The sequence below is a fragment of the Phyllostomus hastatus genome, unplaced genomic scaffold (assembly GCF_019186645.2).
Source record: "Phyllostomus hastatus isolate PE091 unplaced genomic scaffold, TTU_PhHast_1.1 phas_contig_159, whole genome shotgun sequence".
Lineage (NCBI taxonomy): Eukaryota > Metazoa > Chordata > Mammalia > Chiroptera > Phyllostomidae > Phyllostomus > Phyllostomus hastatus.
The window spans coordinates 4,237,289-4,359,184 of NW_025333640.1; the positions used below are offsets into that span (position 1 = coordinate 4,237,289).

General features: G+C 53.6%; 4 protein-coding genes, 1 long non-coding RNA gene and 1 other non-coding gene across 23 annotated transcripts; 5 read left to right on the forward strand and 1 right to left on the reverse strand.

Annotated features, from left to right (window-relative positions):
* The first annotated feature begins 43,278 nt into the window (after positions 1-43,278).
* TCF3 (transcription factor 3) lies at positions 43,279-79,305 on the forward strand. 17 transcript variants are annotated; one of them, XM_045831052.1, is made up of 20 exons: positions 43,279-43,431; positions 45,584-45,731; positions 49,235-49,307; positions 52,692-52,770; positions 61,838-61,908; positions 62,137-62,218; positions 64,896-64,963; positions 66,575-66,707; positions 67,695-67,744; positions 68,949-69,051; positions 69,135-69,304; positions 69,404-69,533; positions 70,051-70,109; positions 70,235-70,313; positions 71,154-71,227; positions 71,614-71,775; positions 71,857-71,980; positions 75,185-75,320; positions 75,484-75,719; positions 78,333-79,305. In XM_045831052.1, exons 3-20 carry the CDS (start codon positions 49,257-49,259, stop codon positions 78,473-78,475), a joined length of 1,950 nt encoding a protein of 649 aa, XP_045687008.1. In that variant the 5' UTR covers positions 43,279-43,431; positions 45,584-45,731; positions 49,235-49,256; the 3' UTR covers positions 78,476-79,305. The 17 variants fall into 17 exon arrangements, with proteins under 17 accessions (XP_045687008.1, XP_045687009.1, XP_045686999.1 ...); XM_045831053.1 differs by having other exon boundaries at positions 62,140-62,218; XM_045831043.1 differs by lacking the exon at positions 52,692-52,770 and having other exon boundaries at positions 43,279-43,581.
* A 5,280-nt stretch (positions 79,306-84,585) lies between these two features.
* LOC123813848 lies at positions 84,586-86,930 on the reverse strand. The gene is made up of 2 exons (XR_006784815.1): positions 86,460-86,930; positions 84,586-86,041 (listed from the first exon to the last, which is right to left on the reverse strand). It is a non-coding gene; the product is annotated as an uncharacterized LOC123813848 (long non-coding RNA).
* Positions 86,931-87,079: 149 nt separating this feature from the next.
* LOC123813621 (cytochrome b-c1 complex subunit 10) lies at positions 87,080-89,500 on the forward strand. Its single transcript, XM_045830684.1, has 3 exons — positions 87,080-87,235; positions 88,557-88,698; positions 89,337-89,500. The coding sequence occupies exons 1-2, from the start codon at positions 87,186-87,188 to the stop codon at positions 88,675-88,677; spliced, it is 171 nt and encodes a 56-aa protein (XP_045686640.1). The 5' UTR covers positions 87,080-87,185; the 3' UTR covers positions 88,678-88,698; positions 89,337-89,500.
* A 3,553-nt stretch (positions 89,501-93,053) lies between these two features.
* On the forward strand, positions 93,054-93,186 carry LOC123814245. The gene has a single exon (XR_006784868.1). It is a non-coding gene; the product is annotated as a small nucleolar RNA SNORA8 (small nucleolar RNA).
* Positions 93,187-95,548: 2,362 nt separating this feature from the next.
* On the forward strand, positions 95,549-107,030 carry MBD3 (methyl-CpG binding domain protein 3). Of its 2 annotated transcripts, none has more exons than XM_045831185.1 (6): positions 95,549-95,864; positions 101,155-101,314; positions 101,906-102,043; positions 103,904-103,994; positions 104,378-104,555; positions 106,104-107,030. In XM_045831185.1, exons 1-6 carry the CDS (start codon positions 95,755-95,757, stop codon positions 106,297-106,299), a joined length of 873 nt encoding a protein of 290 aa, XP_045687141.1. In that variant the 5' UTR covers positions 95,549-95,754; the 3' UTR covers positions 106,300-107,030. The 2 variants fall into 2 exon arrangements, with proteins under 2 accessions (XP_045687141.1, XP_045687142.1); XM_045831186.1 differs by having other exon boundaries at positions 95,556-95,768.
* Positions 107,031-111,607: 4,577 nt separating this feature from the next.
* MEX3D (mex-3 RNA binding family member D) lies at positions 111,608-120,465 on the forward strand. The gene is made up of 2 exons (XM_045831801.1): positions 111,608-112,456; positions 118,179-120,465. The coding sequence occupies exons 1-2, from the start codon at positions 111,862-111,864 to the stop codon at positions 119,570-119,572; spliced, it is 1,989 nt and encodes a 662-aa protein (XP_045687757.1). The 5' UTR covers positions 111,608-111,861; the 3' UTR covers positions 119,573-120,465.
* The last annotated feature ends 1,431 nt before the right edge of the window (positions 120,466-121,896 follow it).

Below are 121,896 nucleotides of genomic sequence, written 5' to 3' on the forward strand. Positions count from 1 at the left end.
TCTTCGGCACATTCAGGTTCCTGACAGTTAGGTTTCCATTTGCATAATATTTTTTGTTTGTTTGTTTAATTTTTATTTTATTTTAATTGTTGTTCAAGTAGTTTTCTGCCTTTCACTCCCATCGAAACTCACCCCCCCAGCCCTCCCAACCTCCCTCCCGTTTCCACCCCCACTTGTTTCCATCCATGTGTCCCCCATACTAGTTCCTGCAAACCCTTCCCCTATTCTATGCAGCAGAAAGAAAGAAGGAGCTCCTACCCTTTGCGACAGCATGAATGGAACTAGAAAGCATTATGCGTTATGTTCTTAACAACAATAAATGGGCTTCTTCACAGGTTCCATTCTTTTCGTCTGGAGTTTGTTTTCATCTCAGAATCATGGTCCTTCCTGCATTTTGGGCCTTCATTTGCCTGGTGTAGTTTTATCCATTCTTTTGCTTTTTAAACATACTGTATTTTTTAAAGTAGTTTTAGGGTCACAGCAAAAGAGTGTGGAAAACAAGAGGCTTCCCCTTGACCCTCTGCCCTGCACACACACACACACACACACACACACACACACAGCCTCCCCCTTTATCAACATGCCCCGCAAGGCTGGCACGTTCTCACAAGTGATGAACTTGCATCGTAGGTCACCGTCACCCCAAGCCCACAGTTTACGCTGGGGCTTGTTCTTGGCGTTGGATGGAGTGTGAGTTTGGACACAGTTATAATGTCCTGTATCCGCCATTTTAGAGTCAGACAGAGCATGTTCATTGCCCTGAACACCTGCTGTGCTCTGCCTGTTCGTCTCCTCTTCCTCCCCCATCACTGGGAACAGTGGGCCTTTTCATTGTCTCCACAGTTTCGCCTTTTCCAGAATGTTATGCAGTTGGAATCATACAGCACAAAGCCTTTTAGGGTTGAAGTATGCACTAGGTAATTTGTGCATATTCCCATAGCAATACGCTTAAGGTTCTTTTATATCTTTTCATTTATTGAGTAGTCCATTTATTTTTAGTGTTGAATAATATCCCATTGTTTGGATGCACCACAGTTATTTATCCATTTGCCTCCTGAAGGACATCTCTATTACTTCTAAGTTTTGGTAGTTATAAATAAAAATGCTGTAAACATTTGTGTACAGGTTTTTCTGTAGGCATGAATTTTCAGTTCCTTTGGGTAGACACTAAGGACATTAACTGCTAGGTCAAATGTGAGAGTATGTTTAGTTTTGTAAGACACCACTGAACTGCCTTCCAAAGCGGGGTCACCGTCTGCATTCCCACCAGCAATGACTGAGTGTTCCTGTCGCCCCGCATCCTCACCGGCGTTGGCGTTGACTGTGTTCTGGATTTTAGCCACTCGAACAGGTGTGTGCTGGTCTGTCACTGCTATTTTATTTGCATTTCCCGGATGACACGTGATGTGAAGCATCTTCTCGTATGATTGTTTGCCATCTGTATATCTTCTCCGGGGAGGTGTCTGTTAAGGTCTTTGGCACATTTTTACATTGGGTGTTTATTTTCTTGTTGTTGAGTTTTAAGAGTTCATTGTATATTGTGGATGGCAGTCCTTTACCAGCTGTGTCCTTTGCAAATACCTCCTCCCAGTTTGTGGCTTGTCTTCTCATTCTGTTGGCAGTACCTTTCACGGAGCAGAAGTTTTTAATTTTCACGAAGGCCACCTTGTCAATGATGCCTTTCATGGATCGTTCCTTTGTATCTAAAAAGTCATCACCAGATTTTCTCTAATGTTTAAAAAAACACTTAAAAATTTTGGAATAATCGTATATTTATGGAAGAGTTAGAAAGATAATATAGATGTTTTCCAGTATTGACATCTTGCATCACCAGTGACACACTTGGCACAACTAAGAAGCCAACATGGGTACATTATTAATGAACTGAAGTCTGCACTTTATTCGATTTCCCTGGTTTTCCTCCCCTGTCACATTTCTGCCCTAGAGTCCCACATGACATGGAACCGTCTTTTCTGTTGCATTTTCCAAGTCACCTGGGTGTTTTATGTGCACGTGAAGTTAGATGTTGTATTTTGACCACCCTCAAAATTGAGTCTTTAAAAAAATTAAGTGAGTTTATCTCATTTACACTTACTTGTACACCAGAGATTTCTAGCTCTACTCTGATAACGTGGTTTTATTTTTTTTCTTCCATCAATGCCTCTTGCTGATTACTTGATTTCTTTGATTATGGCCAGTGTCTTCTTGGATATTTTTTTTTTCAGTAATTGGAGAAGAATATAGCATTTTGTTGTTCTACCAGTAGTCACTTTTAGGTTAAAACAACAGTGGCCTTTATTTTTCAAGTAAGCAAATTTATTTTAAAAAATAGTATCTATTTTGTACACTTGAAACTAATATAATATTAAATGTCAACTGTAATTGAACATTTTTTTAAAATTCGGGACTTCTGGCCAAGATGGAGGCATAGGTAGACACACTGTGCCTCCTCGCACAACCAAAATAAGAACAACAATAATTTTAAAACAAAATAACAACCAGAACTGACACAAAATTCATCTGTATGGAAGTCTGACAACCAAGGAGTTAAAATAGACACATTCATCCAGACTGGTAGGCGGGGCAAAGTCCGGCAGCCGGGCACAGAGGAGTCAAGGCACAAAAACCAGTGGCACAGGGCGCACAAGGCAGCAGCCAACAAACCCTGGATGTGCAAGACGGAAGCGGGTGGACCCTGGGCACACAGGTAGTGGCTGGCAGACCCCAAGCACGGGGTGGCAACGGGCAGACCCAGCAAGGCAGCAATTGTGAAACGGGGCATGGCTTGCAAGGTGGCTGACTGACTGGGTGGTCCCATATTCACACACAGATAAACCAGGTGAGTCTGGGGAGCGTGACAGACCTCTCAACCCACGGTTCCAGCGCCGGGAAATAAAGCCTCAAAACACTGATCAAAAATACCTGTGGGGGTTAAGGCACAGGGAGAAACTCCCAGCCTCACAGGAGAGTGCATTGGAAAGATCCACAAGGTCCTAGAACATGCACAAGCCCACCACATGGGAATCAGCACCAGAAAGGCCCAGTTTGCTTGAGGGAAGTGGCAGAAGGGACTGAAATCCGATAGAGAGCAGAGCAAGCGCCACTGTTCCCTCTCGGACTCTGCCACCACATACAACGTCACAACCCAGTGACTTGTGTGGTGCCATCCTAGAGAACACCTAAGGCTCCACCCCTCATACATAACAGGCACGACAAGACAAAATAATAATGACCCAAGTGGAAGAACAAATCAAAGCTTCAGAGCAAATACAACTGAGCGACCAAGAGATAGCCAACCTATCAGATGCACAATTCAAAGCACTGGTGATCAGGATGCTCACAGAATTGGTTGAATTTGGTCACAAATTAGATGAAAAAATAAAGGATAAGCTGAGTGAAATAAAGGAAAATGCACAGGGAACCAAAAGTGATGGGAAGAAAATGGACTCAAATCAATGGAGTGGACCAGAAGAAAGAAAGAAACAACCAAACAGAAAAGAATGAGGAAATAAGAATTCAAAAAAAAAAATGAGGAGAGGCTTAGGAACCTCCAGGACATCATTAAACGTTCCAACATCCAAATTGTAGGGGTAATAGAAGGGGAAGAGGAAGAACAACAAGTGAAAAAGTTATTTGAACAAATAATAAAGGAGAACTTCCCCAATCTGGCAAAGGAAATAGATTTCCAGGAAGTCCAGGAAGCTCAGAGAGTCCCAAAGAAGTTGGACCCACAGAGGAACACACCAAGGCACATCACAATTACATTACCCAAGATTAAAATGAAGGAGAGAATCCTAGAAGCAGCAAGAGATAAGGAGGCAGTTACCCACAAAGGAGTTCCCATCAGACTGTCAGCTGATTTCTCAAAAGAGACCTTGCAGGCAAGAAGGGGCTGGAAAGAAGTGTTCCAATGACACAGCAAGGCAAGGACCTACATCCAAGATTGCTCTATCCAGTAAAGCTTTCATTTAGAATGGAAGGGCAGATAAAGTGCTTCTCAGATAAGGTCAAGTGAAAGGAGTTTATCATCACCAAGTCCTTATTATATGAAATGTTAAAGGGACTTATCTAAGAAAAAGAAGTTAAAAACATGTATAGTAAAATGACAGCAAACTCACAATCATTAACAACCACACCTAAAACAAAAACAAAAAGAAACTAAGCAAACAACTAGAAAAAGAACAGAACCACAGAAATGGAGATCACATGGAGGGCTAGCAAGGGGGGAGTGGAAGGAGGAGAGAGGGGGAAACGGTACAGAGAATAAGTAGCATAGACGGTAGGCAGAAAATAGACAGGGGGAAGGTGAGAATAGTATGGGAAATGTAGAAGCCAACAAACTTATATGTATGACCCATGGACATGAATTAAAGAGGGGGAATGTGGGTGGGAGGGGGTGTGCAAGGTGGAGGGGAATGAAGGGGGGGGAATGGGACAACTGTAATAGCATAATCAATAAAATATATTTTTAAAAAATTAAAAAGAAGCCCTGGCTGGTGTAGCTCAGTGGATTGAGCGCAGGCTGTGAACCAAAGTGTCGCAGGTTCGATTCCCAGCCAGGGTACATGCCTGGGTTGCAGGCCATAACCCCCAGCAACCACACATTGATGTTTCTCTCTCTCTCTCTCTATCTGCCTCCCTTCCCTTGCTAAAAAATAAATAAATAAAATCTTTAAAAAAAATTAAAAAGAATAGTATCTATGGACTTCATACCCATGAATGATCTTTAGCTGAATCCCCCAAACTGTCAATTTTTGTTGATATAATTGAGAACTATGTCCTGGTTTTTTGCTCTTATGTTATTATGTTTGTAAATTATACATCATCTCTGAAAATGTATATTTACTATCTGTCTTATACTCACATCTCCAATCATGATACATACCCAGAGCAATGTTTAATGGTTACTTCTTGGGGGTTTACTTATTTTGATTTCTTCTCTCCATCCGCAGCATGCCATCCATCCAATTTGTTTAGGAAGGACACAGAGGTGATGCATTCCCTGGCTTCTACCTGAACAGGTGTGGCTATCGCCTTCATAAGTGAATGACAACTTGCCAGAATACAACTCAGAATACAGGGCTCTCTCACCCAAACATTTTGCTTTGTTGCCTTTTATTCTGTTTCCCCCTCCACCCTGCCAGCTTTATTAAGATATAATTAACAAATAAAACTGTAAGATAGTTAATGTGTACATCATGGTAACTTCATATATGTGTACCTTGTGGAAAAGGATTCCCACCCTCTGCTTAGTTAACCATCTATCACCACTTATATATATAGTGTTTTTGGTAAAAGTGCTTTTATTGCCTTTAAACTGTGAGGTTACAGAGGAGAAATCTGAACCTAATCTGCCTGCATTTTTTTTTCTTCTATAGGTTGTTTGTTTTAGCAAACTTGATTTTTTTAGAATAGTTTTCAATTTACTTTTTTTACTTTCTAATCTTGAAGGTTTGGGCTCTTTTCTTGGTTCTCTTGCTCTTTATTCTTACTTTTAGATACCCTTAAGTGAAGGCAGATCTGCAATGACCACAATTTGCTGGAAAATGGTGTGAATGGATTCTTCTCTCCTGACCATTGGCCAATCCTACTGCAGTGGAGGAGCGAGAACTCTTATCCACAGCCAATGGGGGGGAAAGGTGGTTCAACCATATTGAAAGACTGGCCATGTCCACTTATCCTGAGTCCCAGCAATTGTGCTTCTGAGAAAATGCACTGAAGCAAGGAGGGCTCATACACACACACACACACACACACACACAGCAAGATGGTTCGTGGCAGATTTGCTCATGGGCACCCCCAAATGGGCATGACCCAAATATCCATCCAACCCAAATGCCCATCCAACCCAAATACAGTAGAACAAAGAAATGGAGGTGTATTTATACAATGGAATATTACAGGACAATAGTAAACATAAGCTACCAATATATCCACCTTCATGGTGCATCTCCCAGACATGATATTAAGCAAAAGAAAACAGACATACATACATTCCAGTTATGTGAATTTCAAAAACATTTGAAACTAATTCTTTTTTAAAAAGATTTGTATTAATGTTTTAGGGAGAGGGGAAGAGAAAGAGAGGGAGAGAAACATCAATGTGTGGTTGCCTCTCACATGCCCCCACTGGGGACCTGGCCCACAACCCAGGCATGTGCCTTGACAGGGAATAGAACCAGTGACCCTTTGGTTTGCAAGCCAGCACTCAATCCACTGAGCTACACTGGCAGGGCTGAAACTAATTCTTGATGATGAAGGTTACCTCCAGGGAACACAGACTACTGAGGGGCAGGAGGGGGTATTCTGGGGTAAAGGAAACATTGCAGATCTTCACTGGGATGGAGGTTAGTGTGTGTGTGTGTGTGTACACACACACATATATATATTCATCTAGTGATTATAAGAATAGAAACTGAACACAAGATCATTCCATTCAGTCCTCTGAAGGGGAAACAGGAGGAGCCTGGGGGTGGATGTTGGTCCCATGTTTTTTCTCCAGGTGTATTGGTCAGCTCCTATCCTGGGTTTTCTGTTCACCCAGACAAGTTCAACAGTTCATCCAGACATGGCTGTATCCAGCTCCTCACTAGAGCTGGGAGATTGCTTTGTCTCAGTATGGGAATGTTCTTCTATGGTCAGCAGAATAACAGCCCCACCCCACAAAAAATGTCCCCATCCTGATCCTGGGAACTGTGGACATGACACCTCATGCAGTAAAAGGATTTTGCAGATGGAATTAAGTCAAGGACCCTGGGATGAGAATGACCCTGGATTCCCTGGGGGGCCCATTGTCATTCCAGGGTCCTCACAAGAGGGAGGCAGGAGGGTCAGAGTCAGAGATGGAAGACGCTGCACTAATGGCTGTGGAGACAGAGGAAGGGGCCATGAGCCAGGGATGTGGCCCCTCTAGAAGCTGGAAAAGACCAGAAACGATTCTCCCCCAGAGGCTTTGGAAAGACCAGCTCTGCCTACACCTGGAGTTTAGGAGTTCGGACCTCCAGAACTGTCAGAGAGCAAATCAGCGTTGTTTTACACCACTGAGTCTGTGATGATCTGTTACAGCAGAAACAGGAAACTAATACCTTCTTCGATTTAGGGAAGTCACCCGTGCATGGTGGAAGGTGAGCCTGGCTGTCACCAGAAGCACTGTGGGGAAAGCTTCATTAGCTGCAAGCATTCTACTCATGGTGCCCCCCACCCACATTCTGTCTCATGGGGCAGCCTCCAGTAACCACAAATGGTGTCAAAGCCAGCTAAGGGATCTCCTCTGGCCTGGGAGGTGCCTCTCTTCCTCCCTGCCGCTGTTACAAGGAAACAAGGCTAGAGAGAGTATGGGTTCCCAGCCGTGTCTCCTCCCTATTCTGCAAAAAAGTGAGTGAGGCAAGTCTAGGTGTGTATCCTGGGCAGTTGGTTGGACTCAGGAGAAAAGAGGATGCCCCCCTTTCCCAGAGTAACTAAGGACAGGTGGGGAGCCATTTGACCTTGTGGACTGAGCAGCGAGTGCAGGGCTGAGTGGCTAGGTAAAGGGAGGCCAGGCCTTGGGGGCTTCAAGCAGGCTGGCGGCATCCGTTTCCCAGGCCGATCAGAGCTCTCCCAGCACATCCATGCAGGTCAATGCAAAATTAATTAGAGTAATCAACTCGGCCACACCACGGAGAGCACCCACACAGGTTTAGGCCACTAATTGGTAGGAGCTGACAGTGTGTCCCCAGTGTCTTCAAGGTATTAACACTGCTTCCCTCTTCATAGATTAATTACCTTTTTGCATCTTCTACCTCATTCCTGGCTCCTGGACTTGTCCTTCCTTGTGAGGAGCAGTGCAGGGTGGTGTGGGAGGGGTAACATAGAGGACACTGGGTCCCTGAATGTCCCCTCCCCCAGGGTGAGTCTATGGGGAGAGACTGAGACCAGAGACACAGATGGCTGCATCCAGTCCTGGAAGTACAGTACCTGTGAGCCAACATGGCTTCACAAGTGACGGCATGCAACCCCATTGGACGTAGGATGCATGGGGACAATTGTCCATCCACCTATCTGTCTATGCACCTGTTCATCCATCTATGTGTATGGTCATCTATCTGTCCAGTCATCATCCATACATGTATTCACCCTCCATTCATTCATTCATCCCATCCATCCAACCACCCATCCATCCATAATTCATTTGTATATCATCCACCCATCATCATCTATCCATTCTTCTGTCCATCCATTCATTCATCTATCTGGCCATCTATACAACTACCATCCATAATATACACTTTTATGCATCCATTCATCCATTTATCCATCATCCAGCTGTCCATCCATACTTCCATACACCCATCATCTGTCCATAGACCCATCCATTCCTTCCTCTACCCTCCATGCATCCATTGTCTGATCATCCATCCATTCACACATCACCCATTATCCAGCCATAGGCCCATACATTTATCCATCATTCACCCATTCATCCACCTACCGACCCATCCACCGAAACGTTTGTTTACATATTGATGTAGGCACTTATTTACATATCTAGTCTGCCTAAGTATTCACTTGTCCATCACGGCTTCACTCATTCATTCATTCATCCATCCATCCTTGTACCACCTAGCCATTCATTCATTTCACTTCCTACCCTCCACTTCTCTCCTGCTACTTACCACAAGCCAACGCCAAATTGATTGCTTACTATGTGCCAGGTCCTGCTCTAAAACTTTCATGTGTTTCCTTCCATCCACCCCCCCACCTACCCGTCCATCCTTTGGCCTGTTTATCCACTTGTGTCTCTGTCTGTGTGTCTGTGTCCCCATCTTCCAGTCAACAATTATCTGTCCTCCTCTATGCAGGAGTGAGCCACGGCTGGGAAGGGACACTCAGTCCTCTGCCAGGAGGAGTGATGAGCCTCAAACACCTATAGATGGGACCCAAGGGGCTGGAGTGGGGCAGGGGAAGACAAGATAGAAATTTCAACCAGAAAAGGGTTTTTCAACCCCAGGCTGGAGAGGGGGCTCCGCTCTCTGAGGATGATGGCACCAGCAGTAAATTTTAAATTACAAGCACATTTACTTTATGATATGAAGTGGTGAAAAAATATTTTTAGCTGCATGAATGGAACACAGCAAAAAGACCCAAGTCCTGTCCTTCTCCCTAATGACACATCCTACCAGCGTCTTGGGTCCAGTGCAGAATCCTTCCAGACACAGGCTGGCTTTGTTCAAGCCTTGTATCTGTTCATGTGTCTCTCTTTTGATGCTCTCTGATGTCCCAGTTGTCACTGGGTGACACATCTCTGCACTCAGTCCACGTGAGCACTTTCAGATCCCCACGGTGCTCCACCAGGAGCCAGGCCTGCTTTTAAGGGACACTGAGGTGGTGTCTGTTTCTTCATGACCACAGACTTTGTTGCAAACAAACAAAATGAGGAAATTCCCACAAGAGGAAGCACAGATGATCAATAACATGAAAAACTAAACTTCATGACTTAGAACCACAGCCTGCCAATAGGGCAGAATTCCTTTTACATAATGAGTCATATGTGTTATAGCTCATTAAACTCTAGACGAAGATCTATGCCTTTCACTACATATAAACTTTATTTCATCTTTTGTCCATTTGTAAAAAAGTTTTTTTTATTTTGTTAAAACTATATAACATAAAACTTACCATCTCAACCATCTATTTTTACATTCATCATTATTCCGTATTACTTTCAGGTGTATAGCACAGTGGTTAGACAATCATATACTTTACAAAGCAATCCCCCTGATGTGTCCAGTACCCACCTGGCACCATACATAGTAATTACATATTATTGACTGTATACCCTATGCTGTATTTTACCTCCCTGGGACCATTTTGTAACTATCAATGTGTACTTATAAATCCCTTCACTTTTCCCCCGGTCCCCAACACCCCTCCCCTCTGGCAACCCTCAGTCTGTATCTGCAGTCTGTTTCTGTTTTGTTGTTTGTATTGTTCTTTAGATTCCACATGTGGCATTTATCTTTATCTGACTTATTTCACTCAGCATAATACCCTTTAGGTCATCCATGCTGTTATAAATAGTAAGATTACATTCTATTTTTATGGCCGTAGCTTTTTTATCCACTCATCTACTGATGGGCACTTGGTCTGCTTCCATATCTTGGTTATTGTAAATCACACTGCAATGAATAGAGCACACCCTGTTGTATGCTCTTACCTCCTTTGTCAAATATTAATTGACTATATAGGTTTGGGCTTATTTCTGGCCTCTCTATTCTGTTCCATTGATCTACATGTCTATTTTTATGCCAGTACCATGCTGTTTTGATTGCTATAGCCTAGTAGTATAGTTTAGTATCAGGTAGTAGTGTGATACCTCCAACTTTGTTCTTTTCTCTCAAGATTGCTGTAGCTATTCAGGGTATTTTGTGGTTCTATATAAACTTTTGGATTATTTGCTCTAGTTCTGTAAAATGTGCTTTTGGTATTTTGATAGGAATTGCATTAAATCTATAGATTGCTTTGGGATGTATGGACATTTTTTTTAAAGATTTTATTTATTTATTTTTAGAGAGGGAAGGGAGGGAGAGAGAGAGAGAGAGAGAGAGAGAGAGAGAGAGAGAGAGAGAGAGAGAGAGAGAGAGAGAGAGAGAGAGAAACATCAATGTGCGGTTGCTGGGGGTTCTGGCCTGCAACCCAGGAATGTACCCTGGCTGGGGATCGAACCTGGGACACTTTGGTTCCCAGCCCGCGCTCAATCCACTGAGCTACGCCAGCCAGGGGTGGATGTATGGACATTTTAATGATGTTAATTCTTCCTGTCCATGAATACGGTATATGCTTTCATATATTTGTATCTTCTTCAATTTCTTTCTTCAATGTCTTATTATTTTTCAAGTACAGGTCTTTTACTCCCTTGCTTAAATTTATTCTTAGGTAATTTTTTAAAATATATTTTATTGATTACTCTATTACAGTTGTCCCATTTTCCCTCTTTCACTTCCCTCCACCCTGTACACCCCCTCCCACCCACATTCCCCCCTTTAGTTCATGTCCATGGGTCATACATATAAGTTCATTGGCTTCTACATTTCCTGTACTATTCTTACCCTTCCCCTTTCTATTTTCTACCTACCATCTCTGCTCCTTATTCTCTGTACCTTTTCCCCCTCTATCCCTCTCCCACTCCCCTGTTGATAACCCTCCATGTGATCTCCACTTCTATGGGTCTGTCCCTATTCTAGTTGTTTGCTTAGTCTTTTTTGTTTTTGTTTTAGGTGTGGTTGTTAATGATTGTGAGTTGCTGTCATTTTACTGTTCATATTTTTATCTTCTTTTTCTTAGATAAATCCCTTTAACATTTCATATAATAAGGGTTTGGTGATGATGAACTCCTTTCACTTGACCTTATCTGAGAAGCACTTTATCTGCCCTTCCACTCTAAATGATAGCTTTGCTGGATAGAGCAATCTTGGATGTAGGTCCTTGCCTTGCTGTGTCATTGGAACACTTCTTTCCAGCCCCTTCTTGCCTGCAAGATCTCTTTTGAGAAACTAGCTGACAGTCTGATGGGAACTCCTTTGTGGTAACTGTCTCCTTTTCTCTTGCTGCTTCTAGGATTCTCTCCTTCATTTTAATCTTGGGTAATGTAATTGTGATGTGCCTTGGTGTGTTCCTCTGTGGGTCCAACTTCTTTGGGACTCTCTGAGCTTCCTGGACTTCCTGGAAATCTATTTCCTTTGCCAGATTGGGGAAGTTCTCCTTTATTATTTGTTCAAATAACTTTTCCACTTGTTGTTCTTCCTCTTCCCTATCTGGTAGCCCTATAATTTGGATGTTGGAATGTTTAAAGATGTCCTGGAGGTTCCTAAGCCTCTCCTCATTTTTCTGAATTTTTATTTCCTCATTCTTTTCTGTTTGGTTGTTTCTTTCTTCCTTCTGGTCCACACCGTTGATTTGAGTCCCAGTTTTCTTCCCATCACTATTGGTTCCCTGTACATTTTCCTTTATTTCACTTAGCATAGCCTTCATTTTTTCATCTAATTTGTAACCAAATTCAACCAATTCTGTGAGCATCCTGATTACCAGTGTTTTGAACTGTGCATCTGATAGGTTGACTATCTCTTAGTTGCTCATTTGTATTTGCTCTGAAGCTTTGATTTGTTCTTCCATTTGGGCCTTTTTTTTTAATTTGGTCTAGTCATGCCTGTTATGTATGAGGGGCGGAGCCTTAGGTGTTCACCAGGATGGGGCCACCCATGTCACTGGGTTGTGACATTGTATGTGGTGGTGGAGTCCAAGAGGGAACAGTGGTGCTTGCTCTGCTCTCTATCGGATTTCAGTCCCTTCTGCCACTTCCCCCAAGCAAACTGGGCCTTTCTGATACTGATTCCCATGTGGGTGGGCTTGTGCACGTTCTAGGACCCCATGGGTCTCTCCAATGAACTCTCCTGTGAGGCTGGGAGTCTCTCCCTGCACCTGAACCCCCACAGGTGTTTTCGATCGGTGGTTTGAAGCTTTATTTCCCCGTGCTGGGACACTAGGTTTTGCGGTCCATCCCACTCCCCAATTTTTCTCCTGGTTCATCTGCGGGTGAATGTGGGACCGCTCAGTCTGCCAGCCACCTTGCGCTCCACACACTTTCACAATCCACTGCCTTGCTGGGTTCACCTGTTGCTGCCTTGCGCACCCGGGTCTGCTGGCTGCTGCCTTGCTGGGAGTCTTCTCTGCCTGGCTGCCTGACTCCACCCCTCCTACTGGTCTGGATGAATGTTTCTTCTTTAACTCCTTGGTTTTCAAACTACCATACAGTTTGATTTTCTCTCAGTTCTGGTTGTTTTTTGTTTTTAAATTGTTGTTGTCCTTCTTTTGGTTGTGCGAGGAGGCACAATGTGTCTACCTACACCTCCATCTTGGCCGGAAGTCATAATTTTTTAATGCAATTGTAAATGAGATTGTTTTCTTAGTTTCTCTTTCTGATAGTTCAATACTGGTATACAAAAATGCAACCAGCCCTGGCTGGTGTGTGTCAGTGGATTAAGTGCTGGCCTGAGAACTAAAAGGTTGCCAGTTGGATTCCCAGTCAGGGCACTTGCCTGAGTTGCAGGCAGAGTCCCAAACTGGGGGCATAGGAGAGGTAACTGATGGATGTTTCTCTCCCCTCACACACCAATATTTCTCTCCCTTTTTTTCTCCCTTCTTCTCTCTAAAAATAACTAAATAAAATCTTTTTAAAAATGCAACTCCTTAACTGAGCCACACAACTCAGTCTTTGACAGCCCCTGTGCCTACCCAGACCTCTACACTCGGAGCCCAGTAGCTGGCCCCTCTGTGGGGCATGGCTCTGTAAGGCTGACAGGGAGTCAGGAGAGGGGCTATGGCATTCCCCCAGGCTGATGATATATGGAGAGGCGTGCTCGACCCAGGGGACACGGGAGAGGGACTCAGCACAGGGCCCCTGGTGGCTGTTCCTTCAGCTCTCTCTCTCTCTCGAGCCATGTAACTCATTCTCTCCTTTTCTATTTCTCACACTCACAAGCATCTTGTCTGCTAAGGGAGCCCTGCTCATCTCAGGGAAATGGGGACATTTCCTGAAACTCAACCCCACTTTGCAGATGAGAGCTTTGGGGCTCCAAGGGGTTGAGAATTCCTCCAGGGGCCCCCTTGGAGGGAGATTTGAACCTGGGGTGGAGAAAAGAGGGGGGCTGCTGGGTTTGTTCATCTGTAGTACAGAGCCCACTTTGTAGATGGTGTGGTTCTAAACAGACTATGTGCAGGAAGCCAAGACTGGCAGGCCCAGGAGGTGGAGGCTCCATCAGGAATGCACACCAGGGTGGCCACAGCAGACCAGTGGCCAAAATCATATTTTCCTAAGGAAATCTTGGGGCTTTTTCATGATGGGAACTTGTTCAAATTTGAACAAAGGCATTACAGACAGGGGATAGTCGACCTGAGCCAGGGAAGGAATCTGGGGGCCACAGGGAGGTAACCCTGACTCACTTCTGACCTGGACTGAGGGCTCCTCTTCAGGGATGGGCTGGTGGTCTCCTGGGGGAAGTGTTTTATGGAGGAGGCTTCAGGTCTCAGTTTGGATTCTGAGAGAGAGACAGAAAGAGACACAGGGAAAGACAGAGAGCCAGAGACAGGCAGAGAGACACAGAGACAGACCCGGATAAAAAGAGACTAATAAGAAAGGAGAAATATACAAAGATACAAAGTCACGGAAAGGCAAAGAGAGAAACACAGAGACGCCCAGAGATGCAGGCACAGAATGACCCACAAACAGGAGAGCAGCAGAGTGAGGCTGGAGCCCTGACCACTGATCCACCAGACGTGCCACGCTGGCCATACCTGCTCATCTGGCCCAGGCCCAGCTCCCCACACCCCCAGCCTGGCCTCTCCCCACAACAGTGTTGAGCATTTGTCTCCTGTTAGAGGAGAAAAATACCACACCCAGCCGCCTCTCCAACTGTTGACTTGCCTTCACCATTGCTGCTGGGAGCAGGCAGGGCTCCGAATAGTGGCCTCAGTGCTGGCCGCTTACATGGAATTTTTATTGTATGATTCATAGTGAGCACCCACCATCCTAGGGGTCCAGCCTAGAAACCTCCAACTCCAGAGAGGGCAGGCAGGGTACTGGAGACACACCTCTGTCCCTTAGGTAGGGGTAGTAGGAGATCAAGATCTGGGGTCCCCCTGCCCTGACCATCTGGGCTGCCCCAGGCCATCTCAGTCTCCCTGATCACCAGAAAGTTGTCCAATGAGGTCCTTTCTACCAAGATTCCAGGGACTGCGCCCCGCTCCCAACCAGAGCCCCTGCAGGTAGCCTCATGGTTCTGGAAATGGAGAGCCTTCTCCTGGGGCCTCTGAACCCTCCTGGCTGTCTTCAGCCAGTTCAGCAGTTCCAAGCTCAGGCCTTGGAGCCAGACACGCTGAATTCGACACCTAGGTCACTACGGACACTGGGCAAGCCCAGGTATCCACGCCTGCCCAGTGGGGCAGCATGTCTGTCGTGTGGAATGCAGTGACAGTAACAGCAGAATTCGTTCAGCTCCTAGAGTGCAAGGACCACGGACCAGGCCAGCTCCCGTCCCCTGTGTCCACAGGAGTACATCTGGGTGGACCTGTGGGGGTCCCAGGGACGGAGGTGAAAAAGACCATCAACCCCTCCCCACCTGAGAGGCTTCAAGGCTGGAAGTGGGACCCTCGCTACCAGCACCTACTTTCAAATGCACCTTGGTATTTTTGTTTTCAGACAGATGTCGTGGGGGTTGGGAGGGATAAAGAATGGACAGACCCCTTTACAGACAAGAGCTGAGGCTCGGCCAGAGCCCTTGCTCCACACCCCGCCTGGCTTGTGCCCAGACCCCCGACCCTTAGCCCCCATGTTCCAGCCTGCATGGACACGGTGCCATCAGCCACTTGGCTCTCTATAACTTTTCTCCTGCTTCTCAAGCTTGTGACACTCAGAACAGCCAAACTCTGGGACTCAATGAGTAATCAGGCCCCAATCTGGGGCCTCCTTGACCTCTTGTAGGTGACGGTCCTACCAGCCCCTCCCCAGAGGCCAAGTCCAGCTGAACTCGCCCAAGGCCCTGGTGTGAACCAAGACTTCCAGCACCACTGTGGGCACTGGTGGAAGTGTCCCTGGTGTAAGGTGGGAACTGCCTAAAGAGAGTGGGAGGTTTAAGTCCCAAACATTGAGGGAGGGAGGGAGGCACTGACAGACACAGGGAACAGACAGGTGCGGCCAGGAGGTGTCCGGTGACCACCAAGCCTCCATCCAGAGATGGCCTGTATGTGTGTGTGTGTGGCCCACACCAAGAGGGCCCCCAGCCCACCAGCCCAAAGAGAAGGGGCAGCAGCGGGGCCTCCCTGGCCAGGCACTGGGGTTCTCACCACGGAGCCAGCCCTGGGGTCACATGACTGAGCTCCAAGCCACCCATAAAGGCTTCTTAAACAGCCTGTCTTGGCCAACTCTCAACTCCATTAATGCGTAAAAATCATTAGGCACTGGTCCCAAGACCCTGATCGTAAACCAGCAGGTCTCTGGGGCCCCTGCCCTGGCGGGCGGATAGCCTCCATCCAAAGTCCCCCCCCCAGTCCCCCCTCCCGCCCGGCCCAGCCCTTCCACTCGGAGCCTCTTCCGATCGATTTTATGAAAGCAGCTCTAGGGGTTCACCAATGTTTCCGCTCCAGCTTTATGCCCCTGTTTAAAAATTCTTAATTAAGCAGGTTTTTTCTGTTTACACTTGAACTAATTACACTTTTAAAACCAACAATAAAACATTAGGCCCCGGCTATTAAAGGCCTCGGCGGAGGCCTGTTGCGTGGCCTGTCGGAGCAATTCAGGAACTGGGCCCTTCCACGGCAGATAGGGGTGCTGGGCGGCAGGCGGGTGCCGGGCTTCGCTCAAGAGGGTCCCTGAGTCTTATCCGCCTTCCTGGAGGGTGGGATGGGGGATAGCAAGCGGCCGCCCAGGCCTGGCTTCCATCTGCCCTGGTAGCTGGCAGAGCTATTGATCGAGGGGCCCTCCCCATGGCCCATCCTTCCGGGCACGCTTGGACACCGGCATCTGTGCCAGGCGGGGCCCAGGTTGACGGAGGGAGGCCGTAGGGGCCCAGGCAGGGTGTTGGGGTGCCCGTTCAGCAGAGGCCATCGGGACAAATCCAGCAGCTCTGCCCTGGGGCATTTACAGGGCACAGTCAAGGCTGGATGGGGCATTTTGTGCAGACTCAAGTGTCCTCGCTGTCAGGGGATGAGGCCCTCTTGCCTCTGGTGGTCAACCGAAGCATTGCCCAAGCTGATCCTAAGCCCTGTGTCAACCTTGCCCCCACAGCACAGGTCACTTACAGTAGCTCCACATGCTTCAAACATCCTGCAGAGAAGCCCTTGTGGGGTTTCTGGCACAGAACATCCTCCGGCAACTCAGGCCGTTCCTGACTCCGCAGCTCCTCCCAGGTCAGCCAGGCAGCACCCAGGAGAGCTTCCATACCTGGTGTCTGCCTTTTGGCAATGCAAGACCCTCAGAATTTTGGGGCTGTGAGGTCTTCTAGACCAGGGGTCCCCGAGCTCCCTCCTCCCCACCTGTGGACACCATTGCCATCGTATTACCGCCTGAGCTCCCCGTCCTGTCTCCTGCCCCTCTCCTGGGCCTGAGCTCTGCTTCCTGTCTCCCCTGCCTCCCACCTGAGTCCATGGGAAAATTGTCTCTCAAAAAATTGGCCCCCGGTGCCAAAAAGGTTGGGGACCGCTGTTCTAGGCTGTACCCAAAAGTTGCTATGTGAGCTCCGACACTGTGAGGCCATTCTGAAGGTAGCCAGCAAGGGCCCCCAGGCCCATTGGAAGCCTTGCCCTGACCCGTGCCAAGACCCACAGAGGATTGCAGGTCCTCTACCCTACTACCCCAGGTCCCAAACTCAGTTTAAATGGCCTCAGGGTCTTCCTGTGTCTCCATCAGTGACAGTCACACTATTCAGCCATCTCCCAGCTAGAAATGCTGCCCCTTTCCTTCCCCCAGCCCCACATTCAGGCCTTCCAACATCCTCCATCTTGCCTCCTGGTGGAGACCCCTAGAACAGCCTTCTTCTGGAACAGGATCCCTCTGTGGCGTGCCCATGGCCTTGCCTCCTTTTGGGTCTCCTACCCACGCTATCCTCATTCCTTTAGACCAGACTGCAAAGGGCCAGAGCATAAATAGTTTCAGGATTGTGGGCCAGATGATCTCAGGACTGCCCGGCTCTACCCTTATAGTGAAAACATTGTAGATGATATAGAAATGCATGTGTCCCAATAAAACTTTATTTATAAAAGCAGGACAAGGGCCACATTTGGCTTTTAGGTCATAGTTTGCTGATTCTTCATCTAAACCACCCCCAACATACCCTAGCAGGTTCTTTCTCACTCGCAGACCTGGTACACACCTCCCCGGCTGTAAACATTGTCTATGCCTATTCTTTGCATTGGGATGAAGGTCCCATTCTCCTGGCTTGGTGTGGAAGGCTCTTCAGGATTCGGCCTCCATCACTTACCCCATTGAGAGCCATGCTCTCTCACTGATGCTATGTCTTCTTCCCTTTGTCTTTATCACCAGACAAACTCCTACTCATCCCTCAAAACCCCAGCTCCAATGCGAATCCTCTGTGAATCCTCACCTGAGTCTGAAGCACAGCCTTTGCCCATAAGTTCACCTCATCCTTCATCCCAGCCCTAAACACCTGGGCCTGGAAATATGTGTCCAGCCCTGTCTCCTCCCAACCTGGGAAGGATCCATGTGTTACCCAAGCCAGCCAAGCATGTAGTGTCTCTTCCCCATGGCTGTGGTGATTGGTCTAGGAATAGGCACATGACCCACACTGGGCAATCAAAGTCCTTGCATGAGATTTTTTAGTCCCCTTTTACTCAAACAACTTGAAATTGGGGTAAAATCACCTCCAGCACATAGTAGGCATTTGATACGTGTAACAAATAAACAGCCACAAATCCTCCAACCTCTACAATTTCCCTACCTTAATTTTTCTCCACAGCTCATGTCCTCTTACATGTCTAATATTCACTTATTCTTTGTCTGTCTGCCGGCTAGAATGCCTGGCCCGTGAAAGCAGAGGTTTCTGTCTGTGTGTTCACTCTGTCTCCAATGCTCAGCGTACACATAGGGCCGGTGGTGCGCTTTGCAGGGCTCACTGTGGATAACAACACAGGGCCACTTGTTCCAGATGCAAGAAACACGGTGTCATTCAAGGTGCTAAGATGTAAAGCTTTTTCCTTTTTTCACAGTGTCTGTCTCTCCACTTGTGATGGTTTTCTCCCTTTGCTCTGCCCTGTCATTCTACATTAAAAAAAATTAAAAATTTGAATGAGCAGTGGAATGTGACAGTTTCTATTTGCAGTGTGAGTCTGAAATGAAAATAAGTACACATCAGAGCACGGGATGCATGGGGCAGAATCACCAAAACGGCACCGTTTGTGTTTCTGAGGTGGCACCTGCCTGTGCATCTCCATTCTCACCGGGCCTGCTGAAGCACGGCCCCACAGCAAGCGGTTTCATCTCACTTCTGGTCACTCAGGTGTTCTGCTGACACTGCGGGAGCCAGTGGGTACAGATGGAGCCACCAGGAGCAGAGGAGGACACGTGTACTGTGCATGCGTTTCGTTCTCCATTGTCCCATCAGACTCTCTTCACACAACACAGGTTCAGAGATTAAATTGGCAGAATTTTCAAAAAGGTGTCTGCAGAGCATAGCACTGTGTGTGGAGCACAACGCTTATGAAGTCAGCTCTGCCACAGAGGCCTGGCACACAGCAAGTGCTCCATAAATGCTTATTCAGTAAGTGAGTGACTGGAGATCATCTAATCCCAGGGCTCAAACTGTTCCCTATGAATGGTGTCCTGGCTCCAGGGTAGAGCAGCGGTGAGGGAGTTTGAGAATAAAGGAGCTGTCAGAGAATAATGTCAGATGGAATGTTCTGGAACTAGATAGAGGTGCTTGCAGCTTCAGCCCTGATTTGTGGGGAGGTGTCCAACAGAAAACGCATATGCCCCCCGACCTGCACCCCCACCTGGAGGAGAGAGCCCAGTTTCATCCATCTGAACCACTGGCCTTCTCCAGTCTAACATTTTGAAACCCTGGTCTGACCCCATCCACCCATTTGTCAGATGGGGAAACTGAGGTAAAGTTGAGCAGGGCTTGGTGGCGCTCTGAGTGATGGTCTGACCGAGCTGCAGCGAGAGCCCCACTCCTGGAGCCTCCTGGTTCCACACCGCGCTTTCTCAGACGAGCACTTTCCCAAGTGCGAAGGTGTATTCAGAGAAGAGACGGGGCAGCGGCTGTGGGAAGCAGCTTGGAGTTTCACCCTAAGACCCAGCCAGCAATTCTACTCCCGGGTATACACCACAAAGAACTGAAAACAGGAGCTTGAACAGGTATTTGTACACCTATTTCCAGAAGATGCACAATAGCCAAAAGGTGGAAACAGCCCACACGTCCATCTCCAGATGAAGAGAAGAACGCGTGCCCCTCCACACTGGAACGTCACTCAGCCATGAAAAGGAGCGAGGCTCTGACGCTCACTGCAGCGTGGGTGGGCCTCGAACACACGATGCTCAGTGAGAGAAGCCAGACACAAAGGCCACACACTGTGTGATTCCATGTATGTGACACGACCAGAACAGGCACAGCCACAGACACAGGAAGTGGATCTGTGGTTGTCAGAGCTCGGAGAGGGGACGAGGGTGACTGCTGATGGGGACAGGATTTATTTTGGGGTGATGGAATGTCCTGGAACTAGATAGAGGTGCTGGTTGCATGTACTGTTGTGAATGTACAAAAACCACTGAACAGTTCACTTTAACTCGGTTAGCTTTATATTACGTCCATTTTACCTCAATGTTTTAAAAAATCCAGGGTTGCAGCCAGAGGCTACAGCTGCCCACACTGCTGGGTTGTGTGACGACTTTCAAAGAAGCCTCGGGCTGTCGTCTTCTACGGCAGCTGCTCCATCTTGTGTCCCACCAGCGACAGGTGAGGGTCCCAGCTTCTCCACCTCCTTGCCAATACGTGCTATGTTCTGTTGTTTAGATGGAGTATTTTTAAAGCCATTCCAATGGGTGTGAAACCTGATATTTAACTGGGAAGAAATCGGAAACTGGGAAACTGGGAAGCTTCAAGCTATGACAGGTGGGAGACCTGTTAGTGATTTCTGAGGGGGCGGTGCTGCCGTGCCTGGAAATTAGAGACATACAGCCCCTTGGAGGGGGGCTGCAGGAGGACGGGAAAAGGTGGCAGAGCAGGGTCCCCCCACAAAGAACATCACCAGTGAGGCACAGCGATACCCTCATCACAGGGGTACCCAGTGGCCAGGTCGTGGACCTTGCTGTGTCCACCCTCCCGCCCCCACTGAACCTGCCAAGCTCGGGCTCCTTCTGGAGGGACCGCCTGGATTTTCAGACAGGAGAGGGGTCTGCTCCTGGCGCAGGAGGGGAAGGTGATGTTCCTTCTTTTCAGCTCTTGCACCCCAGTGCTGAGGCAGGGGCTCCCCCTGTGTCTTAACCCCACATTATTGCCCACCAGGTGTCCACAGACCTACCTTCTTCTGTGGACACTGGAAGAATCTGTGATAAGTGAGGGCTTGCTTCCCGGAGAAAGACCCCAGCTGTAAGAAAGAAGTAGCCCGGAGTGTGATATGACGTTTCCCAGCCTGGGAAGGTGGCCCTGCCACCCCAGAGCTACCAACCAAGACACCTGGGGGCTCCCCAGGCTGAGTCCCTTCCCTGGAGGAGGGGACCCAGAGATGTCCCACTTTGAAGGTGCTGCTTGAATCCAGCATGACCTTTGGGCCCAAGCCGCTGGAGGACCACTGGCGAGGAGAGGGTTTGGGTCTTGGTACCAACCCCCCCACAGTGTGGGGAGGGGACCTTGCCTGAACAGTGGATAGGACACAGCCGAAACAGTCCCCAATTTTGAGCTGAGTCAGTGTGAATCCTGGATTCATGGGCTGTCATCCCAAAGGTGGGGTGGGGGTGGTTACCCAGAGAAGGAGAAGATGATGAGGGGCAGGGGTTTGAAAAGCCCTTAGCTCAGAGCCATGAGGGACACTGGGGATGGGATGGGGAGCGTCTCCTGGCGTTGGGGGAAAGGATGGGGGCCGTGGGGTCTGGCAGGTGAGAGACACGGGCCTGGGGCAGGAGCCGCCTGCTGCAGAGGGGAGAATTCAGGGCAGCTCCGGGCTGGGCGTCTGCTGCCGGCCCACGCCTCCTGCCCGCAGCTGCCCACGCTTCTCGTTCAGGTGTCTTCCCCAGTTAGTGGGGGAGTGTTTCTGAGAAGGGAAAGGCATCCCTCAGGGTCTCGGGGTTTCTGAGAACTGTCTCCACCTCTTCTCAGAACTGCCTGCTGCCTCCCCCAGACCCGTCCCTGGGCCCCAGCCCAACTCACATCAAACCCCTACCCACAGGCCCCGTGGAGAGGGTGAGCGCTCATCTCCCAGGGGTAGAAGCCAGCCCGGGGCGGGGGAGTGGGGGTGGGGGGCGGGCTGGGCGGGCAGCCTCCTCAGAGGAGGTGATGGTGTGTTGCTGGCTCAGACAGGGCCACACCAGTCCATTGTATCCATTTCAGAGTTAGGGAAACTGAGGTATAAGCTATGAAGACCTACCGCAGGCCAGTCACGTGAGTGAGTTTAGAGAGGCGTCTGGTCCCCTGAAGGGAAGGGGCAGCCCTTCCTCCTCCGCGTCCCTTCCTTCCTTCCACACCTGGGCTCTGGAGGGAGAGGACACAGGGGCTGGGTGGCGGGCGGGGGGTTGTGGGGTCAGGGTGGGGCAGCCTTTTCTTTAGGAGGGGAGGCTCTAAGGGGGTGTGGAAACAGGCCATAACTCACTTTACCCACAAAAATCCCATCCCTGGCCCCCATTTTGGGGCCTGATGTTTCAGAACTGTGCCTCGTGTCACAAGTCACCCCCGTTTCACGGAAAACTGAAGCCCAAAGAACGTCAGGGGCCCAGCTTTGTGCCTGCAGGTCTATGGAGACGGGATGGTGGTTGCAGGGCAGAGGGTCCTGCTCAGCTGCACCCCAAACATCACTTTTTCAAAGAAAACATTTTTCTCAAACCACCAGCCTTCTGCCTGTCAGGCCCAGAGGGAATGGTCAGTTGGTCCAAGTAATGGAGGCACCTGGGAGGCCCCTCTTGGCCACCACGGAAAGGTATTATCACCATCATCATTGTTGTTACTTTTTGCTGGGCAGCCAAGCAGACCCACATAGGGAAACTGAGGCCCTAACGGGGAGACCCTTGTACTCCCGCTCAGCAGTGCCTCCCCTGTGCCCCACCCTGCTCTCCAGGACTAGGAATGTGTGTGCACTTACCCTGCCCCAGCCTGGGCGTCCCCAAGGGCAAATTCCCACCCAGCTGCCTGCTAGCAACCCTTCTTCTGGCGTGGTCTGCGTGAAGCCCACCGCACAGATAGGTGAACTGGGGCCTGCTGGGTGAGCTACCCAGCCTGGGCTGCTGTTCGATGTTGGGCCAGGACCAGTTTGCCTCTGGGCCTGGCCAAGCTCCCTGAAGCGGCCAGACACAGTGGGCAGAGTGCAGAGCTGGGGTCCCACCTCAGTGGCTGGGCCTGAAACACATTGATGAATAAGAATTCCAGGAGGCCCAAGCCACCATGAGTGAAGAGGCTCAGCAGGCAAAGGACATCACAAGGTGGGGAGGGGTGGAGGTCGGGACAGACCACCATCTGTGCTCCCCCAAATCCAGCAGGGGTCTCCTTGATTCTTCCGACCACACCCCCCTCCTTTAAAATCATCTCTACTCCGTCCCTGACTGGTGTGGCTCAGTTGGTTGGGAGTCATCCTACAAAGCGAAAGGCTACCAGTTTGATTCCCAGTCAGGGTACGTGCCTGGGTTGTGGGCTCAGTCCCCCTGTAGGAACTTGTGCGAGAGGCAACTGATTGATGTTTCTGGCTCACGTCAATGTTTCTCTCCTTCTCTTTCTCCCTCCCTCCCCTCTCTCTTAAGTCAATATAAAAATAAAAAATAAAATCATGTCTAGTCTGGCCCCTTCTCCTCACCTCCGCACTCCCCCAGTCCAGGGCACCCCTGTTTTCTGCCTAGACCTCGGTCCCCCCACCTCCTCTTTCCTCCCCTCCTGCCTCAGACTGTCTGTCCACTGTGCGGCACCCAAAGGGACTTTCCCAAAGGGAAACTGTGTTGCCGCCCCCACCCCCGTGCTGGAAGCCCCCGTGGCTCCCTTCCTTCTCAGGAAAACCCAAACTTTTCCACCTGGTCTTTGAGGCTCTCCCACCCCAACTCCGCCTACAGCAAACAAACCTCACATGGTTCCTGCCTCAGGGCCTTTGCACACGCAGTTCTGTCTGTCTTCTCTCACCCAGCCAGCTCCCTCTTCTTCTTCAAACCCCCTCCTTGGGGATCCCTCCTGGTCCTCCAAGCAGACCCTCCAACACCCCTGCAGGCTGCTCCCGCAGCCCTGGGCTCGCCCCTCAGACCCAGCTCGGATCCCAAGGCCTGGAAGCATTCCCGTCTACATTCATCTGCCACCAGCCTCCAGGCCCTAGAGACAGGGGCCTCACAGGTCTCGATTTTATCCAACGATTCCCTGAGTTGAGGGACATTTGCTCCTCATGCCCTAGTCCTCAAACAGGGGCCCCCAACCTTGGCCTAAGTCATGCTCCTGAAGGAAAGCCAGGCCCCTGGTAGACAAGCCTCCAGGGAATTTCCAAGTGTTCGACACCACCAGGAAAGCCACGGCCCTTCGTGCTGAATCTGTGCGAGATTCTGCCCTTCACAAGAGGCTGCATCATTACCTTCCCCCACAACTCCAGGATAGCTCTGGGTTTGGGGGCCTCTCTGGACACCCTTTGTACCTTCCCCACACTCCACACCGTCACGGTGGCGTCGATTTACCCTCAGTCCCCCGCCCCTCAGCTCTTCTCTTCCTCCTTGGTCTCAGCCCAACAGCCCCACCTCCGAGAAGCCTTCCTGAACCCTCCACGTTTTTTTAATGGGCATTCGTCTCCACCACAGAAAGAGGCCACTCCCACGTGGTCACCACCCAGTCCCCAGGGTGCAACCCAGGGGTCGGCACTCAGGAGGTGTTCACAGGACTTTTGTGTAGACATGTGGTTACGTGGGGTGCCTACAGGCCCCTGCCTGGTCTCCTGGCCTTGGGAGGGCAAGTGCGCCAGGCTGGGCTTCTGTAGAAAGGTGGCCTGGGGCTGCCTGCACCCTCTGCCTCCTGGGACCCTCCAACTCTACTCAAGCCCTCTCACCCAGAAGAATTAGGGTGCCCTCTTCCCTGAAGAGTTTAAGGTGCAGGGCCTTCTGGGGGTTCTCGCCCCACCCCCGCCTCGCCCTTGGGACAGCACGCGCACAATCCAATGACAGGTGACCGTCTAAAAAATCCCAGCCCTTAGAGCCAGAGACACTCAGAAACATGGTTAAACTAAGTTCTGGGGCTCGATGCCCCGGTTCCCTCAACCTCTTCCATCCTCAGCTGACACATCTGGAGAAGAACTAAGGACCGCATGGATGCCTCGCAGGCCCCTTGCCAGGATTAAATGAGGTGATACTTAGTACCAGGCTGGTCCTTCTTCCTCTCCAAGCCCGTGGCCACATCACCTCATCCGAGCATGCCCCCATTTCACAGATGCGGAAACTGGGGCTGAGAGCGGGGCTGCCGCCTGCCCAGACCCCCTGCCTGTGGCCTCCGGTGTCTGGTTGGAGAAGATAAAGCCATGAGCCTTTATCAGCCAGAGCAACGTGATGGATGAGCCAGAGAATTCCTTGCAGTCGTCCAGCTGCCCATCGATCGGGCATCCCAGCCTCCGTGGCCGGCCACGATTAATTTATGTGGGACTGAAGAACACTAATTAAGTCTGTTTAAGAGGAAGTTAACTTTAATGCCCTGGCTGCCTGCCTCCCACACTGTCCGAGTGGCTGGAAGGTTCCACGGGCGGCAGGGAGACCCCAGATGGGTGGGTGCTTCCCTCGTGGACCAGCCGGTGTCAGGTCAGCCCAGCCACGGACCGCCTGGCCACCTAGTCTGGCTCCTGTGAGCTCCAACAGCTCCCCGCACTGAGTGCCAGCTCCAGGCTTGGCACCACGCCACCTCCGGGAGAGAGAACAAAGGCTGGTACGCAGTAGGTGCTCAGTTAAGGCTCTCGGTGTCACAGATCCCCAGCGGATCTCTTATAACCCAGAGTAGAGCTGTAAACCTGGAGGTCAAAGGGGGCATGTTTCTTCCCTGCCTGAGACACCCTGTGGCTCCCCAGAGTCCCCTCCCCACCCCACCCTACCCAGAGTGCAGTCCTTAACAGGCCTGGAGCCTCTCCGGCGCTCTCCACAGTTGGGTAGAACTTCAAAGGTTGCCCTTCCAAACCTCCAAGCCTTTGCACATGCTGGGCCCTCTGTCAGGAATTTCCAGGGATCCCGAGGGACACACCTCAGAGGGGTCCCTGCCACAGGGAAAGGACAGGCATTTATCCGTCAGGTCAGAGAGGGATACTGGCCCCTCATGTCCCGGGCCTCCAGAAGCGGAGACTTGGAAGAGGCACCTGGGCTTGTGGGAATGAGCAGCTGCAGCTGTGCTGAAGCGAGGTGGCAACAGACTGATACCTAGACCCCGGAGTGTCTGCTGCAGCAAGAGGGGGCTTTTGCTGAGTGCTTTCCTAACCCAGGGTCACCAATGAGGAAATAACAGGGTCACCGATGACAGGGATGTGATAGGGGCCCCTTCGATTGGGGTGATCAGGGAAGTCAGTGGAGACAGGTGAATCTGGATTTTCTCTGCAGGGCACTGGGGAGCCATGAGTGGCTCTTGAGCAGAGGAGAGGTGTGATCTGATTTTTGGTCTTAAAGGTCAGCCTGTCCAGTCTACCAGGCCGGCTGGGAGACTGGGAAGGGGGCGCCAGGCAGAGGGCACAGCTCTGCGAAGAGAAAGCCGACCTTCGGCATTTCGGCCGGTGGTCCTCCCAGCTGGTGCTCAGCGTCCAGGCGCAGGACAGCAGGAAGGGGGTCCCTCGAGCAGCGGCGGAGCGTCCGGAGCGGTCAGTCCAAGTTCCTCCCACCCTCCCCGATGGCTGTGAGTCCTTCAGGCAGGTCACCTCCTGCTCTGGCCTCGGTTTCCCCATCGGCCCAGCAGTCTGTTGGCTTAACCCTGACCTGTGGGGACATTTCACCCAAACCCTGGAGACCCCAGACCCGGGCCTGAACCCCCTCTCTGGTTCCTGGCCCCGCCACCTGCCGGCCTCCCCTCTCAGGCAACATCTTCATTACAGAGCCGAGTTGTTTAAATAAATGAATTAATATTGACGAACCATCAGTGCCCTAATAAATGATTAGTTAAGGCGCACATACATCACGCCGCAGGGACGCCGCAGCCCTTAATTACTGCTTCAGAGGGGCCAGCGGGGCCGTGGCTGCTGCCCTAAACCCCTTCCTGGGCCTGGACCCCTTCCTGGCCACCCAGCTGCCCCCCTGGGTCTGAGGGGCTGAGCGGGAGGGCAAACCTGGCCTTGCCTCTTCCGAGTGTGCCCTGGCTCAGGCCTGCCTGGAGCGTGTGTGTGCTGCGCTCAGCCTCATCCCAGACCTCCCATCTCCTTGCCTGCCCCCCGCGTCCCTGCCCCTCCAGGAACCGGAGGGCCCGGGCAAAGTGTGACTCCTTCCTCATCCCCTCCTTACTCTAAAATCTCCATTGGCTCCCCAGGGAACTCCAAAAGAGGACCTCACGTGGCCCCTGAACGCCCCCACAAAGCTTAGCCAGCTTCTGAGCTTCCTCCTTCTTCCCCCACATCCTGATCCCTGCCTCAGGGCCTTTGCAGCTTCTGTTCACTCTGCCAGAAACACCTGCTTCCCTCTGGGCCCCTCATTCCTGCTCACCTCTCAGCCTGTGGCAGCTCTGGGGAGAAACCTGTAGGGGGCACTTTTGGGGAGAACCTGGGGGAGAACTTAGGGGAGAACTCAGAGGCATTGCCTGGTGGGGAGGACATGTGTGGGGTGACCTGGGCAAGGGGAACTGGTGGAAAAACTAGGAGGGACCTGAAGGGGAACCTGGGGAGGAATTGGGTGAAATTAGGGGGGACTTGAGGGGGAAACCCTGGAAGGACTTGAGGGAGAAACTAGGGGGCACCTGGGAAGCACCTGGGGGTACCTGCCAGGTGGAGATGGCCCAGGCCCAAGCTCCTCACCTGAAGTGTCTCCACCCCTCCCCCCAGCAGGGGCAAAGGGGAATCCAGGCCTGGGGAACTTTTGCCCACCTCTGGTGCCCCAGCCCTGTTTGTGTCTCTGTTTCCCTACAGGACATGAGGGGAGGCTGAGGGCTCCAGCCCCAATGGTGGGGTTTGTTTGGCAAAGGCAGGTGAGATCTGAGGGATGGGCCTTTGGCTTATTTATTCTTTCCTCTCCCCCTGCCCCTGCTGTCCACCCTCCATGGGCATCTGGCCCTTAGGGAGCCCAAGGTTGGGGACACAGAGTCTGTGTCCCCAGACTCACACAGCCTGCGTGCAGGTCAGGGTTAAGCCACAGGGAAGAAAGGTGCCCTTCATGTCCCCTCTCAGATGCCCAGTGACTCAGTCCTTTGAGGGTCCCCCGCCCCCACCCAGCCAGACTGGGTAGGGTAATGCTGTCCAGAGAGGGCAGGGGCCCAGCCAAGACCAGACAACCTGGCCACTGTGGGTCCTGCTCTTGGAGGGGCAGAGGGTGCCACGGAGCTTCCCCAGGCTTTGCGGCCCTGGGAGTGAGCCAGCCTCTGCATCAGGGGGGATGGCGGTAACCCCCCCTCCCTCTCTGCCCCCCCCCCCCCGCCAGGAGGCTCTTCACAGCTGTCAGGCTAGGGCACCTGCAGAGGCCACTGCTAATGGCTGCTGAGAGGGACTGGGGAGGGTTGAGCGGAGCTGAGAAGCTGAGAAGAGGGGAGAGAGATGACTAAGAAAGCAAGAAGAGAGCTCAGATGAGGAGGGGGAGACGGAGCTTGAGAGAGAAACAGAGACGGACAGAGACAGAGGAACAGAGATGGGGAGAGAGACAAAGAGATGGAGATGGAGAGAAAGGGGCAAAGAGAGACAGAAGCAGGGAGAGGGAAGAGAGTTGAGAGGGCCAGGTAGGTGGGGCCTTCCGGGAACACCACGCTGGAGGTGTGCAGGGCAGACACGGACAGGACGTGGGGGCCCTCCTCCCCAGCCTTCCTCTGACCCTGCCCAAGGCCCGGGAGATCTGGGCTTGGCCCTCACCATTGGACCAGCCCCGGAGTAGTCCCTCCTCTCGTCATTGTTGAGCCCTTACCCTGCACCTATTAAGCTCCTGCTGTGTCGGGCCCTTTCATCTGGCTGGTCTGGAATCCCCTGTGGGGGACCAGGGGTGTGCTTCTCTCCCTAGACCCCCCTTCTCTCTACTGAGACCCCATGGCAAGTTCCTTCCCTATACTTGGTCCCTGGTAAAGTGCTCAAGGTCATACTGTGTGGTTGTGGCCCAAACCCAGCTAAACCCAGGTTTTACCTGGAACTGCCTCCCGGCTCCTACTGGAAGCTCTGGGCGACCTCTCAGGCCCCTCCCTGGCTCTGTGCTTCAGTTCTACATTCAGAGGCTCAGAAAGACGTGATCAAGCCCCTTTCCTCAAAGACAACCCAGAGTCAGACACAGATGAATCCGAGTTCAGTGTCTCATCGGGGCTCTGAACAAGTCCCCCAGCCTCCCTGAACCTCGGTTTCCCACTTGTAGATCAGGCCAACTATGATTTCTGCCTCCCAGGGCTGTTGAGGAAATGAAGGGGGTAGCTAGGGCATCCAGCCGAATCCCATAAATGTTGGGAATGATGGAATGGTACAGGTTTGTGCAGAAGATGAGACTGGGAGGGTTATCAAGAGTGGAAGTCCAGTCTGAGCAGTTACAATTTAATTTACCACCATCGCCATTATTGCTAAGTAGTATTGTTTAGTCAATCGACAAACGCTAGCTGTGGGAACATTTGGAATTGGGCTTCTGAGGGCACATCTGAAGTGAGCGTGGGTGGCCACCAGCATCAGTTCCTACCGTGCCTCCGCTCACCACCTCCTCAGCCCACACTGGAGGCTAAATTTCCCTTCAGCTCTGCCCCAGAGCTCCCAGAGGCCTCTGTGGGTACAGAAGGGGATAGGGTCAGTGGAAGGGCTGGACCTCCCAAAGCCAGTCCCTTCCCTTCCCTCCCCAAGTGATCCCACCAAGGAGGCTCCCTGGGAATGAAGGTGGGGACGGGCTGCATGTTTGGGCTCAGCCCTCTGGCTTGTGGCTGCTCTGGAGCTTCAGTTCCTCCATCTGTAAAATGGTATCACAGGCTCCTCCACCCCACGTGTGGCAGTGACCAGAGACAGGCGCCTAAGGGCTTCGCAGGACAACAGGGCCAGTCATGAGCCACAGTTACTATGTACTATAACAACAACGACAACAACCATAGCGCTAGGGGATGAATGCGCCCAGCATGTGCCTGCACACAGGAGGCGCACCACGAATGCAGCTGGATAAACGGGTCTTCCTGGTTTTGGAAACCTTCTCAGAGCCTCCATTACCAAACCCACAGAATGGGGGCCCCAATAACGCACCCTCCTTATCCTGGGAGCACTGGACCAGTGGCCCCCTGGGGAGAGCCCACAGGCACAGCCCCTATTCCTAGCCCTACCCCCCTCCGCACCCTTGGGGAGCCGTTTACAAGAAGCTTTGCGCTTCTCCCGCGGCCCCTGCCTGGCGGCTGTTCCCAGCCCGGGTAATCTAATCGTGTTTCCAAGACTGCGATCAATAACCCCCAGGCGGCGCCAAAACGAGGCTCTTAAAGGGCCGGCAGCCCAGCCCTGGCTGGCAGGGAGGGGAAGCCCCATAGTCAGGCTTGGACCCGAGCTCAAAGAGGGGAAAAGACGGCATCTCCGCATCAGCACCGCCCATGGAGGCCCCCACCCCGGAGCTGTGTGGCTCTGGGCCAGCAACCTGGAGTCTCTGAGCTGCCTTCTCTGCAAAAGGATCCCCAGGAGGCCCGCTGCAAACTCCCCATCTCCATCTGTCCCCATTGCCCAGATGGGGAAACTGAGACTCAGAAAGGGTCTTTTTTGTACTCTGCTCTCCCCCAACCCCCACCACCCCACTAGCATCCCCACTCAGCATGACCCCTGCCCCCGCAACGTCCCTCTGCATCCCCTCCCTGCAGACCCAGGCTACCTGTCCCAGGATCTATACAAACACAACTGGCCATCCGTGCCCAGTGTCTGTGCAGGGCCCGGCTCATTGACCTGTGGGAGCTGGGGGCCCTGTGTCCCCCCTTCTGTGTTGCGCTGCTGAGTTTGTCCCTATCATGCTGTCAACAAGGGAGAAAGTTTATCCCCCCTGGGGTGTTTGGGGACCTTCCCCTGCCTGATCCTATAAGGGAAGAGCCCGAAGGTTCCCCGGGGAGCTGGAATGGTGAGCTGCTCAGAATTGGAACAGCAGACTCCTCCAGAAGTGATGGAGGAATAGTCTAGAAGCAATGTTGGCAAACTCCTCCCGAAGCGGTGATAGCCAGCTCAGGAGCTAGAATGTGAACTCAGGGCCTGGTGTGCAGCCCTGGTTTCCAGTGCCTGCCTTCACCAGTGCCTGGCTGGGTGGCCTTGTCATTGGCTGTAAGTTGTGACAAGGACAGAGCCTTCCTCCTGGTGGACTGAGGAACTGTGCCTCGTACATAGTGAGTGCTCCAAAGATCTAGCCTGGATTGAACTTGAAGTCTAGATGTAACTTGGGAGAAACTGAGGCCCAGGAGAGTCATACCTTCTGTGTGTGCCAGGGCCCACTTGACCTCTGACCCTGCTGACCCTATCCCCAAAGACGCAGTCACCCTCTCTGAGCCTCATCACCTCTGGCTCTGGCTGAGGGACCTTGTCCTAACCCCACAGCACTCCCCCTACCCCAACACCCAGATCTGACCCGACTTCCTTGTCACCTTCTGGGTCCAGGGTCGGGGCTGCAGGGGTGAGAGGAGATTGATTGAGTGGCTGACCCTGTAGCCACCGTTACCAAGGAGATGGCCCACGAGGGCTGGGGTGGGATGTGAGTGACCAGGGTCAGGGTGTGACAGGGACTGAGAGAGGGAGGACAGAGAGGGAGGGGAGGGAGGGATAAAAGGAGGGGGAGATGGACAGAGGGAAAAATAGAGGGACAGAAGAAGGGAGCTACAGCCAAGGGGCACAGCCATCACATCAGAGCCTCACGGGGAGCTCATCTGCTATGGATAGGACCAAACCAGCATTCACCTGGAGGTCCACCTTTGAGGAGCCACTGACAACAGGCCCTTGTATGCAGGGCTGGGAGCCACGGGACCTGGCACCCTGCCTGCTCTCCATGGTGGCCTCTCATCTATTCATGCACAGGAGGCCAGGGAGGTGTCCCAGAAGAGGTGTCAATAGTGCAAGGTGCTGTAGGATGAATAGGAGTTTGTGGGGTAGAGAGGAAACAGTAAGGGGGGGCTGCCCCTCATCCTGCCCTGGGAGTGGAGAGAAAGGAGCAGGTAGGTGGGAAACAGGGAGGGTCCCTGCTTTGCTAGGGGCTGTAATGCTGGAACACCTGTTTGGAGCTGGCTGGCTATGGCTGTGTTGTTGAAGCTGGCCGTGGATCCCCATACATGGAAACCATCGGGCTTGTTGGGCCCAAGTGGGGCCTCTGACCTGTGTGCCTTCTGGGCACCAGACGTGGGGGCACATTCAGAGCATGGGCCCTCGTGGGCCTGCAGGCAGCCGCCCAGACCCAGTCAGGGCAACAAAGGATAGAAACAGGGTGGCAAAGAGGGACAAACAGGGTCCAGCACTAACTAGAGGTGACACTGAGCCTGTGTGAACATGCATAAACATGTCATGGCATGTGCACATACGTTTGCCAGGATAGATGCATGTGCAAGTATGAGGGGCCACACCAGAGAACATTCGCATGTGACTGCACTTGAAGGAGGGCAGGTGACCAGGTCAAAGCACAAGCACGGTAGACCCATGGGTGCACCTTACGCGTGTGCACTTTCATGAACAAACTAGGAGCCTCACACATTCAAACACGTACATGTGTGTGGGCACACCAGGGCACAACTACATGTGTAGACACATCTGAGCACACTGTACCCAAGCAAATTGTTACAGCATGTGTGTGCACCCCTGGAAACATTCCAGGACAGAAACTTAAATGTAAACACGCCCAAGCACATGAACATGCTAGAATACATGCGAGCATGTACAGCATGCACGAGCCCACGAGCGTGCACGCGAGCTTACGTGTACATTTAGCAGGAATGAACAGGTGAGCAGGAGTGAGAACCCGCAAACACACCTGAGCTGCGTGCAACTAGTAGCCGTTGTGGCGCGAGTAGACTTGTGTATGCACGTACCCGAACCCAGGTGCGCCGTGCACACGGTCTAGCCTGCCAGAGCACACGCGTGCGCTCAGGAACGCAGGTGGAACACTGGCTCTTACGCGCACCTACTCGCAGCCGCGCAAGGCGAGCGCCCCCGCAATTCTGAGCGCCGAGCGCCCCCTGATGGACAGTGTCCGTGGCAGCGGTGCGGGCTCCTCTGCACGTTTGTTGCTGCGAGTGCAATGGGGGTCTCGGTCCAGATTGTCCCTTCTCCAACCAGGTCAGGCCCGGGGCTCCAACCAGATCAGGCCGGGGGTCAGTGTGAGAATCAAATGGTTACACTGGGGTGAAAAATGGAACTGGAGGGTCCCCAGGGCAGCCGAATGGAGCCCCCAATTCTTTCTTCACCATTCAGACCCTCCATCCGGCCCGTTGGCTCCCGCGCGCGCTCCCGGGTCTGAGAGAATACGGTGGGCTCGTTATCCCCCCACCCGGGGCTTCCTGGGGCGTCCCTGAGTGAAGGTTGGCCTCCCTTGGGCGGGAGTTTATTGGCAGACCCACGGCCCCTCCTCGGGGCGCCACCAGGTGGCAGCACGTGCCCAGGTGCGTACTTCCAGACGTTGAGGGAGGGCTCTGGGAGGAGCCTACGTAACACCCAAGCGCCCTGCCTCGCCACGCTCTACCTGTTTCCCAGCTTTGCGTTGTGGACGAAGAGGTGATAGGATTGGGCGCGTGCGTGGTACAGAGTGGTACCGAAGGCCTCTGGGGAGAGGTGACCTTATTAGGAAAAGGACCAGCACACAGGCGAGGGGGCGGGGCGGGGGGGGGCGGGGGGAATAGCATGTGCAAAGGCCCAGAGGTGGGCCATCTGAACAAATGGGAGCTGAAAGGCATCCTGAGGCTGAACGAGCCAGAAGCCAAATGTAGAGGCAGGAGGTTTGGAGGGGGAGCCCACCGCTGGGGCTGTGGAGGGACCCGCAGTTTTGGCCTGAATTCAGGAGGTTGGGTTGATAGCATCATGCAGGGTCTCTGAGAGAATCCAAAGGTTTGAAGGCAGATTCCAACGCTAAATTCTCAACTTTCCCAATATGGGATGCTCAGAATGGAGCCATCTACAAAAACTTCCAGAATCCTGGTCCCCCTGGCTGATGTCAAGGTGGGTACTTGGGAGGGAGGTGGGGTCCCTGTGGCCAAGAGGCAGGGGTGACACCAAAGGGCAAGGACCCTGCACCCACAGGCCCAGTGAAGGAGGCTCCATCCTCACCCCCTTGACAGTTCCAGAATTTCTGTGCCTTTACAATAACGCAGCAAAATTAGCAGCTCTGCCATCATTAATATGCTAAAATGCAAATCAGGGGGTGATTAAGCCACAACCCCCAGAGCATATTTCTGCAGTGATCTGACAGATTCTTTTGTCAATGAGGTTTGGGGATTGATGTGAGGCAGGTGGTACAACTGGGGTTGAGGGTCCTTGGGGGTACCCAGCTCCCAGACCCCCCACAGTGCTCCCTCAGATGCTCGAACCCCTTCTGCCCATCTTCCCCAGGGCCTGGCCTTGGGGCCTGATTGGGGGAACAGTGGGCAGGTACAGCCAGGCCAGCTTGCTGGGTGACCTGAGGGTGGGGACTGGAATTTGACTGAGGGTGGCCCCTGGGCCTCAGGGCCTTTGCACTGGCAGTGTCCCAACAAGAGTACTCTAAGCCTTCATACCCCCTCCAGGGACCCTCTGGCCACCCAGCTCTGATCCAACAGCTTACATGCCTGTGGTGGCTCCTTCAGGGTCGTTTCCTCCTTTAGGATGCTCCCTCACCCCCCTCCCAAGGCACATACTGCCAGCCTGTGGTCTCACCAGGTGCCTGTGCCCAGCAAGTTTGGGCCCAGAAGGGCTCCCACAGCACTCTACAGAGAGCTAAAGAGAGACAGAAGAAAGAGAGAGGCAGTGACAGAGACAGAGGCAGACAGAGATAGAGAGAATCGGAAAGGCAGAGACACTGACAGAGAAAGGCAGAGACAGAAAGAGAGACGGAGAGACACTGCCTGTACCGCCCCTCCCAGCAGAGGCTCAGGGTTGGCTCTGGGCCAGCTGCCATCTGCTGCCTCCCCTCCTCCCCACTCTGCTCTTCCTCCTGCACTCTGGTGGGGGCTGGGGCCCCAGAGGAGCCCCAGCTGCCACTGCCACACACAAGCCCACAGGCTTGTTTGTGGGCCCTTCCAGCTGCCCTGGGACCCCATAGTCCCTGGGCTGGGGAAAATGCCTCTGCCTGGTGGGGGCTTCCCGGCACCACCAGCTGAAGGACAGGACTCTCTCTGAGCCTCACCTGCGAAGTGAAATCACTGTCCAATTCATCCATCCACCGAGTGCCCACTGTGTGCCAGGCCCCGGCAGGGTGCTGGGGACACAGGGATGGGCAGGCCAGTTCCAGTCCAGTTCCGGTTCCAGGGGCTGTCCTTGTAGAAGTGGGGGGGGGGCACTGAGCAAGCCAATCAGATGGTTACTGGATATTCATGGATATTCATAGGTACAAGGGGAAAGATAACAATTGAGACTCATAGGCTGGAGAGTGAGGAGAGAGGGTGTTCCTGGGACAGGAACCAGCTGTGCAAAGGCCCTGAGGTCAGGATGAGACACTATGTCCAAGGAGCGGTGAGGTGGAGCCAGTGTGGCTGGAGGGAGGACGGGAGGGGGTGGAAGAAGGCCAGGCTGGAGAGCACACAGTATGTGTTTTGTGCACCCTAGTTTCCTTTTGTCCCAGATTCTTCCTTTCCCTCCAGACCTGCCCGGACCCCATCCCTGCTGCGGGTGTCTGCCTAGCTCTGGGACACCCCTGGGTCCCTGCATTGCTGACATAGCCAAGCCACAGGCAGGGAAAAAAATAGGATCTAATGGTGGATGAGTTTTCTTGTTCTTCTTCGTGCCCACTCTGCAACCTTATAAGTAAGGCACAGAGAGGCCACAGGCTGGCCTGAGAGCCAGCATTCGGCCAAGCCCCGCCCTAGGGCCAGCTGGGGGCGGGAGACAACAGAGAAGCAGTGAGGGAGCCAGATTCCCCCACCCCAGAAAGTGGGATGATGGGGAGGCCAGGCCCAGGAAACCGGAGCTGGGGGACTTACAGGGAGTGGAGGCAGACCCTCCACACTCATGGGAAAACTGAGATCAGCAGCAGCCTTCAGAGGGGAGGATCTGTAACCTGGTTTCTCCCAGGTGGCACTTGGGGCCATTCCTGCCCTCCAAGAAGGAGCCCCCATCATTCTCCCAGCACATCCAGGAGACCAGGAGGCCCAGCCTCGACTCTGGTGGAGGTCAGCACCAATTCCCTGCAACTGATGAGAACTCCAGCCCTGGATGGGGGTGTGACCACACTGGGCTCTCTCTGCAGTGCTCCTTGTACCCTGCTCACTCTCAGGATCACCCTGGGGGCGGGAGCCTCCCCAGGCACCAGCGGTTTCCTCCAGAAGACCCCAGGGCGGGTAGAAGCCTACCCCATCCAGAGAACACCCAGTGAGTGTGTCACTGAAGTGGTTGGGGATTCCCCCTACCGATGGAAACCCAGCCCCCATTCTGTGTCTCTGCAGGGTCACACGGCCTCAGCATAGAGTTGAAAAGCCAAACTTTTTTTTAATTAAAAAATAACCCCCCCACACACACACACACAGAGAAAATAAAGCCCACCCTCCGTTAATCCCACCTCTTAAATATAAATACAAAGTAAGAACTGAAAGTCCCCCCACCCAGAGTAACCACTGAAACCTTGGGCATTTCCTCCTGCACGTTTTCAATACATGCTCTTTTCCTTTACCAAAAAAAAACGCTACCCCAAAATGGCACCGTGGTCTCCAGCTCGTGTTGTATCTGCAGAGTTTGCCTCAGACCTCGTCCTGGACCAGAGCACACGTGCAGGCCCTGCTGCCATTACGCGAGAACAGTGTCCTGCTCACGGCCGTGTCTTCTTATGTGTCCCTCTGCTGGACGTGGTCCCCCCCCACACACCCCGCCAAATATTTGGTGCCACAAACCATGTTCTAATGAACATACCTGCCTGTGCTACCACTTTTCTTAGATTTATGAGTGTTGGCACTGGAAGGGGATGGGTCGTTCAAAGAGATGTAGAGTTTCTTAATTCTCATAAGCACCCCACAGTGGTCCCCACATCCACCTTCACCATCACGGGGTGTGACCAATCTCATACTGTTTTACCGACGGTAAGGACAGAAGGTGGTTTCTTGGTTCTCTCTGTTTGCATGTGTTCCGTCACCAGGGACTTCAGGCTTCGGTTTCTCTGTCTCTCCATGAACCATTTGTAGTTCTTCTCATGTGAACCAGTTGTGAATTTCTTTGCCCTTTTTTTGGTGTTTCCTTTTTTTTTTTTTGCTTGTTTTTCTTATTGATTTGTAGGAACTCTTTTTATAGGAAGGCTACAAATGCTTCTTCTGTTATGATGTTATAAATATTTTCTCCGCTGCTGTCATACCTCTTATAACCTCATCTGTGGGTCTATTACAATTCAAGAGCCTTTAGGTTTTTTGTAGTCAAATATGAAGGTTTTCCTCCTTTTATAGCTCTGGGATCTGCATCTTTTTCACCCCCAAAGAGGGGAAGGAGGCAAAGTGGTGCTGAGGGGCAAGGCCAGCGTTCGCGTATCACCCTCCAATAATAGGAGTACAGGGAGCTCGGTCGAGTCCAGGCACCTCTTACCCTCTGATCCTGCCTCACTTACGCTCTCCACCAGCCATTTGAAAACTGCTGTCCACACAGGGACAAGCAGGGGCCAGGCCTGAACCCAGAAGCCTGGGGACCCAAGTAGATCTTTCTCCCTCCTTGGGCCTCATGATGACCTATTTGTGCAACTCATTTGTTTTCTTTGCAAACACGCAGCTGGGCCACTTCAAGCCCCAGCTAGGAGGGAGCATGTGGGTTTGCTCCAACCTCTTTGGGCCTTAGCATCCTCCTCTGCAAAATGGGGCCAACCACAGCCCCTCACTCACTGGGCCGGGGGAAAGACCACAGGAGACGCTGGGCAGGAAAACCCTACCCTAGTGCCAGGCACGAAGCTACCTCCTAGGCGACCCCCTCGGCCTGCCCCTTCTGTGAAACTGACCTAAGCATCCATGCAGGGACCACTGGGCGCAGACCCTGCCTGGATTCACTGTGCAGTCCTGTGGCTTTGGTGAAGTGACTGCATTGCTTTGCGTGTCGGTTTCCTTGTCTACAAAACGAATGCCCTGACAGTCGCCACCTCACATGGCCGGGGCCAGTTCTGGGAGATGATATGCAAAGGGAAAGAACAACATGGGCGGCTCTTGGGGCCCAGCCCCCTGATTTTCAGAAAGGAAAACTGAGGCCCAACAGGGGCAACCCCTGCCTAGGATTACACAGCCGAAACATGGTAGAAGCAGGATTTTAACACGAACCTGTTGGTGAGCCAGGCCAGGGGTTTAGGAGGAGGACTCATTCACCATTTCCTCCCCCAGACACCCACTGTCAGGCCTCGAACCTGTCCATAAAAACCAGGAGGCTTCCTGGAGGAGGCAGCACCCAATCTGAGGGCTAAAGTATAAGGAGGAGATAATCAGGTACAACAAGAGGAAGGGTGGCCTAGGAGGAGGGCACAGCCAGGACAAAGGCCTGGAAACTTGCAAGTGTTTGGAGGAACAGTAATGAGGGGAACCTGGAGGGCTGGTGAGACTGTGAGGTGGGAAGTGGGCTAAACTGGGGTAGGAAAGGAGGCCAAGTTGGGTTTGGGCTCCAGACAGGGTGGCCGGGATTGGGGTTAGTACCGCTAACTGCCAAGGGCTTTCCATGGCCCTCAGCACACGCAGGGGATGGCTTGCTCTGCAACCTCCCAGCCTTTATCCACGTTGTACCCTCTTCCCAATCACCCTCACCAGCCCAGGAACACCTCAGCATTTCTGACTCAGCTCCCATGCCCCCAGTGAGACCGCATGACCCTCCTGGCTTTTTCTCAAGGCCCTTGAGTAAGACCCACCCACACCTCTTAGCCTGGCAGGTGCTGGTAGCCCGGAATGCCCTTCCCCCACTTCTGGAAGGCACCTGGGAGCAGGTGAAGGAGCTTGGGAGGCCAGGCGAATCCAGTGTGGGGACCTGGCTGGCCTCAGGTGGGGTCCTGAGCCTGGGTTTCCCCATCTGAATAGTGGGGCTACTTCTGCTTCCTCCTGGGAGAAGCTCAGGGGATCTGGAAAAGTCTCAGGAGAAGGGAGTCACCCCCAGGGGACATAGGAGTGCTTTCCATGTCACCATGAGCAGAGGTCAGCAAGGCCACCCTGTAGGTGCATGTGTGGGCAGCAGGAATCCAACCTGGCTCCCTGTCGCCTACCCCTCCCACTCTCACCCCGCCCCCGGGAACTGGGCCAGACAGTGCACATGAAGGCAGGAGGGAGAGCACCCTGTGTTTGCACAGGGTGCCCCAGAATGTGGCAGGACAGGCCATGGGGGCCCTGAGTCAGGAGTTATGGGTCATCTGGGGCACCAGGCCAGGTGGGCAAGGGACTGCTTTTGGCAGGTGGCTTGGGCCCTGGGAATGGATGGGCACAGGGCAGGTGGGGGAACCCGATAGAAAGAGGCAGTTCTGTGGTCTGGCTCAGTCCAGGGGAGGGGTCCAGCCTGGATTTAGGTTCATTCCAGGTCAGTGTTCATTCATTCATTCATTCATTCATTCATTCACTCACTGCTCCCTGGCATCCAGTCCCTCCTGGCCAGCCCCTCTCGTTATCATCACTGGCAATAAGCTGTCTTTGCTCTCGGAGAAGGGCACTGTTATTAATTCATGCAGGTCCCCAACCCCACACTCCACACTGATTGGTGTCTGTCTCCTCATCCCCACTTAGGGTGACTCTTCAGTTCCCCCTCAAATCTATCCCAGATTCACTTGGCTCATCTGCCCATGGCCTGCCTTCTCTCCCTCAGGGACCACCCCTCCTCCTCCCCTCTGAACCCTCCTCTACACGAAGTGGCTGGGATCATGTCCCTTTCCTGCTCAGATCTCCGCCATGGCTCCCTAATGACCCACCATTAAGATCTGACCCCTCCCTGTGGTATTCGAAGCCCTACACTATAACCTTGGCCCCTCTGCCTCCATTTTGGGGGCTCCTGCCTCATAGCTTTCTTAAATACACCCTGCATAGTCCTACCTCCCCACCTTTGCCCCTGCTCTCCTCCTGCCTAGAGTGCTCCTTGCTCTTTGTCCAACAACTTTACTTTTCCTTCTGGTTACACCCAATGTCTCTGGACCCCAGATAGGTTGGGATCCTGTGGGATACATTCGAGACCCTTCTGGGTCTTTATCTGACACCTGACAACAGGAGGGATGAGGCAGGGCCTCTGGACTCCTTCAGAGCCCCCTGCCTGGCTTTCATGGGCTGCCTGCTCTCCAGTACAAGTCCTAGCCGAGGGGCAGGAGTCAAAGCATCCCTTGGTCCCCTCCCTTCCTTCTAGTCACACCTGGGAGTGCCAGAGAAGTCAGGTGTGAGGAACGGCTGGTGGAACTGCTGCTTCACCATCCACTGAACACCCACCATGGACAGTATTCCCTCCCTCACCTGGAGAGGGTAATACGCCTCCCCATACCATTCGTAGGCGGACACCCGACCTCAGGACCAACCAGCAGCTCCAGGATGAACCTTCTTCCCAGAAGAATGAATGGATGAATGAATGAGCCATGATCCACGCCTGGGGGGTGGTGTCATGGTGAACATGGACTTGTCAGGGTCAGGCCCTCCCATGGGGGTGGAACGGACCAAGAAACCACCAGCTCTAGAGGTAATCATCACCCCTGCAGGGCGCACCCTGAGGTGCAGTGGTGAGGTGTGCAAGATGAGGAGTGCTTCTCTCTCCAGCCACATCTTTTGAAATGCGGAGGAGCTGGGTGGGGTGGAAGAGTGAGAGGATCTATACACACCCCAGGGGAACGAACCCACTTTGGAGACAAATGAAAATGGATGTCAAGAGGTGGCCCTGAAGTCCCAAGTCCAATTACATTCTCTCCGTGGACAACCATAACCCAAACACATACTGGTCCTGTCTTCGGGAAGCTTTTATCACCATGACACATCCCCCAACTCACTCTCCCAATTGGTGAGAATCTGTTCCTGGCATTAATTTTACCAAACAGAAGTGGGGTGACCTCTCTCACTGAGGGGTTCTCAGCCTAGGGAAAGCACTGTAGGTGTGGCTAGGATGGAAGGAGGCAGCAGGTCGAGGAGGCAGCTCTAGGGCTCTAGCCTGAGGCACCCAGAGAACAAAGGCCAAAGTCAGGCAGGGGGTGGGGGCTGTGGGCCTCCCTTGAGGGCCCTCTGGTATCAGCCAGCCATTGGCTGCCTGTCCCTGTGCCAGTGCCTTGTGGCCTTGAGACTGGGCAGAGGTGGCAGCCTACTGGGAGCCCCCATAGGCTGCTCCACCCAGTGACTCAGCCCCACAGAAGACCTCCCCAGGGAGGACAATGGTGGTATGTGGGTGCCAAGAAGGCCTCTTGGCAAATGTGAGCTCCAGGGTGGACTGGCCTGGCCCCCAGAGAGGAGCTCTCTGAGCCTCAGTTTCCTCATCTGGACAATGGGTTTAATCACCCAGGTATGAGAATCTTTATGGCTAAATGTATGGATGGAAACTCATATTTCGGACTAAAGGGGAAGTTCTGATGGCCCAACTTGTCTTGGAGGGCAAGGCTGGACCAGTCACAGGTACCACTTGGGTGTTGTGCCCCAATGCCCAACACCAAGACTGGCACACAGTTGGTGCTCAGCAATTGCATGGTCTATGGATGGACCATCCACCCCCTTCCAGAGGTATTTCCAGGGATAACCCAAGAACCATGCCCAACTCCATGATTTACACTCATAGCCTTGGGGTTCTGGACCATCCTGAGGCTGAGGTCTCCAGAAACCTGCTACCCCCCGTCTGGTCCTCCAGAAACCCCTGAGGCTGAGAAAGCCAAAGCAGACCCCAGGCCTGTGGGCTTAGGGTTGGGCCACCAGGAAAGGGCCCCTCACTCAGAAGTACCAGATCCATTAGTGGGAAGAGACCTAGGGATGTGGGCAGGAGCTACAGGTGCCTACAATGTGCCCATCACTGCACCCTTCTATTTTCCTGACAGGGAAACTGAGGCCCAGGGCATGGCAAGAATTTGCCCAAGGTCACAGTAAAGGGGGAGGGTTGAGGGATTCAAACCCAGACCCCAAGACCCTCACTCCCCTCTCCAGGTCTGGGGTATGTGGGGGACTCTTTGGGCCAGAAGGCTGTGTCAGGGTGGGTGGCAGCCTACTTTAGGTGTATTAGGAGGCGTTTGTAATTTTATTAAGATACCCTTCCTTTCCCTGGGGTCTTCTCCACTTCCCCACCCCCACTTTTCTTCCCTTCAGCGCAGCTCCCTTGGCTGGAAGCAGCCCTGAACTACGGATTGATTCAAGGGCTTCACGTGGGAGTGGAAGAGCATTGCAAACAGGGAGCACAGTAAGGACACAGACCCAGCCAGAGATGAGAATGAGCCTGGCAGTTTTCAGAACAGTGAGGAGGCCCTTATGTCCAGAGCTCCATGGGCCAAGGGGATGGTGGCCTCTTCTCAGGCCTGGAAGCAGTGTAGCTTTCCTTCTGGGGACACAGGGATCCATGAAAGAGTGTTATTTAATTTATAATAATTATTATTCCCATTCTGTAGGGTCTGTGGTCTTCAAAAGCCTCTTGCTGTTGGGAAAATTTTGGACGTACTAGGAGAATCAGCAGGCTTCTTCTGGCCTTAGTTTTGTCCAAACTCAGGTCCAAATTCCAAATTACAGATTGGGAAACAGACTCAGCGAGTCAGGCACAGCGCAAGTCCCACGAGAGTCTCTCTGACACTGAAACAGAGCTAACCTCGGTTTCCCTCCCCGTAAAGTGGGTCTCATTCATTGGCTCTGGGCCTGGGCCTTGGTTGCCCTCTCGCAACACCCAGCACCGCAGACAGCCCTAGGAACGCAGACACGACCAAGCCCGAGAGGATGCGCGGGCGCCTACGCAAACCTGAGAATAAAACTGCAAAGTCCACCCCCGCTGTTTCTCCGGGACTCGAGCTCGGAGAGTCCCGCCTCTTTCTTCGCAGTCGGCAGAGAGAGGGAGTGGCCTCTTCACTAATGCCCGGTGGCGCCGCCAATCAGGCTTTCGCGCTCTCCGATTGGCCACTACGGCTCTGCCTTATCTTTCCATCTCACGGTCCTTTCTCCCTTGCGTCACGGATGGTATGCATTCTATCCATGTGCGCCTCCGCGTTGGAAGATAGTCCCTCCCGCAACCCGCGCCGTTTGCAGAAAGACCGCCAAGGTGTCCCCACTCCCAGACCCCGAGCTCCGTGACGCCGTAACGGCTTTCTGCGAGCGTGCGGGAGGGCAAGCCGGAGGAGGGGGACTGTCGGGGCGGTGGCGACAGCGGAAGGATTCGCTGCGGCGCCGGACGGGGCGGGCCGTGGGAGGACCTTGGAGTGGGCGTGTCCGGCGCACGGGAGGGGGACGGAACATGTCTCCCGCCGCAGGAAGATGAGACAGTGGCGGCGCCCGCGGACGTAGCGGGCTGGGCAGAGCCGACCAGACGCGGCTTCACCGCGTACTCCACGCAGGCCGCCTCCGCCAGTGCCCCGAACACGTACGGGCACGCGGGGCGGGCACGCGGGGAGGGGCCCGGGCCACGCGCCGCCCACGCGCGACCCTCAGGGCCAGCTGGCGCCCCTTTGTCGGGGGGGGGGGCCATACGTGTGCCGCTCCCCGTGCGCTGCGGCTCGGCCGCCCTGAGCAGGTAACTGCACCGGGACCCGGGGCCGTGCGGTTTTGGTGGCCCGGCGTCTTTGTGCAAAGTTGTCCCAGGCTTCCCCATGCCATGGGGGCCGGGAAGTTGGGGAGGGGGCGGTGCTCTGGGGTGCGTTTCCCCCCGCCCTGCCCCATTGCGGGCCGGGCGCGGGGCGGCGGCCGGGAGTCATTGTTCTCCAACTTTGCTCGCCGGGCATTGGGGCGGGCGACGTGTAGGTTCTGGTGCACGCGAGGCCCGCGCGCGCCCCCTCCCCGGCCGGGCCGGTCACTTCGGGAAACTTTCCGGAGCCCTGGGAGGGGGTGCAGGGGGCGCCCAAGGGGCCTTCCAACTTTGTGGCGGGTCCTCTGGGCGTCCCCTTCCCCGGGAGGAGCACGGCGGGGCGCTGCAGTTTGGGGGGGAGCGTGTGAGGGAGGGAGAGTCCTTTTGTCTGAGCCGGGAAGGTGCGACCGCGCAAACTGAGGCTCAGGTTGAGGGCCGGGGGAACTGCGGAGTGAACATCTGCTCCGTGTTAATGGGGGAGAGGCGGCAACGGCGGCTCGGGTTTGCGAACAGCGGAGTGGTGGCGCCCCAGCTTCAAAGGGCTCCGGGGCCTCGCCGCCTGCACCGGCTGCGGGGGGTGGGCGGTTGGTTTCTCGGGCCTCCCCCACCAAGGAAGATGTCCAGTGCCCGCCTTTCCTTCGAAATGGTTCCAAACACCTTACGAGTCCCCAAAAGTCCTCGTGACACCCCAAAGCCTCAGCTCTCCTATAAAAGCCCGTCTCAGCCCCCCACCCCAGTCTGCCGAAAATTGGTTTCAACTATCCCACAAAAAATTGCGGTTTCGTACTCAAAAAAGTCAGTTTCACATGCCCTCCCCAAAAGAAAAAAGTTAGCGGGGGAGGGTGTTCTCAGGGGCAGCCGTTTCACACCCTGTCTCTAGTTGACAAACAAAGCGGGGGTTTCTCCACCACTGAAGTTGGGTGTCCCTCGGCCTGGGAACCCCTCTCCCCGCAACCTCCTCCGCGGTGTCTCGACGGCCACCCCACCACCACCCGGGGACCCAGGGAGGAAGCCAGAGTGACTTCGTTGTCCGTCTACAGGGCAAACAAGACTTGCTTTGCACCCTTTCCTAGAGTGGGTAGGGTGGAATGGGGTCTGGCAGGTGGATCCCCCACCCCCATTCTAGAATAGAATGAAGCCCCTGGGACCATGGTGGTGGGGGGTGAGTCTGGTGTAGGAACCCGCTTCCCTCAGGGGCGGGAGAGGGGATGTTTTCAAAGTTGCTTAAAAATAATTCCCGGATACAACGTGACAATAAAACAACCTAGGGTTGTTTGTTCTTTTCTGAGTTGGGTGGTTTTTTGAGGGGGGAGGAGGTGAGAGGTATAGGTACCGTAGTAGGCTCCCCTTGATTCAGTCATGAAGCAGGCAGGGGCCTTGCCTTCTTGAGGATTTCTTTCACTTTGAGTTAAGGGGTGACCAAGACTTCAGCGTGCTGTGACAGCTGCTTGTGGGAGGGGGTGTCAGCAAATTTCCTCTGGCCTGCCGGGGCTGGGTAAGCCTGGGGATGGTTGGAAATGGGACATGTGGCCTGAGGGGGGCAGGTTCTGGCCCAGCAAGTGGAAAAATGACTGCTCCAGCTCTCCTTCCAGTTTAAAATTTGCAGCTTGTGTCTCTGGTGGTCTCAGAGGGAATTAGGAAATCTATATTTGCTTACTCTACACCCCCCCTCATTGTTCAAACTCCCAGGGCTCTGAGGAGGGGTCTCTCTAGGGGCCCTGAATTCTGGTATTCTGGCTGCCCTGCCCCCATCCCCAGGGTCAGGAAGGGAATCAGTCTAGGGGGACCCAGCCCCTCAGGGTGGTTGGAAGGGCTTTTTAAACAGCTCTCCTACTCCCCATCTGTCTACTTAGGCCACAGTCACAAAAACCTTTTTTATTCTTTTTCTGTTTCTCTGTATATGTCTGTCCCTGCCCCTCCCTGTGTCCACTACCACCATCCACCACCACAGGCTACCTACCACACAGGGCCATCTCTAGGACTGAAGTATCCAACTTGGCCCCTGAGCCCACCATTGCAGCTGGAGAATGAACCAGCCGCAGAGGATGGCGCCTGTGGGCACAGACAAGGAGCTCAGTGACCTCCTGGACTTCAGCATGGTAAGCCAGGCTTGGCCGGCCTCTCAGACACCCCCCTGTGTCCCCTGGATTCCTAGAAAAGAAACACCTACTGAAACACCCCCAGAAGCCAGGCCTAACACTTGTTTGGATGGAGAGGCCCCCAGGTAGGGCTGGGAGAATTGGGGTGTCCCTCTGATGGGCAGGCTGACATAGCAGTATGCATAATCGGAACCCTTGTTGGTTCCCAAAGGCACCTGTTACCCAGGCGTTTGCTCAGGCACAGAGTGGGTTTGATCTACCACTCTACAGGTAGAGAAACCAAGGCCCGGAGAGTGGGAGGGGCTACCCAGAGCCTCAGTATCTCCAAGAGGAGGCTCAGCTCTGAGGTCCCTGCTTGGCTGTATGCACACAGTGGCCTTGGCCTTCTGATCTGTAAAATGGGTGTGGCCACTGTTATTTGTTATATCATGGATTTCAAAAAACAAGGTGGTGTACGTAGTCTAATTATTTAGCCACACAGTCGCTAGTGCAGTCAGGTGACATGAAGAGACCTCATGAGGACTGTGGCGATCTGTGGGCAGCGCTTAGCCACCACTGCTGTTGCTGCCATTGGTATTTTTGGGGGAGGGTAAGGATCCTTATACTTCAGGTGGTTTGATCCACCCCAAACTGCCCATTTCTTTGCCAGGCAAGTGGAGGTCTGGGAAGGTCCTGGCTTTCAGAGGTCACACAGCTCAGACCCGCCAAGTGAGGCCAAAAACCAGAGCAGAGCTCCCTTCAGTGCTAAGAGCTGCGGTGTACCTTGGAACCCAGGCCTTGATTTGCTCATCTGTGTAGTGGGCCACCTGTCACGGGTGTCTGGGTGGTCAGCGTTTCCTCACAAATCAGGGAACCCAATGTGGACACTTCCCTAAGTCCCACCCCTCCCCCCACCCAGACACCGTTTTGGTTTGAAACAAGTTGGGGAGGACTCTTTCGGTCTGAATTTAACCCTCCCCCAGTACCAGGCCCAGGCCACTGAGGTTGATCAAAAACAAGTCCCCAAACTGAAACATCGGCCATCCTGCGGAAAGGCACAGCCCTTGAGACAGTGGGCCTGCAGCTCTGGAAGGGCCAGGCCCGTATTTTTAAGCCCCGTTTTATTTTTGCTTCCCCGGCTGAGTAACTGGGGTGCAGCTCAGTTGTTTTTTGTTAAACCGACAGGTCACAGACTACTGGGCCAGAACAGGTCTGCATGGGGGCGGGGGAGCACAGGGTCAGAGCTGGCCCCTGCTGTGCCATCTGAGAGCCCTGAACAACTTGTCTGCCTCCCCATTCTTTTTTTCTTTTTTTTTTTTTTTTTAAGATTTTACTTATCTTTAGAGAGAAGGGGGAAGAGAGAGAAAGAGGGACAGAAACGATGTGAGAGAGAAACATCAATTGGTTGCCTCATGCGTGTACACCGACTGGGAATTGAATGTGTGACCTTTCATTTCAGGGGACCATGCCCAACCAACTGAGTCACACCAGTTAGGGCTGCCTCCCCTTCTATCCAGAGGGCCTGAATGTCTCCCCCTCCCTAGCTAAAAACCAATAACTTGTTTCGTGGATGTGGAACAAGGCTGAGAAGGTGAGGTGCTCAGTGTCTCCTCTCAGAATCTCAGGGCTTGGTTTTCATCCTCATCTTCCCTCCTTGTTACAGGAGAGTGGCAGAGGCAGCCTCCCATTTCAGCTCACATCCTCTCCATAGCGCCCTCTCACCTGCCCCAGAGAAACTGAGTTCATCTGTTTCTTTGAAAGACCTTGTTTTTAGACTGAAACGGAAGAAACTTAAAGGGAAGCAGGTCTTCTTTGGGCTAGGTTCTCAAAAGTAGGAAAGGCAACAGTCAAAATTAAATACAGAGAAACTTCCTGGGATAGAAAAGGAAGGTGTTGAGGGCACTTTGACTCTGAGTGACCTTCCCTGAGTGGGCCCAAGATGGTTCCTCTGCCTAATGAGGGGCCAGGGGAACAAGGAGTCTGAGCCTAGCATGTGTAGGGGGGCCCCAATGCTCTAGACATCCATGTGTGTTGGGGTTTCACAACATTCCATGTGGTCAGAACCCCAAGTCCATTTCACAGAAGAAAATATTGAGGCTCCAGGGGTGTGCGGCCTCTCTGGGCTGATGATGAGTCATGTGGTGCTCAGAGGACACGGCCCATTGCCCTCCGCAGCAAGTGCCACGGCAGAACCCCTAGCAGTCTAGGGGACAGAACAAAGACAAACCCCCGGGGCTTGGCTGCTGACCTCCCGCTCTCAGGTCCTATTGGTTCTGATTTTAGCTCAGGCCAGCCCCTCCCCCAATGTAGGCCTCGGTTTCCCCAATGAGAAAGGAACCTATTTTGAGGAATAGGGCCCTGGGGAGGCTGGCCCAGTTGAGGGAGCAGAGACACACACATGAGCACACACCACCCCAAGAGGGACATTAAGTGAGAACTCATTGCCATGTCTCCCATGAGCCTCTGCTCTAACTCTTGCCGGGCTCAGTTAAGCATGTGGCCTTAGTTTCCCCTCCTGTGGGATAGGGTATGCGGGATAGGACCCTACTTCCTGGGCCCCTCCCAGGGTTCATGGTGCTCACATGAGAGTCACCTGTGGGTGAGAGCTACATCCCCACTTCCTTGCTGGCCTGGGAAGGTTTGGGGGAACCATTAGCCATTCCCCAACAAACCACTTAGCCCAATTCTGGCCACTTAATCACCTGGGCCCCGAATTGAATCTGTAAAACCCAGATCTGTGGGGCACAGCAATAACATGTGTTTGTTTTTTCTGGCAAAGAATTTGTTGATGTTGGGTTTTCCTGTTAGTACTGCTACTGTTTAATCTACAGGAACTTTACAGTGAGTATTTAAGCAGGGAGAGTGGCACACAGGGAATCACCCAGTAAATCATGGGGGTGGGCTTGTAGCTTTTGCGGAATCCTTCCAGCCTCCTGCCTCTCTGAGCCTCAGTTTCCCTTTCTGAAGGGCAGGCATCAGCAGTTAGGGTGCATTGAGGGCTGCTTAGGCAGCTGCTGAGCACAGAGCTGAGCATGTAAGGGACACTCCACCCAGGTCATGCTCTCTGTCCCAGGGGTGGGGCCTGGCCATCCTCCCCATGTCCCTGCCACTTGGGGTCAGAGGTGAACGAACACAGGAGGGGATTCCAGGCTTGTCAGGAAAGATCTGTGCACATGGTGGCGGGCTGGCCCCTGTTAGCCTGTTAGGTGTAAATGGTCTCACTTTTTAAAGCTGAAACTTTGTATCATATCTAAGAGCAGATAAATTGTATCAAGTGCTAAACAAGTTATTCCATTCAAAAGAATACAAGTCTAGTGTAAACAGCCGGTTTCAACTTCCACTGGATATTGTTGCCACTGGTGGGCTGTGCTGTCACAGAGGCCTGGGTTAAGGTGGTGTGCAGTGAAGGGACCCCTGACTGACTTTTCCTGCCTGGTCTCTCTGATGGGACAGGACCCCTGTAGGCAGAGCTGCATCCCTGGATGTGCCCCCCACCCCACTCATTGCTCTCTCCCTCCCCACAGATGTTCCCCCTGCCGGTGGCCAATGGGAAAGGCCGGCCCACTTCTCTGGCTGGCACCCAGTTTGGAGGCTCAGGTAGGACCCTGCCGCCTTGGGGCTGTGAGTTTGCACAAAAAGATGAGAGTGTGTAGGAGGTGGGCTGGAGCAGAGCAGGAATGGGGTATAGCACCAGACCTAGAAGGTAGAGTGGGGCCAAGGCTGGATGTAGGCTCGTGGACAGGGTGCCAGAGGAGGGGGTGGGGGGGCCTAGGTCCAGCAGCTGGAGTGGGGGCTGGGGACAGCGAGCATGAGAACCAGCTGCTGTGATAGTCGAATGACCTGCATTGAGTGTCATGGAAGGAGCCTGGAGGTCAGCATAGCATCTGTCCTGCACCTGGAGCCCGGCCCCTGGCCTAGAGATGGGAATCATCTGTATCACTCACAGGGGAGTCCTGTGTGAGGCAGGGACTTGAACCTTTGAGGTCTTCTTTGCCTCGGTGGGGTCCTGGGTCTCCATTCCATCCCCAAAGAGGAAACTGAAGCCCAGCAGGGACGTGACATGGAATCCCAGCTCTTGACAAATCTTGCCCATTCTGTAAGCCCTAGGAGAGGCCCAGCTCCTGGCTGTTTACCTTCAAGCATGTATTAGGCCTTTAATAGTACACAGGAGGATACTGAAGGTTACTGGGACTTTGAGCATTCAAACTGGGTACAGCAAGGCAAACCTGGACAAGTCAATCACTATACCTGGCACTGAATGCTGATCATATGGCTGTAGGAGGATGGACAGTATGGCCTGAAGGAACCTGCAACGGGTCAGGAATCAGAGCAGTGGAGAGGAACTTCCACAAAGCCAGGCCATTTGGGGATGGTCTCCAAGGAGACATGATGAAGGGTTCAAGGCAGGAGGAACAGCACATGCAAAGGTCCTGGGGCAGGACCTTGCCTGACATACAGCATGTTGGAGAAATAGGGAGGAGGCTCGTGTGGCTGGAGCAGAGTGAGCATGATAGGGTGAGAGGAAGGATGTAAGGGCGGGGGGGGTGGGGCAGGTCGTGCAGGGTCTTGTGTGCTGTGGTGAGGACTTGGGCTTTCACCCCAAGGAAGGTGGAAACCCTGGAGGGCTGTGAGCAGAGAGTTGGTTGCCATGTGCGTGTTGGGGAATCTGCTCTGGCTGTTGGGAGGATTTGTGGGGAGCCTTTGGGAAGGCTGGCTGTTTCAATCTCTGGCACTCTTTGTGGACTTTGGCATCTTTCTGAGACCCCATGATTCCATGCATCTGAGACCCAGGACAGATTCTTAGAGTCATTTCTAAATTCCATTGGGATATCCAGTGAGGTTTGGCCGGAGGAGAAGGGGGTTTTGAGGGGGTGGTTTATGTTCACACTGCCACCCCAAAGGGAGGAACATTGTGTTGCCGACCCTGGTGCCCTGCACTGGCCTTCCTCTCTGCCTGAGGAAGTGTCAGCAGGGCCAGCTAGAGTCCTCCCTGAGGTGTGGAAATCCCCACATCCCTTCCCTTCTGAAATAGCCCATAGGAGCTAGGATGCTGCCACTCACTGCCTAAGGCAGGACCAGGGCCTGGGGCTTCCTGGACGAGTCGGCATAGATGTGCCTTCATCTACTCCTGGGCCTTTGCCCTGTGCTATATTGCCTAATCTGGTGTCCACTCACAAGGCCAGCAGCCCTAAGTAGCCAAAGTCATGGCCCAGGGTGAGGGTTCCCTCCAGGACACCCCATGCCCAGACTGGCTTCCCACTGACCCCTAATCCAGCCTCAGTGGGAGCCCTTGTAAACATTTGCAGATTGATATTCCATGTTTGCTGCAGCCCCTGCCCTCCCTCTGACCCTGACCGCTTGGGTCTGGAAGGGTCTTGTCCAAACCCCTCTTTCATGAGAAAGTGGTTCACCCTCCCTCCAGACAGGCCATGTCAGCTTTAAAGGGGACACTACCATTTATCAAGAGTTTACAAATGCTAGTGGTTCCCCCAGCCACAATCTCCCGCTCGCCTCCCCTTGTATGTCCTGGTCTGGCATTTTCCTGGTATTGACTTGAAGTCAACTTGCTTCTCTTAAATTTATTCCAAAACAGCACTTCCTATCAGAAAAGTAATAGCCTGACCCAAAATAGAAGGTCTCTTCGAAAGTGACTGAAATAGTGGCTGTGGAGTGTTGAGGTCCAAGGGCAGCCTTGCCCAGGATGTCTGGGCCATTTCTGTGGTTATTTTTTAGATAATTGTTAATCAATATTTTTAGAAGATTTCATTTATTTATTTTTAGAGAGGGGGGAGGGAAAGAGAAAGAGAGGGAGAGAAACATTGATCAGCTGCCTCTCAAACATACCCCAACTGGGGAGCAAGCCCGAAACTCAGGCATGTGCCCTGACTGGGAATCAAACTGGCAACCTTTTGCGTTGCGGGACAACACCCAGTCAGTTGAGCCACAATGGTCAGGGCTAACTTTTATTTTGAAACCATGATAGATTAATTGACATTGCAAGGAAGTGTACAGAGGTCCTGTTCCCCACCCCACTCCAGTCCCCCCAACGTCCTCCATGTCTGTAGTATATATAATGTGGAATTGGGAAGAGGGCCTTTGTACAGCACACAGTTTATTCCCACCATTACACATGTGCCTGTGTGTGCGTGTGTAATGTGCAGTTTAGTTCTGTGCAGTTTGTCCCACGTGTAGGTCCATGGAAGGCCTCTACAATTGAGACACCAAGGTGTTCCATTACCCCTCTGTCTCTTGAGTCTTCATAGTCACTTTCACCTGTAGACCACTAATTTATTTTTCTCCATCTCCACATTTTGTTGCATTGAGAATGTAATATACACAGAACCACACAGCTTGGTACCTTTCGAGGTTGGCTTTATCCACTCAGCATAATTTCCTGGAGCTCCATCCGGGTTGTTGACTGTTTCAGTGGTTGTTTCCTTTTTTGCTGCCTGATAAACTTTTTAATGAAAGGAATCATAACACTTTTGAACAATGACTTATGTCACTATTTTTTGATTACTGTATGCCGGGTACCCAAACTGGGTCATTGATTGTGAGTTCTCTGGCTTCACAGGTCAGTGATGTAGCTGGTGCTATTATCATCCCCATTTTACTTATAAAGAAGCTGAAACTCAAGTTTAGGGACCCTCCTAACTAACCATTCAATACTGCCTCCCTGAGTCCCATACCCACACCCTATATTGATCTTTTTTATTTTCAAGAACTCTTTACATAAAAGGATGCTCTTTTGTGATCTGTGTTGCAGCTGTTTTTTTCTCAACTTACCAACTGTTGTTAATAATGGAGGTTTTTCATTTATCTCAGTAGTTTATTGGCTTAATTTTAATGTTATCAAGGTTTTCACTTATGATGTGTTCTAGCCTTGGTGCCATTTCTGAGAAATCCCTAAGAACTGGATGACAGTCCATTCTGCAGTACAGATGTGACAGTCACAAATGTGCCTGTTTCTCATTACATCAGGTTGAGGAATATATGGGAAAGATGCTGGAGAGGAGGAAGGCATGGTTTTGCCGTCCTTGGCAGAGCAAAGACGTTACAAGTAAGTGGGGGAGTCCTGACCATTGTGGCTCAGTTGGTTGGGTGTCATCCCACAAAGTGAAAGGTTGCTGCTGGTTTTATTCTTGATCAGGGCACATGCTTGGGTTGCAGGTTCGGGCCCTGGTCAGGGCATGTTTGAGAAGCAACCAATCAATGTTTCTCTCTCTCTCTTTCTCCCTTCCCTCCTCTCTAAAAATAAATAAAATCTCAAAAAAAGAAGAAGAAAAGCAAGTGGGGGAGAGAAACCTTAATGGTTGATGAAACCGAGGCTGATGATCTAACTGTCCCTAAGTGCACACATTCCGGGCCGCCCTGAACAGATACCCCTGGATCTAAGACCCTGGACCTAGGCCCCCTGGTGGACAGGCTGGGGTGGGGCGTGTATGGGCCTCACAGCGGTTCTGAGGGCACCTCCAGTTAGAAGCACTTATCCTTTAAAGGCCATACCCTGTAATTAGGGTCCACACCCCTTTTATAAATATTGATCACATACTGGGCATAATGAAACCTTTAAGAACAACAACGAAAAAGACCAGTATAAACCATGTTTTTTGAGAACAATGCAGTAAATTTAGAAATTAAATACCAAAAAGTAGAAAGAAATAAGGCTGACCACTTAGATCAAAATTCCTTTTTACCCAACTCTTGCATTAAGGGGGAAACTAAAACAGCCGAGACAGAATAGACATACATCAGCAGTAATAGAAATACATTGAAACTATTTGGTGTAACCAAAGCTGTACTTAGGGAATAATCATAGCTTTTGATGTTATTATTAGAGCAGATAAAGTGGGGAAAAATGTATTAAGCACTTTAAGTTATAAAATTCTGTAATGGTAAATTCAAGGAAACTTTTCGTTGACTGATTGATTGATTTTATATGTAGAGAGAGAAACATCAGCTTGTTGTTCCACCTATCGATCCTTGTGTGTGCCCTGACCAGGGATGGAACCCACAATCTTGGCATAATGGGACAACGCTAAGCAACTGAGCTACCTGGTCAGGGCCAGGGAAACCTTTCTCGGCAGTTTGAAATGCCTTAAAAAATTTCCTAAATTCCAATTACCCATGAGTTTTTTTCTCATCTTTCTACCTTTCTCTCTATTGCTACCTCTGTGCTTACCTAGTGTTACTACTGTAGCTTTATTGTGTTTTTATAGTCCTACTTCCGTTGTTCTTTTTCAGGTTATTTCCCCCCATGTTTTCAGAGATGCTGATTCTTTTCCATGATCTTTAGAATAATTATATCATATTTCCACTCCCCAAGTCTCCCCCTCCCCCCCAAAAAAAAACTTGTTGTGATTTTGATATGTTAAATTCATAGATAAGTTTGAAAAGAACCATTTGTCTTCCCATTGTAAGAATCTGTTATCTTCTCCATTTAAGTTTTCTTACTTGTTCCTTAGTAGTTTTTAAGATAAACTTGAAGATTGCTGTACAAAGCACATAGTCAGTTTATATAGTTTTTAAAAATTTGGTCACATACTTTTCCAATGAAGGTTATTTCTAGGTATTCCAGTAATTTCTGTGCTGTGGTTTGGGGATCTTTTTAATCATGTTTTCTACCTGGTCACCTTCTGCCATCCCTTAAATGCCTGCATTTTCCTCTTGGTTTGGTTTTACGCCACCCATCCTTAGACATTGAGGCTCCCCTGTCCCAGAGCAGATGCCCTATCCCTTTCTGCATTGGCTGGTGTTCACTTGTCGTCGGCTGGGCTGGCCATGACACTGGCTATCGCTTCGAGGTTGATCTTTCTGTCTGTGTTTATCCTGTTTGGGGCATTTCCCTCATGTCCTATTTGACCATCCACAGTGTCTCAGAGTGGTCCCGGTTTCTTCTCCGGGTCTGCTACTGGCTGTCACCCCAGACGCTCCTTGCGCACAGCCTGCGTTTTTTGCTGACCAGACCTATCCTGCATTTTGCTTGTGTTCCTGAGTCCAGTGGGCCTGCGGCTTTAGGCACTGCTGCGTGCCCAAGCCAGTTTCTCAGGAACAGTCTCCAACACATGGCACTGTGTCCCTCTGCACATGGGAAACCGGCCCTGCACTCTTTGTCCCCCACGCGTAAGCTCATCAAGATTTTGTTTGCTCCTCTTGTCCATTTCACCATTTTCCTAGGCCAAAAAAATTCATTTTAGGCACATTAAAAAATGGCTAGTGTTGCACCTTGGCTGGTGAGGCTCAGTTCTCAGGAGCGTCGTCCCACAACCAAAAGGTTGTGGATTTGATTCCTGGCCAGGGCACATAGCTAGGCTGCAGGTTTGATCCCTGGTCGGGGTGTGTACAATCCCCAGTTTAGGTGTGTTTGGGAGGCAGTTAATCAGCGTTTCTCTCTTGCATCGATGCTTTTCTCTCTGCCTTCCAATTTCTCTAAAAACAATGAAAAAAATGTCCTTGCATAAGGATAAAAAATAAGTAAAAATGGCTAATGTTGCATTCTTTTATCACGTATAAAGTCACCTGTCCTTGTAGTGTCAGGAGGTAGTGTTCATGTCTGTCCTAATTCTACACATTTTTTCTGTTCTTTTGTCCTTGATTCCACTCCCTCATTCCTTATCTGTTATTGATCTTTCTTCCAGTCTGCTTTATTGTTGAATCAATATTTATCAATTGACTGCTTTTCTTTTCCTTCTTCCATCTTGATTTCTTCTGTTTTAAATTTAGTTTTATTTTATTTTATTTGTTTGTTTATTTATTTAGTCCAAGGCCGCATTTGTTTACGTCTGCTTTCTCATTTAGTAGTCGGGAGTCCGGTATTACCCATTTCCTTCTGAGGACCGCTTCAGCCGTGTCCCTCTGGTCTCAGTAATGCAGTCTTTCCTTACGTTTCAAAGATACCTGGTAATTTAAATTTGTTTTATCTTTGAGTTTTTATTTTGGATCTTTCTAATTTCCTAGTTGGAAGTGGAGTGTCTGTCCCTGGCTTGGCGAATTTCTATTCTAGGTCATTGGTGCTGAAATCGATGCAGCATGAGCAGCTGCACCTGCCCAGGTGGGCCAGAGCATTCTGCTCTCACTGAAATAGAGCCACTTTTTCATTCTTCACAAGCACTTGAGGGACGTGGAGCCATGAGGTCTTTGGTCCCCACGCAACCACAGTTTGGGGTTTTAATCTGTTTGACATTAAGAAAGCAGCTCATTTCCCCTCTTGTTGTATTGGTCTTGGAGTGTTCCCTGGGCTCCTACTTATTTATTTACACACTAGGTTATCGGCACATGAAACTTGGGTCAGTGGGGCGTTCTTTGTGAGCCCAGCCTGTCACTTGCAAGCAGCTGCCCTCTGTTCCAGTGAGCACTTGCCTCTTGAAGTCGGACTTTTATGTGAATATTATGATCCCATATTTTGGTTTCATGCCTTTGTCTATCTTTGTGCAACTAATTCTCTGTAGTCTTCTGGATTTGCTTGTTTCAGAACATTTTCTGTAGGTGCTGTGGCTTCAGTTTACAAGAAATTGTGAGGCTTACACTGTCAGCCCCTCCTCCATACTTTTGTGTCTGCTTTTCCTGTCTTTATACCCCCTCTTGCAGGCTCGTATATCTGGCATGTATTTTCTGGAAATTGGTTTTGAAAGGTCTGTGCTGGTTCGCAGCTCACTGGTGATTTTCATGGCTTTAAAGAACGTGCTGAAACCTCCCATTTCTGCTCTTTTAACCCAAAAGCGAAGTCACATGTCCCTCCTGTGGGAAAGTGGAGGAATGAACCTCTGCATCTCTCTTCCACCCTGATAGTCAGTATAAATAAATTACCACTTTTTAAAAACAGCATTTCTCTTCATTAACAAGCTGTGTGTGTACGTGTCCTCAGAAAAGTGACTCTGCTGCTTATTATGAGACCTTGAGCAATGGACAAAATTTTTGTGCCTCAGTTTCTCATCTGTCAAATGGGGATGTTAGCAGCCATTGTAAGGATCTGGTGGGATTAACGAGGAGAAATATCCAGAGCAGGGTGGCACCTGCAGGCCCCCAGCCCTGTTCTTGCTGCAATGGCATCTTCACTTCAGGGCTGATGGGATCACCCTCCCCAGACCCATCACATACACTCGACTTGCATGTCCGTGTTTGACCCCTCCCAGTCTGGAGTGTATCTTCAGGGATGATTTCCAGCAAGGGAACATGGTGGTGTTTGCCTTGCATGTGGCAGTTGGGAGTAGAATCCTTGGCCACCACCAACTTTCCCACCTTCACCTGTGCAGTGCAGGTTGCATGCAATTGTCCTCTCATGCTACTCAGTGAATGGGCATATGTTTATCTTAATCTTGCATGGTTTTTTATTCATTTTCGGAGGTTGCCAGTGACCCCTAAGATCTCTGTCTCAGAAATGCTTGGTCAAATTGTACTTGAACGACAATTTAAGTAAATAAATAAATAAATAAGAAGTTCTTGGTCAGCTATGTCCTCCACTCTAGTTTGGGGTGTTTTTTCTGTTCCCTCCGGGGATGCCAGCTCTCCAATGTTGGGTCTCCTGTTGTCTCATTTAGATCTTCATGTCCATTGTCTCAGAATTCCTTTTCCCTTGTGTTTAGGGGCATTTACAGAACTTTCCCTCTTCATTAATCACCTTTTCTGCTCCATCTGTTCTGCCTTCGCTTCCATTGATGCTACTTTTTAAAATCTGTAAATTCATTGCATGAACTCCTTTTCTTAGTTTTTCCTGGTTCCTCTCTTTCTCTCTGAAATCTCATCTTTCTTCCAAAGAACTGTGTGCTCTGTAATTTCCTTGCGGGTGTGTGGAGGTTGCTGTCTTAGATATGCTTCTCTGTTTCTGGGATAAATCCTGAATCCGTGAGTTTGGTCCATGTTTTGTGTTCGTGTTTGTCTCTTGCAGGGAGGTTGCAGGTTGGCCTCTGAGCTCATATTTGACAGTGGGAGGGTGCAGATTCTCCCATCCCCACCCTTGGATACCTCATAGGTTCCACTTGAGACTGGAGCAAGAGGGGGTCTTTCTGTTATCACTGCGGTTTTGGATCTGAAATTCACAGGAGGGAGCAGATGGGCCAACTTCTGCAGCTAAGGGACCCCAGTTCTCTGAATTATTCCTTCTTTGTTGGGACGCTTCATCTGAGAGCCGGCTCCCCCCACTAGGGAAGCCCCAGGGTTGGGAGTCGGTACCCTGGGAGTTCAGGAAGTTTTGGGCTGGGGGCCCCCTTCTCTTAGAAAGGGTGGAATGTGGCCTCCATTCCCTCTCCAGACTCAGATCTGCTTGTCTGGGTGGGGAGCATGGGGCTCTGCCCTTCCGCTTCCTGCTCCCCATTTCATGGGCACATACAGCGTTATAAAGGGGGCAAGTGATAAAAAGGGGTGAAATATAAACAAGAAGATTTGGATTTGGGGCACAACCTGGCATTCTCTCTGCAGCTTTCTTGTAAGTGTGAAGTAATATGTCGCCACTCCTACCCCCTGCCATTGGTGAGAGCCCACAGCCCCACTCAAAGGAAGGACTACCCCCAAATCAAAACCCATGTTGCTCTCACCACCACCCTCCCTCTAATCCCCACCACTCCTGGGAGACCCCACGCACTGCAGGGCCAAACCCAGGCAGAGCAGTCAAATGGCCACCATTTGGTTTCTTGGGGATTGTAATTTTAGGGGAAAGCTGGAAGAAGAGCAGATGGGCTTCAGGTCACATCGGCCACCTGAGAAAACCCAAAAAGAAAGTCATTACTTGAGTGCTGGCTGAATAGTTGCTCTTAAAGGTATTGTTAATTTTTCTCAGATGTGATTATGGTCCATGGTGGTTATTTTTATTATTGTTATTATTTTAGGCTTTATCTTTTGGGACCACACTGTCCAGTATAGCAGCCACTAGCCACACAGGGCCATCTAAATTTGCATTAATTAGAATCACAGAGTTGGATGTTCTTTAACAGCTGTGTGTGGCCACTGAACAGGACAGATGTTGTGATCGTGGCAGAAGGCCCTGTTGGAGGCAGGTTAGGTTATTTGTGGGTATACTGAGGATGTGGAAAACAATGTGAAGGCTGTTTGAGAGAGTCAGCCCTGTACAGGGATGCTGAGGTTGCATAGAGAACCCTGGGCTGGAAGACCTGCAGGGTGGCTTCCCTGAAGGGGGATGAGGAACCAGCAGGTGTGGGGACCACCAGGACAGAGCTGGGCAGGGGCAGAGGTCTTGGAGGTGGTCAGGGAGGAGCCTGATCTCTGCCCTGAGGGCAGTGGAGAGCCATGGCAAGAATTAGAGGGAGGGGAGAGCCAAGTTTTGCTTCTGAAAGCTCTGTTGGAACTGCCTGGGGTGGAGTGTGGTCAGGGTACCTGGGAGGGCACTGCTGTAGGGGTGCAGCTGGTGCCAGTCAGAGGGTCAGAGGCAGCAATGAGGGACAGAGAGGGGACCCAGCTCCCTGGTAAGGGGGTGCTTGCAGAACTGGACTGAAGAATGAAACCCCCAGGCTAAGCTGACAACCACCTGGTTGTACTTGTGGAGGCTTGGGGTAGGAACAGTGGACAAGGTACCATGACTATCTGGGTTTTGCCCATCCCACATGGTAATCCTGCTTGCTCCTGGTACCAAATTCTGATGGTACCGAATCCTGGTGGTCGGGCTTCTTCATACAAAGGAGCCAGCTCCTGAAATCTTTCTACTCACTAGGGCCAGTGGATCCCCACAAAAGGCGAGGCAGTGCATGTGTGGAGGCTGGGCAGGCTCTATTGTAACTAATACACTTTGTGATTTTGTAGCATAAGCTGCTGTAGACAGCAGCTTATGGGGGTCAAAAGTGTGTCCATGTGCTAATAGAACTTTATTTATAAAAGCAGTTGGGGGCCAGACTTGGTCTAAGGGCCCTGGTTTGCTGATCCTGCTGCAGAGGAATCCTGCACAGGACACAGGCCATATGGTCCCAGCCACGCTGAGCGTCTTTCAGAGGCCACTCCCCCAGTTCATCAGGCAAGGTGCAGCCCTCAGTCACATGGCGGAGTTACCTCTCCACCAGACACCAACTGTGCCACCCACTCCACAGCAGTCTTTGTCATCCTAAAGCCACCTTGGCTAGTGAGCAGCGCCATCACCCCCAGCCGACTCGAACTGGGACTGGAGCTTGGGGCATGGGCAGCACCCTTAGGTCCCGCATGCGCTCTGCTCCATCAGCATCTCCCTCTTCCTGAGGCAGCTGAACTGGATCTGAGTGCACAGATTTTCCCAGGCACCAACTCCCCGCCCACCTGCCACACCAGCATGTCATATCCAGCAGTTTTTTTAGAAAGAGATAAATCATTAAAAAAAAAACAAAAACTACACTTTGACAGCAATGTCTTGTTCTATTGGTATGTTTCAATTAGAACATGAACGAGAAGGAATGGGTTATTTAAATGCATACCTTAATCGGTGGGGGTGTTAATAACCATTAATGAAAGTAATGAGGGAGGGAAAGGCTGTCCCTATTTTTGTCATTAATAGAAGGAAATATGGGGGCTGGGGAGAGGGCTTTTTCCAGAAAGGTCCTTTGCTAGGCATTCACAGGGCCCATGTGATGGGTGAGTCCCTGGGCCCCAGGAGTACCCTTCACCACTGCCAGGCCTTAGGGAATGAGGGCTGTTCCAGAAGGGGAAGGGACAAAGGCAAATACCCACAGAGGGAAACTGAGGCTCCAGGGGTGGTAGCACTTTACCCAAGGTCACCCCTGCCTCCCTAGCAGCTCTCCTTCCCCATAGCCCAAGTTGGGGTTCAGGACCTTTTGGTACAAATACTTCCAAATCTGGTAGGCCACAGAATGAATGGATTCCTGGAGACCCCCACCCCCCACCAAGCCCCCACTGTAATCACATTGAAAGTTTTTTATTAGAAAACAAAAATCTAAATGAGATTCATGAATATTCATCAGGATGGGAGATTGGTATACATAATCATGCAAATTAGACAGCAATTAAACACCAGTTCTTTGGGGAGAATGATTAACACAATGCCACTGAAACAGAAGGATACAATTTGAAGGAAATTTTGGTACAGGTGAGCAGGGGAGGGCAGGAGACACAGTATAGGGTTTGGGATGGGTTCATGGGAACGCCAGCATGTTGAGTTGGAAGTATGGTGGAAGTGAGGTTGTGCTGGTACCGGTGCCCCCTTACCCCAGGTCCCCTCCTCCCCAGTTCTGCCAAGTGGGCCTATTCATAACCCCAGATGGTTATGGAGGGAAACGGAAGTGCAGATAGGGAGGGGCCTGGGCATGCACCCCTTCTGCGTGTCCAGGCCTTGTGCTCTGTGGGCCCTGATGGATGGGGTGGGCGCTCTGACCCAGGATGGATGTAGGCCCAGGCTTCTGCCCCATGGGGAAGATTTCAAGTTCTGGGTGGGTGCCTGGTTCCTGGGAGAGTGTCCAGGGAGATAAGGCCCCACCCTGCCCTGCCCCTTGAGACCAGGGTCCTCTCCCCATGCTGGTTAACCCAGGTTACACCTTGGGCCTCTGGCCTCCCAGCCTGGCAGGCCAGTGGCAGGAGCCTTGGTTTGTTCCTAATGTGGATTTGGTTCCACCCAGGAGAGGCTGCCAGCCTGTGCCTGCTGGGTAGTCAGTGGAAGCCGCCGCTATTATTTAAACAAGGGGATGGCCCACATCCTGAACTGGCAGAGATGGGCAAGGGGAGATTTGTACGTTCCCAAGATCTAAGCCAATCACTTGCCTGTGCCCTTGTGAGCCTTTCTTGCAGGGTCAAGAGAGACAGAACCTGATACAGGTGCCCCAGCCCTTGTGGTCAGGGCTGGGCCAGAGAGAGGGGCCTGGGGCTTGGGGAAGGAGGCTCAGTTTAAGTGAGGGGTCTGCCCAGGATAGGCATGGTGAATAAGGTTTTGATGAATGGGTAGGAGTTTGCCAGCAGTGGTAGCTGGTGGAATTTTTTACTGAGCTGCAGGCCTAGAAGTATGCTAAGTGCCAGGGTGTCTGGTACACTTGCCACTGACAGTGCTATCCGTGTGGGCAGAGCTGGAGGTGGGTGCATCTAAGTAGGTATAGGTCCAGAAAGCATGCAGAATCAAGTAAGGGCTCCCCCCTGAGGTGGTGGGGAACTGCCTTTAGAGCTGGGTGGGCAGGGATGAGGGTGACCCTCTCTCTCTTCCTGTCCTGCAGGTCTGGAGGACCGACCCAGCCCAGGCTCCTGGGCCACTGGTGACCAGAACAGCTCCTTCGACCCCAGCCGGGTGAGGAGCTGCTGCTGGGCCTGAGACCCTGCATTTCCCTTTTCCAGGGGAGGGGAGCTTATGGGGAAACTAAGGCTCAGAGGGCGAAGTCAGGTGCCTACTTGGTCTTCAGGGACTTTGGGCTTAGAGATATGGGTTAAAGTCATGACTTGAGCACTCAGAAGCTCACCTGTTTCCCTGCCTGTAAACAGCGTGCCCCAGCACCTCTCATCCCCACCCATTTTTCAGCAGACATACAGCGAAGGCACCCACTTCAGTGAGTCCCATGGCAGCCTCTCTTCGTCCACATTCCTGGGACCAGGGCTTGGAGGTGAGTGTTCTTGGAGCACAGCCCCTTCCCCAACCCCCAAGTGGGGACTCTGGGGTGTGGTCAGCACACTCAGCAGCAACACTTTTGGACAATCACTTGGAACAGAGGGTACGGGTGAGTGTGGCCCTCAAGTCTGTAGGGGCTGGCCAAGTCCCCACCAGGAAGTAGACTTGGGCATCCTGGTGACTCAGGCCATCGTAGCCTGCTCTCCCCGACCGTGAGAATCAGGACTCGGCAGGCCTGAGCTCAAGTTTCACCCACCGGGCCAGGTTGAGGTTGTCCCCTTTCTTGCATTGGTTTCTCCACCTTTGATACAGGGATGCTCACAGAAGCTTCATTGCAGCAGGCAGTGAGGTCTTACCCAGAGTGCCAGGTCCCACAGGCAACCCTGCCTGCCGCCCATCCTGGAGATGACCAAACAGAGGCCAAGCAGGAAGGGACCTGTCCAGGTGTCTATGGCTGGTCAGGGGCTGGCCAAGTTTCCGTCCACTGGGACTGTCAGCGATTTGATGGTTGTTCTGTGTACCATCCTCCCACCAGAGGACCATGGGAGGAGCCCTGCTGAGCCTTGGCACCCCCTTTCCAGTTCTGCAGAGCTGGCGTCTCTGGGGCAGAGGGTCATATGCTATTGTCCTGCATCAGTTTCCTACCTCAGAGCTGGGGCTATAGGTGGGGTTTTCATTTTAGTTCACTGCCTGAGTCCTGAGGTGGTGTCTTTCCAGTTAAAGCTGGGTGGGATCTGCTCATCTCAGCACTGCCATTAGTGGTTTGTAGGCCAAGGTGGCTGCTGGGAAAGTGGGTGTGTAGACTGGGACCCTTGGCATGAGTGACCAGTCAGTGGGGAAACTGAGCCCAAAGGCCTTTGAGCTGAACCCTGAGGGGACAGTACCTTCCAGATCCCACAGGTCATTTGTCACTTGCCAGGCCCAGGACTGGGTACACGGTAGGGCTGGACGGACATGTGTGACCAGAGAGGAATCATGGCAGGGGATGGCATCCATGCACCCACTTCATGTGGCAAGAGTCTGTGCCCATTTCCCAGACCAGGAAGTAAGGCTTAGCCCATGTGGCTTCTGGTGGCCTCTGCTGGCCTCTACACCTGCAGCTGTTCCCCTCTGCTGTTCCTCCCGCCTCTTCCTGGCACAGGCAGTTCCCACGCTCAGCCTGGTCAGCAGGGTCCAGAGCTAGCTGTGTCCCAGGTCCACCACATGCCCTGTGGCCAAGGAGCTCAGCAAGTGCAGCTTAGAACCCACACCAAGCCTGGTGGGGAGGTGGGTGCAGCCTTGGTATCCCTGGTCCTGTTTCTCAGCCATGGATGGGGCTGGTAGGGCTGGTATGGCTGACAGGCTTGGTGACACACATGGCAGGGTAACAGGCAGTAAGGGCCCTGGGGGAGTGGGTGTGTGGGCTAGGACATCCACTCCCCAAGGGGTAGGGCCAGTCTGTTCCCAGGTGGCCCCAGCCTAGTCTGCTCCTGATGAGACTCTGGTAATTTTATTCTCTGCTGTTTGTCCTCCTCCCACCCTCATATACTGGTATGCAGATCCAGTACATGGATTAGGTGCCTGGTGAGGCTCATGGCCTTAGCATGGTCCTCTCCTAGAGCCCCAGCTTCTCCTTGCCTCTCTCACCCTTTGGAAACCCATATTTGACACCTGCCATATGCAGGACCTAAACCAGGGCAGACCTGTCTAGCAGGGAGAGCTGAGTCTGGGAGGTGAAGCTGCTTCCCTAGGCAGAGCCCCGAGCCCCGGCGGGGCCTTCCAGCTTTGCTCTCAGCACCTCCCTGAGAGGAAGGAAGTGCTGGTGTTACCCCCATTTACTCACTGGACTGAGGGTGAACCCCTCTAACCTCTGGGTCTCAGTTTGCTCATCCCTAAGAGGACCCAGTGTCACCTGCCCTGAGGGGTGCCGGGTATGGGTATGGTCCCTCTCCCTGCCCCCAGCAGCCTTTCCTTTAGGAGCCTAGTCAGAATTGCACTTTTAAAATAAAGAAAACGGGAGATTTTCCCCCTAGCTAGAGAATAATGCAAATTAGTCAGCTGAGTGTTCTGATTCCTCCCTCACATTGAGATTGGCACCCAGTGTAAACCAATTAAATGTCTCAGCTATTGATTGATTCAGGTACTTGCTTCAGGCAAGGCTGAATCCAGGTATCTGTAGAGCAGCAAGAGTCTGTCCACACTGGTGGTTGTCAGGCAGGGTGTGTCCCCACAGTTCAAGGTGTCACCTGCTCACATAGGAGGGGCCCCTTCTCACCAAATCACATGCTGGTTTGTGAACTAACCCCTGGCAGGGGCCTGGGTTCTGAACCTCGACAACTCAAGGTACCCCTGCCTCCAGCCTGACCCCTGGGGAGTCAACATCTCATGACCTTGAATGGAGGATATGAAATTCAGAGGGCAGGGGTCACTGAACTTGGCACTATCATACCTCAGAATAGGATGTGTAGGGGGTCTTGGTGGACTTGTATATGCCCCTGTGGGTAATGAGGGAGGGAATGATGTCTGCCTGGACCCCTGCTTGTCTGCCAGGCCAATGGGGAGACCAGTATCTTACCTGGTTTTCTTAATGTTGTGTACTTGTGGAGCCTCTGCTGTACGCAGGCACATGCCAGGTGCTGGGGATGCCACCTCCCTGGGGTCAGCCCTGAGTGACCCTCTTTTCTTCCCCCCAGGCAAGGGCGGTGAGCGGAGCACGTATACTGCCTTTGGGAGAGACGCAGGTGTTGGGGGCTTGACTCAGGTGAGGCTGTGTGTAGGGTGGGGACTGCTGGGGCCCATTGGCACCCAGATGTCTGCAGAACCCAGAGAATGGGATATGTGTGACCCCAATTTTCACACTGGAGTGTCATTGCAAGTGGACAGGGACTGGCCAGGGGCTGGAGAGGGTGCAATGGAAGCTGCAGTCACTGTTCCACCCATCCCTTTCTTACCTACCTTTTAAATTTGTAATTTTTAAAAAATTTATGTATTGACTTTAGAGAGAGAAGAAAGGGGAGAGAGAGAGAAACATTGATTTGTTGTTCCACTTACTTACGCATTCATGGGTTGATTCTCGCATGTGCCCTGACCTGGGATCAAACCTTAGTATATTGAGACAATGCTCTAACCAAGCTACCTGGCCAGGGCAGCGGTTTAAATTTTAAACAGATTGGTCAGTTTCCTTCCTTGATATGTGGAAGGGTTCCCTGGCTGAGCCAAGTCCTGATCATTCTTCCAGCAGCAGCTGAAATAGCACAGGGTCCAGGGGCAGGCTTTGCTGGCCATGAGTGGACAAAGGCAGGGGAGGTCACAGCCTCATGGCCCCCCACCTGGGGGCCACTGTACACAGCTGGAGACGCTCAGAGAGACACCAGCATGCAGAGAAATCGAAGCTATCCCAGCAGCCTTGGTCCCCTGCCCCTTGCTCTTCCCAGAGAGCTCACCCCACCCACTGGTCCCCAGGCAAACCTGTACACTCACCCAGCTGTAAGGCTGACAACACTGGCTGGCCACAGTGGTCACGTGTGGCCTCTTGTCCTAGTCGCCATTTGGGCATCCTCCCTGCCATACCTGAGGGTTTCATTCCTGTTTTGTGCTGTGCCTACTGAATCTCAGGCTGCAGCTAGGCCTTGCCCCAAGTGACAAGGTGACATAGGTGACCACCTGTGTGCACATCAAACATGAGCCAGAGTGGCAGCAGAGCACCAACTGGGCACCAGACCCTGTGCCAAGGACAGAGCTCATAAGGACACCCCCTCAGCCAACACACCCATTTTACAGATGGGAAAGATCAGGCATAGAGCATCCACTTCCATGGAGCCTTGAACCCCAGTCACTAGTGCTCCCAAGGGAATAAAGCCCATTTTGAATTAATTATGAAGAAGTAAATTAGCCCTGGCTGGCGTAACTCAATGGATTGAGTGCGGGCTGCGAACCAAAGCATCGCAGGTTCAATTCCCAGTCAGGGCACATGCCTGAGTTGCAGGCCACGGCCCCCAGCAACCGCACATTGATGTTTCTCTCTCTCTCTTTCTCCCTCCCTTCCCTCTCTAAAAATAAATGAATAAAATCTTAAAAAAAAAAAAAGTAAATTGTCTACTGTAAGAAAAAAGACACAAATTAAAACAACCAGAGGTTGCTGACACCTAGACAGATGCACACGTTTGTGTGTTCTGCATCCCAGAACGGGAGGGTGGGGGGGTTTCATCAGACTGTTTTTCTTAAGAATCATGCTGCAGGATACAGTTGCTGCATGACAGGTGTCAGCTGAGAGGTGCCTCAGGCAGGGTGGCCAGGGTAACCCCTTGGATGGCCAGGCTGGGTGCTGGATACCAGCCCAGCCCCTGGTGATGACTTCCCCTCCCCTCCCCAGGCTGGCTTCCTGCCCAGCGAGCTGGCCCTCAGCAGCCCTGGGCCACTGTCCCCCTCAGGCGTCAAGAGCGGATCTCAGTATTACTCTTCCTACCCCAGTCATGCTCGGCGGAGAGCCGCGGACAGCGGCCTGGGTGAGTGAGTCCACTGTCAGGGTTGATGGGCCCAGGGGTGAAGGACATGAAAGGGATCAGCCCCACTGTGTGCCTCTCAGGCCCTGGACAGACTGGGAGATCGGATAGATAAAGGGATGGGTAGTGAACCTAGAAGGAAACAGTGGATTCTTGTTATTTGTAGACGTTTTGTCCTATGAAGTCACCATGAACACTGATGTTCTGCAGAAGTGCAAGGGTAGGTTCCTGGCAGCCTCTAGTCACAGCTGATCAACACCTAACTTTGTGTCAAGTGTCTTTCTGTCTAAAGACACCTTATTTCACATATATCATAGATTCATTAACAGAACTCACCCATGTCGGGCTTGACTGTGGCTGATCTAACACATACTTTTCACATCCCGGTAGTTTTTGCACCCAGGGGACAGTAGCCAGCACCATGGCACCACACACCCATAGGGAGTGTTTCAAGCAGCAAAATCACAAAACATGAAAATCAAGGTTCTCAATAGACAGAAAGGGACCCTGATTTGCAGTCTGAGCTGGAATTGGAAGGCAGAGTGCCGCCTGGGCCCCCTCAGCGGGCACATGCATGGTAGCTGCCCAGGTTTCCCTAGCACACCGTGTGTGTGACTTGGGGGAGCTGACTTTGGCAGGTTTGCGAGTCTGGGATCTGTGAATAGAGAATCAGCTGTGGGGGTTGGGGTGTGCGGAGTGGAGGGCTTTGGATCAGGGCTGTGGCTGAAGTCCCCCTTTCCTCCCCACTTTCCGGACTCCCTGCCGCAGACCGCCCACCCCGTGGTTCTTGCATGTTGTCAGATCTCAGCGTGAGGACCCAAGCCCTTGTTTAAATAATTCCATTAACAGGGAAGCTCAGGGGCCTCTTCTGTGAAGTATAGGGGTGGCTGTCTCCTGACACCCCCGGTGATAGACATACCCCAGGGTCTGGAAGGATTCCTGTGTAACCCTGGCTGGATGGGGGTGGCTCACTCCTTTTACTCCAAACAGACACGCAGCCCAAGAAAGTCCGGAAAGTACCGCCAGGTCTTCCATCCTCGGTGAGTGGTGGGGTGAATCAGAGGCCACGCAGTGTGTCGGGGCATGGGGCGGGGGGGCTGGACTGTGTGTGCTGCTGTAGCTGGGAACGTGTGGCCTCCTGAGTATGGGCACATAGGTGTTCGACCAAAACCCCGCAGCTAGACTGGCCAGTCAGCTGGACTTTTGCCCTGAGGCCTCAGCTCTGACCAGAGACCATCTCAGGGAGTTTGGAAAGTTCTTCCTAGAGTCTAGTCCCAACCCTCCTACTTTAAGAGATCGTGTCCTGTGGTGCCATAGAAAGGGTGTGGATGGGGTCCTGTGGGTGGAGCAGCTGTGGACACCTGTGGGCCAGTTTGGAGGTCCCTCCCCTCCACTCTGTCCACCCAGGTTCAAGCCTGCCTGTGTCCCCACCCTCTGCCTGCAGATTGGCAGGTACCAGGCCCAGCAGATGGTGCTGGGCCATTCATGCTTTAACCACGGGAAGAAAAGGCATTTTGCCTGTTTCCTTGGGTTGGCTCTGTGCTGGCCTCCAGGAGCCTGTGGGCCTAGAGGTCAAACAGAGCCCCCACAGGTAAACTGAGGCCACAGGCTCAGGGTTAGTGTCAGAGGTTGACATTCCACAGCAGGCGGTACAGTCAGGCTCAGGCGGTTTTCAGACTTGATTCCTGATGTCATTGACTCCCCAGTTTTTTGCACCTACATCTCCACCCCAGTTCTTAGAGCAGAGAGACCCTTGGGCCCACCTCACCATGCCAGCACTCTGTGTGCCTTACTCTACTCCAGGGCTCGGGCAGACGTTATCAGTTGATCCCAGCACTTTCTCCTGGGCCCCGCCTTAGTTTCAGGCAGTGCTCACTGCTCAGAGTTGGCACCGATCCTAGAAGACCTTTGCTATCTCCCTGCTCTGGGACACCCCGGGTGGTATGTTAGTCTAGGGCCCTGTCTCTGAGGCCCCTGGGTCTTGTATGATTAAGGCTGAGGCCAAGGGAAGTTCCAGCACTGGGGAAACAAGGAAGGAAGAAGGGCTGGGCTTTAATGGATCAAAAGGAGTTTGTTGGATTAAAGAGGGAAAAGGAATTCTCTGCAAGAAGCCCACCTCTGGAAAAGGGGCTTGTGGGTCAGACTGCTGTCCAAGTGGAGGGCAGGACTGGGGAAGGGGCGAGCCAAGGGGTGGGGATAGGTTAGTCCTGCCCTTCTTGTCCATGCCCGCCTACCTGCCCACAGGTGTACCCACCCAGCTCAGGTGATGACTACGGCAGGGATGCCACCCCCTACCCGTCTGCCAAGACCCCCAGCAGCACCTACCCGGCCCCCTTCTACATGGCAGGTATGTGGGAGCTCACCCGAGACGGCTAGGACAGGGCCCAGGTCCCTCTGCCCGTCTACCTCACTATCCCCTCCTCTCTACAGATGGCAGCCTGCACCCCTCGGCCGAGCTCTGGAGCCCCCCAGGCCAGGCGGGCTTCGGGCCTATGCTGGGTGGGGGCTCATCCCCACTGCCCCTCCCGCCGGGTGGCGGCAGCTCTGTGGGCAGTGGTAGTGGCAGTGGGTTTGGTGGCCTGCACCAGCACGAGCGCATGGTAGGCCCCTTGGGATGGAGTGGGGGCGTGCATTTGGGTAGCACCCTTTCTGACTCCCTTTGACCGCATCTGACCTCCTCCCACCCCATCCCACCACAGGGCTACCAACTGCACAGTGTGGAGGTGAATGGTGGGCTCCCGGCTGTGTCCACTTTCTCGGCCCCCACCGCTGCCTATGGCAGTATTGCCAGCCACACGCCCCCCGTCAGTGGGGCCGACAGCCTCATGGGTATGGCCCCTCTCACCCCGCCCTCATATGCCCTTGTTATTAACAACATCCTCCCTCTCCTGGGATTAGCTCAGGCTCCTCCTCCAAGTTTCTAATGTTTGAAAATGGCTTATCACCTTGAAACACTTTCCATTTAACCCCTTCCTGCCTTTTGTGCTATTGTTGCTGTGCTTTTTAGTGATGCGTTAATTTTAAGCCCCACAAAAAAAGAAAAATGACTTTTTGAGGAGTGAATTCCCCCACTTAACCTCTAGGAAAACTGACTCAGAGAGGGGATCTCTCACTTCAGGGACCACGGCCTGCCTGTTTCCAGAACCTCCATAGAAGCAGGTGGTGAGATATCAGGCAGAAATCAGACCAAAACTGGGGTCTGCCCAGACCTGAGCTTGGGTATCCATGCCCAGAAGCTAAGTACAGAAGAGAGATCCCTGTCAGCTGCAGCATCCAAGCCAAGCTCAAGTAGTGTAGTGGGGGTGCCTAATCCTTGAGGTTGGGTCTCACCTCTGTACACCCACAGGCTCTCGAGGGACTACAGCTGGCAGTTCTGGGGACGCCCTTGGGAAGGCACTGGCCTCGGTAAGGCTCAAGGCAGGGGTTAGGTGGGACGGGTGGGTGTAACAGGGATGTTTGGGCCAGTGACTGTGAGGCCAGCCCCTGACCGGCTTGCCTGGTGGTCCTGTCTCTCCTCATCCCCATTTCAGATCTACTCTCCGGATCACTCAAGCAATAACTTCTCGTCTAGCCCCTCCACCCCCGTGGGCTCCCCACAGGGTCTGGCAGGTCTGTACTGGGTGCTGACGGGGTGCGCTGGGCGCGCTGTGTCCACTGCCTCCAGTCTGGAGCGGGTGGGTGAGAAGGAGTCAGGCTGCATCATGGGTTGGGGAACTGCACAGACCACCGGCCTTGGAGTTTATGTTCCTGTGGGCATCCAGCAAGGCTTCCAGGAGGAGGTCTCTAAGCCAGGAATCTTAGGCCACACAGCACGGCCAAGGCCGGGAGGCAGGATCCACCAGGTCTATGCTAGTGAGTGTGAGGGGCATGAGAGATTCAACAGAGCCAGGGCGGAGATGCCTGAATCAGAGCAGTGGACCTGAGGCTCTCACCTGCACTCCAGAACGTGCACATATTGGTGTTTGTCCCCTGGCAGCTAGTAGTTAGGCCCCAATGTATGCCCTGTGCTTGCTGTGCCAAAGGGACCAGGTCCTCCTATTCCTCCTTTCTCTGTTCCCTGCAAAGAGTAGTGAGAGCAGAGATTTTTGGAAGACCTGTGTAGTGGAGCAGGACTAGGAGGAGCTGGCTTTTAGGGCACCTACTGTGTGCCTCTGAGCCAGCAATCTTCCGTGTGGGGAAAAAGGGGTTGTTGATTGTGCGTGGGAAACTGAGGCTTGGGAGAAGTGAATCTGCCTGGACCTAGTTGGCTTCACCGCTCTGCAACAGCTCTTGTGGATGCGGGCGCCCCCGTGTGGCCAGTCTGGGTATCAGACCACTCAGCTTCCTCAACCCTGCCTTCGAGATTCCGTTCTCCCTCCCTCCCTCCCTCCCTCCCTCCCTCCCTCTCTGGATCAGGCTCCACTAACAGCTCTCTAAGTTCTCCATTCATGTGTCTCCTACCTTTTCCAGGGACGTCACAGTGGCCCCGAGCAGGAGCCCCTGGTGCCTTATCCCCTAGTTACGACGGGGGTCTCCACAACCTGGTGAGCTTCCTATGTGGCTGGTGAGGGGAAGGGGTGGAGGTGCTTATAGACAGACATGGGGTGCGTGTGGACAGGCACGGAGATGCTGGTTCCCAGGGCACAAGAGGCAGCTGATGGGGGTGGCTCAGCATATCCACTGTGGCTGCATTTCATGTGACTTTGAAAATGAGTCCCATAAGAAAGCCATTAGATCTCACGTGACCAGCAGGATTTTCTTTACAGCACAGATACTCCTTTGACAAGAATGAACTTCATCATTAATTTGTTGGGAATAAGGTCCAGCACTGTGTCCGTGGCCAGTGCAGGCACATGTTTCAGGCCAGGTCACATAGGGCTAGGTGGGGGTCCTGGCAGCCAGGCCACTCACCCCACCACCACCCCTACAGCAGAACAAGATGGAAGACCACCTGGACGAGGCCATCCATGTGCTCCGCAGCCATGCCGTGGGTACCTCAGGCGACATGCATGGGCTACTGCCTAGCCACGGAACACTGGCTTCGGGCTTTGCCAGTCCTGTCATGCCGCTGGGTGGACGGCACACCAGCTTGGTGAGTTCTGGGCAAGGGAGGGACCCGGGGGGTGGGTAGTGGGATCCCTGCCAGCCCTGACTCTTCACTACTGGTCCCTAGGTTGGAGGCAGCCACTCGGAGGACAGCCTCCCCGGCAATGGCAGCCTCATGCACAACCATGTGGTCCTTCCCAGCCAGCCCAGCACCCTCCCTGACCTCTCTCGCCCTCCCGACTCCTACAGTGGTAAGTGCCAGTACCGTGCCTGGGCAGAGTGGCCAGCACCTCCAAGTCACCTGTGCTCTGGCCCCTCCTCTGGGGCTCGGTCACTGGGCACCACTTCTTCTGGAAAACAGGAACAACCGGGCTTGTGACACAGTAGAACGGCCAGGGTGGGCTGTTTACTCACTAATAGGATGGGGCTTGGGACAGACCCCTCTCCGTTCCAGTTGAGGAAACTGAGGCACAGTGGGAACTGGGGAAGCCCTACAAGCATGGGTGGTGGCCAGGCAGGTGTGGTTACTGTCACAGGCACCTAGAGTCTTAGAGAGGCTGGCAAAGTCACCAGTCATCTCTTTCCAGAAGCAAAGTGGAGCTGGCAGCCTCCAGTCTTGGCATTGGTGCAGGTGGTGGTGTAGCCATCCGGGCTCCTGTGTTTTATTCAGTCGTCCAACAGTTCAGTGAATTGAACTCACCCAGCAGAGTGTGTGCAGTCCCACGTGTGTGCCTGGTGGTTCTCCAGGCTCCATGGAATCCAGCAGAGAAAGCACCACCCTCCCACTGGGGGGCGGGGACAGGTGTGAGAAAGTAGGGAGGGAAGGGGATGCAGAGGGATTGTAGTCTTAAAGATATTTGGAATTAAAGGATTGTAACATGCGAGCAGAGCCAGGGAGAAGCAACATTAGAAGGAGAGGGGACCCCATGCAAAGGTCCTCGGACAGGACCAGGCCTGGAGCAGAGTGAGTGAGGGGAGAAGGTGAGGGCAGGTAGGGGAAAGTCATGCAAGGCCTGTAGGCCACACAGAAGTGTTGGACTTTTACCCTGAGGAAGGTTGGATCCCTGAAGAATTACGGGCAGAGGAGGGACAGGACCAGGACCAGGTACCATCTAGTGGCTTTGGGGAGGACAAGCTAGGGAAAGGCAAAAGCAGGACCTGACCCGGCTGCTTGCTGGTGCCCTTTGATGGCTGCTGCTGTATAGGGACGACAGTGGGAGCCGGGGACCAGGGCAGATGGTACCCTCTGGTCCCGGATGGGTAGTGAGGGCAGATGCTGGGCCTGGCCAGGGCACAGTGGGTGGGTTTTGGACATTCTGAAGGCAGAGCCCACAGCACCTGCTGATGTGGAGGTGATGATGAGATTTGAGCCTGGAGTTCACAGTGAGGCCTGAGTGTCATCACATTTGTTGGACTTCAGAGGCAAAGGAGCCTGGGTGGGGCACTAGGCAGTGCACGGACAGAACCGAGTCCAGGCCTGAACAATAGGCCAGACTGGGACAGGCAGCTGTGGGGGCTGAAGGCGGAGGGACTGTGTCAGATGCCAAAGTGAGGACCCAGGCTACACTGACTGGGGGTCACAATGACCTGGGCAGGGGCAATGCCAGTGGAATGCTGAGACGTTACTGTCCAGGAAGCAGGAGTGGGAGAGGGTGAGGTCAAGAGGGTTTCTTTAAAGACTGAGGTGACATGTTTGAAGGTGTTGGGATCAGCAGGGGGAGGCCATTGGTGAGCAGGACAGCTGTCCACTTACTTGGCAGGTGGTCTTGTGGCAGGGCTCACAAGCACACACCAGGGATCATGGTCCTGGGTCTTATCATGGCCAGTCCCCAGATCAGTTAATGCCAACCCTGCTACATACAGCAAGGGAGGCTGAGGCCCAGAGAGGGCCCAGGGACTCCCCAGCAGGCAGTGGTTGAGCCTGGCCTCCACCTACCCACCCCTACATCAACCTTGTGAAAAATCACTACATCAGGTGACAATAATGTGATGTTGGTACGTGACAAGGCTGCTTAATTTACCAAGCACCCTGGGAATCCACCATGCAACTCCAGTTAGACCAGACTATCTCATACCTGCCTGGGGACCCTTTCCATCCTGCCCCCACTCCCACCCCCAAAAGCTAGCTGACTTTTAGAAAGAAGTCATTGCTTTTGTGTCCTTAATTTTGTCATTCCACACCCAGAGTCTCACCCAGAGGGCATCAGACAATATCTGGAACCATCTGTGGTTCTCGTGACTGAGGGTGCTCCTGGCATTGAGTGGGTGGGGCCAGGGATGCCACTCATCATCCCGCAGTGCTGAGGAGCAAGGAACCCTGGGCTTTTATCCGCAGGTTCTCTACCTCTCCTCCCTTCTCTCCCCTTCAGTTCATTCATTGAAGAACCCTGGACTATTTCCTGTGGTTGGCATTTTGCCATTTTGTTCTTCCATGTAGTTGAATTCAGTGTAACTGTTTCCCCCTGAAACCATGTATTTTGTTTGTATGGTTTCTGGACTTTCAGACATCAACATCCTGCCAATGTTCTTATGCATCTGTTTGCTTGCTCGTGCTGACTGTCAGGTCTGCCGCCCTACAGGTGGCTGAGGACAGGCCCAGGGCCTATCTAGGACATTAAGTCGCTTTCCGCTCTGCTTTCATCAGGTGTTTTCTGGAATGTGTTTCCTGGTGCATGTGTACAAGAACTTTGCAGGTGTGGCTCCAAGTTGTGGAAGTTCTGGGTACACATGTGTCTATCCACCTGTTCCAGACAACACCCAGCTGTTGCCCAGAGTGGTCACACCACCATGCTGTGTCACAGGCAGTACTTAGAACTGTCAGGTCACTCCACTCAGCTGACTTTCTGGGTGTGACGTGTAGCCCAGTGGTCCTCATTTGGAATTTCACATTGGTCTCTAATGGTGCAGATTTCCATAGAGCCGTGCCTGCTTCAGTGCCTAGGCAATACCTGTTTGGTGCCTTGCCTGTTTTCCTACTGAGCTGTCTGTCCTTTTCTTACTGATTTGTAGGAGTCCTTGACATATTGTGGAGACCCAGCCTTTGTTGGTTTGTATGTGATGAGTACCTTATATCCTGTGGCATATCTTACTTTCTTTGGTATCCTAGTGATCAGAAATTTTCGGTTATGATACAGTCAGGTTTATCGATTTCCTTGGAGAACAGCTCTTTAGTATTTTATAAAATAGTTCCCTGCCCCTATGCAGCATTGGAATTCCCCCATACTTCCTTCTAAAGGGTCCACCTGCGGACCTTTCCCATTGCAGACCTCTGTCTGTAATTATGTGCCTGTGTGTAAGGCAGGTGGTTTGTGCCCCGCCCCCCCCCCCCCCCACACACACTCTGCAAATAAAGGCCTGACTATCCCAGGAGAGCTTGTACACCTCACAAGAGGGTCAAAAGGGATTTGTCGAGTGGCCTTGAAAGTGGCTGTACCCTAACCCCCAGCCTGTTTCAGGACTTGGTCACAGGGCCGCCACCTCAGGCACCGGCGAGATCAAGCGGGAGGAGAAAGAGGATGAGGAGAATGTGTCGGTGGCCGACAACTCCGAGGAGGAGAAAAAGGAGCTAAAGGCCCCCCGGATCCGGACCAGGTGCCAGCCCCTTCTCGGCCCCTGCCCCACCCATCAGGACACAAGCACACGCACACAGTGCTCACACCAGTGGCGCTCACACCGCGAGGCATCCGGCGGGCCCTGCGCCTGTTCCCCGCCTCACTGTCTCCCTCTGGCCCCCCGGCCCCCCCCACCCCCATAGCCCGGACGAGGACGAGGACGACCTTCTCCCCCCAGAGCAGAAGGCTGAGCGGGAGAAGGAGCGCCGGGTGGCCAATAACGCTCGGGAGCGACTGCGGGTCCGAGACATCAATGAGGCCTTTAAGGAGCTGGGGCGCATGTGCCAGCTGCACCTCAACAGTGAGAAGCCCCAGACCAAACTGCTCATCCTGCACCAGGCCGTGTCGGTCATCCTGAACCTGGAGCAGCAGGTGCGAGGTCAGTGGGGGCGCCGCTCCCCTCCCATTGCCTCTGCCCCCCCCCCCGCCCCCGCTCTCTCCTCCCCCTTCCTGGAGCCCGCCTCCCCTGCAGCGACTGGTCTCCTCTCAGTGACCATCTCCCTACAGTGACCATGCTCTCCCTGGTCATTATCTCCCCCGAAGTGGCTCCCCCTCTCCCCACAGTGACGGTCCTCCCATTCTGTACCGTCTGCCCTCTGCTTGGCCCCAGTGTCCCCTCTGGAACGGGAGGATGAGACTCTGGACCCCTAGCCCTACAGACCTGGGCACTTGGGCTCTGAACGCTATCCTGGGCCCTCGGGACCCCTGCTCACTCCTTCTGTCTCAGGAAGCCCAGAGCCTGGCCAGCAAGTGCCAGTGTTTCTTGGGTCCCAGAGGCTGTCACTGTCACTCTGAGCAGACACCTTGTGGGACCCCGTTAACCCCCATCCGCAAGGGGGTTCACCCCCCTTTCCCAGGGCTGAGTGAGAATCTGAAAGCCTCCCCCAGGTGACCCCCTTCTCCCCCAAATCAGCTGCTTCCTTAACTCCTCCCCATCCTGCACACCCGTTAACCCTTTTTCTCCTGCAGCACTGTCGCTTGTACTGGAGCTGGGGCTCTGGACCGCCCTGCACTGTCCCCCTCAGCTCTCAGGTTTCCGCATCTGCACTCGGTGTGGGCTTCATGCCATGTCCCCGCGTCCGCCTCTCTGCTCTCTGACTCTCGCGCTCTTCCCCCACCCAGCCTGTCCGTCTCTGCTTCCACCGGCAGCCCCTCCTTACCTCGCACTTGCTGCCCGAGTACTGGATGGCTGGTGGCAACCTCAGGCCCTTTTCCTCCGCAAAGCCCCCCAGTGGAGACCTGAGGGAAGAAAGGGGACCGAGGAGCACCAGCCTCCGGGCCAGGCTGTCAGTTTGGTCTGCGCGCTTGTCCTGGGCTCCGGGGCCAGCAGGCAGGGTGAGGGCAACAGCCCCCCCAGCACAGGAGCAGGTCAGGGCACCAGGGGTCCAGGTTCCTGTGTCTCAGGCATATGCTACATCTCAGGCCTTCACTCATTTTTATTTTATCGTCACAACTGGGAGTGGCAGGTGTCCTGATTTCGATTAGCCTCTGTCCTCCCGAAAAAGAAACAGGCAGAGTAAGGTCATTTATCCAAAGCCACATGGCCATGCAGCTACTAGGGACTGGGCTGGGTGTGGGCCGGGCGGGCAGGTGTCTGGGCCCCAGTTCCAGATTCTTGTGTGGGAAGATGGGCTCAACTCAGCGCCCAGCACACACGGTGATCCATAAATTGGAGCCACCACTGCAGTCCTAAAAGCAGAAGCCCCAGGCCCAGGGGGCTAACTCCTAGTCCCAAGGTGGAGCCTCTGGGCAGGACTCACAGTGGGCACTCCAGGCCCAGCTGTTGGGCAGCCAGAGTCCAGTGTGGGGGTCTTGGAGAGTATGAGCTGGTTGTCTCTATGTGGGATGGACTGAGTTTTCTGGACCATTCCTCAGCCCCAGGGTCTCCCCAGGCCTTTGCCTGCTGAGCTAGTCTCCTCAGTCCCTATCACCCTGGCTGACCAACGCAGGCAGGCCCAGCTCTCCCTCGCCCAGCAGGTGACTGCTCTGAATGGGGAAGGTCGTCACCCCAGGAGGGGCACCAGGCCTCCCCTGCCTTCCTGACCAGTCCTGGGGCATGTGGGTTGGGCAAGGGATAGATGGAAATCAAGGCCAACCTCCATTTCTGTGAAATGTCCTGGTGACAGTTGGGCCTTGACCAAGGGACATGACACAGCCTTGCCTAGAATGGGCCACTAACACGCTGTCTGTAGTTTCTGGTCCGGGAGCACATTTTCATGGGCCTGGGCATGTATACACCAGGCACACGCACCCATGTCATGGTGCCGACCCACACACGCAAGCCACGGACCGGCCCCTGTGCTGTAGCACCCACACTCACACACAGCCACCAGGGGCCCTCCCCACAACCCTGGCCCTGCCCACCACCTGCCCATTGCTCGGGGGGGGCCCCCACCCCCTGCACATAACTAACAGAGGCCCTGGTGCTGTGACCCAGCAGTACGGAGGAGGTGCTGTCCCTGGAGGAGAAAGACCTGAGGGACCGGGAGAGGCGTATGGCCAATAACGCGCGGGAGCGGGTGCGTGTGCGGGACATTAACGAGGCCTTCCGGGAGCTGGGGCGCATGTGCCAGATGCACCTCAAGTCGGACAAGGCGCAGACCAAACTGCTCATCCTGCAGCAGGCCGTGCAGGTCATCCTGGGCCTGGAGCAGCAGGTGCGAGGTAGGCGCCCAGGCCAGGAGTCCCCACCCTGTCCCCTTCCTGACTGCATGCCGATGGTGCTTCACTGGAAATGGGTGTGCACTAGCTCCTGGGCTCTGTCTGTGTCTCAGACTCTGACATCCCCCAGGTCACCCAGCCTGTTCTTTCCAACCCCCCAGCCCTGCACAGCCTCCTCAGGGAATGGGAGGACAAGTTAAGAAATGCAGGCAGCAACACATGCGGGGGCCCTCGCCTTCCTCTGGCGCTCTGCCACACTCCCCACACCCTGCCACCTCACGTTCTCCCTCTCTGCGGACCGTCTCCCACAGTACTCTCCCTCTGCCACCAGAACGTAACCTGAACCCCAAAGCAGCCTGCTTGAAGCGACGAGAAGAGGAGAAGGTGTCAGGTGTGGTCGGAGACCCCCAGATGGTGCTTTCGGCCACCCACCCGGGCCTGAGCGAGGCCCACAACCCTGCTGGTCATATGTGAGAGGTACGCCGCCGTGAGATAAGCTGACCGACCTCAGTCTAACCTGGAATGGTCACACAAGGTATCAGGTCCATCCGCAGTGTGGGCCGGCCAGTCCACCTCCTCACACACGCCTGTGATCGGTGTTGAGCCAACACCAACCTAAGGAGGCTTCAAGTGATGGGAGCCCTGGAGGTGACAACTGGGTCTAGGAGCCTCCCAGGGACCCTGCTGTATCCACCCCCAGGCCTCAGCCACCGCTGTGCCCTGGGACTTGCCTGATGGATCCTGAAACTGCATCTTGGCCTTGCTACCCAAGTCCTGGCCAAAAGAAGCTTTCTTTTTCTCTCTCTCTCTCTCTCTCTCTCTCTCTCTCTCCCTCCCTCCCCCCCTCTCTTTTCTCTCTCTCTCTCTCTTTTTTTTTTTTTTTTTTGGTAAAAACTGGAAAGCAAACAAAATATACAATACACTTTGTCAGAAAAGAAAAAAATGCCTTAAGTATAAAACATGGGAAAGTTGAAACATATCACTCGCTGGAGAGAGACGCTGTGAAAAACTGGCTTGTTCTTCAAAAGCCACCAGCAAATTGTGCCTATGCCTGATATTTTTTTTTAAGGAAAATAAAAATGCTAGTTATGAGATTTTTTTTTTAATGTAGAAGAAAATTAGCAAGGAGGATGCCTTTGTTTTTATTTTGGGTTTTTTTTTTTTTTAGCTTTTTTTGCATATGTTTTGTAAGCAACAAATGTTTTTGTATAAAAGTTTCATGTCTCTTGCTATTTCTGCTGCTGTTTCTAGAACTGAGCATTGCATTTCACGATCAAACAGATTAAAAGTTGTATTAAAAAGGCCCCACTGTAACCCTGAGGTCCCCACCCCTGCACCAGGAGCCCAGCCGTGGGACACAGGGAGAGCAGGGTTGGGTGGGTCTCATTTGGTTTTTGAGATGTTGGGGTTTTTTCTTGCTTTGGGGTAAAGTGGTGGGTGGGCTTTCCCCTGATGGGGGCCCGTCCACCCCATCCTCTCTCCCTCCAACAGAGAGGGACACTCTAGGCTCTCAGGCGGGGCAGAGGCTCAACCGAGGCACAGCCATCCCAGGTGACAAGGCCAAGTGTCCTCCTCCAGAAGTCATTCTGGTTCCCCAGGCACTTCCCAGCAGCCTGAAGGTCCCACATCCCTCCTTGGGACCCCAAAGGCTGCTCTCCCTGGAGCCCACAGAACTCTCCAAAATGGGGGCCTTTATTGTGACCCAGTTTCCAGGGCATGAGGATTGCACTGCTGGAGCACAATGCTGTGGGGTCTCCCCAGACTCCTCGTCCTTCACTCCTTTGACCTGGCAACCCAAGCCTATCTTTGCATTCTGGCAACAGGGCTGTAGCTCGAGGCCAGCACAGAAAACTGCTAGCACCAGGTGGCTGTCCTGGTGTGGACAGAGCAGGGAGAAGGGACAGGATTGCCATGCACAGAAAAGCCCTCAGGTTGTGCATTTGCCCAAATTACTGCCCAACTGCAAAAGCAGGAGGGTGGGTCTCCCTCAGGCCTCCCCAAGTCCCCTTTGGTTTCACTTGTCTCATGGGTGACCAGGAGGACCACCTTGTCCTAGGCTGCCCAGGACTATCCAGGTTTACACTAATCATCTGTATTTTTGGACCCCCTGCAGTTTCCAGGGAAACTGCAGCGGTTGGTCACCCTACATGTCACCCAGGTGCAGGCTCAGGCTGGCTGGGGTCTCGGTTTCCTTACCTTTATGCCCCTGCCCCACCCATAGAAGCCTTAAGGACCCCCAGCCTGGCTGCATTCATCCCACCAACATCCCAGTGGGATGCTGGGGAGGGGAATTCACTTCCCAAGTTCCAGGGCTACCTGACTCCACCCCCCACCCTCCCCCCACAAATGACTAGAACTCCTGAAGGCTAGGTAGCAAAGTGCCCTGTGGGAAGCTCAAAAGCACCTCACAAGCCAGCACCAGGCAAGACGACCAGGCTTGGGGCCAGGGCGAACTTCTTGAGCCCCGATAATCACCTGGGTCCTCTAGGGTCCTACCTCCAAGACTCATTGGGGGAGTAAGAAATCATCGGCTTGCCTGATCATTCCCTTGGTCTGTTGGGACTTGTGTCTCTTGGGGAACCTGCCTGAGTTTCTCTCTTTCTTTGCCCCTTGGTCCAGACAGGCAGGGGCCAAGGACCCTAGTCCCCCCGAGGCCTGCAGGTTTTTGAACTGTGTCTTGTGTGCATAATTTGAAGTATAGCCCTGGCTGAGTAGCTCAGTTGATTATTATCTCTCGATGCCAAGGTTGTTCAATCCCTGACCAGGGCACATGCAAGAATCAACCAATGAACGCATAAATGAGTGGAACTACTAATCAATGTTTCTCTTCCTTCCTCCCTCCTCCTTTCTCTCAAACCAGTTTTTAAAAAAGAGTAATTTATGTAACATGAAACTAACCCAGCAGGGGAAGAAGTAGCACGGGGGGAGGGGGAACCACACTTAGAGATTGTGCTCCGAGTGCCTCAAGATAACTGGTGGTTTTGGGGTGTTTTTTTTTTGTTTTTAATTTTTTAAGAAAAGTAATTTTATACAAGTGCCCACACAGCTGGCTGGATTCTTTCGAAATTTTAAATAAGCCCCTTTGGAGTCAATATGGAGACCCGTCCTGTACATAACAGCACTGTAGCAATAAATGTGACATATGGCAATGCTCAGCTGTCCACCGATCTCTCAGTGGCTGTGTTCTTAGCAATGGGGTGGGGAGGGGCAGAGTTAAAAAGGTGGCACCCTGAACTTGGGGCCCCTGGCCCTGAATTCGAGGGAACAGCTTGAGTGACCTGGGCTTGTGCCCTGTAAAGATGGTACTGGGGGTGTGGGGCTCCTCAGGATGCCCAGGTTTCAGGGGTACAAGTGTCCTGGGGCAGTCCTAATGAAGCGCCACACGTGGTGGTGGGCAGCTTAAACCCACTGGGATTAATTCTCACATCCTGGAGGACTGAAGTCCAAGATCAAGGTGTTAAGGTGTCACAGGTCCATGTTTCCTCCAGAGACTTCAGGCTCCAGGACTTGTGGCCACCTCACCCTGGTCCCTGCCTCTGTTTTCTCGTGGCTTCTCTTCATCCTGTGTGTCTGTGCAATCTCCTCGTAACAAAGACACTTGTCACTGCATCAGGACCACCCAACTCCTGAATGACTTCATCTTAATGACATTTGCAAAGATCCTCTTTCCAAATAATGTCCTGTTCACTGGTTCATAGGGGTCAGGAAGGAGCATGTTCTTTGGGAGAGGCACATAATTCAGCCACCCCAGGGATCTGACTGGGGTGGGCAGAGTTACGTCAGCAGAGCCTCTGGCTGGCCCGGAAAGAACCACAGCCACTCCTAACACCAAACCCCCACCTGACGTGGGCACCTGTACTCGAAATAGGGGCTCCTGCTGGTCTGGGACTGGGATTGGCTCCCACAGAAGCTGCTTCCAGAGATGCTGCCTATTAATTTTAAAAATTAATGGTGTGGTATACCAAACCCCATGGAATTGTGCACATTAAATGGGTAAACAGTACTGTCGGAATTAACACCTCAACAGAGATGTTTAAAGAAAGATACATCTTAGCCTTTGGGGATGTGGCTTTGTGGATTGAGTGCCAGCCTGTGAACCAAAAGGTTGCCTTTTCAGTTCCCAATCAAGGCACATGCCTGGGTTGGAGGCCAGGTCTTCAGTTGGGGGCACATGAGAGGCAACTGATGAATACATCGGTGTTTCCCTCCTTCCCTTCCCCTCTCTAAAAATGTCTTAAAATTTAAAAAAAAAAAAAGTCTTAAAGGTGCCCAGCCTTGGCCAGTGTGACAGTTGGAGCATCATCCAGTGCACAGGATTGCAGGTTGGATTCCCAGTCGGGACACATGCCTGAGTTGTGGGGGCCACCAAACTGGGTGTAGGGGGCAGTGTTCCCCTCTCACATCCATGTTTCATTCTCCCACCCCCGAGTCCTCCCCCTCCCTGCTTGCTTTTGTCGTAAACGCAATGAAAAATGTCCTCTGGTGAGGGAAAAAAGGTGCCTAAATGCTCACCAAATGAGGCACCCCCTCTGTCCCAGCAGGGGTTGGCTCTCTGAAAATTTCAGGAAGGAGGGCCTGCTTGACAGCTCAGAGAAATCCTGTGGGCAGGGAAACGAAATGATGGGTGTGTCACCGTCCTGATAGTGGTGATGTCAGGGCACAGCTCTCCCGGCAGCTGCATGCCTCCGCCCAGGCCTCAGGGCAGCCCTCCTGGCTCTCAGAAGATGGCCACTTATGGCCTCAGCCCTATGAGAACCTGCTGAGTCTGGCCTCCTGGACCAGCCCTGTCACCCTGGGGCCAGGGAGGGAAAGGACGTGCCAGATTAAGAGGGGGAGACCCACTCCACACCACAGTGGGTGTCATCAGAAGTCATACAGTGCAGCAGCCGGTGATGGTGGCACCCGGAACCTATGAACAAGGCCTTACAGGTAGGCCTCGGAAATGTGTGGGTTCAGTTCTAGACCACCACGATAAAGCAAGCTGTAATCATTTTGCTGATGGAAGTCTGGTCTTCCGTTTGTAAAAATTGCAACACCCGAGGCCTAAACGATGCCGGGTCTGGTGGCCACGTACCCCTTCTGAGATGCAGGAGAAGCCTCTGCCCTGCTGTGTCTTCTGGGAGACTGAGAAGGCACATCATATGAGCATCACTGAGAGGAGAAGAGCACTGCAGATTACCTAATTAAGGCCAAGGAGTGCGTGAGAGCCCTGGGATTTAAAATATAAAATGCGCCTTGGCTGGTGTGGCTTATCAGGTTGAGTGCTGGCCTGTGAACCAAAGGGGCACTGGTTCAATTCCCACTCAGGGCACAAGCCTGGGTTGTGAGCCAGGCCCCCATAGGGGGCGTGTGAGATGCAACCACACATTGATGTTTCTCTCCCTTTCTACCTCCCTTCCCTTCTCTCTCAAAATAAAATCTTTTAAAAAATAATAGTGGTTTAAAAAAATATGAAATTGTCTGCTCTGTGAATGAATAATTCTTGAACAATGAAGATGATTTCCCAGAGGAAACTGAAGAAACAAAAACTTACGGCCCAGGAGTAAATTCAACATAAAATAAATGCAATAAAAGTAAAAAAAGAGTGATCGTTTAATAATTTGGGAGTTCTTTGCTAAGCTTTGATAAATGGGGGAAGTATTTATAATTCAGTTTAAAAAGAAAAAGGAAACTCCCATCAAACAAAAAGTTCCTAATGTCTGTGCAGTACAATGAAGTGAGGACTGCCTGCGTTAGAACATAGGCTTTGCAGACGTAAGCAAGGGCAGGCTCTGAGATGAGGTCATTTTACATTCTCTGGGTGGGCCCCCAATCAATGCCAGTGTGCCTGTAAGAGAGAGAAGAGGACAAACACAGGCACAGGAGAGAGAGAAGCCATGGAACAAAGGAGGCAGAGACTGCGGTCATGTTGCCACAAGCCCAAGGACACTGGAACCCCCCAGAAGCTGGGAAAGAGGAAGGATCTTTCCCTGGGGCTTCCGGCAGGAGCGCAGCCCTATGACACCTTGATCTAGAACTTCTGGTTCCAGAACTCGGAGAGATTACATACTTTCCTGTTGTTTCATGCCGGCTGGCGAGTGGTCAGCTGTCATGGCAGCCATGGGAAACCATATAGTGAGATATAGTGAGTGTCCTCTTTAAAGTAGTAAGACATGTGAATGCCACAGGAGTCTCATGTGACTGGTGGATGGGTGTAACTATTTCAGGAAATAGTGGTGGCACACCTGAAACTAGTGGTATGTTATATGTCAATTATACATCAATTTTTAAAAAAGAGTTTGACACTCTGACTGGTGTAGCTCGGTTGGTTGGGCATTGTCTTGCAAAGTGAAAGGTTGTCGGTTCAATTCCCGGTCAGGGCACATATCTGGGTTGCAGGTTTGGTCCCTGATTGGCATGTAGGAGAAGCAACTCAGTCAATGTTTCTCTCCCTCTCTCTCTCCCTTCCCCTCTCTCTAAAAATAAATAAAATCTTTTGTTTTTAAAGTTTGGCAGTTTCTTCAACAGTTAAACCTATGCTTTCCTATGAGACAGCCCCTCCAGTCCCAGGCACCCACCCCAGAGAAACCAAGACACACATTTGATGTGGACATGACCATCCACTGCAGCTTCATTTGTAATAGAAAAACCTGGGAACAACCAGCATGTCTTTCAACGGGTGAGTGAACACACAGGTCCACACATAGCAAGGAATACAACTCAGCAACAGAAGGATGACAGACACAACGACTGGATGACTCTGAGAATACTTACGCTCTGTGGAAGAGGCCAGATACCAAAGAGAACAAACTATATGATTCCCTTTCTGGAAAGGTCTAGAAAATGCAAACTAATTGATAGCAGCGGAGAGCAGATGAGTGATGGCTGGCTGGGAAGGGGTGGGGGAGGCATTCATCATATCAGTGGTGGTGATGGATTCAGAGACATGCACATGTCCTAATACCAACCTGTGTGTTTTAAATATATGTATTTGTGTATGTCAAATATATGTCAATAAAGTAGAAATTTCAAAAGAATCAATCCACAGATGAAATGGACAAACACAGTGTGCCCATCCAGGCCCTAGAATTTTAGCTGTGAAAAGGGGTGAGGCACCTGTAATAACGATGTGTGGTGCCAGGTGGGTACCAGACTTATGGGGGGATCATTTTGTAAGTCATATAAATGTCTAACTACTATGCTGCACATGTGAAACTAATACAATGTTGAATGTCAACTGGAGCTGAAAAAGGAGTGAAGCACTGACATTTGCTATGACGTGAATGAACCCTGAAAACATGATACTCACTGAGAAGCCAGGTAAACAAGGCCGCAGGGTGATTCCATGTGTGTGGAATGTCCAGAACAGGCAAGTCCACAGAGACAGGAAGTGGATTTGTGGCTGGGAGGGGCTGGGGAGGGGCTGCTGATGGGGATGGGGCTTATTTTAGGAGAGATGAAAATGTGGCATTAGATAGAGGTGGTGGTTACACAACCTGGTGAGTGCACTAAATGCCACTGCACTGTATGTTTTAATGGATAATTTTATGTTATGTGAATTTTCTTATCAGTCAAGAAAAGGAGTTCAGTTTTCCCCAGAGGGGCAGACAGGAACACACAGGGAATCCAGGAGGCCTCTCAGCAGAGGTTCAGCAGAATGGGAGGGAGGCCAGCAGTTCTTGCTACCCAGCATCTCCTCTGGTCACAGAATCCTGGTTATTCTCTTTTGGGGATCCTCTTCTTTCCATTTCAGCCTATGCAGCATATGTCTTCATATGAGAGGAGCCAAATCTGCCGTTTCCCAAGCAGGCTCATAAGAACCAGCCTTGGGACATCGTCTGCAATTACTGAGAAAAAGGTTCCATCTTCCTGCAGGAGCTGCTGGAATATGAACCCAGAGCTTGCGGGTGACGCTGCCCAGAAAGAGTTTGCCAGAGAATGGGGGTGACACAGGAAAAAGCTGAGAGATTCCTGGTGATATCGCCAGACTGCTGGATCCAGCCACCTCTGAGGTTATACAATGCGCCATAAAACTTCTTTTACCCTCGTTTTTTGTTCTAGCTGGAATACATAATGCAGAGGAAGCAATGGTGGCAAGGCTTCAGGAACCGCTGAAACCAAGACCTGCAGCCCCAGGCCTCCATGCCCGCGTTTGCTCACCTTTTCAGGCAGCTCTCTCCTCCTCTCTCAACAATCATCATAACGGCCTCTACTGCCCACTTTTTAAGTTCCCATCAAGGACGGAAACTTTTTCAGGTCCTATCTTATACTAAACTACTAGACTCAAAAATTCTCGAGCAACTGAAATGAATGAGAAACCAGACCATAGTCACTACATACTTCTGCTGGCTCCCAGTCCGGGGCCGGGAGCCGCGAGCATGTCGAAACCTGCAGCTTCTGCAGGCAGAGGGTTGAGGGCTCTGGGAGTAGATCCAAGGAGGCAAGGCTGGGCGGCACACCCACAGCGTCCGGGACTTACCTCTGGGCCTGCTGCCTCCTACGCAGGGACCTAGCGAGCCTGGGCGGCGGTCAGCCACGAGAGGGTGGGCCAGTCCGGGCAGCGCATCATCTATCAGGGGATTCGGGTGTCCTTGGGGTCCAGAGCTGGCCGCCCTCCGCCGCCGGGAGAAGGAAGCACCACACTCGCTGAAGGAAGCGTGCAGAAAATTCCAACAGACAATCGCGAGGAGAAAACAGGTTCAGAGAAGCTCTGCCCTTTGGCCAAGACCCCATTAAGAAAGGGTCAGTGACAAACGACAGCTCCACTCCCCTAGAAGTGAGTTTACATCATACCCTACACCTTGAGCGACACTGGGCAAGTCTCCTCCTCTCCTGGCCTCAGTTTTGTCCATTGTAAATGAAATTCTGGCACATAGTAAAAACACGAAGCCACCAGACAAATGTCGCGGGCCGATCTTAGTTACTGGTGGCCACACAGCTGGGGCCGCTATGACAGCTGATACAAGACTGCACTAGAAGACTTGGGTCACGTGCTTATAAGTCCGCCCACACTCGCCCCCGTCCACACGTCATCCGCCCCGCCCCGGAAATGACTGTTACTGTGTTCCGGGTCTGCGCGCGCAGTGGCCGGGTCCAGATTTCCCGTGGTCTGTGGACCTGGGGCGGGGCCTCTTTGCGCGCCTACGTAGTAGTACGTCCCAGCCGGGCGGAACCGGGGTCACCCTGAGCTGCGGACTGCGTCGCGATGCTGAGCAAGTTTCTGGGCCCACGCTACCTTCAACTGGCCAAGAACTGGTGAGGTGGCGGCCTCTGCCCTCCGCACCCCGCGCCCGCCCTCCCGGATCCGCGCCGCCGTTGTGCAGCCCATATCAGTGCGCGCACCGCCGCCCCCAGACCACAAATCGTGCCGGGCCACAGATGGAGAAACTGAGGCACAGAGAGGCGGAGCGGTCTGGCTCGGCACACATACACTCAGGCTCCTGGTTCCTTGGCCGAACCTCTCTGAGCCTCAGTTTGCCCATTTCTAACGGGGCCGCGACGGTGCCCGCCCGGGAGGCGCCCTCCCTGTCCCTGCCCAGCACCCTTGGCTCAACCATTCGGGCCTGAAAACTGATCCTGTATGTTCCCGGCTTTGCTTTTAACTTTTTAAATGGTCTTGAACAGGAATCGTGAAGCCTACGGCTGCACCTTTTACTGTCCCCATGTGGGAGGCTGACGGAATTGGGGTGACAGCGTGAGGTGCTAAGAAAGAGGGGAACGCATTTGGTAGTCGTGTCCGCGAACCCAGGCGGGAGGGAGGAGTGCGAGCTGCCTCTGGGTAATGGCTCTGGCAGGGACTTTCAGGTGGACACTGATAGTGGTGACTGACAGCTAGAGTGGCCAGGGTTGCACGGTGAAGGTTGTCCCTGGTTCCACCGGCGCCCATTCAGTCCCTCTGCCTGTTGGCTCGGACTTCCCCGGGCTCAGTTAGTCCATTCTCATCTGGGCTTGGTCAGAGCAGCGACAATCTCAACCAGGCTTTCAATTAACAAGCACTTACCGAGCACACGCTGTGTGCCAGCACCTAGCACTGTTGAGTGCCGGAGACACAGTGATAGATGGAACCTTGGCGGCTGATGTTCTAGTCAGTGAACAGAAAGTAAACAAATGAGATCTATAGTATAAGACTGTGTGTCCTCAGGGGAGTGAATCAGTCTCCCTCCCAGGTCTCATCTGGAAAACAGAGACCCTGACACTCATGCCTCCTTCAGTTCTAGGCAGTTGCAGGGGTCAGCCAGTCACTGTAAACTGTATATATGGTGCCTGCACGCACGCATTAGCTGTTGTCTGTGGCAGTTACAAGCTTGGGTTGTTTGTTTTCGTGTTAGTAGCAAATCCCTCCGATGAAACCTTAGGCAGGTCACAATATGAAAGCAGATAGGAGTAGCATCACTTTAGGGTCTTCTGCCTGTGCCTACCTGCAGGATCATCAGCAGGGTGTGCCCACATGTTGGCCAAGGGGCCAGTACATGGTGGGTGCCTGATAGTACCATAGCTAGGGATGGAGGGAGGGACCAGCATGTGCTACCAGGAGGATGAGCCCCAGCAGGGCCTAACCCCTGCTGTCCTCTCACAGGATTCCCACAGCGGGCATGTGGGGCGCCGTGGGCACCGTGGGGCTAGTGTGGGCCACCGACTGGCGGCTGATTCTGGACTGGGTGCCCTACATCAATGGCAAGTTTAAGAAGGATGACTAGTTAAACCGACCCTCCTCACTGGTAAGTTTAGTGATTGTTGGCAGGCTATGCGCTTCCACAAGGTGGGTTCCCACACTTCCAGGACTGGGGCCGCAGGGCTGGAAGGCTTGCCTGGACTATTCACCCTGCAGAATCTCTCTGCGGCCAGAACTCTGGGGTAAGCTCTCCAGGTACCTCCCTGCCCATCGGCACAGAGCTGCCAGCTGGCAGCCTCAGTTTGTGGGACGGTGGAGTGGGCACTGCTCCTGGAGACTGACCATGCACCCTGCTTGCCCAGCCCTGGGCAGAACAGAGGAAAGCCCAGTTTACAGATGGGGACAGTGGAGGTTCGCCCACAGCCACTGTCTTCCCTGGATGGGTTGCTCTGAGCAGGAATGAGCCCTCCAACTTATCCATTAGTCCCTGGCATGACCACAATGTACTGCCCACATTGTCTGTGTTATTAACTCACTGCCCACATGACAGTTCAGAGTGGGCATGGCTGCACCCCACATCACAGATGAGACCCTGGCCGTGCAGCGCTTACGTGGCACAGCTACATCTGGTTTTGGAACCTCGCTGCAGCATCCGTGTCCTTCTCACCACTCAGTGCCTCTTCTCCCACAAGAACAGGAAGGAGCCTGGAGCCTTCTGCTCACCCTGCCATGTTCCCCCTTCAGGTGACCAGAGGTGCCAACAGCTCCCATCTCAGCACCTGCTACGTCTGGAACAGCCCCAGCCTTCTGCATGGATCACAAGGAGATTCACAGCACTACTTGGGACTTTCTGTGTTTTTGAAAATAACTTTGATGTGTGACTATATTAAACCTTGCTCTGAAACCTGCCCTGCCTGGATGTGGTGATGCTAGAGGCTTGATAACCTTGGTAACCTGGTGGCTTGGATGACCCAGGGGTCCTTTCAGCTCCAAAATTTTGTAAATCTAGGAATTTCCCAATGGGTGGCAGAGATTGGTTATTTTAAGGTGTTTAATGGATAATATCTGAAAAGTGTGTTTATCTATTGCTACCTTACAAAATTACCCGATGACAAACATTCATTATTTTCAGTTTCTGTAGGCAAGCATTTTGGAGTAACAGGTGGATGGTCCTTGCTTGGGGTCCTTGCAGTCAAGCTGCTGGCTGGAGCTGCCTCATCTGAAGGTGAGACTGGGGCTGGAGGAGCCATTTCCAGGATGGCTTCCTCATACGGCTGTTCACGTGAGGCCTCAGCTTCTCTCCACGTGGCCTGTCCACAGTGCCGTCTGAGCGTCCTCACAGTGTGGCTGCTGGCCTGCCCCACCCCCCCAGCAAGTGAGTCCAGAGAGAGCAGGCAGAAGCCACATGTCTTTTATGATCTACCTTCAGAACTCCCACTCATCCCTCTCTTTGATTCTCAGTGCACATTCCATTTGTTAGGATCACGTCTCTTAGTCCAGCCCACACTCCAGGGAAGGAGAATTAGGCTCTGTATTTTGAAAGGAGGAATATCAGAACTTAGAGACACGTTAGACCATCACATGAAGCATACAAAAACAAGTACATAAGGATATGGCACAGTCTATTCCCTTCCTGGTGCCCCTACCCACTTCTCTCCAACTCTTGCCAAGTTCTTGAAAATTCTAGAAACTCTGAATGCAGATAGAGCATATTTGTGAAAATAGCTGTTATATTAGTCTGCGTGGGCTACCATAACAAAATGCCACAGACTGGATGGCTCAAACAACAGAATTTAGGTGTCTGAGGTAGTTTCAATTTTCTCACAGTTGTGGAAGTCTGAGATCAAGGTTTTGGCAGGGTTGGTTTCTGTAAGGACCCAATTCCTAGCTTGCAGACAGCTGCCTTCTCACTGTGTCTTCTTTCACAAAGCCTCTCCTTGATGCCTCAGCAGAGGGAGGAAGACAGCGCAAGTGGGCTCTCTGGTCTCTTAGAACAATACTAATTCTGGGAGACCAGGGCCCCACCCTTCTGATCTCATTTAAGCTCATTACATCCTTAGGGGCTCCATCTCCAGATACAGCCACACACTGGGGCTCAGAATTTCAACGTGAATTTCATTGGGGGACACACTGAATTCATAACTGCCATATACATATTTTTTAAGATCTTATTTATTTTTAGAGAGAGGGAGAGAAACGTCAATGTGTGGTTGCCTCTTGCGTCCCCAGTAGGAGACGCAAGTCACTCAGTCAACTGAGTCACACCAGCCAGAGCAACAGCTGCATATTTTAAACAAGTGGTGGCATTTGCTACACATCTTTCTGCATATACTTTGTTCACCTAAGGCTTATTTCCCAGAGTCCACACCACTTCAGAAAACAGAATCCTCAGTTTTTAACAGCTGCCTGGTACCAACATTTATTAACCAGTGAGGGATGTACATTTCTTCTTGCTTGCCATTATAATAATATTTGTGATGTTCTTTTAGACATATGAACATGTCTGTTCAACACATGGTGAAGTGAGATAAATGAGTACTTAATGTTAAATTTTTGTTAACAGTATGTAATACATGCAGGTTAGACAGGGCTGTGCTGAACCATACTGCATCCTGAAGCAAAAGGAAGTGTGCCCTGATTCCTGTGTTTTTATGTATTTTTGCAGTGGTTAATGGTTGTAACAAAAACATCTGAGGAGTGCCATCAGCATCATGGCAGAGAGAGAACACCCCTTTTTCCCTCTCTTTAAAGTCAGATAACTTTAACTCTACAAAGGACCCTGCTTTGCACACAGATAGGCCTGAGAGATTGCGTATGGGGACATCCGAAGGTGGTGCATCAGAATGAGCAGGGGAGGTGGGACAAGGAAGGAGAAAAACAGGTCCTCAAGAGCAGACCAGTACCTGCCACAGCCCTGCTGACAAGGTAGCAGTGGAGGAGCCAAGCTGCATCCCTCACGCAGCAGCCAGGGGACAAGAGGGGCAGAAGCCACATTCTGGCCCTGGTAGCCAGTGCCTAGTGCAGCTAAACTCTGTGACAGGCAGAGAGTGGCAGAGCAGTGCTGCAAGCTGTGGCCACAACTAGCAAGGAGGCAAAGTAGAAGACTGGGACCCATCCCCCATTGCCCACCCAGGCAGCAGATCCCAGTAGAGACAGGACATTGTAGAGACAGCAGAGGTGAGAGAAAACAAACAAGCTATAGCACCTCATACTGGAAAAGAAGAGACCTCTACTTATCAACTTGCTGAATTGCTAAGAGCAAAACAGTACCCAAACAAGATACCCTGACCCGTGTGGCTCAGTTGACTGGACGTCATCCTGCAAAGCAAATGGTAACCGGTTTGATTCCTGGTCAGGGTGCCTGTCTGAGTTTAGTCCTTGGTCAGGGTAAGTGCAAAAGGCAAGTGACTGATGTTTCCCTCTTCCTCCCTTCCTGCCCTCTCTCTAATAAAAAATATATAAAATTAAACAAGAGTTTAGTGCCTCAAATGCACAGAGAAACAATCCATCAGGTACCACCAATAACCAAGGATATTACACTCTCCAAACTATACTGCAAAGTCAAAACCATTGAACAGGACAGTATTGGACAGTACTGTTAGGAAAACAAAAGATACAGACTAGTGTTACAGAATCGAGAGTCCAGAAATACACTCACACCTTGGGCAACTAATTATTTTTTCTTTTTTAAAAGATTTTATTTATTTTTATAGGGGAAGGAAGGGAGGGAGGGAAACATCAATGTGTGGTTGCCTCTCATGCACCCCCTACTGGGACCCAGCTGCAACCCAGGCACATGCCCTGCCTAGACTGGGAATCAAACCTGCGACCCCTTGATTTGCAGGCCAGCACTCAATCCACTGAGCCACATCAGCTGGGGCAAATAAAATCTTTAAAAAAATAAGATCTAGAGGTGGAGACAGACATTCAGAAAATCTGAGTTTGCTTCTTTGAAAGTCACAAAAGTGAAATCCTAATACAGGTTTGGGTACAAATAGAATATTTAATCTCAAACTACTGTAAGTTTTAATACAATTCATTTTCTTTTTTTTTTTTTTAAAGAATAAGCAAGTCTGTTTTTTTTTAAGATTTTATTTATTTTTAGAGAGGGAAGGGAGGGAGAAGGAGAGGGAGAGAGAGAGAGAAACATCAATGTGCGGTTGCTGGGGGCCATGGCCTGCAACCTAGGCATGTGCCCTGACTGGGAATTGAACCTGCAATGCCTGGTTTGCAGCCCGTGCTCAATCCGCTGAGCTACGCCAGCCAGGGCAATACAATTCATTTTCAATATCTCAATATTTTTTTCAACCACTTTAATGTTCTGGGAAAAAGTTAACCATTAAGAAAAAATACATAAAAACACATATAAATGGGGCATGTGTCATTCTGTTTCAGTCTCCAAAATGGCTTGACACGGCTCTGTTCAGCCAACCCTGTGTTCACATCAAACTCCGACACTGTTGCACTGCCTGGCACCTGCACTCAGCAGTTGACTCTTGCTGGGTGTCCAAAGGACCGTGAGATAAGTTCAGTATCTGGCATCATTGGTTTTCTTGGCTTTGTGCATGCTAAACCTGATATTTTTGCTACAGCATAAAAACTTCAACATTTTGTTCACAATGATTTTTTTGCATTTTAAATTCTTAAAATATTGCTTTAATACCATTCATTTTGATGACCAAGGTTATGGCACCCCTCCCCCCCCAGCTAAATCTGGGCCCCAGGAGAGTGCCTACCTAGCCTTGAATTAGATTGCAAGGACTGTTGCAGTGTCTAAGGACATCTGTAATTGTCACAAGTAGGGGGTGCTCCTGGCATGAAGTAGGTGGGGGTAAGGGATACTGCTCAATACCCCATGGTGCCCACAACACCTCCCCACCCCACAAAGAGAAAGACTGGGCCCCAACGTAAGTGGTGCTGAGGGGGAGACCCTGCCACAGAAAGTCTTTTTGAAGGTTCCTCATTTGGCACCTTCCAATTTAATTTCTATTTTTTTCCCTAACAGAGATGGGCAGGAAAGGGTGTCCACTTGGGAATTAAGCCAAGGAACCTGAGAAAGGGGGTTTATTTCAAAGGAGCAAAGGAAGGCCCAGCAAAGGGGAGGGAAGTAGGCAGCCCCATCCCCCCTCCCAGTCAGACCACTGTGCCAGCACACAGGGGGGCCAGCTTGGGCCAGATTCCCTGAGAAGCAACTGAGGAGAAAGTGGGGGCACATATGGTGTATATTTCACAGTGGTTCTTGAGGTCAAAATCCTGTGACCCAATGCCACACACCCATCAGGATGATTACTATTAGTAAAAACAAAACCCAGAAAACAAGTGCTGGCAGGGATGTGGGGAGAGCCCTCGTGTATGGCACACTGCTGGTGGGAAGGTGAAATGGGGCAGCTGCTGTGGAAAACAGGATGGTGTTTCCTCAAAGCATTAAACATAGGATCACTGTCTGACTCGGCAATTTCATTTCTGGAATTCCATTTCTGTGTATACTCAAAAAACTCAAAGCAGGATTGCAGGGGAGGTAGTCTTGGGGACCCCTGACACAGGGTGGGGTGAGGGGGGGTGTTTGATACTTTTTCATTTAAACATGTTCACATGGTTTCACTGATCACAATTAATGTGTTTGTCTCTGTAATTATATTTCTTCAATTAAGGAATAAAGTCATGCCCCAGCTGGTGGGCTCAGTTGGTTGGAGTGTCATCCTGTAACCAAAATGTCATCACCAGTTCGATTCCTGGTCAGCGCACATGCCTAGATTGTGGGTTCGATCCTCAGTCGAAGTGCCTGTGAAGGCAACCAATCAATACTTCTCTCCCTCTCTTGAATGAGAATAAAATAAAGCTTAAAAAAAGAAAGAAAAAAGTTGTACATGCTGGAAAACATACCTAGCCAGTTAAGACTCAATGAAGGCCAGAATCCTGGAGCCCTGGGTTTGCAGATAGGAACATAAGGCTTCAAACCAGCTCTGTAATCCGGTGACCACCCATTCAGGGCGCCTGCTTGGCCACTTTGCCCTGCTCACCTGAGGCAGCTGCTGTCTGTGCAGCTGCCCATTGGGGAACCTAGGAGGGGAAGGGACATAAGAAATCTTGAAAAATTGCACTCACCTGAAGACACCTGCCTGCTGTGGGCTTGGGTTTCCTCGCCGAGGACCTGCCTTCAACCAGAGCATGAAATCACTGGGTCTGGGGCTAAAGACACCTGCAGGGGAGAACCAGGTGTGCAGACCACCCCTCTGTCTCCCCGGGTGGAACCTGGGGCCTTACCACCGGCATTCTCTTAACTCACTCAGAAAACAAACATTAGGTCGGGCGGCCAGGAGGTCCAGCCTGCTTACGGTACCAGCCACAACGGTCCACTCATGCAGCAGTCTTAAGTACCTGCCCTGGACCGGCCAGGCTCTGCCCTAGGGGAGCAATGAAACCAGGGGGCAGCGCCACCTGGACGCTCTGGCTGGGAAGAGAAAGGGGTATATGGGGAGGGACAACAGGAGGGCGAGAGGTTTCTTAGGAAGGTCCTGGACTCCCAGGCGAAAGATGGTGGTTAGACTAGGCTGGACAAGGGAAAAATGAGGCGTATCCCCGGATTCAGAGGAGTCAGAAAAGCATTAGATGGGACCTGGGATATGTAGGCGGGTGGTCACCGGCAGTGGTACCGGATGTGGACGCCGGTTTAGAATCTGAATGTTGTGAGACTGGGGGTAAGTGGAACACGGGTCCGGCACTGGACGAGCATCTCGGAATCCAAGCGTGGACATGGTGACAGGCTCTGGAGGAAGACCCCCCACGAGACAGGGGGCGACACAGTTAAAGCACGCCAGCACCGAGCGCGATAGCCTCATGCCACAGCTGGCTTGGGTCCCTGTCCGCGTGCTGATTGGCGGTGTCGCCGCGGGGCGGGACCTGCGTGGCGCCTGCGCAGTACGCAGCCCCGCGCGCGGGCGGGTGGGCGGAGCGGGCCCCCCGAGCGGGGGCTGGCGAGCGCGGGGAGGGGGCTGAGAGGGCGGCAAAGCCGGCGCGCGCCCGACTCGGGGTGGAGGGTGGGGGCCTGCGGGCCGGAACAGCCACGGTAAGTGGCGGCGGCGGAGGAGGAGACAGCTGAGGCGGCGGCGGAGACCGGGGGTCCGGGCGGCGACGGCAGCGGCGGGCCGAGGAGCCGGGCGCGATGGAGCGGAAGAGGTGGGAGTGTCCGGCGCTCCCGCAGGGCTGGGAGAGGGAAGAAGTGCCCAGAAGGTCGGGGCTGTCGGCCGGCCACAGGGATGTCTTTTACTATAGGTGAATGAACGTGCCGGCCGGGCAAGGGCCCCAACGAGCGCCTCCCAGCGGTCTCTGCGGCAGCTTGGGCACCCCGATATGGGCCGCGGCCTGGGCCCCGCGCGTACGGCGTGCGTGCGTGCGTACTGGCGAGCGGCAGGAGCCTGGCCCAGTGCGCGTGCGTGAGCGCGCGCGGCGGCCCACCCCCCTCCACCTTCGGCCCAGTGCGCGTGTGCTCCTATCAGGGACGCATGGCGTACGGATCGGCCTCGGGTGGTCGAGCAGCGGCCCTCGGCGGCTGTGGCAAACCTGCCGGCGGGCGGAGGGGCGCCCGACGCAGGCCAGACGCCGCTGGGAGGCAGGGGTGGGGGCTGGACTAGGTTTTCTCTGGTGGGCCGGGAGGGCGTACCTAGGAATGCGGGCTTTTGCACCCTTCCCTAGGGTGACCTGGCCCTAGGGCAGCGTGTTTTTGAAGGTCCGCCCTTATTCCATCTTTGGGCGTGTTTTGAGAGCGCCACCCCCGGTTGGTGTGTCTTCTCCCGTAGAGGCGCGGGATGTGAGACTTTGTGAACCCTGCACACAAAGAGCCTCGCCTCTGTTTTCGTTAGGTAGTCTGAGTCTTTCAGAGTTAACCCTTCAAATTGGAAGGAGGGGCTGCCCTTGCCTCGGGAGAAGTGGCCGAATTGGCCCCAAACCCCTCTGTGGAACAAAGAATTAGTGGGAGGCTCGCAGCCCTACCCCAGACAGTGGGCCACCTGCTATTTGCTTTCTTCTCTCTCTTTTTTTCCCCTGATAGAAGATGCTTTTGTTCCTGAGCCAGCTTTGACGGTTCCCTGCCCTTTGCCTCAGGTCCCTAGTGAAAGAGCTGGCAGGACACCTGCCTCGTGTTGAATGCCAGCGGTTGCTGGGGGGTATGCAACCGGATCGTGGGCTCAGAAGCAGGCTGGGTGAGGCCACGAAACAGCAGAACCAACACTGTCCTCCCAGAACTCGGACAAAACATGGGCCTTTGCTAGCCCAGTTTTGGAAGAAGGAGGGGAAGTAAGCAGGAAAGGGATAGTGACTAGTCCAGGACAAGCTTGGGTTCTGTTTTCTGGTTTCCAAAAACCAGGGCACCGATGGGGAGCCAAACTAGGTTTTGAAATGTGTATGGGAATTGGCTGGACTCTAACCTACTCATTGACATAGGGGCACTGCAAACCGCGTTTCTCAGGGACACGTGCATTCTCGCTTGCTACCACCTACTGGGACATTACTCAGGCTCTTTAGAAAACCTAAATCCTTTTAGTTCTCTCCTAGGTCAGTAGGGCAGCCTCAAGCTAGAAACTGAGTGTCTCGTTTAATTCCAAACATGCTTGTGTACTTTCTTTAAGATTCAAGAGCCGAGGCAGGACTCTCTGCTTCTAGTCTTTTGTTAGTTTAACAAACATCCCTGCAGCATCTGCTGAACGTCTGACACTGCTGGGTCCTGGCCATTCAGCTGGGAGCAAGACCCCAGCGTGCGCCCCCCTCCCCCCGCCCCCCGGCCTGGGTTTTACAGCTGAGGCACCAGCCTTCACTCTGTTACTCCTGGGTTTCAGATGGTGGCATCATTTGCTTGTCAGTGTAGGGATCTGTGATGGTTGGTGGTAGGGGTGTATTGGCAGGCTGGGGCAGTTCATGGAGGGTGTCTCTGAGGAGGTCACACTGAGCTGAGCCCTAACAGGAGCCAGGAAGAGCAGTACCCGAGTAGTGGGAACTGCAGGGGCCTGAGTAGAGTCCCCAGGAAGCAGAAAGCAGTCTGCAGTTGGGATCTGAGCCAAGGCCAGCGAGGCTGGAGCACTCCCAGGTTTCCTTGCTCTGGAGCCTGTCAGGGCCTCAGCTGAGTGGGGCCCCACACTGAGGCTCCAGCCCTAAGCATGGGGGTCTGGAGGTGAGGAAAAGCTCCAAACCGGACCTGGACAGATGGGACTTCAGGTTTCCCATGGCTACACTGAAGAGGTGAAGGCCTGAGATGGCTGAGGAGGGGGTCTCGAGTCCAACTCCATTCCCAGATCTCTGGCCAGATACCCTCCAGGTGTCTCCCTTTCTCCTAGTGGTGGGAGGTTTAGGGGGATGTGATGTGGAGCTGTGGTGTTTTCCTGGAATGTGGGCTCCTGGTCTCCCCACTTTGCAGAAACCCATGCTGAATAGGTGACTGGGCAGAAGCATAGATTTTCCTTATTCTCTTAATGCAGTGGGGAACTAAGACAGACAGACCTGGCCTTGGGTTCTAGCCCTGTCCCTGGGGACATGCAGGCCTCGACTTCTTGGTTTCCTCATTCAGAAACTGGAAGGGAGCAAGTGTGTTCTTAGAAGAATTGCATTGCAGGAGAGGTGAAGTGATCCTACAGACCTTGGGGCTCACCCACCCATCCCTCTATCTTGATGATTTGCCCAAGCTCACTCCCAGAGTGTACTGAGACTGAGGGCTGGGGGTAGGGCATCTGGTGGCAACTGCATGTTTTCTTTGTGAAAACAGCCTGACTTCTTGACATTTTCTGTGCAGGCAGGAAATTGAGGACTTGGGGGAAGTTAGTACCCTGACTGAACAGATAGATAATTCTTTGGGGTGTGTAGCATAGAGGAGATTTTTGCAAAAGATCTCATTTAAAAAGTAGAAATAGACTCAGGAAGAGTAGAACAGCAGCCTTGTCTACAGATGATAAGTGGAGCTATAGGAAGGACCTGGGCTGATGGAAGTGTCCATCATCTTGCACCCCTTTGGGCCCCCAGGCTCCACAACCAGCCACGTTCCTTCTCAGCCACGGCCTCCAGAGAAGGGCCATGGTCCTGGTTTGCTTTCTCATTCACTAAATGTCAGGGACGTCTTCTGTGTCAGTACAGATCTGCAAAGCCTGTTTTGAAAATTGACATACAATTTCACATTCCATACAGTTCACCCTTTAAAAGCTTATAATTTGGCAGTTTTTAGGACGTTTCACAGCATTGTGCAGCTATCACCACTGTAGTTCCAAAACATTCTGATCACCCCCAAACGAAGCCCTGTGCCTATTAGTGTTGCTTTCTATTCCCTCCCTTAGCTCCTGGCACTTTTTTTTTAACAGCTTTATTGAGATAGGGTACACGTACCGTACAAGTCACCCCTCTAGAATGTGCAATTGAGTGGTTTTTGGCATAATTACAGACACAGCTATCACCACAGCTAACTTTAGGACATTTTTATCACCCCAAAAAGAGCCCCAGACCTTTAACTGTCACTGCCTTGTGCCCCCATCTCCTAGACCTAAGCAATCGCTAGCCTGAGTTATGTCTATTCCTCCATTCTCATTCATTTTTTTAAAGATTTTATTTATTTATATATAGATAGGGGAAGGGAGGGAGAAAGACAGAGAAACATCAATGTGTGGTTGCCTCTTGTGTGCCCTCTACTGGGGACCTGGCCTGCAACCCAGGCATGTTCCCTAGACTGGGAATCAAACCTGTGACTTTGATTTCACAGGCTGGCACTCAATCCACTGAGCCACACCAGCCAGGGCCATTTTCTTTCTTTTTCTTTTTTAAGGTTTTATTTATTTTTCAGAGAGTGGAGAAGGGGAGGAGAACATCAGTGTGAGAATTGTTACTTGGTTGCTTCTCACATGTCCCCAACCAGGAATCAGACCTGCAACCCAGGCATGAGCCTTGACTGGGAGTCAGACCGGCAACTTTTCAGTTCTCAGGACAGCACTCAATCCACTGAGCCACGCCCGCCAGGACTGGTTTTGTTTTTGTTTTTGTTTTTGTTTTTGTTTTAATTCTCACCTGAGAATATGTTTCGGTTGATTTTAGGAGGAAGGGGGAAGAGAGAGACATTGGTTGGTTGCCTTTTGTATGTGCCCTGACTGGGAATTGAACCTGCAACCTTTTGGTGCCCAGGATGTTGCTCCAACCAACTGAGCCACCTGTCCAGGACCTTTCTCATTCATTTTTAAAGACAGAACAGCAATGGGTAGGGGTGACGAGGCAAAGAAATATTGGTGAGTGTTTCATGGGGATCCCTTCCCTCTTTGCCTTTCTGCTGCCCTGAATGTTCACATCAGCCAATACAGAGCATAATAGAAAAGTAGGTCTTCCAGAATAGTCCTTAGCAGCCTCAGAACCTAACGCAGACCAGGGACTCTGAGCTTAGGCACCCTGTCCTAAGGGATGTGGCCAGGCCAAGGGAGATAGTACAGGTTCCTGCAATGACCTTTCCTGATAAGAGGTGCCAACAGGGCTGACTGAGCTGAGCGTGACACTATAAAAGTGGGTTTCTTTCTGGCTATAATAGGTCCCATCCTGTCCTCCACTGTGTCTTGTCTGTTATGTGCCAAGACATCTGTAGCAAGATCAGAGAGGGCAGGCATGCACTTATTCAGATTAAGGGCTTGTCCCCTAGGTTTCCCCATGCCCATCAGCAGTTAGCCCTCCGACCTTCTCCCCAGGCCTGGCACCCACACATCTATTTCTTCTTATAGATTTGCCTTTTGGACATTTCACACAAGTGACCTCACATACAGTGTGGCCTTTTGTGTCTGGCTTCTCTCAGGACCATCATGTGTTCCAGGTCCATCCACGTTGTATCGAGTGTCAGAAGGAATAGTCACTCCTTTTCGTGGCTGAGTAATATTTCATTGTGTGGCTGGGTCACGTTTTGTTTATCTCTTCATTAGCTAATGGACATCTGGATTGTTTCCACTTAGGCCCATTGCAAATTCTGCTGCTGTGAATATTTGGGTATAAGGTTTTTGCATAGATGTATGTTTTCATTTCTTAAGAGAGATACCCAGGGGTGGAATTTCTGTTTGATCCTTTGAAGAGCTGCCCAACCGTTTCCGAAGTGGCTACACGAGTTTACGTGGCAATACTATTGCTGTGCACTGGGACCTGCGCCCTGGGTCTCCAGTGAGGTTGCACTGACTGCACTGCAGCCCTGTGTGTTCTAGGAGCTGAGCAGGGCACAAAGCTTCAGAGCAGTTTGGGGTCTTGGCCCCCAATCTGAACATGAGATTTCACCACCCTGCCCCTCAGAGACCCCAGCCCCCAGTGCTGTAGCCACCAGAAGGAGACTGCTGTTAGGACCTGTCCTTCAAATACCTGCTACCATTTGGTCTTTTCTCAAAAACTCTGCCTACTTCTATTTCTGGAATGTTCTGGAAATGACAGCCAGGGTCCTGGGGCTAGGCCCTATCCCTCTGTAGGTCCAGGTGTTCATCCCTGCTCTCAGCTTTGGAGTCTTCTGTGGGCCCGGTGTTGGGGGTGCAGGGCAGCCCAGCACGTCCTGCGGCCGCTGACCCCTCTCTGTCCTCAGCCCAAGCGGAAAGAAGTTCCGCAGCAAGCCACAGCTGGCGAGGTACCTGGGTGGCTCTATGGACCTGGGAGCCTTTGACTTCCGGACGGGCAAGATGCTGATGAGCAAGATGAACAAGAGCCGGCAGCGGGTGCGCTATGACTCCTCCAACCAGGTCAAGGTGAGCTGTCCTACTCTGCTCCACCCAGTAATAGTGGAGTTGAGGACACCATTTCAGACCCACGGGGTGGGGCGGGGAAGAGAGCTGATTCTGGAATAGAGTTTATTTTCCCTGGTGTCGAAGTCATAAGGATTTGCTGAGGGAAGTTTGGAAACCACAGAAAAGCAGAAAGAAGATAGGAAACCGTTTGTCATTCTGTCCCTTGAGCGGTCCCCAGCTGCTTCTGGTGCCTATCACACTTCCCCTCCCAGCACATCATCTTCAACAGCTGATGTCCACACGGGTGCCCAGTGACGCTGTGTGTTCCCCAGTCTCTGATGGGTGCATGTTCAGAGGAACTGTGACCCCTGCCCGGCAGTAGAACAGCTGGCCAGGGTGCCCCCAGGCCAGTGCTTCACAGAGAACAAGGCACAAGAGGCAAGGATGGGGCTGGTGTGCATCCAGAGCCCCACTGAGGGCAGCAAATAGGCAGGGCCTGGGCTTGGCATTGCCCTTGGGTCCCTGGGTGCCATGGGGTGTGCTAGTGACTGGTGAACTTGGGAATCAGGCTCGCTCCTGAGGGTCTGGGTGCCAGCATGCCTGTCTCCACAGGGCAAACCTGACCTGAACACGGCCCTCCCCGTCAGGCAGACAGCATCCATCTTCAAGCAGCCGGTGACCAAGATCACCAACCACCCCAGCAACAAGGTGAAGAGTGACCCTCAGAAAGCCGTGGAGCAGCCCCGACAGGTGAGCACACACCCTACACACGCACCCGGGCAGGTCAGGCCCAGCCCTGAACCCTCAGTTCCTTCCAAGCATAGTCCATTCTTTTGTTTGTTTGTATATATGTATGTATGTATTTTTAAAGATTCTATTTATTTATTTATTTATAGATAGATAGGGGAAGGGAGGGAGAAAGACAGAGAAACATCAATGTGTGGTTGCCTCTCACATGCCCCCTACTGGGGACCCGGCCCACAACCCAGGCATGTGCCCTGACTGGGAATCAAACCAGTGACCCTATGGTTTGCAGTCAGGCGTTCAATCCACTGAGCCACCAGCCAGGACTGTATTTATTTATTTTTTAAACAGGCTTCATTCACTTCATTTTTCTTGTATGAAATAATGTGGTGGCCACAGCTGGAGCCTGGGTCCTCTACATAGAAGCTCTGATGTGGGTCTTTACGAGATGGTCCGGGAACTCCTGATAGGGAGACTTAGTGAACACAGTCTCTGTGCAGAGGTCGGGAGTGAGATAGCTGTAGGTCTTAGAGACGGCACCAAAGGTGGCCTTGGCAAAGTAACCAGGGTGGCAGTGCAGCCCCTGGCTGAGGCAGTAGCAGTGAAGACCAGCCATCATCAGCCGATTCTTGGGCACACGGGCTGAGACGATGCTAGCCCCTGGGGGCAGGGATGAGGCACACCAGCACAGAGCCACAGCAGCCAGTCACCTGCAAGGGATGGTTCCCCCAGTCGCCTTGCTATGCAGGGACAGTAGAGAGCTTGGTCAGTATGATGGCCTCACAGATGGTAGTGGCTACTACCTTTGAGCATTTAACACCCAGCCCAACATGACCATTTCAGTCCCCAGTGGTAACAAATGCCTTGAATCAGGTCCTCTGGCCAGTGCATGTCTGCTTTTGCACGGGCATAATCTTCAAATCTTTGTCCTTGAGGGATACCCCCAGGAAAAAGTCAATGATCTTAGATTCCTCAGTGGGCAGGGAGAAGATAGATCTTCTCCCGGGACTTGATCCTCATGTCCTTGACCAGGCAGCCCAGCTTGGTGACAGGGATCCACTCCTTGTTCTCAGCTTTGCCTCTGCGAGCAAGCTCCACGGCCTCAGCCCTGACCCTGGTCCCAGCTGCTGTGACTTTAGCCCAGGATGCTGCTGCCAAATCCTCCATGGGAGCCGCTACGACCTCCCATTCTAGGGTCCCCAGTGCCTCTGGGCCCTCCTGCAGCACAGGCATCATCCATCATTTGGTGTTTCCTTGGAGAAGAAGCCCAGCCCACTCTTTAGAGCCTGTGGCTGTGGGTCCCTCAGCCCAGGCAGGAGCAGCTGCCCCAGAGCCTAGCTGTGTGAAAGCAGAGCCCCACATGGAGCTGCTGGGACACTGTTTTCTTGAATAGGTGCTTATGTTTTGTCAGGTTGTTTTAAATAAGATCATACATGTACTACTTTATAACCTGCTTTTCAAAAGCCAAGAATTACTTGTGTTTTCATCGATATTTACAAATAACCCTACTCTGTATAGCAGGTGTGTGGGATGGTCATCTTTCGGGGAAAATAACCTGTCAACATCAACAGCACATCTGACATTCTGGGTCTTCATCCTGCCAAAAACTGGAGTTGGAGTTTCTCAGCCCTGGGAGGACCAGTCCTCCTGGGTCTGGGGCAGGAATATGTCCCTCGGCCTATGGCATCCTCACCTCCCAAGCTGGATGCCAGCAGCCCCAGCCGAGGTGGGGGTCCGAAGTCAGGCTGAGACCACCATACTGCATGTAGACGGGCTTCAGCCATTGCCTGGACTGCTGTGGTTCACCTGCACGTGGGGGTGGCTGGCTTTCCCATTGGCCTCACATCTGTCTGTGTCCTGTGATAGCTCTTCTGGGAAAAGAAGCTGAGTGGCCTCAATGCCTTTGATATTGCAGAGGAGCTTGTGAAGACCATGGACCTCCCCAAGGGCCTGCAAGGTAACCCCGTCTCCGGGATGGGCAGGGTTTAGGAGGGGGGCCAGGCCTGCGGCAGGGAGGAAGGGCCCCTCCAACTTTCAGCTTTGGATCAGCGGGGCCACCACCACCTGGTTCCTGGTCCCGGAGACGGCTACACAGAGCAGAACACAGCTGGGGTGGAGCGGGGACCAGCAGGATGCGTCTCTCCTGGGGGGTTCCTGGAAAGACTGGGGTGCGATTTTGCTCCTACATCACAAACACCACCGCCCACCCCTGAGCATGTAGCGCTCCTTTTCTGAAGTGAGAGCAATGGCCTGCCCGTAAGGGTGGTTTGGGTACAACATCCGAGACCAAGGGACAAAGGCTAGCACCTGGTGGTGATTGCCCTTCCCTCGCCCCTGCAGGCGTGGGACCCGGCTGCACAGACGAAACCCTGCTCTCGGCCATCGCCAGCGCCCTGCACACTAGCACCATGCCCATTACTGGGCAGCTCTCAGCCGCTGTGGAGAAGAATCCTGGGGTGTGGCTCAACACGGCCCAGCCCCTCTGCAAGGCCTTCATGGTGACCGACGAGGACATCAGGTAGCTGCCCTCCCACCCCACCCTCTCTCTGGCTCATGGCTGGTGTGTCTTCAAACCTCCAGGGCTATGAGGCCTTTGAGGGTCCTGCTGAAGGGTGGCATACAGGCTGTGGCACAGAGGAGAGGCTCTAGAGAGTGGTGGGAACTACGTACCTGACAAGAACAGGAAGTACCACACTAGGTGAGAGGTGAAGATAGACACATCCTAGGGCTTGAGTGCTGGGCCTCAGTGGTGCCCAGGTGCAGGTGGACTTCAGGTGGGAGGTGTCTATTTGCTGGAACCTTCTGGGAAGGCCTGGTAAAGGGGCAGTTTGAATCGGCACTAGGCAGGAAACGTCTACAAGTGCTGAAAGGATAAACACTCATTCTTTAAACTTTAAAATGTCCGTGCACAGCTGAGGTCAAAAGGAGTTAGGACCTGTAGGGACCCTCCACAAAGGGACTAGAAACCAGAGCATGCATGGCCCGAGTGATGTATGTGGTGCGGCTGTGGGTATGTGGGCTTCCTGTCTTGGGAATTGGGGGTTCAAAACTTCGTGGGTATGAGAGAGATGCCCCTGTGCCCCATGCAAAGTGAGGACATGGAACTAAGGTAATGTACGCCCCTCCTCCCAAATCCCCCATGCCAGAGTCTGCCCAAGGAAAAGGGCAGGAGAGGGAATTGAAAGTATTAAAAAAAATACAACTGTCCGAAAAGAATGGAAGGATTTTAAGTAATAGCTACTAAAATGAAGGACTCAGGTCACAGGTGAGGCAGTGGGTTTAGTCCTGTCTGGAGAGGAGATGAGGGGCCAGCAGTGCAGACAGAACAGAGTGGGAGAGGTGGGGGGCTCCCTCCACATGTGGACAGGGACTGGGCCAACATTCACCAGACCTGGCAACAGCCACAAACGCTGGATTCACGTTACAGTGAAGATGCAGAACTCGAGCCAAGGGGAGGATCTTAAAAGCCACAGAGGGTGGGGCGGGGGGCGGGGCAGATGGACAAGCAGACCAGGCTACAGCTGCATTCTTTGCCATGGTAACAGAGGCCAAAAGACAGAAAGCCATTCCCCACTGAGAGTTCTCTACCTGCAAAGCTGCAGTGGTAGATTGGACACTCAGTGGTCCCTTTTTCTCTTTGCAAACCCCACCAAAGTGATAGTAAAAGAGCTCACATTTGTGCATTAGACCAGAAGAGCCAAGCAACAGGTGACCGACCGCCCATTCTGGGGCGGGGAGAGCCACCAGGCAGACTAAACTGATCAGGGGAGTGCCTGCCAGGTGGTATGGAGAGGGGGCGGTGGAGCAGAAGTCAGGTGTCCGTCTGAGCACTTGGAGCCTGCACACCCCAGGGCTCAGCCCCCACAGAGGTGGAGTGCACCAGCTAGAAGGCTGAGTCAGAGCTGCTTGCTTGACAAGGGAGTATGAGCCACAGGCCACAGCTGGAGGACCCTTGGCCCCCAAAATAACCAGCCTGTGTATGTCTGCACCACCCATCCTCCTGGTCTCGTACCCGGGTCTTCCTGGAGACAGGGACCTATCCTGCCAGTGCTCCATGTGTCCCCAGGAAGCAGGAGGAGCTGGTGCAGCAAGTCCGAAAGCGACTGGAGGAGGCGCTGATGGCTGACATGCTGGCCCATGTGGAGGAGCTGGCCCGGGATGGTGAGGCACCACTGGACAAGCCGGGGGCTGAAGATGAGGTGGAGGATGAGGAAGATGAGGAGGAGGAGCCTGACCAAGACCAGGAAATGGAGCATGTATAGAGCGGGTGCGGGTGGACCCCCCCAGCCACAGCATGCACTTGGGTAGTGACCACAGGGGGGAGAGGCAGTCCAAGAGTCCTTGGGACCTGTTCCATGCCAGGTGTCTGCTATGCCAGGAGACCTCCTGTCTCCCTGGAGGGGCCCAGTGTGGCCTGGCCCTCCTTGTCTTTCCAGAGGCCCTGCCCGAGCTCCACCTGTGTGAGCACCTACAGCCCTTGCCTTGTTGGGACCAGGTTTGGGGGGAAGGTGGCTCCCCTTCTTTCCCAGGTGTGTCTACTCCTTCAGGCCAGGGGAGCACCTGGGGTTCATGGCTGGAGGATGGCCTCCTGCACAGTGAACCCCCACGTTTGCTCTTCATTGAAGGGCCAGGCTTCTGGAAGTGCTGGTCGCTCCTGGGTCCCACCCGCAGGAGCCTTTTTGGGTCATGGCTCCTGGATGCTGCTGGGCCTCTGGACTCAGTGCGGCCGCCCCGAGCTTCTTGGACAGAACAGCTGCCCGTGGGCAACCTGCACAGTTCCCATGGGGTCAGAGAAAGGTTCTCGATATAGTCTTGCCTCCCTATCAGTGTGAGGGACAATCCTCTGGGCCAGCCTGTCAGCCTCCCATAAGGGGTCGCAGGACAGTTCCCTGAGTACCCACCTAGCCGGGGAAAGCCACGACGCTTGGAGCGTGCCCAGAAACAAGCAGCACAGCCCAGATGTTTCCTTCAATAAATCGGTGGTACAAACCAGGCTGAACACCCTGTAACTGCTTTACCTGTTGTGTGTGCTGCATGTGGATGTAAAGACATCTGGACTTCACATCTGAAAACCTCGTTGTCTTTGGCCTGGCAGGCCCTGCCTAAGGGTCAAGCTGCTGGCAACGGAGGACTCGGGGAGCACAGTGGGGCTGACCTACCTGCCTCAGCTTCCCGCTGTATGACAACGACAGTTAATGCCCAGCACTCTGTGCTGTGGGCTCTCGTATGGTCTAGCTGGAGCTGCTACTGGGTCCCAGGCTCCTGTGTGTTCCCATCCCAAGGTATGTTTCATGGCCAAGTACTTCCAACTGCCACACCCAGAACAGTAGCCTCTGGGGAGCGTTGTGGGCAGGAGTCGTTACAGTCCTGTTACTTCACCTGTCTCCTGCAGCCCTGGTGCCTCAGGAGAAGGGTGCCCCCTTGTGCTTGCTCTGCCCCAACCAGTGGCCTATGACTGTCGGCAAGGACCCCGGTTGCTGAGTAGTTTGGCCAGACACCCTGGTCAGTCCAGGATACGTGGTGGGCATGTGGGGCCAGGGTGAGGGGTGACATGGGAGCCCCTCAGAGTACTATAGGGGGTTGCTGCCTGCTCGATCTTCCAGGGATGCTGGTCCTTTCAAGTCAGGTTGAAGCACAAATCCTGAGAACCATGAAGGTTGCCTGAGAATGGGGTGGGCCTTGCCCTGGGTAGGACTTGGTGCCAGGAAGGTCAGAGCCTCCTAGGTGGGAGAGCCTTCCCAGGGTGGAGATCCTCCCCTAGCCGCTTTGCGGACTTGAGGGCCCTGAGCCATGAGTCCTGCCTTGCCCCTCAGAGGGTCTGGGTGGAAGGGCTACACAGAGACTGCTGTGGGAGATGTATGACTGAATAAAGCCATCTTGGGTGAGCGTAGTTGGACCCTGCGTTCCCTCTGAAGAACAGTGTGTCTGAGCAGTGTGGGCCTTGCCTGGGCTCCCCAGGCCTGCACAGCATGGTCATCAGTCCTGGGCTGGATGATGATGGAATTGGGATGACCTAGCCGGTCCCAGGGGGGTGCAGATTTCCCTGTGGCCCCAAGGGGGACTCCAAGGTGCGAGCCTTTTAACAGTGACAGGTCCCAGCACTGTTAGCAAAGGTATGGAGACTTCCAGACAACGTGGGGCTCCTGTACCTGCTGGGTGGAGTCCCAGGGCTCCTATGAAGCACCTAGAACTCCCACTGTGGGTGTGTCAGGGTGCTTTTCAGGGCTGGGCACACAGGGACAAGGCTGAGCCAGGCCTCAGGGATCTAAATTGGCCCTGCTGCCCCTAGCAGGTTCCCAAGGGCTTCTGCAGCCCCCAGGCTAGCACAAGTCAAGTCATTGCTAGCTTCTCTCCTAAAGGCTGGTGCAAGAGCTACAAAAACCCTGTCCAGCCCCCTGATCCTCTTTCCACATCCCATAGCTGGTGGCCTGGACCACCCTCCTCACCCCCATTACATGGAGTCTGTTCGTCCATCTCCCCTGCCCTCCCACTCTCTTGAGTGGCCCCTCCATGTGCATTCTCTACTCTGCAGTTAGCCCTGCCCACCCACCAGGACTGGCTCCAGTTTCCAGAGGGAAAAACCTGGCTCAGGTTAGCAACTTGCCCAGGGACACTTTGGAAAAGGGTTAGACCTGTCTGAGAACTTGGGTCTCCACAACTCTAGCACTCATGCAGTTGACCATGACCTACCTCTGGCCACTGAGAGGCCCTAAGTAGCCACTGACCCCAGAACTTAAGAAGGTAGGACGGGCCTGGGTCCCAGTGCCTCAGTGGTTTGTGAGAATGGAATGCTCCAGTCCTGCCATAGGGCCCTCACACCAAAGAGCCTGTCCTGACACTGAGCCACCCTTCCAAGCTTGAGGGTCCTTGTAAATTCCTACCTCACCCCAGTGAGACCCCCAGAGGCAAGGGTGCTGGGGTTTCTGAGCCACCTCCATGTCTCTACTGTGTGTCTGGCTGCCCTCAGCCCAAGGCAAGCAGAGCTTTCTGAGCCAACTGCACCCCTGCCGCTCACCCTCCTGGTGGATGCCTCCTCACTCGTGCAAGCCTCCCTCCTGTGGCTGCCAGAACAAATCTCCACAAACTGTGGTTTAAAACATGCATTTATTCTTCGACAGTTTGGGGGTCAGGAGTCCGACATGGGCTTCACAGGGCTAAACCTCCTTTCAGAGGTTCTAGTGCAGACTCGCTTCCGCCTTTGCCAGCTTCTAGAGGCGCTACATCCTTGGCTTGTGGCCACTTCCTCCATCCTCAGAGCCAGCAGTGCTGCCTCTTCCATCTCTGACTCTGACCCTCCTGTCTGTGTTATAAGGACCCTGTGAAGACACTGGGCCCCCTGGGAGAATCCAAAGTCGTGCCATCTCAGGACCTTTAATCCTACCTTTGCCAACTGAAGCGACATGTCTGCAGATCCCATGGATTAGGGTTGAGTGTGTGTTGGGGGAGGGGGCACTATTCAGCCCACCACAGAGACACATAAGTTACTAGGTTCTTTCTGCCTACACAGTAAAGAATTACAGATCAGCAAGTCTATTAGTGTGCAAGCCAAGTTTAATAGTGATATCTTCTCATGGAAGAGTATGGGCCTTGCCAAGGTGGAGGTGAAAGGCATAGGCTTGGGCAGCAAAAAGCAAGGGAGGCAAAAGCATTGGGTTCCTTGTCCTGAGGACTTGCACAGTTGTGGGATGGGGTTGGGGAGTTGTATATAGATTGGTGGGTAAAGGTGGTGCCAGCTTCCACCAGGGACGTGACTACCCAAACATAGGTAGTTGTGGGGGGTCTGTTAGCCCAGAATTCTTAACTTGCTCCAGACCACATCTGGTTATCTTTTTTTTTTTTTTTAACATTTAGTTATTTTTAGAGAGGGGAAGGTAGAGAGAAAAGGAGAAAAACATCAATGTGTGGTTGCCTCACATGCATCCCAGTTGGGAACCTGGCCTGCAACCCAGGCCTGTGCCCGGGAATCGAACTGGTGACCCTTTGGTTCACAGGCCAGGGCATACATCTGGTCATCTTGAAAAACAGATACATGACAGGAGGCAGTTAATTAAAGTTGGGGCAGTTACCCAAAGTTATTTACTTTCTGTAAGCACTAAGGACCCCCTCATAAAACAAACAGTGACCAGAGACAGTCAATTAACCAGTTCTTTTATGGGTTTCTTCTTTGAGCACTGTGGACCCCTTCCTCTACCCTCTTCTAGACCTTGGGATGAACACACAGTTTCAAAGGCTTTCTTTCCCAGATAGTGGAAATGATACATTCGGAACTTCAAGGGCTCCCCTCCTCCTGTGCTAGCATGGTGTTTCTTGCGATGTTCCAAACACCTGGCACAGACTCAGGAGCAGAGTTAGTGGGTGAGATGTGTCTCCCTTCTCCCTGCCTTGGTTTGCTATCCATCCTACCTAACACTTCCCTTATCTCTGCCCCACCTTGGATCCTGGACACCATTCCTACCCTCTAAGGGAACAGTTTGAGCTCCCGGGATAAATGATCTCCAACTTCCTTCTGTCACTCACTCAATATGCATTTACAGCAGCTCCAACTCAGATCTGGTGCCCCCAAGAGAAGCACTTGGGCTGGGTGTGGTCCCAGGGTCAGGAAAGACATTTTAGGGTGGGGAAGGGTCAGGCACAGGGACCAAGGCAGGGTAGTGAGGGCTGTGATTCAGGAAGGGGAACCTACCTGGGAGGACAGTAGGTGGGGAAAAGTGGTAGACAGTCCAGCCGCGGACAGCTTTGGCTGAGGAACTACATGGAGGTGGGGACAGCCAACTAGGGACCTGGACGGCGTACCCTTGAAGACTCGGGTGGACGGCCCCATTAGGTCCGTCCTGCTCCCAGCCCATATATTATGAGAAATCCCACGGGGAAACCGGAGAGCTCGTTCATTCCAAAGGAGCAAAGCAGCTGGAAGGACAGCGGGGACAGGGTGGCTTTGGAACTGGGCATGCTGCACAGCTCTGGAAGCCTACAGGGCTGAGCTCCAGGTACCCGAAAAGAGGATCTTCACCTCCGAGGGCTCTGGACGGTGGAAACCAGCCCAAGCCGGGAAGCACCGCCCACATGGCGCGATCTCAGACTCCGGCGAAGTCCGTGCGGGGGGGATGTGGGCGCCCGTGACCTCCCCAGGGGCCCACGAGAACCAGGAACGTGCAGGAACAGGGGACAAGAGTCCGAAGGCAGGCCGGGTCGTGAGGAGCCTTGTGGGAGGGACCCGGGCCCTGGGGCAGGGACAGGGGCGAAGTGCCTTGGGGCACAGTGGGGCCCTTGGAAAGGGAAAGGCGGGCGATCTCCGATCCCGGGGCGCCGCAGGCACCTACCTGCAGCCACGCCCGCACCTGCAAGCACACAGGACTCACCCGGGCGCTCGCGGAACCGGCGGCCAGCGCCCATGTGACCGCGCCCCGCCCCGCCTCGCGCGTGCGCCCTGATCTGCGCCCCATTGTTGGCCGCTCGCGCGTCACGGGGGCGGGGCCGGGGCGGGGCGGGGCGGGCGGCTGGAGGGAGGGTGGCGGGAGGGCGGGAGGGAAGGAGCGTCCGCGCCGCCGCCGCCGACGCCGCCGAGAGCCCAGCCACCGCCGCCTCCGCCGCCGCCGCCGCCGCCGCTGCCGCCTAAGAGCGAGCAGAGTCGCGCCGCCGCCGCGCCTCCCGCGGCCTCGAGCAGCCCCGCGCCGCCGCGCCCCCGCCGCTCCCGCCCCGCCGCTGGATGCCGGCGGCCGGCGGCCGAGCTCTCAGAGGCGGAGGGCGGCGGCGCGGGCGGCGGCGGCGGCGGCGCGGGCGGCCGGCGGCCCAGAGGCAGGGGCGCGGGCCCGAGCGCTAGCGCCATGTCCTGCTCCATCGGCCAGCCCGACGGCGGTGGGAGCACGGGCGGCGGCGGGCTCGGGGCGGCGGCGGGCGGGGACCCCAGCCCGGGTTCCCCGCCGCCGCCCGCGCCCGAGGCCGCCGAGGAGGCCGCTCCCGCGCCCCGGCCGCCGCCCGAGCCCGACGACGCGGCCGCCGCGCTGCGCCTGGCTCTGAACCAGCTCTCGGTGCTGGGTCTGGGGGGCGCGGGCGACCAGGACGAAGAGGGGGCTGCCGCGGGCGGCGGGGATGGCGCGGCGGCTGCTCGGGGCGTGGACGGTGGGGCCACAGCGGAGCCTACGCCCCCCGACGGACCGGAGGTGGGCGCGCCCGTGGTGGCCGTGGCCCCCGGCCCGCTGCCACTGCTGGAGCCCAACGTGAGCCCCCCACCGCCGCCGCCCCGGCCGTCCCCGCCCGATGTATTCGCGGGCTTCGCGCCCCACCCCGCAGCCCTGGGCCCCCCGACGCTGCTGGGTGAGCAGATGAGCGTGATTGGCAGCCGCAAGAAGAGCGTGAATATGACCGAATGCGTGCCCGTACCCAGCTCCGAGCACGTCGCGGAGATCGTGGGTCGCCAGGGTGAGTGGCCGCCGTCGGGGGCGCAGCCCCAGGGGTCCCTGCGCTGCTGCTCTGGGGACAGGGCCGTCCCAGTCCAGCCCCGCGGCCGCACGCCAGACCCAGGCCACGCCCCGCGTGGGCTCCGGCCTCAGTGGCGGACTGTGTCTGCGCCTTTGTCCTGCCTTCAGCCGCGAGAGAAAGTTGGGCGCAGCCCGCGCTCCGGGCCCGCCGCTGCCTTTGTCTGGGCGTCTCCATTCCGGAAGGTCCCCTGTGTGCAGCGCCTCTGCCCAGGCCCTGGGCTGTGCCATCCTGGGGACCAGGGGCCCAGCTGGGTGGTCGGCACTCCACACCCAGAACAGACATGGGTCGGGCCAACTCGGGTTGAGAGGCTGGGGAGGGGGGGAGCTCAGGCAGTATCATGAGCGAAGTTTGGCTGCACAAAGAGAGAACATCAGGATTTGCCAGACTGGGGACCCTGCTGGTGGTGGGGGACAGGACAGGATGAGAGAGGGTCCCACACCCTGCTCTCGGCGCAGTCAGGAATTTGGGGGTGTGTGGAAGTACTAGTTGTAAAGGCGGTTCCTGGGGTCCAACCCTACGGCCGAGGCCTGGCATGTGAGCCGGCAACAGGCCCTGGGTATGTGGGTCCCCTCAGTGGCATTACTGGAGTGTCCCTGTGGCCACCCCATTGTTCTCTTTGTTAGAGAGCCAGGCTGAGATTTGCAGTGTGACATCAGGCTGGCCGCCGCTCATTGGCCCTGGAGCTGTGGGGCGGGCAGAGGGTGGTGGGCAGTGCCCACATACCCACCCACCCTGTTAGCTGCCTGCCCACCTCCTCAACTTTCTCCTGCCTTCCTGCCCACACCTCCCTCCTCCCTGCTGGCCTCCTGTGGTCAGCCAGGTTCTAGAACTTGGGGTGGGGCCTGGGCGGGGCTTTAGGTGGGGCCAAAGGACACTCAGTCTGGGGTGGGTCCCAGCCTCTGGGCCCTCAGGAACAGGAGCCGGAGGAGAGTGGGGGTGGGGGATGGCCCGAATTATAAGGTGACCCTGTTACCTTCACCGCTGCCACAAGGAAGGGCAACAAGGATGCTCTGGTTATAGCTCTCTGCTAGTTCCAGGTGGGTGGGGTGGCTTGGCCAGCAAGCCTTCTGGTCATTCATTTGTCCTTTCTACGTGTGGACACAAGGTGGGCCGGGTGTGGTGCTGGGCCTTGGGACTCTCTGTCAGAAGCGAGAGTGAGGGAGGATGACAGTTACACCCCCGAGCCCTGCTGACTGCCCCCGGGGACAGGCATAGCTAAACTCACGCAGGACAGTCCCACTTCACCCTGCTGCCACCTTCCTACGTAGGGTCCCTACTTCCCCACCCCTGCCCCTCATAACTGCACTGGGACGTGTAACAAGATAGTTGCCATGCATTGAGCGTCCAGAAGCCTGCTGGTGGGCAAGCATGGATACCGAAGCATGGAGAGCATTTGCCCAAAATAATGAGGCTGATCTGTTGTGTAGTATAGAGCATTCGGGCTTGTTCTGCATGATTAGGTGTGTTCTTGCACCTGAGGGCCTTTCCAGAGAGGCCTCGTGCCCCATCGTGTGTCTTATGTGTGGTGATGGGAACCAGGCAGAGGGCATGCGAACCTGTAGCCCCAGGCCGAGTGGTGCGGAGGCGTGAGCCTGGGGCCCCAGGCTTCCTTTTACCTCTCGGTGTGCATTTGGCACCCAGTTACTGTGTGCAGGCCTGTATTCTTGGAGGTTGTGGACAGCAAAGCATACCCTTGATGGTACGGCAGACCCCCCAGGCTGGGGTGGCTCTGTGACCCTGAGTAAATGAGAGCCCCTCTCTGTAATGGGGGAACAGCACCTCCTTCAGGGGTTTTGTGTGGATTCTTAAGGCCACCCATTTGGGATGCAGGGTACCAGGGGAGGAGCATGGAGGCCAGGACAGGTGTACTGCCCCAGCTCCAGAACCATCTGTGTCCCCCATCTTCTCCCATCCGGTTCTCAAGCACACCCTGGAAGACTGCCCGAGCTCCACTCCTTCCCCTCCTCTCATTACCTATCCCACTCTCCACTCTGTGGGTCCCTGGACACTAAACCTGCTCCTTCTTACTGCTCAGGCTCTCCCCAGTGCAAGGAGCACAGCCTGTCCTCAATTATTCGTCCTTTTCTGTCAAATCCCAGGTCCAGGGCTGACCCTCCCCAAGAAGGCACAAGCAGAAGAGGCTGCCAGAGGCGGGGCAGGGCTGGAGTTTGAAGCCTGGTTCTCGTTGGCTCTGCCTGCCCTGCAGGGAGCGGTAGTGGGCAGCAGTGGGGGACTGGCAGTGAGAGGTAGCACCATTCTACAGACATGAAAAGTAGGGACTTGAAAGGATGTGGAATGTGCCACTCCCTCCGGCCAGTGAGCACAGGCCATCTGGGAGACTGGTACACACTGGCCGTGAGAGTGACCTTGGGTCCATGCCCTTCCCCCTTGCCATTCATGCCCTGCACCCAGAACAAGTCGGTGTCCATGTCTGTGACCAGTGCTGAGCTTGGCCACGTCGGGTCATCGGCGCCGTGCACAGCACAGCGCCTGCAGCGCCGTCAGGAGTGAGTGAATGAAGATGCTGGAGGCAGGGCATGGACTGGCAGCCGCGGGGTCTCCCCGTCTCTGCTGTTGTCAGGCTGAGGGCGGTGGCCTGGGACTGTCCCCTGTTGTCTCTCCTCCGCCCCTGGGCCTGGCCCCACACCTGCAGGCATCGGGTGCTCTTACCAGCAGCCAGGGACACTGCTGGAGTGTTGGGGTCCACGCCTTGGTATTCTCACCTATCCATCGTGGGGTGTAGAAAGAAAGGGGTGCCCGTGACCTGGGTTGAGGACTTCTTATGTTGGTAGGTGTAGACCTGTCTTGCCTGTGGGGGGGCCCTTCCACGTCCCTGTGTCACAGACAAGCCAGCTTCCCCCAGACCGCCCTGCTGTGACGCGGCCCACCAGGGCTGCGGCCCGCTTTGGCCCTGCTCGTTTGTGGGGGCTGGTCCTAGCCCTGTCCTGCTTCCAGGGCTCTGCCCCCACAGTCCCCTCTGCTGGAGCGCTCCCCTGCCGGCGTGTTCGTTCCCTTCATTGCCTTGAGGTTTTGTTGGTTAACGCAGGCTGTGGGGGCTCCGGGGGCCTGGCTCTCTGAGCGCCCAGCACAAGGGTTTGGTCAGGACCCCAGCGTGGAGTCATGTGAGTGCTCGGAGTCGAAGTGCTGCCCACCCCCCACCCCGTGTACCAGGCTTTCCTGTAGACCCTCAGCCTCCCCACTGGGAGGGGAGGGTCTGGCTGTAGTGAGGTGGGGGCCACTAGGGCCCGAGGTGGGACGGCGCCGGCCTGGAGGGCCGTGATTGCATTCCCAAGCTCACTTGGCTCCCTTGAGGTGGCATCCTGGGGGAGATGCCCAGGAATCTGCATTTCAGCCTGTGCCCACCTAGCAGTGGTGGCCCCAGGGTTCCCCAGGCATGGGGCTGCACTGTCTCGTCCCCACTGGGGCAGGGGTGTGGCCCAGGGCACTCATGGATCCCCGATTTCCTGGACTGGGTAATCCCACCATCCCAAACTCTGCCCCCCTCTCAGAGTCTTGACACAGTTTGGCTTTGGGGGCCACAGGTGTCACAGCTGAAGTGCAGTCAGTAAGTTGGGCTCCTCCTGGCCTGACCCACCTGAGGGGCCCATTGCCTTTGAGTCTCACAATGTGGCCAGCCCCCTGCGCTTGGGGAGGCCTGCTTCTTCGTTTGTGCAAAGGGTCAGTGGCCGGGCGGGGGTCGTCTGTGACTTGTGTCTCCTACCCCAGCTCCAGTGAATCACCTGCCCTTTCTCTAGGCCGCCTCGTTTCCCTCTCCTCCACAGTGTCTCCTCTAGAAACAAGCATTTCAGGGGCAGGGTGTCTGCCTGGAGCCACAGCCTATAAGGTCCAGCCCAGAATCTGTGAGGCTGGGTATTTCAGCCCTCCCCTTATGGATGAGGAAACTGAGGCACAGGAAGCTTTCCTCAAGGGCCCAGGGTAATCCCCGGTTTACCAGCCCTTAACACACAGTCCCCTGGCCTCAGGGAGTTCAGAAAGTCAGAGGTGGTATCAAGAGACACTCTGAAAGTGTGTGCTGGGGCCAGGCCCAGTCACTGGGCTTCCCGGAGGAAGGGGCACCGGGCTGCAATTTGATGCAGAGAAGGGAGAGGACTGGGGGTGCGGGTGGTGAGGACAGTGTTTCAAGTGGAAAAGGTCACGTAGGGGGACAGCATGGCCAGGACGGGGGGAATCTGCCAAGTATGGAGGGGACCATCAAAGCAGGAGTGGAGGCAGCCACAGGTCAGGGTGGGTTTGGGGGCCAGAGTGAGTTTAGAAGGTGCCATTGAGGCGACACAGCTGCGGCAGAGACAGTGGCTAAAGAGCCAGGAGGTGGAGCCTGGAGATGGTAGGAAGGCAGCCCCTCACTCAGAGATTTCTGACCCCAATTTACACTCTCTGTTTTTGCTTAAAGCCCTGGACGGCGCTGGGGGGTTGCAAGGTGACCATCGTCTTCCTTGGGATCACGGGGAGGCTGCCCCTGGATGCGCCCGGTCACCTCCAGGGTGCGCAGCCCCCAGGCCTAAGCACCTACGTTTCCTTGATTTCCCCCAGGGCAGACGCGCTGGTCCTGCTAACTTGTATCTTCTGCTGTTGTGAAGTTAGCGACATTGTTACTCCTCTTAGCGCCACCTCTGTATCCACACAACATTCCTGTGTCCCTGTAGCCTCCCTGAGCCTGAGGTTGGGGCATCCCCCAGACTCCTAGGCCTGGACACACGGCGGCTCAAAAGGCCCTGAGGGTGTGGGTATCAGGCACCTGGGCAGACACCCCTGAACAGCTGGCCCCGCCCCTCCACGGGGTGGGACTACCAACTCAGCCCAGGCAGCAGGACGCCAGGGCCCCGAGTATCCTGAGCATTTCTCTGAGGCCAGGGCCTTTGGCGGCATCCTGAGTTCGGGCCAGGAGTTGACACTGGGCTGAGACTTCAGCTTCCTTTGGGCTGGGAGTGTGGCTTGGTCAGAAGGAGGCTGACACAGTTCGAGCCTCCGTTTCCCCCTGTCAGATGGGGAGTCGGTGTCTGAGGGTCTGCATTTGTGCCCGAGGGCTGGCATCATGAACCGAGTTGCTTGAAACGGTGGAAATGAATTCTCTCTCAGTCCCGGAGGCTGGAAATCTGGAATCCAGGTGCTGGCAGGGCTGTGCTCCCTCCGAAGGCTTAGGGGACAGTCTGTCCTATGCTCCCTCTCCCAGCTTCTGGTGGCTGCCAGCAGTGCTCAGTGTCCCTTGGCTTGTAGCCACGTCACTGCAACTCCTGCCTCTCTCGTCGCAGGGCTGTCTCCTCTGTGTGTCCCTCCTCTTGAATTCAGGCCCACCCAACCCCAGTGCGACCTCACCCTCACTACATCTGTAAAGGCCCTATTTCCAAATCAGAGTCTGTTCCGATGTTCTGGGTGGACATGGATTTGGGGGGATCCTATTCAAGCCACAACAGAGTCCTTACCTTCTTGCTTTTTCCCAACCCCAGGGGCATCTAGGACCAGAGGGGAGGCGGGCCTTGGGGTCCGAGGGTAGGGTGTGGTGTGTCTGAGATTAAATCCTGCAGGGACATACCCACAGGTGGGGGATCCCAGCTGGGTAGCCCCTACAGTTGCTGCCAGGGAAGGACTGTCCTAGGGAGGGCTCCTGTCCTCACCGTGTTCTCCTCCCCCACCCCGTCTCCAGGGTGCAAGATCAAGGCTCTGCGCGCGAAGACAAACACCTACATCAAGACTCCGGTGCGTGGGGAGGAGCCTGTCTTTATTGTGACCGGCCGCCAGGAGGACGTGGAGATGGCCAAGCGTGAAATCCTGTCTGCTGCAGAGCACTTTTCTGTGATTCGTGCTACACGCAGCAAGGCAGGTGGGCTGCCTGGCACTGGGCAAGGCCCACCCAACCTGCCAGGACAGACCACCATCCAAGTGCGGGTGCCCTACCGCGTGGTGGGGCTGGTAGTAGGGCCCAAGGGTGCTACCATCAAGCGCATCCAGCAGCGGACGCACACCTACATCGTGACGCCCGGACGGGACAAGGAGCCGGTGTTCGCGGTGACGGGCATGCCCGAGAACGTCGACCGGGCCCGCGAGGAGATCGAGGCTCACATCACGCTGCGCACTGGCGCCTTCACCGACGCCGGCCCCGACAGTGACTTCCATGCCAATGGCACGGACGTCTGCCTGGACCTGCTCGGGGCCGCTGCAGGCCTCTGGGCCAAGGCCCCCAACCCTGGGCGGCGGCCCCCTTTGCCCACCACCAGCCTCCGTGGGGACAGTACCCTGGGCGCCCCAGGGGGGCCCGAGGCCTTCTACCCAGGCAGCCGTGGGGGACCACCAGTGCCAGACACGGGCCCCGCCAGCCCCTATGGCGGCTCCGGCAATGGGGGCTTCACCTTCGGTGGGGATGGCCCGGGGGCCCCCACAGGGCCACCTGCCCCCGAGGACTGCGATTTTGGCTTTGACTTCCTGGCGCTGGACTTGACAGTGCCCACGGCAGCCACCATCTGGGCCCCGTTTGAGCGCGCTGCGCCCATGCCGGCCTTCAGCAGCTGCTCTGCGGTCAATGGAGCCCCTGTGCCGCCCGCCCCCGGTGTCCGGCGCAGCAGCGGGGCTGGCACCCCGCGACACTCCCCCACGCTGCCTGACCCTGGCGGCCTGGGCCTGGAGCTCCCAATGGCCCGCCGAGGGCCCCCTGACCCAGTGGGCGCCCTGCCCTGGCGGCCCCCACAGGGCTCCCTGTCATCTTTCTCGAGTAGCAGCAGCTTCTCCACGGCCACCTCACTGCCCAGCAGCTCCTCAGCCTCCTCGTGCTCCCCGCTGGACTCAAGCACCTCGGAAAGCAGCCGCAAGCCCTCAGCCACAGCATCCTCGGGGCCTGGAGCGCCTGTGGCCTCCACTGCCCCTGGCCCGGCGCTGGTGCGGGAGTGCGTGGTGTGCGCCGAGGGCGAGGTGATGGCTGCGCTGGTGCCCTGCGGCCACAACCTCTTCTGCATGGACTGTGCTGTGCGCATCTGCGGCAAGAGTGAGCCTGAGTGCCCCGCCTGCCGCACGCCCGCCACCCAGGCCATTCATATCTTTTCCTAACGAGCCACCTCGCTGCACCCGCGGCCACGGGGCCATCTGTAGGAGCCTGGAGTGGGCATGTGCTCTAGGCCGGGGTGGGGGAAGAGAGGGAAGATGGGCAGGGAGGGTAGAGGGGCAGGCCAGGGGAAGGGGGTCGGGGCAGTGTGGCCAGTGTTTACAGACGAGCTTTAACTCCAGTCCCAGGCATGGAGACGGCGACCCAGCAGCCCAGTGACACCTCAGTTCTTAACAAATAGCAGTATTGCGTTGACAGGTTAAAATAAACCAGAGAGAAAAGGTCTGTTGCACTTTTTATTTGAGACACACCTCCACCCCGGGGTGATCTTTTTAAGGAAAAAAAAAAAGATTTTTACAACAATCGGTTGTCCTTTTCTATGAAGTAGATTTCTGATCTGACAGTGTTGTTTTTGTGTGGTCTTAGCCTCTGCAGAAAGTTCCACCTGGAAGATGGTGACATTTTTACTCCCTTTTCACTCCCTTTTTGGGGCTAACTGGTCACCCTTTTGTAGCTCAGCCCCACGAAGGCCGACGGGGGGTTGGCGCAAGGAGCATCCCAACCAGAAATTTTTAACTTTTTTTAATTTTTGATTATTAATCCCCTTCTGCTGTGGTTTATGTTGTCCATTTTTAAATTTTTTTAAATTGTTTTTTTTTAACTTTTACTTTTTACCTCTTGTGTATATGTAGCAAATTTATAGGGAAATATGTACTTTATGGAATAAATTTTAAGAACTAAAATATATTTTATTTTAAAGTAACGGACCTTTAATCTTACGCAGCTAAATTACTGATTATATATTTGCTGAGCTGACTTAAGGGTTCAGAAAATTGTATCAAGAGTTTTATTTTTTGACTCCAAAGCCTTCTTAATAAAGTCTTTTTATGACATGCGAGCTCTGATGTGGTGCGGGGCCGGCGGGCGCGGGAGGCTTGGGGCGGGGACTCTCAGACTCAGCTCCTCCCCTTTCATCTTCCAGACACAGGGGTTTGGCTCAGGACACCCCCATTCCAGGCTCCCCTGCAAGCCAGGTGCTGTGTCCTGTTCCAGCTGAGGGCGTCAGGTCTGTCAGGAAGGTGGGCCCGCCAGGCCCAGGTCCTCCACGTTCCTGGTGTCTGCCAACCATTGGGTCAGTTAAGGCCACTGTGAAGGTGGCCATGCCAGGCTGCCCCTTCTTGAGGTGCCTGCCCAGCTCCGTGGTGCACAGTGGGGTTTCCGGTTCTCCCAGAGTGGGATCCACCCATGCTGTGCAGATGGGGGTCCTGAGGTCTGGGAATCTGCCTCCTGGGTTCTAGCACCTCGCAGTCCCCAAAGGATGTCTGAGTGCTGAGCCACAGGTACCCCCCACTCCCTCAGGTCTACTTGGAACCTGGCCTATAAGACCGCCGACAGAGTTCAAGGCCGGGTGGTGGGCATGGAGGTGAGGACAGGGCTGGGGGTGGGCGGAGGCTGGATCATCCATAGTCAGGTGCCACCTAAGTTCCAAAGCAGGGAAGGAAGCTCTGGAGTGAAGAAGGGAAGGTGGAGTGTGGAATATGGTGACAGGGAGGGGCCTGGGGAAAACGGTCCCCACAGGCTGCTGGCCTGAGGAGGGGCCTGGGGACTGTCCCCTTGGCAAGCTAGGAAGGCAGACAGGCTGAGGGACTTCCAGGAGGAGGCAAGGAGCTTGGGACAACAGGTCAGGTGGGGCAGCAGGAAGAGACAGAAAGAAACACAGATGGACAGGGAACCTCAAGGGCGATGAACCCAGTGAGGGGCAGTCACGTCAGGTCCTCTGGCTGATGAGCGGATGCACCTGAAGGGCTGGCCCTGTCCTGGGCTTTGGGGCGTGGGGCAGGTCTCAGGGAGAGCCACAAAGATGAGGGGTTCCGGCTCACCCCCCCCCCGGAATTTCCTCATTTATAAAACGGGGTGATCCCATGTCCACACTCCCAACTCTGGCTCAGGGGAGTTGAGTGGGTTGAATTGTGGCCCCACAAGATATGTCCCCAGGAACCTGTGGTGGGAACTTTATTTGGGAAAAGGGTCCTTGCAGATACATAATTTAGGTTCGTGAGATGAGGACCTCCTGGACTAGTGTGGCCCTAAAGTCAACGATGAGTATCCTTGTAAGTGCCAGAAGAGGAGAGACAGGCATGCAGAGGGATTTTCAGCTCAGATACACAACAGGCCGTGTGACGATGATGACGAGGCAGAGACCAGAGTGATGAGGCCACAGGTCAAGGAACGCCTAGGACCCCCGGGATCAGGAAGAGGCAGAAAAGACCCTCTGCTGGAGCTTTAGGAGGGAGCATGGCCCTGCCACACCTTGATTTGGGGCTTCTGG

Excerpts from the sequence above, each read along its gene's own strand:
- TCF3 (XM_045831043.1), top strand. The coding sequence starts at position 45,660 with ATGAACCAGCCGCAGAGGATGGCGCCTGTGGGCACAGACAAGGAGCTC. Across the intron at positions 66,708-67,694 it reads AGCCGCGGACAGCGGCCTGG|ACACGCAGCCCAAGAAAGTC; the intron begins GTGAGTGAGTCC and ends TACTCCAAACAG. Across the intron at positions 71,981-75,184 it reads CCCTCCCGACTCCTACAGTG|GACTTGGTCACAGGGCCGCC; the intron begins GTAAGTGCCAGT and ends AGCCTGTTTCAG.
- LOC123813621 (XM_045830684.1), top strand. The coding sequence starts at position 87,186 with ATGCTGAGCAAGTTTCTGGGCCCACGCTACCTTCAACTGGCCAAGAAC. Across the intron at positions 87,236-88,556 it reads CTTCAACTGGCCAAGAACTG|GATTCCCACAGCGGGCATGT; the intron begins GTGAGGTGGCGG and ends GTCCTCTCACAG.
- MBD3 (XM_045831185.1), top strand. The coding sequence starts at position 95,755 with ATGGAGCGGAAGAGGTGGGAGTGTCCGGCGCTCCCGCAGGGCTGGGAG. Across the intron at positions 102,044-103,903 it reads CCGTGGAGCAGCCCCGACAG|CTCTTCTGGGAAAAGAAGCT; the intron begins GTGAGCACACAC and ends GTCCTGTGATAG. Across the intron at positions 103,995-104,377 it reads CCTCCCCAAGGGCCTGCAAG|GCGTGGGACCCGGCTGCACA; the intron begins GTAACCCCGTCT and ends TCGCCCCTGCAG.
- MEX3D (XM_045831801.1), top strand. The coding sequence starts at position 111,862 with ATGTCCTGCTCCATCGGCCAGCCCGACGGCGGTGGGAGCACGGGCGGC. Across the intron at positions 112,457-118,178 it reads GGAGATCGTGGGTCGCCAGG|GGTGCAAGATCAAGGCTCTG; the intron begins GTGAGTGGCCGC and ends CCCCGTCTCCAG.